The sequence below is a fragment of the Plectropomus leopardus genome, chromosome 16, assembly GCF_026936395.1.
Source record: "Plectropomus leopardus strain MGB_pleo_1.0 chromosome 16, ASM2693639v1, whole genome shotgun sequence".
NCBI lineage: Eukaryota > Metazoa > Chordata > Actinopteri > Perciformes > Serranidae > Plectropomus > Plectropomus leopardus.
In genome coordinates this window covers 7,824,381-7,927,560 of record NC_142191.1, presented here as the reverse complement: position 1 = coordinate 7,927,560, position 103,180 = coordinate 7,824,381, and the positions used below count along the sequence as shown (strand labels likewise).

Here is a 103,180-nt window from a genome sequence, read left to right as displayed (position 1 = left end):
CATATTTTTTCCATTATCTGCAATGATCCAATATCCAATGGAAAAATCCCATAGCCTTTCTGACGAGGGTGACGTTAGCTTTCCGGGTTGCCTTACAGAGAAATGTCATCCCCGGAGCACTCTATAACACACCGCACACTACAAATAACCCTTTGGTGTCCTCAAATATGCAAATATCTTTTGCACTCATGGAGACTTCTGGAGCCTGTAACATCATATAAACCTGCCCTCAGCCTCTTATGACTCATGAGCTAGTTGAGATTCATGTTGAGGTCGTATCCTCGGCGCAGTGGTCAGTCAGCTGCTGTATTTACATTCCATCATAGATGGAAATGAAAACACGCTGCAAAGGGACAGAGAGAAACGGAGCAGGAGGGAGACAGAGACGTGAAGAGAGTGTGGGAGAGAAAGGAGAGGAAAAACAAAGCCGTACATTGTTGACTGGTGCATTTATTGTTTACAAGCCCACTTGGGATTAAGGGATTTACAAAATGTGTTGACTTTTTTGAGTTATTGTAAGCAGCTGTGGACCAGAGTCTGAGGCTAAATAATTAAAGGGAAAATGTAATGGAGAGGACAGAGGATTTTTGGAAAGAAGTGGGTTGTGCAGACAGGGTTAGAGGAAATGGGGGGGCAAGAGGAGGTGAGAGGAGGAAGCAGAGTACAAGAGGTGACATGATGAAATAAAAAGGGTGGAGGAGAGGAGACAGGAGAGCATTTTCATCATCTTAAATGAGAATCTCTCATAGGGTCGATGTGGGGGGACCGGTGGCTGTCAGCAGGAGACATGTAAGGGTTGTTTCAGGCTCAGTGATTGAGTAATTGGTTGGAAAAGGAAGGGAAACGTAGACAAATAGAGCAGCAACAAGCGATTATTTTTCACTGAATAATCTTTTATTTTTGGAAAATGTCACTAAATAGGAAAAAAATGGTATCACAGCACCCAAAAAATGATATATCAACTGTAATTTTCTTTGTCTTTCATTCGTTCTTTTGTTCGTTCGTTCTTTCTTTCTTTCTTTCTTTCTTTCTTTCTTTCTTTCTTTCTTCAGAAAAATGTTGGCTTTGAGCATTTCTGCAAAACAAGGATATGTTACATTTGCACTTTTTTGTCTTGTTTTTTTGCATTTGTTATTATGTAGCCGCTAACATAGTTAACGTGTGGTTACGTTAAGGCACAAAAAAACCCACAATTAGTTATGGTAATGAAGAGATCATGCTTCCACTTAAAGTACCCTGTTTGGAGGGGCACAGTCCCTGCAGGAAAAGCAGCGATGAAGCAGTAAAAAAAAAAAAAAGCTCATCAGGGCCACAGCAGGGTTCAACGTAATTTTTTTTCCTTTTTACAAAAATATTTAGTATAGCATGAAATAAATCTAAAGAAATCAACTTGCCCGAAGTCAATTTTTACTTGCCCCTATACAAATGTATTTCTATATGAAATAACAACAAACACTGAAGTTATCTGTCACATTTAATCTTTATTTTGCCCACATCCTCTAACATCACCCAACCATCCAACTAAACTTCTCTTTTTTAATTGAAATGCTCATTAAAGCTTCAGCTCATAAATTTTGTCTGTAGCCTCTGTAATTTTATCACGAGTGCCTGATCAATATGTGTGCCACTTAACAGAGATGAGAGGGACGAATGATGGTTCACTCTTTAGCTACTTCAAAACTATTTTTTAAATTATTTTCTACCACTTACTCTAGTTTCATATATTCGAAGTTTTTAACAAGCTTGTAGAGGCAGAGCAAGGCGCTCAGCCATCCTGCACTGTTTTCTGACTGCAGGTAGAAGCCAGTTTTGTTTGTGATAGTCAGCCGAACGGAAAACTGAATCTCTAGATTGACAAACCGACGGCAAGTGGGCAGTCTTTAATGTTGAGCCCTGCACAGTCCCGGCTGGAAAAGTAGTGATGTCTCCATAAAAAAACACTCAAAAGCTGCTGGAAAAACAGGCACAGGTTGCTACAAAACACCCACATTTGGTGCCAAAAAGCTGCTGGAAACACAGTGATGACTTGCTAAATCACAGCTGTTTTTTTTTTTTTGTTGTTGTCGTTGGTCTCAAACAGTGGTTTCCAGCTTGGCGTCTCACCTAGGTCCATCCACTATCCCCGCCACCTCGCGATGACAGTCATCTTAAATATTATGCTACTTTGCAAACATTCATATGTTACGTATTGAAAAAACAAAACAAATGTAATGTATTCATGGTTTGCAGAAATGCATGCCAACATGAATGAATTTTGATGTGTCAAACTGCGTCTGTCCCACTGACACACACAGACACACACACAATGATAATTACAGCCTCTGTGCTTCTACATCACACATGTTGACATGTAGGTCAACGAGCCTCAGTGTTCTCATGAGCATCGCTCCCCCTCTCTGTGTGATGAATTGATTTCCAAAGAGTTTAAAAACAGATCAGGAGAAACGGTGTGTTCATTTCTCAGCCGCTGTGGATACGACAGATTGTTTAAGTTCACTCGTGTGGTGTAAACACTCCCTCTGATATCGAAATGTACTGCAACTGTCGCAATAGATATGAAAAAAAAGGCCACCAGCGTTTTATCGTCACTCTGCTCCTTGAAAAAAAGGCCTGTTGTTTGTCGTTTGAGGTTTAGTACGAGTTCAATAATTCATAAGTGCCTTGAAATCTGTGTACAATGCTTTTAAGCTTCAAACGCTCCACTGTTCTCGTTATTTCACTGCAGCTGAGCTTCAGCTGTGTTGGACTGAAACAAGGATTTAGCATCACCTTGGTGATAATGTGTTTTGAATTGTTAAATTTAGTTCACTGACCTGATACAGAGGCTTTGTTAATACCATCACAGACATATTTTGACAGGTCGCACTGATACCTGGGTAATTTCATGTTCACTCACTTACAGTACGTGCAGTTAAGGGCAAACGCCTACTGTTAAAGGAGTCGTTCAGCATTTTTGGGGGAAAATCACTTTGTTGCAGAGAGTCAGAGCCATTTCTCACCAGTGCCACATGAAAATTGGGCACTGGTGAGAAAAGGTGAGGGACTGTTTGCACATAATCTGCATTTGAATTTTCTGCATGACTATTATGCACACCTGGTCTGTGTTTCTGTGCGCCATTTTTGTAAAAAAAAAAAAAAAAGAAGAAAAAGAAAACATGAACGAGGCCCAACGAGTTTCCTCCTGAATAGTCCTCTTTACTCAACAAAAACCTATCCTGACAGAGTGTAAGGGGTAAACTACATGATAACTAACTAATCAAACCCCAAATTTGATGCTTATGATAGCCCATGTGGTTAGTGACCGACATGTAACTAATGTTAACTAGCTGCCGTGTGATCTGGAGCCACATATTGTCCTTAATTTGGTTGTTGAGGTAGTCGTTTCAGTGTTTGTCATTCAATATTTGAGGTTGAGAAACCAAATTCATAAGACGTTCCCTGTTTTTGGTGGCAAGCTAGCCATGACCTCATGGTAAGCCATCAGTTTAAACAGAGGGTTTTATTAGTCTGTGAAAAAATAGGTTTATTTCCACAGGCGGAAATCCACCAAAATCCCCTGCACAAATGTTCTGTAGCTTCATATTTAGCATATATACACTGGAGTGTGATGCAGCTCCTCATTTAACTCAGCAAGAGAGTGAATGTCAAAAATAAAATCCAGTCTGATGAAGCTTATTTGTGATTGTCTTCATAACAGCAGTCATACGGAGCGATGAAAGACACTGTGATCCTAAATGTGAAAAATAATGGGGGATAATCAAAAGACTTTAGCATAAAAAAGAACCATACATGTAGTTTATAGTGTTCCTATTTATGAGTCAGAAGAAACATGCAGAGATATAAAAAGAGAGATCTGCATGATTAGTTTTGTGTGAACTTAATAGTAATAGTTATGACGCCTACCTTGCTCTACATCCCCCCTCCCACTCCCCTGCTCTCTATCACTATGGTTACGATGATGCAGGTTACCGTGGCAGCCAAGTCAACCCCACTCTCACACAAAGGCGCACGTGCATGTGCTTCACCACACACACCGACATACGCAGGCGGTGACGCTGGAGAGTTGAATATAGAGTTTCTTCTGCTATTTTTGGAGGGAGACGGGGATTTGTTCCTGCATCACCTCTGTCTCCGTCGCTGTCTCCATCACACCATCACGTCCACTTTTCTTATCTGTCTTCATCAGCACGTGATGGATGAACAGCTTTCCCTCTCTGATCTGTTTTCAGTCAAAGTTAAATGAAATGATTTATGACGCCATTATTAGAAATCCATACATAAAAATGGTGCATCGGGAAGCACCTTATTTGTTGCTGTCAGTGCTGAGCATGTGGCTCTTTATCACCTCATGTTCTTGTGTTGGTTCTTCACTGGTGGATTAAATTCTCTCTGTGCGTGTGAGGCAACGCTGCCACCTACTGTTAATATTAAAAACTGCCAAACAAGATTTTAATTGAGTCTCTCTTTATGTTTTGTTGCAGATTTATCAGTTTCCAGGAAGAATCACAGATCAATAGAAAACAAAATGAAGAGTCACCCAGTCACAACATGTAAAGGTAATATTTAGTTGTATGTTTATTTATTGTCTGTAGCAATTAATTTGGCAACTTTTTACTGTACTTTTTTTTGGTCTACAACATGTTTGCAAATACTTTTTTTAAATTCAGATCACAATGTCCCACAGCCCAGGTTGGCACATTTAAATCATTCATTTTTTTCTGACAAATAATTCAAAACTCAAAGGTATGCATTTTACTATCATCTATGACAAAAAAGCAGAAAATCCTCATAGGAGAAGCTTAAAAAAAAGAAAAAATGATTATTCAAATAGTTGCTGATAAAATTCCCCGCTGTATACAGGCAGATTCCTCTGCCTTACACCGTCAGTTCTGTAATGTTTTCTGTTTTATTTTCATTTTTGCAGTTTAAAATACACAAAATAACAAAACGTATACAGTGCAGCTAGAGGCAGGAAAATGAGCAGGCTTATATGAAGCCTCCCCTTGAAAAACACCAAAATGAACACACAGAAAATAAGATTTCCATAATATGTACAGTGTAAAGTGTAAAGTCAGTGAAAAGTAAATGATTAGCAGCTGAATACTAACTATATGAATATTAGTTGTTTAAGTGAATAAAATAATCATAAACATAATCAACAACAAAAGGACTTAAGGGAAAAATATCAAAATAGCAGTGACAGAGAAACGCATATCCTCTGTAATTTTACATCAACTCGCAGTCTTAAAGAAAAGGCGATTTTCTCCATTCAGTGAATTTCATTAACAATTGCAATCCAGCCGTCCTTAAAGTGGGGGGCTTGTTTGTAGCCACTTCCCTGTGATGGCTTTCTTGCTTGCAGCCAAAATAACTTTTGTAAAAGGTTTTGGTCCTGGGTCATGAGATTGTCAGTGAATTTGCTAAAGTATAATTTGACAAAAGAAGAATCGGCTTTATTTCCAAAAATGTGTGATCTGCCATTGGCTTACCAGCCTCCAGCATTTATCAGGCCTCTGAGGACATTGTATAAATTTCAATTCTGGAGTCAAGAAAAAAAATGTTTGACTCCTGTCAGGAGAGTTGGTGGTCCTAGCCTGACCTTCCCAAATATCCCTCCAGCACCCCGAGGTTTTTTTTTGTCACTTTGGTGTTTCTGTGCCTTAAATAAGATAAAAGAAAAGTCTGAATCTGTGTCTGTAACACTTCCTAAAGTATTTAGCCTCAAAACCGACTTCCCTCTTTCAGCTCATGTGTACACACACAAACTTGAGTGTGCTAACCTTTATCCCTTTTAGGATTTACTCAGACTTCTTAGTAATCCCATTTCTTCTAATCCAACTGTCCCTCCTCCTCATGCTCTCGCACATACACAAACACATGTAGCCTGCACTCTCTCATTTAGACCAGCAGCCATTCATGTTGTTGGACTACTGCTGTCGTTGTTTTGGATTCACGCTTATAAAACGCCATGGACCCTTCTCCCTCAAGACTACACCCAGTGATACCTTGGTAAGGACGCTGTACGCTGTAGCAAAGTGTGCTGGAGTAGAGAGGATTAAGAGTGACTGTTAGGCGGCAGAGAATCAGTGCACAGCGAGATGTTTACGGGCTAATAGAGCTAATTGGCACTTGTAATCAAGTTAACTGAATGTTTTCCTAAATTTGATTTTTATTACAGCTTTAAGGACTGTCATTACAGTCATAATCAGCTCAATAATCAGCATTTAACTAAGGGGTTGATGCTCTAATGTCCCCATCAAAGCCTTGTTTGCTCGTTTCAAGCGTGCTTTTCTCAACTCAATTTAAAGTCTCAAAGCTGGTTTCTGGAGCAGTTCCTGTTTTAAAGCACAGTCCTCTCTGTAGATGAAAAACAAACTGAGCCAAGGTGTTTAGCTGTCTCTGAGAGTATTAGCATGAGCTCAGCTACTTTCCTGCCTCCAGACAAAACCCACCTCCTCATGGCCGTCTCAACAGGGAGAGAATAGAGTCCATGTGGATTAGGTGGGACGCTATGCGGTGAAATGTAGGCCAGTTGAAAAGAAAAAAAAACTTTATCTTTACAGCCTCGAGACAGAGTGGAATTTTCTCAATTCTTTAAAATTATGTTTTTTCCTCCTCCACTTCACCGTTGATTTTCAATATTAAAGTAAACTGGAGAAAAAGCAATAAGGAAGTACAAGAGAATGAAGCTAAGACAGCTGATGGACATTAACACCAGTAATGTCCACTGACAGAAAGACAGATACTTTAAACTAAACGGTTCAAACAGTAGAGCAAAAACAGACACAAGTGCTAACATAAAAAGTAAAAAAGTAAGCATGTGCATGCATGTAAGCGTCCGCTCATTGCAGTGAGGTGTGCAAAATGTATGTAATCATAAGTTATATGTTAAAGGATGTATTGCACTGTGCTAAACGTTATGGAAAATGTATTTATTAAAGGAACAGAGTTTAAGATTCAGGAAGATTCAGTGGCATCCAGTGGTGAAGATTGCAAATTGCAACCAGCTGAAACTTTTCCTGGTTAGAATTCTTTCAATATTCATAGTTCAGGAGGTTTTTAAAGCTCTTTTCATCTCCAGAACAAATGGAGTAGATGACTAAAACTGGTACAAAACACTGAGTAAAGCAGTTTTCATTCACAAATCAGTGTTTCTCCAGTTCTGTTTGGCATTGGCGTGCTGCTAACGTGCTCACTTTTTTCCTCTGATAGCTTCAGATCCAGACGTTAAGGGGGGGTTTACTGGGAGACAAATAATCCACAGAGGTCTCCTCCCCAAAACAAACTAAACACATACTAACAAGGCAGTTTTATATTGAAAAATCTGTATTTTTCCAATGCCCTTGCTGTTTAGGGGCCCCTTAATGTGGTGGCTGACACAAAAATGACTCCTGTTAAGACTCAGTGTTTGGTTTGTCCGTTCTGGGTTACTGTAGAAATATGGCGGTGCAACATGGCATTCTTCATAGATGAGGACCCACTCCCTGTGTAGAAATAAATGGCTCATTCTAAAGTAACGAAAACACAACTGTACTTAATTTCAGGTAATTATAAATGAGAAAAAAAGTTTCTTATATTATATTCCATTTCTGCAGGAATGATTTCCTGTGTCCAGTGCTTGCTGGGTTTGTTGAACTGACCCCACGGCATCAAAACCAACACAGACTGTTTGAACATCTGCAGCAGCTTGTTGCAGATGTTTAAGCCTCTGCAGGAGGTAGAGGCGGCTCTGGCCTTTCATTCAGAGGGCCTCTGTGTTTACAGCCTATTCCAGTCTCGACATCCTCACCCTGGTTGGGTACAGGGGTCAGAGGTTTAGTCCTGCAGAAGTCCACCAGCAGCTCCTTCGTCTTGCTTATGTTCAGCTGCAGATGATTGGAGGGATGAAAGCAGAGAGGGCCGTGCACTGCGGGGCCCTTGTGTCGGTTACTTTCATGTAGCTCTTCGGTCTTGTACCAGGACTTGGCTGGAGTTAACTGGAGAAATTACAAAACATGATCCTCACTGTGGCACGTGCCTGGTGGGAATAAGCCCAATGTAAGTAAGTAAAACTTTATTGATAGAGCACCTTTGAAACGTAGGTTACAAAGTGCTGTACAAAAAGAAACAACAATACAGCAATAACATCACCATGGGAGAAAAATGGTGCAAAGAAAAGCAGTAATCAGCATCACAACCTAATGTAGAGTACATGAATCACACATCAAAACACTGGTCTTCAGCTGTGACTCAAAGGCCTCAGTAGAGTTGGGGACCTGACCCCTGGGGGGACACTGTTCCACAGCCTGGGACCCAGGACAGCAAACACACAGTCAAAGTGTGGCAGGTAAAGGACTGTAAATAAATACGTCCTGATGGCCTATGCAAACTGCAGGGGTCCAGTGCTGGTCTAATGATGATGGATGTCTTCTAATTTATATGTCCAATGCTTATCTAACGACATGCACATTTGTGCTGCTAACATTCTCTCTAAAACGATGTTAACATGCTGATATTTAGCAGGTGTTTCTACCAGGTTAGCATCTGAATTTAGCATGCAAACATCTGATATGTAACGCTAAACGCAGAGGCTGTGGGGAATTTCATTAGCGTTGCAGATGTTTAGTCATGAACCAAAGTATCAGGGGATCAGCAAAGTCGAAGTCAAGTCTTGAAGGTCTGCACAAAATCTGATGGCAGTCCAATCCACTATGCTCACCCATTCAGTGGTAGTTGAGATATTTCAGTCTGAGTCAACATGGTGTACAGATCAACCACCAAAACATGGTGAATGTGTCCTGAATTGCATACTAATTCTTTTTTGTTTTAGTTGGTATTATAGCTGCTCTTACGTAGTATGTACTGTTGTGTGCTGTATGCACACAATCAGGACCACTGCACCTTAAACTTTGACCCTTTTGCTCATATATCCGTTACCATGGCGATCAGGGAAAACATTTACAGGGGTTGTCAGAGATGTAGATCAACCCACCGACCTCTGCTGCTGTTACTTGGGAAAACATGTAGTTTAACCCTTAAGTTTTAACTGCATACAATGTGGATTTAAACACTAAAATTTACTTAAATTAGTCTAGATATGCATTTCTTTATTACTGGTTTGTTTCTCTGTTGGTAATCTCTATGATTAGTTCATTCACTTAAACAATTAGGTGTAATATATAATACAATTAGATAACTATTCGACTCCTCCTCGTCAGCAGTCTCTGTAATGCGCTCTCATCCGTCACTGTGGCTTCTGTCAGCTGTCAATAGTCAGTGTGACGTATCTGCCGCTGAGCAGAGGATTGTGGGTCAGAGGAGCCTGCATGGCCTGCATACTGCAAAATCTGACCAGATGCAGAAGAACATCCTGGTGTGTTGTTACAGGACATAACGTCCCGGGTAAAACACAGTCCCCTGATGGCAGCACAACATTGTTGTCCATGGAGCCAATGCTGCTAGCATTTGAACATATGCTGCATTTCTCAGAAATTAAATATCTTTGACTTCTGGGCTTTGTTCAGACAATACAAACCAAAGGACGACAGTGCCTTGGGCTTTTTTATTTTTTATAGAGTGAAAGATTAATCAGTAATTAAATAAAAATAATGGAGAGATCAGTCATTGAAGAAAATGCTTGTTAGTCGCAGCCTTTACAGTCACCGTGTATCAAAATGAACATGTAACAAAATAATTCCACATTCAGGCAAACATAGATTCCTTTGAACAGACAGGGTGGTGAAAGTCGTTTTTATCACAGCAAACGTTTGAATTGGCGCAGCAGTAAAAGCACAAGCGAAGCTAATAAAATTAACAATGACTCCATTTCATTAACGCGTACCAGTGAGCCGACATGCAGGGCCCTGGCACCAGCACACCTGACTGGAACGCAGCCCATTATTAATGTAATTAGTTACACCTGTGTTTGACAAGCCGAAATGTCAGCTGTGAGGAAGAGGTCTTTTAACTCTCCTCCGACGGTGTCGTGTAACCCATTTCCTGTAAAGGCTGCAGTTAATCATCTATGAAAGGAGACTTTAGCAGGCGAGAATCTGCTGCTTTCAACTGTCATCAGCGTTAGTTTTCTGGGTCACGAGAGAGACGAGAGAGTGGAGGAGAGGATTTTTTTTGTTAGCTTTGGGAGACGCACAGTGCATAAAATAACAATGACGTTTCTCGTAAATATCTCCAAATGCAGAGCTTTCTAGTCATATTGAAATCATGACATCTCTTACTACTCAACTACTTATTTATATTCTTGTTTTCTCTGTTTTTATGTTGATTTGAGGCAAATATCCACAGATGGTCGATGAAGGACGTTTCAAAAGGCGTAGAATTTCATCCACTCATTGATTAATGGCTCTTATATACCTGATTGATTTTGGTGTTAAGCCTCGGTTGTAATTTCAGCTTTTTTTTAGCAGTCAAATGAAATAATAAAGTAAACACGGTGGAAGAAAAATACAGTCTTAGAGTGTAGATCAAATATCATTCAATATCAGTTCCTGGAATTACAGATAAGACAGTCTGGTCCTCATTCTTCCTTCAGAAAGAAAATCTTTGAACTACAAAGCAGCAGCTGCTTTCAGACACATGGCAGGTTTCATGTAAAATTAACATCCACAGGGCATTATTAATGATTATGTCTTTTTTTTCTCTCTGCGTCTCCTCAGGTTGTCCTGCAGAATCTGTTGATATGCATGGTGTCCTTCTACTCTCTCTACTACATCGTGGTCAGTGTCTGCATCGGACTGCTGAGGTACAATAACATAAGAGCAAAGTCAGCAATTTCCTCCTACAATAAAGTTCATTTTAAACACAATACATAAGAGTGAAATTAGGCTTTTGCTGTTTATAGTTTGTACTTTATCATCCTCTCGTGTGTCTTTAGGGTTCATGAGATCAACAGCTTGTTGGCTCCATTTGACTACACAACACAACCGTCATGGCAGAACCCCAAATACCTCGGTGAGAACATAACTAAGTACATTTACTCAATTTTAAGGTACTTTAACCCTTTGAAACCTGAACAAATTAGCTTGATTTCTTTCAAAAACATGGAGAGAAAATTGTGGTGCACATATTTGGCCTCATGAAAGAAACGGTGTATGGGCAAATTTTCTTTTACTTAACCAGGGGTCCAGAGCGTTTGTACCAGGATGAGAGAAAAATTATTTGCTTTAACAGTCCACAAAAATAAGCTTTATATTTGAGTAGCACTGAAAAAATGCCTGAATATCATTTGATCAAATTTAGATGAGGTTTTAGAGTAATTATAATGACTGGGTTATTCAGTTTCATATATATATATATGTATATATATATATATATATATATATATATATATATATATATATATATATTACCTGAAAATTAGCAAGAAAAAACAAGGGAAGGAAAAAAACACAATGACCTGTGAAAAGTTCTCCAAAATTATAATAATTCTGTAACATAATTTTACATATGTAATCACGATGATTGTAACGTTTTCTGGACATTTAAAAATAATTTTCTAAATCTACTAATTTCATGCAATTTTTGGGATGTTTCTTGTTATGTTGCTCAGTTTCTCTTTTCCCCGTGTTTTCAAAAAGAAATCAAAAAAATTTGGGCTCCAAAGCTTTTGATACTTGCGAAAGGTGTTTGAACGAAGCACAAGAAAGCTGATGTTTCAAAGGGTTAATGCATTAACTTGCGCTTTTCCTACTTTAACAAGTCAACATGTTCGATGTGATATTCTCTGAAAATCGAATGAGTGATTGTAAAGCATATTAGGAAATAAAACAATGACCCAGCTGGCAGTTTTTGGTTCTAAAAATGTTCTGAGAATAATACAATGCAACTAATGCAAAGTTTTAGTGACGTTTTCTGCTGCAAGTTTTCTTTTAGTTCCCAGAAGGTTCTTTTTAAAATTAGGGTGGCATTCCCTATAAACATCAAATGATGCTAAAAATGTTTTTTTATTATTAACATATCACATTACATTACATTTTAATTTTAAAGAAAAGGTTTGTTTGAATGTTACTTGAAAACGTTCTCATGTAACATTGTGGGAACGTTTTATAAAAGAACATTCAATGATCTGTCACCTCTCAACATCACCAAAACATCCTCACAATGTTGCAGTTAAAACGTTACGTCTTAGTCAGTATTTAATCGTGAAGGATAATTTTTTTGAAATGATAAACATCCTTAAAACGTTCTTTGAACATTAATTTGTTTTCTTTAAAACATTATTACAACTTGTAGGGAATACGCCAATGTTGTGGGAACGTTCCCTGCTAGCTGGGGGAGACTTTGGCCGAGTGCTGAGTGCGCTGTTTTCTGTCTTCCTCCCTCCAGTTGGTGTAATTTCCACAGAAGTGACCTATGTTTTGGGAGGGCTGGTGTTCGCCTGGATTGTAGAGGAGTGGGTTTGGGATTACGCCATAACTGTCACACTGCTGCATGTCGCCATGACTGTAGCAGGTACACACACACACACACACACACACACACACACACACACACACACACACACACACACACACACACACACGCACACACACACACATAAAGTGGATCTATAGAGCGGAACAGCTTATAGGATTGGAGGCCTGGTTATGTAATTGGATATGGCTGAGATGTATGGGCTCACACACACATTTCTGACAGCTGTTTGACTTAAATAAAAAGAAAAAAAAAGAAAAATTAAAAAGAATGCCCAGACATCCTAAATCTGCATCTTTTTTTTAACTTCTTTCACTTACAAATAAAGTAAATATGTGCTTGGCATACTGGTGTTTTTTAAATTTTAATTTCTATATTCTGCAGTGATGTCAGACTTCCCTTCAGCTGAGCACTGGTGGATCGCTCTGGGTGAGACTTCTCCTCCGACATCCCCTCAGATTCATGGCTTTTTAAGGACAGCTGCTTCGCCGCCAAACTGGCTCTGATTGATCTCATTGTCTTATTTATTTAATCCTTCTCTGTGCAGGTTCAGGCCTGGTAATGATGATATTCGGAGGACAGCTCATGGCCTATAAACTCTTCAGAAGCAATTTCGTGTATCCAGCTGAGCTGCAGAACTTCTAATGAAGACAATGAGGAAAGCTTTTAACTGGCTTACTGGTAAATCTCAGGTCTGGATGCGTCGCAGTGGATTCACTTTTCACAGATTGTAGAGCTACAGTAGGTTCATGTTGACATCGATATGAGTAACTACAGTATTTATATACTGTATATTCTATAAAGCAACCATGAGAAACACTTCATCTAACAGATAACTTTATTCATCAGCTAATAGTCAGATCCCTCCTTGTACAAATGGCCCAACTTTGTCTATTTTCTAAGATTTATTCTGTACAGTTTAAGTATTTTTTGTATCGTTTATTTACAAACTTCATAGTAAAATAAAAAAGTAATTAGAAGAGATACAATAATTTGTAAAAGACTGGATTTATAGCTTTAAATATAACCACGTTAAACATAATTGATGTTGTGTTAAGTCAGCAAATTTTTAAATGTAATATTAGTGAACATATTTATGTTTTATATATTAGATTTAGAGTGTTAAGTGTCGCAGTCTGATAAATACAGTTACCTATATTTTAATACTGGTTGTATATATTAGTTAAAACTGGATTTACATTAAATATTTCAAGCAAAATTTTGTTGTGTGTTTGTTTTTTTATTTTTAAAAAATTTTATTGCATTTTTTGTGTATGATGGTCTTTTAACTATTATTTTGTTTGTGGATCACTTTCTAACTCTGGTTTAGAAAAACACTATAGTATAAAATGTATTATTATTATTTTACTACTACTACTACAATTAATAATAATAATAATTTTTATTATTTACGTTACTGGGTTTTAATTAGTGGTGCATTAATTAGAAATAAAAAAACTTAAATGATGTTGATAGTAAAGGTGGAGATAGCCTACTTTATATTCTGCTGGGGAGCTTAATTTTATTATATCGATTCATTAGTAAATCTGTATTTTGTACTAATTATCTAAATTTGCAAACTAGTTACAATAGTACTTAAATAAATGTAGTAGAGTGAAAAGTACAGTACTTGCATTAATGTACTTAGTTACTTTTCACCAATAAATTGTCACACTAAGGGGGATAGCAGCAGCAATAGGATTAGTCGTCATAAGTGGTAAAGTATTTGTACTTTGTTACAGTACTTAAGTATTTATTAGAGTATCTGTGCTTAACTTGATTTTTATTATTTCTGTCGACTTTTGCTTTTACTCCATGACATTTACACTTAGCATTTAATTCGCTTTCTATAAAATAGGGAGGGAACTGAGGAAGGATAGAGGGAATGGACAGACTAATGAAGGAATAAGAAGGAAGGAAAAACTGGATTGTGTTTATTAAATACTTTAAGTTATCAAAATACCTCATTTTTGTCGAGTAATAGATGCTACATTTTTAGGGTGCTGTATGTTACAAAGCAATAAACCTCACAACCCTCAGAATACTGACCGATTACTTTTTTTTTACAGCATTTAGTTGTACTTTTACTTTCTATTTTTAGTGCATTTAATATAGTAAAATGACCTTAGATACTAAATATAAGATTTTTTAGAAAATTAAACTTTTGCTAAAAGTAATACTCAAATAGGTGACTTTAACTTCTACCTAAGTCATTTTCTGGTAACAAATCTTTACTTTTACTCGAGTATGGCCTTCAGCTGGCCTACTTTATCCACCACTGCAAGTTTTTGGACCTGTGTTGTGACCTTTGACCCCACAGTTGAGTCTCATTTGTCATCAAGGTCACCTGACTGACTCAACTGAATGACCCAAAACCTGAGCCCCAAACAAAAGTAGACTAAATTAAGCTACTTGTTAAACTTAAATAAACCTGTGTAACTGTAGCGGTAATTGAACCGACTGAATGTCAGGAAACGGGTTAATATCGAGTATCCGGCGGATAATAAGCGCGGAGGAGCGGCTGAGGACCGTCGCTCCGGTAAGTTAGCATGCTGTTAGCATGCACAGCTAACTAGCTAAGAGCTAACGTTAGCTAGCCGATATTTAGTCTCGTGACCCGTGCTCGTGACTCCATAAACAATACACGTGGTTTAAAAAACACGTGGCTGCAGCTCGGGATTTTCGGCTGAGATCATAACTCATAAGATGGTCGCCATATATTTTAAACTGGAGCTAAATTGTCATAATAGCAGTTACTTTAACTCGCTTTAATATTAGACACACTGGTATCACTCTAAATGCACTTTTCAAACTCAAGATCTAAAAAAATTATTAATTCATATTATTTTATTATTTTGATGAGTTATTTTTTTAAACCAATATCAGCTTTAATCAAAATGATCAAATATTAAGTATTTTCCTGAATTTTAACGCTTTAAATACCTTTTTTGTCATGATGTCACTTTGTTTTTAGATGGAAAAACACAAAAATTGAATTATTTTAGTTAAATTGTATTTAGATTATCACAGCCTGGGGTATGACAATGACTTTTATCCATTTTTTGTGCAGTGTCAAATACACACACTTATACCACTCTGCACACAAAATGCGCTTTTAAAAATCAGGCTGTAAAAATAATATACATTAATATAATTTTCTACTTTCATTGAGTTTATTTATTTAACCAACATAAGTCCTCATCATGAATATTAAATATTCATTCATTTTCAGAATTTTAAACCCTTTAAATGTCAGGTTTTGGTCATGATGCCACTATGTTTTTTTGGTCAAAACAAAAAAAAACCCAAATGAATTATTTTCAATATACTACATGCCAAGTAGATTTGTTTTGATTATCACAGTCACAATTTTTATACATCTTTTGTACATTGACAAATACTCACAGTCATACCTGTCTGCACACAAAATGCTTCTCAAAATCAGGCTAAAAAAATATTTCACATTAGTATGATTCTCTGCTGTCATTGAGTTTATTTTTGCCTAACATCAGTCCAATTCATAAATATCAAATATTCATTAATTTTCATAATTTAACACTAAATGCCAAGTTTTTAGTAGATTTTTGTTTATTATCGCAGCGTTGGATAGATCATTGATTTGCAGCAACATTGTTTTTGATGGTGCATCATGTGTTATCTTCAAATGTCAAATATGGTAAAGATGATGTCATTAGGTGGAAAATTGTAAAAATGACAAATTCCAAGGCAAAAGTCCAAAATGACTTCCAGAAATAAATATTATTATTTCTTAAAAGTGATTTTACACATAGATGTTAAGTTGATTATTTATTATTGTGAATATATTTTTTGTTAATATTATTTTGTTTTATTGTCTGTGGACCTCCGTATGAGCTGAGTCCTTTAATAACATTTAACTGAAGTGAATTGATAGTGAAAACGGTTTTTGGAGTTATTTTGAGGCTTTTCTTTTCTTTGTAGAGTCCGTTTGATCATCTTCGCCAGCAGATGGATGATGTGCTGGGAGACGGAGGGATCCTGAAAGAGGTGGTTCAACCAGGAGAGGGCCCGCCTGTACCCGAAAATGCCTCCATATTGAGTATTTACAAGTTGAATTTTGTTCTAAAAACGCAGTTTTCAAAATTATTGTTATTCTGCTGTAACCTCCTCTTCTTCTTCTTCTCCTTCTCCAACAGTCCATTACTCTGGTTTCCTGGAGTATTCTGACCGGCCTTTTGAAACCACCACAAACCTGAAGTACCCCTGCATGATGAAGTTAGGGAGAGGTCAGTGACGCTTCGCACAGCTTCAAAAGAAGTTTTCTCTTCCACTGATTGATTGTCTTTGGTGCAGATGTGACGCTGGCCGGACTGGAGCTGGGTCTGCTGACTATGCAGAAAGGAGAGTTCTCTCGCTTCCTCTTCCAGCCGCAGTACGCGTACGGAGACATGGGCTGTCCTCCGCTCATTCCTGCTGCTGCCGTCGTCCTGTACGAAGTTCATATCCTGGACTTCCTCGACTCGGGACAAGTGGACAACTTTGTAGCTCTGTGTCCGGTAGGGAGGCTTCACGTGTTCTGTTGTTGTCACAGTGTGAGAAAACTGAGAGATTAGAAATAACAGAAGTCCTGTCACGCTGCTAACAGCAGGCTTTTTTTTTAAAGTATCTTTATGTCCATTATTGTTGCTTTCTTACTTTTATCCAGTGTCTAATCCAATGTCATCGCTTTGTTGACTTTATTTTTGGGTATATGTATGAGCTAAATGGTGAATAATGTATTTTTAAAAAATAAACAGTAAAAAAAAATAAATTTTCATCCACATTAAATGCATTTTAGCTCTGGAGAATTGAGGCATTTTACTATTTTTGCTCCCAGAGGCCACATCCTTTTCTGCAGATGTGTTTTAGCTTAAAATCTATTGCACTTCTTAAAACACAGTTTTTTAATAGCCAAAAAAAGACAGCAGGATGTGAGAAAAATTCCCTTTGGAGGGTTTCTGTGTGTATTGTTGGCAGGGATGAAACTGTTAATCAGTTAACCATCGAGCGTAATTTTGAGCGGTCACATTTGTAGGTTAACTGTTCAGTTCCTGGTTAGGTGTTGAGTCAATAGAGCTCCGGACTAAAACTTTTCTTAGAAATGAATAGTTTAGTTACCAGCTGATGTGTCCGGCTGAAATAAACCCAAACAAACATCCCTAATTGTTGGCTGCTTTTGCGTTGCTTTTCACCCTCTCCGTCTTCAGGAGGAGCAGAACACGGTTCCTCTGTCTACGCTTCTTGAAGTTGTCAACACGCTCCGCAGCTTTGGCAACCGTTGCTTCAACCAGAGCCGCTACGACAACGCCAAAGATCGCTATAAACAGGTAAATCTTTGAGAGGAAGGAGAAGAGGAAACAGAGCTCCTGGTGTTCGGCTGAAGGTGAAAATGTGTTTTTTGACGGATTCTGTGTTTGGCCTTTAGGCGACGGTGCTGCTGGGAAACAGGGAGACGCTGAGCGATGCAGAGACGGAGAGGATCAAGACTGCGCTGCTTCCTCTCTATCTGAACCTGTCGCTCACTGAGCTCCGTCTCGACAGCCCCAACAAAGCCCTGAAATACGGCAACAAAGCCCTGCGGATCGACTCTGCCAACACAAAGGCTCTTTTCCGCTGCGGACAGGTCAGACGGAGCTTTTTATTGTTCGTTTTCCAAACCGTCAGATAAAAATCCTCACAGGCTCTTAGTTCAAGTGTCTGATATTGAATTTTTCGGGTCACAAGGGAGATAAAAAAAAATAGGGATGATGACAGCGCAGATGCAGTCAGACGCAATAGATGCTCAGTCGCTGGAGAATTGTATTAAGAACGAATGAATGAAGGGTTCCTCAAAAAGTCATCAATATTTTATTCATTGATCTACACTAAGGCCTTAATTTGTATTAAAATGTCTTACATTAATATTTCAAAAGTCTTAAAAATGCTCAAAAAAGGGAAGCAGGATTTTATCTAATGGTTGTTTTCTGACGTTACGTTGTAAAATCTCCAGATTTCTTCATTTATTTTGTTTATAAGGACAAAATGTAAATGTGCCTGTGTTTGTTTTTTTGTTAAGTAATTTACAAAATTCCTCCTCTGACACTCGTCATGATGGGAATCTCACGCAGAGTTAAAAAAACACAAAATCGGCAAGAAAATTGGCCAACAGCTGCCAGATATTTCCCCCTTCTGTAGGTAAACCATGTAGATAATTATAATATATTTGTTTATTAATTTCCATGTGTTCCACTTTAAAAAAATTTTTTTAAATGACGTAGATAAACTTACATTTTCTTACTGGACAAAAAATATGTGATATGTTAAAACAAACATTTGGACAATTTTTCATTCAATTTTTTTGTCTGTAAAATTGGTCTTCAGTTTAATTCTGAGTCTCATTTAAAAAAAGTCTTTAATCTAAAGAAGAGCTGCCGATGATAAGGAAATAGTTGTATCACGGTCGTACATTTTTGGTTTAAAATTGTACCTTTAGACACTTTGTGAGACACAAATGCCACCAGGATCCCTGCGCCGCTCGTCGCTCGCTCCCAGGTTCCCTCTGTTGATATTTATTCACACTCCAGACAGCAATCAGTCCATTATTCAGCCTGATGTCATCTCTGTCAGGCGTATCTGGAGCTGCACGAGTACGAGAGCGCGCAGGATTGCCTCATAGCTGCTCAAGCAAGGAAGCCGTTTGACAGCGACATCAACAACCTACTGAGGAAAGTGGCGACGTAAGACCAACTTTTTCTGACACATTTAGGAAGTTTAGAATAAATGCTTCAGTTGAGACACTGAGGTGCAGTCAGCACACACAGTGCATCAGTTTCAAGGTAACAGAATTGTCAGGCTTGTATTTTTATTATTATTTTTGGCCTTAAAATACATCTTCAGATATAATATAAAAACAACCAGACCGGTGTTTTTTTGTTTTGAGTTGTGTACTTTAGACTTGGGCTTTTTTTTTCATACTTTTGTACCTTCCTGAAATTTTAGCGTGACAGACGAGATATGACAATATCAGTGTGCGGCGCTAGTCTACTCAATACACACTACGCTCACGAGATGTCCCTGAGCCACAAATCCCTGAAGATATTCATGTAAATAAATGGTTTCTGTGTTTCAGATGCTATAAAGAGAGTTTGGACAAACAGAAAGACTTATACTCCAAGATGTTCAGAGGCATGAGAGGAAAGTGAAGACTTTAAAAAGGTAAGACATCCTGTCAGCAGGTCATTAATACTTATCCAATTATTTTATTTTATTTTATTTTTTAATTTAATTTAATTTTATTGAATTTAATGTTTTTTTTATTTATTTTATTTTATTTTTAATTTAATTTAATTTAATTTTTATTTTATTTTATTTTTTTTAATCATTTTAACCAAACAACATTTATTTTGTTTGCAATCCACAACTACAGCTCCCATGATTCTTAGCAACACACTTGAAGTATTACTGAACCAGCAGTTTTTTGGGTGCTAAAACCACATTTGTTTTATGATGAAAACAATCAGGCTCCCAAATTTGACTTGCCCAGTACAAAAGTAGATTTTATTTGAACTGAATTTTACATGGCAGAAAAACATGGCATCACATTGAAGGTTACAGAGAAACTGACCTCATTGATAAAATGTTTGTGTTGCAGATGATGGTGTGAAGAGCAAATTTAAAGGCTCATTTTCTCTCCAGTTCTGCAAATTCTGACAGTAAAACCTTTTTGTGTTTCTGTGTGTGTTACAAAAGAAATAATGTTGCACAAATTTATCATTCATTTCCATTAAAATTAATTAGAAGTTCTTTAAAATTCTTAAGGTGTTTGTTAAAAACGTTAACTCAACACTTGTGTTTTTCTGTTTGAAAATATGTTTTGCACAATCGGCTCAAATGACTAAATATTAATCTTATAATGGTTATTATGGTTCATGAATACTGTGTTCGCGGGGTGTTAAAGATTCACACGGGGTTTGATGTCTGTTGAGGTGGAATGATGAAAAAACAAAATTCAATAAAATCTTTTTCACATCTATAATATTTTGTTTTTGTTTTGGATTAATATAAAAAAAACACATTGGAAATATTTCTCATGACTTGTTCTTAAAATCAGTTCTTAATATTTATTTATGTATTTATTTTTTACATTAACTTTTATTTAAAAGATTCCCACTTTTTTTTTGAATGACCTCAGTGGTGTAAATCGTAATCTTTACTTTTGCAAAGTTCATCTGGTGACAAAGGAATGTATAGATTGAGTATAAATGTAAAATCACTGATTTTGGCAGAGGACATTTGTTAAGACGTACTTGGAGATCATTTGTGTTTTGATTCAAGAGAGACCTAAAAAAACTAAATTTAAAGAGCTACCTGTTGTGTGTACAAAGAACCACTAGGGGGCGTACTTGAACAATCTCTGCCTCCAGAGCAGCGACCTGCTGACCAAAATAGTTGACATATAAAACAAAGAAAGGCATGAATTGTCTAAGAAAAAGGCAGACTTCTCCCGTCCGCAGGCTCTATTTATTTGTTGATGATGCTGTTTTTATTTTAACTTTTCTGCTTCTTTGAATCCAGTTCATCAAGACTTCTTTGTTTTTCTTCTCTTTTATATCCATTCATATGAGTCAACAATATCAGAGTAGTGAATTGCACGTAATTAAACTTGGAGTTGAACAGTTTCAACTGCATTAATGTTGCATAATTTAAATTTTTGTATAGTCACTGCTGAAACTGCAAACAAGTATGGGCCATTAAGGAAAAGGAATTTTATTAATAATTTTATTAATTATGTCAGCACTTCATTATTTTATCCTTGCAGACTTTTCTGTGAAATTGTGTCCTAATTAGTGCACAAATTCTTGAGTTTTGGCCAAAAAACATGTTTTGTAAGGTCACAGTAACTTTTGACCTTTGACCCCCAAACTCTCATCAGTTCATTTTGTGCCAAATTTGAGGAAACTTTTTCTTTTCAGATATTCATAAGAATTAGACGGACGCAGGACTACAGTGACTTTTAACCTTCGACCAGCAAATTCGAATCAATTCATTGTTGAGTCCAAAAGAACATTTTTGCCAAATTTGAAAAAAATTCACAAGAACGACATGGATGCAGGGTCACAGTGATTTTGACCTTTGACCACCAAAATCTAATCAGTTCATCCTTGACTCAAAGTGAATGTTTGTGCCAAATTTGAGTGCCTCCGTCAGGGTGTTTGCAAGATTTTTCTTTCACATGTGTAAGACAGATGAGGTCACAGTGATCTTGAACTTTGACCTATGACTACCAACATAAATCAGTTCATTGTTAAGTCCAAGTGGACGTTTGTGCCAAATTTGCAGAAATTCCCTCAATACCTTCTTGAGATTTTCTGTTTATGAGAAAAGGACGGACAGACATACAACTGAAATCATTACGCCTCTGGCTATAAGATTGTTGATTTTGTATTATTTAAACACAACCGTCATAACACGCACCGAAACAGGCCACCAGACGATATTTGTCCCATTGCAGCCGAGTCAGAGGGAGAGCTGGACTGGGCAGAGTAGTGGGAGGAAGAGGAGGTGGGGGAGGAGAGATGACAGGAGGATCAGAAGTGTTGAGGGGCCAGATGGAGGAGCAGAAAAATCTGATTGACCTCTCTGGTTAATCCACTTGTCACAGCGTGTGAGCGTTGTTCGCTCGTCTCCCAGCGTATGGCCAGCCGGTCGTTCTCCATTAGAGACTGTGTGAGTGGACAAGGACACAGACGGACACAATGGTCTCCAGACTTGCCGACTACCTTCATCTCAGGTAAAGAACGTGAGAGTGAGACAGCGTGTGTGTCAGCATAATCTCTTCACATTTGTTTCTGTGTGTGTGTGTGTGTGTGTGGGGGGGGTGGGTGTATGATACAAAAACTGCCATTTGTTCCACATTCGAGTATTTTACCGTTCTAAACGCTTACATTTTTAACATCTGGAAATTTGTAGAGTCACATATTAAAACTCGTATTCGCTCGTATCGCTCTGCGCACAAAATGCACTTTTCGAAATCAAGCTTTAAAAAATATTCTACATTAATATCATTTAACCAGCATCAGTCCTAATCATAAATATCAAATAATTAATTTTCAGAATTTTAACCCTTTAAATGCCAGGTTTTTGTCACAATACCATTATGTTTTTAGACGACAGAAATATATATTTTCAATATGCTTACCACAGCCTGGGCTATGTCAGTGATTTGGATTGACATTGATTTTTATACATTATTTTTTTTGCAGTGTCAAATACTCGCACACATACCACTCTGCACACAAGATGCGCTTTTCAAAATCAGACTATAAAAAATATACTAATAAAAATATATTAATATGATTTTCTACTTTAATTGAATTTTTTTTTAACCAAAATCAGTCCTTGTCATATATATAAAATATTAATTATTTTTCCAGAATTTTAACCCTTTAAATACCAGGTTTTTGTCATTATGTCCCCTTGTTTTTAGATGAAATAAGAATTTTTTTCAACAAACTACATGCAAAGTTGTTTTTTGTTATTATCTCAGGCTAGGATACAGCAGTGATTTGCAGCAATATTGATTGTGACAGTGCACATAGGGGAAAGAACATGTATTTTCTATGTCAAATATGTTTTTAAAAAACAAACTGGTGGAAAATGGTAAGAAAGAGGTCAACACAATGTGCTCAGGGTTCAAAGAGTTAAGCAATGTCCCAGGAAGTAGTCAGTGCCCTCTTGGAGCAGGAGGGGGCGCCACCAGCTGTTAAACGTTGCCGTGCGGTTTCAGCCAATCCCTGAGCTGTGTGGTATCTGAGATCCAGCCCCTGTCCTGCCTCACAAACACGCACACACAAGTTTGAAGAGAAAAGAAGACGAGAGGAGTGGAGGGAGACGGAGGGAAAGAAGATGTCAGAGTTTGCAGCGCAACAGAGCAGCCATGGAGAGCACTGACAGATAGACAGACAGGGGCATAAAGAGTTAACCCTCTCAGTCAGTGAGTGGATGCGAGCTGCGTGTGGAGCAGAAGAAGGAAGAAAAGGAGGAGAAACATGAGTCGGCAGCAGCAGCAGTCCCAGGGAGTGGTTTTAACGGGTTACCACAGCAACACGGAACTGTTGCCGAAAACTGGACCGGGTGTCTCGAGCAGCTGTCCGTCAGGCCACGAGCCCACCGTGCCCAGGTGCGACACATGAGTGTGTGTGTAGCTTAAATAAAGCGCTTTGAAATGAGGGAAGCTAAAGGTGTGTGTGTGTGTGAGAGGGCAAAGGTCAAAGTGACCGTGTTGTTTTCCTCTCAGCAGGTTTGCTGAATAAAAACTCCCATTTTTTTAGTTTATTAGCTGCATGCTGTTAGAGAGATCAGCTGTAAGTTCACAACAAACCCTGTCTAGGGACTGTTCTGTATTTATCAGAGGAGGGCGGTGGCTGGGGTGTGACTGCGTCCTTTGTTTGTTTGCTTTTTAGCTCCCTGAAGCTACATACATTTTTCCCTGAGTGACTTGGGGAAAATGAATGACCCTTTCTTTATTTTTGGTGAAAAATTTAAATGAGACATGTAGAATAAAGTTATTTAAAAATAATAATAATAATTTAAAAAATAAATATCACTATTTCAAGCTCAGGTTTTGTAGTTTTTTTCTGATAAAAACATTTGTCTCACATAATTTTTTCAAGGACTGTCAGAAATTTGAAAATCCAGCTATAATTTCAGTTTTTACTGTTAATAAATACGAAATACAACCATTTCAAGTTGTATGCCCCTTTTTTAAGTCAGTTCTTAAAAATATATACTGTATCTTGACATGACTCTCTTTTTGCATGACCCCTCCCCTCTCATAAATAATGAACAGTCCCTTAACTGCAGCTTTATTATTTCCATGATGGGGCCTGCGCCTCCCTAGCTGGGCCATGGGTTATGTTTTTCCTTCACCACATTCCTAATCAGCAGGTTAACCTTGACTTTGTTATACTGGCCCAGATTTTGCAGGGCTGCCTATCAGACTTTTGTGCACCACTGTAGGTCTGATTATGATCTTTTTCCAAGAATGTTTAACGTAAAAACATTGCTCTGCCTTTAAAATCAATATTTAGTGTTGCAATGAATGAATGAATGAATGAATGTGAAGTACCTGCCGGCCTACCAGGCACAGGCCCAGGGGCCCAACAAGTCACTCAAACTGACCGAACTGCACAAACCAGGAAAACTCTCAAAGTGACCACACAAAAAAGACTACAAAGAGACACAAAACAGCTACAAAGAGACACAAAATAATTACAAAGATATGCAAAACAGCAGTAAAGAGATGCAAAGAGACATCTATGAAAAGTGTCAAAAGAACCACAATGAGACACAAAATGACGACAAAAAGACAGAAAACAACTACAATGAGATTCACAATGACAACAAAGAGACACAAAATGACTACCACGAGATGCGGCTGCAAAGAGATTTACTGTGACTACAAAAAGAGGCACAACAACAACAAAAATACACAAAATGACAACAAAGAGATGCAAAGCAAGTGCTTAAGGATGAAAAAGACGACACAAAATGACCTAAGAGAGACGCAGAGCGACTACGAAGAGATTCAAAAAGACTACAAAAAGACAAAAGGCTTCACAGCAACTACAAAAAAACTCAAAAGACTACAAAGAGACACAAAACTGTTTCAAAAACCAGCAAAACAGCCACAGACACAAAAATAATCACTGATGCTATTCTGTGTCTTTTTGAGATGATTTTGTATCTTTTTTAGATTATTTTGTGTCTTTTTTTGATAGATTTTTGTTTCTTTGTAGTCACTTTATGTCTCTCTGTGGATGAATTTTGTCTCTCTGTAGTCGTGTTGTGTCTCTTTTTGGTTGTTTTGCCTGTTTTTGTTGTTATTTTGTGTTTCTTTGCAGTTCATCATTCCTTTGTGGGCATTTTGAGTCTCTTCCTGGTCATTTAGTGTTAATTTGACATTTTGCAAGGGAAGGCCACTAACAACTCCTGGACTAAAATCTTCCATAGGTGTTTATTTATGTGGAAATGTGGTGTTTTTCATATTTACCAAAACTTTTGGCGAGCCCTGAACAGCATAGAAGCTGCACTTGTTTGGTTTCTCCATTTTTTTTTTTTTTTTTACGACAGTCGCATCATCTGTTTGCACGATAATCTTCTTGTCAGCTTCTTACATTGAGGAAAAAAGATATTTTGAGTTGCGCTGTCACAGAGGAAACACTGAATGGGAAGTAAGCTCACATGGAAACAACTGTACAGTTACAGTGTTTTATTTATAACGGCACACACTTGTTTACTCGTGCGGGCCGAGCCGGCTGTGTGTGTCCAGTTCATGTTTAGATCGGCAAACAACTGCTGTCAACAACCGTGGTGTGGTGAAAGTAAACAAGTCAGAGCACCAAAGTCCAGCTGGTATTCAGACGTACACACCTGCCTCTGTGTGTGTGTGTGTGTGTGTGTGTGTGTACAGTAGATGTATGCGTGTGTGTTCCAGATGGCTCATCCAGCTAACTAGAAAAAAAAACAGCATCACGTTACAGCCTGCCTTTGTCTCACCTCCCACAGCAGAGCGTGTGTGTCCTGTCTAGGTTGACGTGAAGGCTGCGTTTTGTGGTCATTGTTTCCCCTCAGGAAATGAGAGACAGAAAGCTACCAGCCTTTTACCAGCCGTGGACATCCGACCTCGGGAGCCTTAGGTTACGTCGTGTCCTCTGGGAGTCATGCGCGTGAACGTTTAGGTGCTCTGGGAAGGAGAAGTTAAGCTTTTAGCTAAAGGGCAGCGTGGTCCTGTTGTGTTTTCCATTGTCGTTTAGGAACCAGCGCTTCCTCAAGCATCTCTGCAGTGTGACTCAGTCAGTGGGACACACATGGTTTAGATTAATTCACTGTGTGATGCAGCAGACAGCCTGACCCTGCAGAAATACAACCCTGCAGAGGAAATGACATCTGCAGAAAGGAAGACGAGCTGTGAAGGGTTACAAGATGTCAGACAAGCATGGCCTCAGCAAAAACAGTCATCAGTTAACAAAAATTACCACTAAAGACTTTTAAACAGGAGATAACGAGTAATCTAATCGAGATGGCACGAGAGACAGAGGAAATATGGTTAAATGGAAAAAATAACAAAAACAAACTGGCAGATTCTTCAGAACTGAACACAGATGATTTATTGAACCAGTGGGTCTTTGCTGAGACCAGCTACTGCGACAGAGGGGGAACAGAGACAGCCTCTGTTTTCCACAGAGGGCAGCTGGCACCTGTTGATCTGAATGGGAATACCACACACACACACACACACACACACACACATTTCTCATCATCTTTCACCCTCTGGTGTTGGCTGCAGAACATCCTCAGCTGCCTGTTGTTAGGGCCTGGAAAAATATATTATATCACATCAGGATATGAATGTTTATATCGTCTTAGATATCGGATATTTTTATATCGTGACATGGAATAAATGTTGTTTTTTCCTTATTTTAAAGGTTGCATTACAGTAAAGTGATGTACTATTCTCAACTCGTGTGACCGTTTTAACTCTTGCCTTTGCCCACTTAGTCATTATATTGACATTGCTAGTGATTAATGATCAAAAATGGAATTGTGTTATTTCTACAATATGTGTTATTTCTACAATACTCCTACAATATTGTCACATCAAAGAGGGAATATAATATAAATGCACACTAGTTTTTTTTAGGCATTTCATTGTGGACATATTACAAATTATCTCTGAGTAAAAATTAACATGAATTATATCTGTTAACGTAATTAACTTTTAACTGTATAGCAGTTTAGTACGGAGCGTTGTCCCTGCGTGTTGCTCTATAATGGAATCAGGTCAGAGGTAGTCGTCTGAGTTCACTTCCTCAGATCTTGACTCACATTTTACTCATCGGTGCTGAACTTGCTCTTTGTTGGGCGACACAGTTTCCTTCTATTCCTGTTTGCACCTCGCAGTGGAGGGATTTACTTTTACAAGCTGTTACACACACACACACACACACACACACACACACACACACACACAGGCTTCTGTGTGTCGAAAGCTCTGAGCAGGTGATAAAAAGGTGTGCAGATAAAGGTACAAAGAGTAGAACAAACACACAGGCTGCAGCACTGTTTTCCTCTGAAGGTCGTTTTGTGCACGTATGTATGAAAGTGTGCCAGAGTGAGAATGTGTTTGTTTTGCTCACAAGGGCAGCCCGCCTGACCGCTGCGAGTGTGTGTAAAAGAAGTCATGTGTGTTAAGCTTTGAACAATTTGTTTGCATTATTGTGGGTGTTTTTCTACACTTTTAAGCTCACTCCCCAAACACAAACACATATCTCATCGCCATGACCACTTCCCTCACAGGAAGCATGCCTGTCATGCTTTTAAAGTTGATAAGTTGCTGCGTGGTCAAAAATTAGTAATAGCTGTGGAGCTTAACTTTTAACTTGGTTGTAAATATGTTTTCTACTACAGAGTCGTAGTTAAATGGAGAGCAAGGTGTGTGAGCCAATCAGATTGCTCAGAGTGATTGCTTAGGGTTGCATCTCAATCTTATGTATCCAATTAATAGCTGCACATATTTCATATTGGCTTTGGATTTTTGTGATGTAGCTGATCAGATGAACTTGAACTAATAACAAAAAAATATATTCAGTGAAAGCTAGTGTGGTGATGCTAGCAGGCATTTGTCATAAACCATTATATTTTTAACCTGATAATGGTGCTAGAGGAAAATTCAGGAGATCCCTGTCAGTCACATTTATCCTCTGGGGAACATGAATCAGGAAGTGCGCAGGACTTTGAAACCAGTTTTCATACACCCCTTTCCCACCAAAATTTCAAACACGGGCAAACCCGCTGAATATAGTCGATTGACTTTATTCCCACTGCCAAAGAATACACTGCTGCACCACAGACACTGCTTGTGCCTGTGTGTGTGGGGGGGTTGTTTTGTTGGTGTGTCCGTGCAACGTCACAGATACACAGGAGAACAGGTGAACAGTAGGCAGCAGCAGGAACAGAGGTCTTTGAAAACGTTTCAGTGGTTTCTTCTCTTTATATACCTTGTATTTATTCAGTCTGTCTTTGAAACTTGGTGCAGATGTATTTGGATCTGTGTTTGCGCTACTTAGGAGGAGACGGAGAGTAATTAGTGATGGCTTGTTATTGCATTTCACTGGTTAAGGAGCTGAAATTACCGTGTTCACCCGAATGCTGTAATCCCATCAATGCTAATTGGAGCTGGAGGGAAAAAAACAAACAAAAAAAAAAAACTCGTGCCTACCGCAGAGTCATTTGACCTCGGTGTGAATGCTGATTGGACGCATTCTCATTGCATTAAAAAGCCAGATGTTAGCGGGTGTTTTCTGTGCTGTGAGGCATAAGCTATAGAGGATAAATTGTGTAATTACAACTTCTGAGTCTGTCACATGATGCCATTGGTCCCAAAAAGACTTGTTCTCATAGACTACATTGTGAAAGAGATGTCTATAAATCTAATGATGGCTGGAGGCATTCTTTTTCTGGGTTGTCCATCTGTCCATCCGTCCCGTTCATGTGAATGAGATATCTTAAGAACGCCTTGAGGGAATTTCCTCAAGTTTAGCACAAATGGGCTGTATTTAGGGCACAGAGAAAGAAGTCCTCTTAAAGGACTCTTTTCATATGTGGCAAGGTTTATAACCCTTTTAGCACGTAGATTAATTTTATTGAACTGGAAACTGGCTCAACCTCTCACCTACATTATGTTGTTAAGAGATGTTAAGCAGCACTTCAAACTAGAAAAGGTCAGTCTTATTTTACGAGGCTCTGTTGATAAATTTAATAAGACTTGGCAACTCTTTACTGATTATGTAAAAGCAAGTCAGTAAAAATCCTCCAAACTTTATGCTGCTGCTTCTAAGTGTGGTGTCAGTAATTAACATTTAAAGCAACCCTGTGTTTTTAAATCAACATTAATACTGCATATTGCATATTACATTGTTTTTGTTGAGTGGTGTATTTGAACTCCTCACATTTATGTGGCTTTTCTATAATCTGTTTTCAATCTGTCCTGTTTTATAATAGAAAAAACAATAAACATATGTTTAAAAAAATGGCACAAACATTCGAGTGGATGAACTGAATAGAATTTGATGGTCAAAGGTCAAGGTCACTTTGCACTTGCATCTGTCTCATTCTTGTGGATGTTATATTTCCAGAACCTCTTGAGGAAATTTCTTTAAATTTGGCACAGATGTTAACTTGGAGTCAAGGATAAAGTGATTAGATTTTGGTGATCGAAGGTCAAAGGTCATGATCACCAAGATCTAAAAAGGGTGTCTAATTTTATTTGTGGGAGAAGACACGTTTATATAAATGGAGTGAATATTAAAAAAGTAATATTGTTTTTTAAATTTGGTTTAAAAAATGACCAATAAATCAACCTTCAAAAACTTAAATAAGATGTCAAAATTAGCCCAGTCACTGGAAAATGTGTGCAAAAGAAATGATTTTCGCAATATTATTGTGACCGAATTTGGTAGTTCTTGATTAACACTACTATTATTATGAAAGCAGCAAATCTAACTTTGATTTAAGAAAATAAATGACCCCGTGAGGCTAAACAGGCTGAACAGCATCAAGTTGATGTTCTATATTAATTAAAATGGAATTATAAGTGGAGCATTACGCGGAGGGTTCACGCTGAGCCGAGGCCACATACCACAGCAGACTTCCTGCCACACACACTGTGTGCACACCACTAAAGCCATAAAACACTGGTACATACAGACACACACACACTTTGATCTGGTTTTAACAAAGAACATAAGGTATTTTAAATACAACGACCTCCTCCGCTCCTTCCTTCCGCTGATCTCGCTCCAGCTCCCCTCTCCTCCTCCACATCTATTTCCTGTCCTCCTCCACCTCGACTGGGACGTGTCTTTCCTTTTTCCTTTCTTGGTACTTTGTATTTCACCACTGCTTGCTTCTCTTTTTTCCTATTTCTCTCTTTCCTGACAATGCCATCTCCTCTCCTCTCTCCACTCCTCCCAGTATGATCTAATTCCAGCGCTGGGTGACAACAAAATGTAGAAACATGCGCAGTGGCGTAAGGTCCTTACGACGGGCTCCAGAGCACGCTATTATGACAGGCCCTTGTGCACGGTAGTGACCGGTTTTGTGCTTAAACTAGCTACAGTATTATTTTATTGTATCATTGGATTACTCCAAAATACATATTACCCAGAAATCGTCATTGAATTATTTTAAATTACAAAAATACCAAAAGGAAATAAGAAATAATTATTCATTTAATTGGATCATTTTGCATAGCTGGTGTATTTTCTAACATGTTTGATACATACTGACTCCTGCAAACAAAAATTATTGAGATGAGTTTGCCTTTTAACCCTTTGAAACCTGAGCACATTGGCTTTGTTTTTTTAAAAACATGGTAAGAAGGCAATGAGTAACATAACAATCATTGGCTTAAAGTTAGCAAAAAATTAGAAAAGAAGTTAGAAGAAATTTACCTGAAAAAAACCCCAAAAGGAAACAAGAAAATTAACTTAAGAAAGTGCTAAAAAAAATAAATAAATATTTTTTTGCAACATAACTTTTAATATATATAATTAAAACATGTAAATAATGTTTTGTGAACATGTTTCCCTATTTTTTTAGTCTTATCTCCCCAAAGCTAACTCTCAGGTTTTTGTTTGCAGTTTGCAGGGCAACTCTTCCTAGGTTTTCAAAAGAAATCAAACGTAGGTCCCAGAGATTTAAAGGGTTGTGAAAGGCCCCTGAATGCAGCTCAGCAAAACTAATGTCGATCCAGACTCTAAAGGGTTAAATTGCATATATAGAAAATAGTACTATTTTTAAATTAATTTGAGTTTTTCTTAGATCACAAGCATATTTCTAAGTTGGGAATCTTAATTACTTACTTTGCCCAACATATTGTTGGAGGGCCTACTCTATGGGGCCCCTCACCCCAGGGGGCCCCAGTGTAACCGCCCTGCCGGCACTGTCTATATTTACAGCCCTGAACATGCAGTCTGGCTCCTTTCTGTTCCTCTTTGTTTTAAAAAACAGCAAACTTAGCAGCTCACTCCCCTGACCAATGTTCATTGCGTCTCTAAAGCTTCACCAGTTGGCAGATGTTTTCATTTGAGAGGAATGGCAAAAATGTTCTTGTTTTCTCATCAACTCGAGAGGATTTGTTTAACTTCAAAGCAGATTAAAACCTGGCAGACACGCACATGAACTCCCAGGATGAGTTAATCATTTACCTCCATCGAGACCCGCAGTATGAAGAACGCTTTGATAGAACCATAAATCAGAGATTGGCAGCAAACACACACACACACACACACACACAAACATATCAGCACACACAAATACTTTATCTATGTGATCACACTGATCTTAGCAGCTCTATGGCTCTTGAGTCAGTCGGTTAACAACTATGGTCAAAACATCTAAACAGCTATTTGATGGATTGCCATGCAATTTTAAACCAACATTCAGGCTCCCTAGAGAATGAATCTTAATGGCTTTAATGTTAAAATATGGTATATGACAGTATGAGTGTCTGCGCTAACATCCCCCACCTCTCGATGACAGAGTGCACTACCTACTTTTGGCTTCTCAGACTAATAAACACGCAATGAAAACCCCTAAAAAGGTTTACAAAAATAACATTTTCACACATATTTTCCTTATTAAACAAAAAAATACAACTGTACACCTTTGGAAATATACTTTCTCTCAGCCATGGAAGACTGACGAGGCTTAATTGCCTCATTAACTTTTCATAAAACACACTTCATTCCAATTGGACAGAAAAAAATAAAACTCATCCAAACCGTCCTGGTTACTCTTGTTAGTTATCTACTTGGTAAGTCCACTGTTCCAACAATCACCAGCTTCGGTTTGGTCAAAATAAATCCTTAATTCACTAAATTAAGGAATTAAGGAAATTCACCGTTATTCTCTATGGCCTGTCTTTACTGACCACCGGCCGTTTACAGCCCTGTAACTTCTCCCTTCGCCACTAGGTGTGGCAGTGTCTTTCATCAGCTGCCTGTTACACCCGTAGAGACCAGAGACTGAGCTCTGATGGTGCGTGCTGTGCACTACATAAAATGAGTTTAATTGAAAATAGAGAGCCTGTTTTCATGACACTATTAAAAAAAACAATAATATACCTTCCAGATTTGTAGATACCATACTATAATATAGTAATACCATCCAAGCCTAATCTCCTGAGCTTTCTTGTCAAAAATGTTTAATAATTTAATTTATGACAAATATTTGCCAAACTAATGACAGTCCTCTGTGTTTTATTAGCTAGTGTTAGCATGCTAACACAGTAAACTATGATAGTGCACATAGTAAACATTACACCTGCTAAACTTCAACATGCTACCATTGTCACTGCGAGGATGTTGTCATGTTAGCATAGCTGTAGAAACTGTTAAAAACATGGATGTATAAAGAGTGCAGGATACAGCATTGGAGTCGCGTCCCTGTTTATTCCTATGAAAGTTGCTCAGTGGTGCATGAAGCCAAAAACATTCAACAGTTGTGTATAAAATTACAGATGATCAGTGCTGTGCCTGTTATGTAATATGATTTTATTTAGACGGGGACAGTGCACAATAAACATTAACATTATATAAAACGAGGAAAGATGCATTGTGGGTTTTAGCAAAGCTGCTTTTTGTAGTAGTCTTTTTGCCTGTAGTCTCTGGGCATGTAGATGGAAAAAATACATTATGATAGAATTTGGTTAAATGAAGTACAAAACATCAGTTCATAAAATTTTACAAGCACACTAGAGACTTAAGCGGTAAAGTCAGCTACTGCAGGTTTAGGGCTCCGTCAACTTGAATGGGGATAAAATTATTTACTTGTGCGGCTCTTCCCAACTTTCCAAATCTACATTCAGTGTGATAATCAAACCTCGCAGGGACTTGAAACGTGCTTTATCCTCTCATTAACAGCTGACACATCCATTGTCAGTTATTACTGTGGTAGGGCTCAACTTTTTAACATCCCGCTGACACATTTACAGCTGTGTTTGGATAAGTGAGACTAACTGGTGATGATAGTCGAGTAGATGATGATGAGTGACAGCAGTGTTGACAGCAGCCGTTTGGCTCGACTGTGATGGGACGCAGAAGCTGTAGCTGCTCGCTCCATGATCACTGCGAAACAGAGAGGGAGAGAATGTGCTGCGTCAGATGAAACTTCCTGTCACAACAAAGGGGACTTTCAGTCAGACAGCAGCAAAGAAAATAAAAAAGACACCCCAAATTAAAACAGATTTACCAGCAGCTTCACTTCATATATAAGTGGCACTTCTATTGTTATTCATATCGTGTACAACTGAAGCACAGAGGCGCTGCATTTTGACCCATTTCTTTGTTGTTACTCTTTCAGATCAGTGCTGAGCTTTGTAAATTACCTTTTAGGTTTTTGCACCAAATACATGGAACAAGTTAGAAGAGGTACTGAAATTAGGCAGGGATATGTCGGTAGGTCATTTGCAGTGTATGCTAGATAATATGGTTATTGCACAGTGCTCTTTCTTTGGTTAAATCACAGACATGATAGTTTTTATTGCTTTTATTTTCAGCATTTTATTGTTTGTTTTGTGTGTCCTCCACTAACAGCAGATTCGTTTGCTATTGAACATTTGCATCTTTTTTACTGTTTCCATTGCTCTTTATAACTTTTGACAGACATCGCTGCTAGATATTTGTTTTTGTGGAATTAACCATTATTGAGATTACTATCATATGCTCTATATCTTTTTAATACAGTAATGTGAATTCAGGGCATTGCTGTAAAAGAGCTTAATGCTCAGTCAATTTTCCTTTAATAAGCAGTGGTTTGATGATGATGACGATGAAGTAGCAGCAGTACTTCTAATAGGATTAACAGCAGAAGCGATGATCTGTTTTGGAGCTCTGTGGCCACGTGTTTGTGTTGTGACACCGTTCAGAATGAGAGAATTCGATAACATTTTAAAGGGCTGTTTTAAGGCCTCACGTGCAACAATAAAGTTATGTTTTTTCACTTTGAAGTTTAAAAGTTAAAAGTAACACAAAAATAGAATAAATAAATCCTGGAGTTGAAAATGACCGTCCACCATCGTCATGTGTGCTGGAGTGTAGAATTTAATGGGTTTTTTTTATAGCATATGATGCAAACTGTTTAGTTTAGCATTTCTTTTTAGATGGCATGCTTAAGTGATTTTTATTAAATTGAATTTCATAACAATATGAATAAAATTATATTCCTGAGAGAAGCGTTCATCGCACATGTGCTCGGAAATGTAAAAAAAATCTGTTTCTACAGTTCTGGCCATGATAAATGTATTTCAATCCTGCCAGCAGATTGAAAGACATCTGCTGGCGGGTTTTGGGGTTCAGGTGGTATTTCATATAAATATACAATACAACCAGTTGAAGTTATGTCACTTCCCAAAGCCAAAAAAACAAAACACAAGTCCCTCCCTAGTGCTTTGACGTGCCTCCCCTGTTTTACAACACTCCCTCCTCCCTCATAAATAACAAATAGCTCCTAAAGAAGCCCCGTCTGTAATTTTAATTTTGTAAATTGCAGGTTCAACATTAGGGCTGTAGCAGTAGGTAGGAAGTAGGTAGGAAGGTAAACTGCAGTTTAAAAATTGAAGGTTATCATACCATTTACATTGCTTATCAACGTTTTAGAACAACTTGCAGCCGGGCTCCTTTTTTTCTGGACTGCGTGTTGGACTTTTTGCATGTATTTCTCTTAAAAAAAAAATGGTGTCAAGGCTCAGTTATAATAAAGCATGTGTTCAGCCCCCCAAAAAAAAAATAATATCCAAAGTTTACAGTCCTTTAGGGGTCATTACTATTAAAAATAATAACAATATTTGTGTAATATTGTATATCGTTATACAGTAAAACTATGGTAGTTTCTGAGACGGTAACCCCACTGTGAAAATCTCACTCAACCCTAACTCACATATATCAGAGTTAGTGAGTTGTAAAATAAAAATGAGGATTTGATCATAATTAAAAATACTGGACAATAAAAGCACCAGAAAACATTTATAAATGACATTTAGTTGGTGTTTAGTTGGAGTCCGTCACACACAACATGACATCAGTGTGCTGCATTAGGCCGACTCAGGCGTGTCTGAGTGTAATAAATAAGACTGTAAACAATCACTATTATCAAAGTGACACCTGTATGAGGTTATTCTAACCATAATTAGCACTAACAGGTTCACACTGTCTCTGCTGAACAGCACTAGTAGACTGTAGACTGAGATGAGCTGTCTGTTTCAGAGCTGCTATTCTTAGTCCCTGCTGATGTTGTTCTCATTAACTGGCTGGTCGGGAATTCGACACACTGCTGGCTCGTCTGACTCACTGACCGTCTTGTGTCTAAAGCAATCTCTCTCTTCACACCTCTGCAAAGTAAACCTAAATCAATGAAATACTGTCTCTTGAAATAATCCTGCAATGCTGATTGATCTCAGACAATCAAACATTTATAATCGAGGGATATTTTTATGATAGTTGCTGGTATGAGACGTATATCATAGCGTCATAGTTGAACCTTTGAAACCTGGAGGGTCATTACTCTTCTTATGCTGCTTTCAGACGCCTGTCACAAGAGTTGAAACCTTTGAACCGTGTGCATATTGGTGCGATTTCTTTTATAAACATGGGAAGAAAAAAAAACAAATGAACAGGAATGTTCCTCAAATTGCAAAAAATTAGTAGATTTACAGAATTACATTTTAAAATGTAGGGAAACATGTCTAGAGGGAAAAAAGTAAAAAGCTTGGGAAAAACTGTTCTTAAAATTATCAAAATGACAAAAATAAATGAAAAAAGTATATATTTTGTCATCTTTTGGAAAAAAAACAATGTCAGGCCATTTTTTTTCTTTTTTTTAACTTTTTAAAAATTTTTTAAAATTATTTATTTTTTACAATTTTTAGAAAACTTTTACTATTAATTTCTATTTCTTTTTTCTTTTTTTTTTTTTTTACTAATTTCTTGCTATTTTTTGGGGGGATCATTTCTTCTTAAGTTGCTCAATGCCTTCTCATTTAAGCCAATTTGTTCAGGTTTCAAAGAGTTAACTGAGGTCTAAAGTGCATAGCTTTAAGAGAAACCGTCCGGGAGCAACAAATTCTTCTAAATTAAAATGAATATTTTTGATGGGGCACATTGGCTCGGCTTTGACGTGTTGTCAAAGATTGTGCAAACTGATTTTGTGTCTGTCTCTGTCCCCGACTGTCTCTCTCGTAGCCGCAGAACAGGCCACTACACAGTCCAGCAGAACCAGAACGCACATCATGGAGACAGATCTGGATCCTCCACCACCATCAGCAGCACAAAAACCTCCAGCACTGACCCCCCGCCGCTACTCAACCCAAGTGTTGGCGTGTGCCCTAAACCTCAGCCCCCCTCCAGCCCGAAGTCCGGCTCCAGCCCCAAACACAGTCCCAACTCCAGGTCCAGAGCGCGGCCACCGTGTCAGCGCTGCAACTCACAGGTAGGATTTGACGGCCAAACTCACCAGACTCCATTTAAATTCACAATAATTTAAGCGTGTGTAGAGCCTGCATATTTCTACATCTTATTGCGTGAATTTGACGTTTATTTTAACCAAACCAGAGTTGGTGATTGTTTGAACAATGGAAAGAGGAACAAAGCTGTTTTTTCTTAGTTTTATTTTGTTTTTGTCGACTTTGAATGAAGTGTGTTTTACTATGATAAAATTACTGTTTTTTTAAATGGAGTCTGGTGACTTTGGTGACAGCGATTTTGGGGCTTGTTCTTGTTAAACAGGAGGGATTTTAGTCATTCTGTCTTTGTAGGGATCCTTTCCACAATGTTGTCAAACAGTAACAGTACAAATCTGAGCCTGTCAGTGGCAAAAACAAGCAGTATAAATGGATGTAAACTGATGGTGCACAAATGCTCCGAGTGGTTACATTGCAGCCTGTTTTTCTGCTGCAGTCTCACTCCAAAATGGGCTTATTTCAAACACTATTGTCACGTCCATCAGAGAGACAAAAAACATGGGAAAATAGATTCCAGGTTTAAAAAAGGAAAAGTTACCCTTTAATTTTCAGCTGTAGGGTTCTTATTTTTAGGGAAATCTTGAGCCCAAATGAGGTAATTAAGTGTTTCTGCTCTGTGTTTTTCAAAGCTGTTATTAATGAAACCGCATACACTAAACTGTGCACTGTAAATGTTCTGCTGCCTTCAGCCTCTCAATGTTTGGATTTTTGCAAGTTGCACTGCTGCTGTATATCATTTTAAATGACAGAAAAAAATCACAAAATAAAGTTACCATTCAGAGAATACAAAAGTCATTAAAGTCATTACACCTTTAAAAATAACCCAGTTTCATTATTAAACTATTTTATGACTCGTTGTTTGCCTTCCTTAAAAAATCATCCTCATATGTTGGTTATCGGCTGTTAGTGGTGGTTGGATTCACAGGCAACGACCTTTTTTTTACTGTCGCACAAGCTCAGGGTAAGAATGTCTGCTGTAAACGTCTAAATCGTAACTTAAAATTTTACAGGGGGTTTGGTTGGCAGACATTCAGATGTTGTCCCTCATATGTTTGGAATAATTTACAGCTCTGAGGGACGGCTGTACTTTCAGCGTCACAGATGATTGCTCTGAGCTCAACAACATATCGACATAATCCTACAAATTAACTCAAATGAAATGCCTTTTTAGGAAAAGCGGAGGGAGCTGGAGAAACATGCACCAATGTGTGTTTAAATTCCAGGTGTTTTATGGCCACTTTTGAGACTGACTATAAATATTGTGCTGTGATTCAATCTTTTTTTCTGTGCGTCATTTCTGAGAGATTTCCTTTTAATTCAGTACAGGAACAAGATATGAAACCCAAACGGGAACTTGAAACTAAATAGCAAAATCCTCATTTGTATATATGTGTCTTTACATGTCTTGCAGGACTCTTTGGACGAGCTGGAGATGGACGACTATTGGAAGGAGGTGGAGAATATCACTCGCTCTGGAGGAGGAGCAGGGAGGGGAGAAGGTGGTGGAGAAGGGGAAGCGCAGGAGGAGGAGCAGCAGAAAATTCCTGAGGGTAGGATACTCCGTGTCCATGGACAGACCTGCAAGAGACATAAATCTCCTCCTTTTCTTTCATCTGCTGGTGTACAGTTCTTGATTTACAGCAGGGACACGTAACCTGCTTTTATAAAATGACAAGTCTCAGCAGCACCATGCAAGTTTGAGGATTTTAGGATATTTGTAGGATTTTAGGACATTTCTCGGATTTTAGGACATTTTTTTGATTTCAGGACATTTTTAGGATTTTAGGACGTTTCTTGGACTTAAACACAGTAGGTGCTTAGCTAGGACCTCTGTCGGGGGTGCGGGGATCCTCCACTGGCATTTTTGTTTTATAAATAAGCTCTATTTTGATCCTGTTTTATTCCCTCTGGCACCTTATGTAAACTATAAGTACAAAAACAATTCCCAGTGTGAATCACTTTATTTCATCTTGAATTACAAAATGGTTTGGGGGCACCTGGCACCCGATCGGGGGCCAGATTTAAGTATAGGATTTGAATATCTATTCAGTTTCACTGCCATGGACTCATGTTAAGATGCCCAACTTTACAGCAGGAATAAGCATGTTTACAGCTGGTACAGCTTCACCCGCTTGTCCACGTATAGTCACTTTTGGCTCCAAAACAACCAAGGTGGCAACAGCCGAAATGCCAAACTCAAAATGACGGAGGTCATAGTAGCTACATTCATTATTTTATTCAGTTTATGCACTGTGCAGCCAACACTGTGCCAACACTGTGCACACCTGGTCACCTGCAGGGAGCCGATGAGTCACCTGCAGGGCAAAGTCTAAAAAATAACTGGCGGTGTCTCAGCCATCACTAGCATCTCTTTGGTCAAATCAGTCATCGCTACAACTGCAGTGCCACCATATACTGACAATTATGCAGTTAAATATGGAAATAAGATTAAGTGGATGATACTCACAGGAAATATAAAACACGTTACTTGTGTCTCTCATAAATTAAAGAGGAAATACTATTAAATTGTGAAGGAAATGTTTTCATTTTTTAAATTTTTGGTCCTGCTGGAAAAAGATTTGATAAATAATTCCTGACAATGAGTGATACATTTGTGTTGAGGACATCTTACACAACATACAGACAAAAAAAGCATTTTTCCTGAATCAGTTTAGAAAAGTCCCATGTTTGAACCTTGAAAAAGCTAAATTTCCGGTTTTCTTTTAAAACATCAAAACAAGAAGTCAAACAACTAAAAACAAAACAAAAACCCCTCTAACATCTAAAAAAAAGTGGCAAATCTGATATAGTTTGGCTATGAAATGTTGATACAGATTAATTGATGAGATTAAAAGGTAAATCATTCAATTTGATGTTTAAATATATAAATATATTCCTGTGATCACTTGAAAAATTATGAGGAATCCTTAACATTAATCAGTGGATATAAACAGACAGTCTCTTTGTATATGTTGACTATTGAATGCATAATATTTAGTTTTAAAGGTGAATTAAGCAAATTTATAGTATTCGGGGAGATCATATAAAACATCCCTCCTCAGCTCTCAGTCTCAGGCGGGCAGGTGACCCCTGCTCAGGTGAGGCTGTTACGAAACGTAAATACGAGCTGTTTATCAGAATCGCTCTGCCCGCTCAGACTTGTGCAGACACACTCTGCGTCGCCTTGCACACGAGACACGCAGCTCTTGTGTGTGTTTGTCATATTTAGTCCGTTTATGAAAACTATTGTTCTCTAGAGCAAACACACACTTCCTGTGAAGTATTTGTGTCCAGCTCTGTGTGTGGCTCCACCTTTCCCTTTCCTGCACCTGTAGAAATGTGTCTTAAATGGAGATAAAAAGAAACTTCTGTCCTCATTTTAAAATGATTCTCCCTCAGTGTGAGTCACAGCATTGTGATAGGAAAAAAATTAAAGTCCTGTTATCTTCCTCTCATTTTCTCTTTCAGAGGGCGAGCAGGAGGAGGCGTGGCTCACAGAGGCGGGGCTTGCACGGCTGTTTGATGATTCAATAGCAGCCGACCAAGATCAGGTGTTGAATTTTTTCTTATTTTAATACTTAGACCAGGTTGAGTCACAATTTATCAGATTCATATTTGCAGTCCAAATCTCTCAATGAGTGTAAAGTCTACTGTTTAATTCTGCCATGATAGATAGATAGATAGTTAGATGATAGATAGAAAATGGCAATAACAAAAATGGATGATTACTCAGTGAATAGATTCAAACAAGCAACAAGAAATTGCATCTCACGTTTGAAAAGGAGTCGGAGGACGTATAAACGTATTATTTCCTTCCCCTTTTCGGCTAATAAGTTAATAATAATATTAATAATAAATCTGTGAACTTCATCACTAACAAATATACATACACACAGACTCACATACATACACACACATCCAAATACTTACATGCTGTATATACATATACATATATACACAAAACTGTATAGATATATTATATACCTATTCACTGACGCTTGAGTCTGATTGATTGACTGACAGGAAGAAGACAGCGCGGTGTTTCTGTCCACACTGACCAGATCTCAGGCGGCGGCGGTAGAACGACGGGTGACATCGCTACAGCAGACGTTGCTACGACGACGCAACAGGCAGCATGTTCCCGATGTTAGGGATATATTCAGACCTCCTGAAAAGGTTCGGAGACGCACACATACACGACACACATTTACATATTCTTTCATGTCACGTACAATATAAACTAGAAATGACAGAGTTATTACATTTACAGCTGTAAACTGTAAATTGTGTTCCATCATCAAACATTTTTCTGTGTAGCTTTAAATTTAAGACCCTTTTAGGAAATGTGCTTCATTGCTTTCTTGCTGAGACTTAATATCTCAAAGCAGAAAAGACAGAACCCCCCAACAACACAGGAGTGGGTAGATATACGTAATGATATTTATGTTATGGAAAAGATAATTCGGCCAAGTGGGTGAAATATGTAAGACGTTTACGCTCAGATTTTGTAGGAGTATTGGATAAATGACCTTAATATGTTCTTTTATTCTCACTGCTATATTTTTCTTTCAAGTCTCCTCTTGAAATATTATAGAGAACCTTTACATGTACACTTGTCACTCCCAAAGTTTAGAAAGTCTTAACAGTAGGGGACATTTCAGTCTGTCTTGTTTTTTGTTATGAACCATAAACTGCTGTCCAGAAAAGAAGATAAGACGAAATGCAGTAATTGAATTTAAAACCCTCCTGCAGGTCATGTTTCTGTCTTAAGCCCCTCCCACCAGGTGACGCAGGCAAATGCACGTGCTTCATACATTATCCCAGTGTTTGCCATGCATTGACTCATTTCATCATTTTATTGCAGAGCTCTCTCTCTGTTTAGCAGAACACAAGAAAGACAAGACTTAGCTGGCTACTCTACGGTCTGAGTGTTATATTCTTTTAAGAACTGTGTTAATTGAGATGAAAATCTGTCATAGTGAGCAGTGAAATCATGACAGATAACTGACATTAGAAAGAACTTTATACTGTTTCTCCGTCATGATCTTTTCCCTCTTTGATAGCATGAATTTACATCTCACCACAACACAACGGCATTTCCTCTTTTTTTTTTACCACAAAGGAAGTGGTCACAACTTTGCTAAATTTGCATTTGTTGTTACTTCTCCAGTCTGGTATTCAGTAACCAGTTATTAAGTGATTTTAATCCCCCTATTATCGCTGCAAAATCAAGTCGATTCATGTACAATATATGAGAAACATAGATTATTCACTGATTTGGGAAGAAGTGCTACTGCTACTCCGAACTGCTTTAGTCAGCAGAATAAACTGAAAGAGTCTTGCACATTTTCTCACTGAGACACAGTTTGTTGACTAATTAACAGACAAGATAATATGTAACATGAAAAATGCAGTGAGGAGGGGCGCTCTGTGTCAATGTGGTGAACATTAGACTGTCTGCTGTACATTTTCATGTCTCTGTGCTGCAGGATGAGGAGCCGAGTAAACTCAAAGGGGGAAGTGAGAATGGACAAAAAGATGTCACTTCAGTTGGTGCGTGTAACACACTCCTGACAGACTCACACACACACACACACACACATATGAGTATGAGTCACCATGGAGAATTATAAACTGACGCCTAAATAAACTTCTGCATAGCAACTCACACACACATCCTGGAAATAATACAATAGAAAAGATTACAATCTGACACAATTCGAAGTTGTGGAAAAGTCATAGAATTTCCCAATCACATTTTCCAGGCCTGGAAAAGTCATGGAATCGGTAAAAAGCATTGAATGTTTTGGAAAAATCATGTAATTTTGTTGTATGCAATGAAATTCTTACAGTAATCTTCCTTGGATAACCTTCCAGGTAACGTAGCATAGCATAGCATAGCATAGCATAGCAACGCATAGCATAGCAACGCATAGCATAGCATAGCATAATGCAACATTTATTTTCTGTAGCTGTCAATGTAACGTAGCTTTATTTTGCGTGTTGATGTGTGACAGCGTTTTCTTTACCATCACACATTTTTTCATCCTCTCTCCTTTTTTTGTCGCTTTATTCATTTATGCCAGCTAGCTCAATTTATGTTTAACGCTTAGCAAGAAATTAGTAAAAAAAAAGTTAGAGAAAGGTACCTGAAAACTGGTTAAAATAAGAAAATAAAATAGAAATAAAATAATAATAATAATAATAATAAATGACCTTTGAAAAATCCATCAAAATTTCAGTTAATTTGTGACATACTTTCTAATATGCAATTATGATAATTAGAAATATAGATTTCCCCTACCTTTCATTGTTTTTTCCTCAAGACATTTTTCCCCTGTCCATTTGAAAATCATTTTCTAAATCTATTAATTTCTTGCAATTTGTGCAACATTTCTTGCCAAGTTGGTCATTACCTTTTTTTACTCATGCCTTTTAAAGAAGTCACACTAATTTGCTCAGAGTTCAAAGGGTTAAATACTTGTGAAAGGCATCTGGAAGCAGAAGTGATGTCACTGAAGGGTTAAACAGAGTTCAAATCAGATATGTTTAAAAAATGCTTGGCAATTGGAGCGAAAAAAAAAATGGTTTTATTTTTCCTTGAAAAGTCCTGGAAAAGTTTTTAAATTTTCTCCATGGAGGTCTGTGGGAATGCTGAATACAACACAGCAGAATTAACTGATTTATTACAAACCTTTCAATATTGTAGACCACTTTTAATTGCAGATCACTTTTAAATAAGTGGAAAAGTCAGACTATTATTAAACATTTATTTATTCACCTACAGAGAAGTTACAGGTACAGAAAAAGGCTTCAGACTTCTCTTTCTTCCTCCTGCAGCAGTGATTTCAAAACCGTAGCTACAACACATTTAATTGTCTATCTCTGCGTAAGAACCATACTTTACTTACATAAACACATCTGTACTTCATCACTTGTGTGGTCGTGTCTTTGACTTCCTTTTGTGTGTGTGTTTAAACAGAGACAGAGACAGAACTTAACGTTGAAGTGGCGTTTTCAGAGCAGGCGCTCACGTACAGGGACAACCACCAAAAGTTTAAGGTCCCCAACAGCTCTAACTCACCTGACGACAAACTACCAGTGAGTCACATACCTGCACACACACGAGTACACAAACGCTTTGTGCACATTCACTTCCTCAGCAGTGTGTTTTTTCACAGACACCCTGAGTTGAATCTGTAGCTACAGTCAATAAACAGATTTAAACTAAATCGGCATGCAAACATATGCAAGTCCACTTTGAGTTGCTCTCTTATATTTAGCACTCTATACTGCAGGGTTATATTAGAGCTGTATTGATAACTTATTAATGCTTATGGGTCAATGATTACCAGAGATAGGAAAAGCGGAGATATGTCATCAGAAACTTAAAGGAGCAGCTCACCCTAAAATCAAAAACATATATTTTTCCTCTTACCTGCAGTTTTATTTATCAGTCTAGATTGTTTTGGTGTGAGTTGCAGAGTGATGGAGATATCGGTCGTGGAGATGTCTGCTTTCTGTCCTGTATAATAAAATTAGATGGCTACATACATACGTTTGAAAAACTCAAGAGCAATGTGTTGTTCCAGAAATCATGACCCGCTCTCAGGATAATCGCCAAATAAGGAGAGGAAACGAGGATTGGTTCCAAATTGAAATTGAAATTGGACGCCTCCGAGCTTATCAATTCCTTATATCAATGCCAGCATGTTTTTTCTAACAGTTGCAAAACCATAACTTCAAACTTCAAGTGTCTCCGCTGTTTAAAACTTGCAACAAAAAGGTCCAACGCATGGCTTCATTTTGTGAATATTGTTGACCACCACAGTGCTGCTTGTAATGTCTGTAAAATTATCATTTAAAGTACCAGTGAAAACACCAGAAGTAGGCTAAAACATCTATCTTTGCAACAGGAACCTTAATTCTCAGAAAGACATGTATTTGTCACACTGCTCACCAATGCCAGTGCTTCCCGACCAAGCAGCTTTTCCGTTCCCGAGGGTAAATATCCCATAATAGTGTAAGTGCCATGCAGGCAGTCTTAGCAGGTTTTTCTTTGACTAAGAAAACAGTAAAATAAATAAGCTTTTGCACACCTGAGTCACATGCGTACCTCTTTTCTACTCTATTTCTACAATAAATTCAGACTAAGAGATAATCCACAGTTGCATTGACACTAAAAATCTGTGTGGGTCTACTTTTTCTCCACCCATAAATTTGGTCAAGAATCAAGAAGTGAATAGATTAAGAATCGGACCGCTAAGCAGAATCTATAATGGCATTGGTGTCAATAAAATCAATCCCAATCCCTAACCACCGCACAGAAGGAAGCGTGCATCTACTCATGGACGAGAGGATATTTTAGGGTTTGTCCCGTTTATAAGGATATTTCAAGGATTTTATGATGTTTCTAAGATTTTAGGATGTTTCGAGGATTTCAGAGCATTTCTAGAATTTTAGGACGTTTTGAGGATTTTGGGACATCAGGTCTTATCTCGGACCTCTGTCCAAGGGTGCGGGTGATCTTCCACTGGCACTTCTTTTGATAAACAAGCTTTATTTTGATGCTGTTTTAGGCTCACTGGCACCTGATGTACACTAAAAGTACAAAAACAATTCCCAGTGTGAATCACTTTATTTTTATTCTGAATTAGAAAATGATTCGGGTGAATCCTGTCAGGGGCCACATTTGGGCTGCGGGCCGTGAAGTTGAGTATTACTGCAGTCTGGCGTACAGGTTGTATGAGTAGTTTGAATGCTGGTCTTTAGTGCCATCTGCTGGTTGAAGCTGGGACGTGCTACGATAATAATCCCCTCTCATAAAGTTAAAGACAATTCAGGATGACACAGCTCACATTCAGCATTCAATGTTAACGTCAGAAAATAATTTGGCAGAGTGTTTACTTTTAATATTTTGTCCCACAGTCACTGACGCCACTCTGTCTCCTGTCTTTTTGTTTATCCTCCCCAGAACTTCAAGCTGCTCCGAGATAAAACAGGTCAGACCAGAATAGGAGATCTGTCTCCTCTGGATATGAAAAAGGTACATGTCAATTTTTGTTTTATGACTTATGGTGTCAGGGTGCTGTAATGATGGAAATTTCCCCAATAAGAGATTCGAGTTGTTCCTGACACCAGTTAATATTTAATAGTATTGACTTATATGCAGTCTGTTTTTAATGATCTGTCAGGTGCGTAGACTGGTGCTTGTGGAGTCGACCGCTCTGTTTGACACTGCTGGGATAGACCTGAAGGCACACAAAGCTGTCAAAGTCAAAACTAAAGGTACACAAACACACAATCACACACACTCACTATATTAAGACAGACTTGCAGCTGTCCAGAGGAAAGAAAAAATCAAAATGAGATCTCTTCTTTGTCCGGCCCATTCCTCCTAGGCATAACTGTGCTCAGTTTAACATCATTATGAGATGTACTGATTAAATTCAACTTCTGAGAAATAGCCTCAGCCTGATCCTATTTTAAGATCCTAGAATTACCCTTTTTCTCTGTCACTTAAATAATCTTTATTTGTCTAACATAATACGCTCCCGAGATAACAATAAATATCCAAAAGAAAACTTGAACAAGTCACAACTCTGTGTATTTTATCTGTACACAGAGTTCGGAAACCTCTGAGGAGATTGATTTTTTCTTTTGCTCCTTATTTCTCCTAAGGAGGGGTTTAAGAAAAACAGATCAGAATTTAGTAAATTTAAACTAAGAAGCTGATTTATTTCTTAGAGACAGAGGAAAGACTATCATGAGCAACATTTTCCTCTGGATAGAATAACCCTGAAACAGACTTTCACCTCACACACTAAAATGGCACAAACAGACGTGCAGAGAGACACAAACTAAGACATAAAAACAACAAACAAACAACAAAAAAAGAGCATTTACCTGCACACAAACTGGTAAATGTGTAAACACTGACTCACACAGAATCATTAGAATTAGCTCAAAAATAGCTCCAAGTTAACATGTGTAGTTACTGTATGATGATATTTCAGTTTCACTAAATATTTGTGTGTCTTTGTGTCTTTGTGTCTGTGTGTGTGCAGAAAGTGGACTATTTGGTGTTCCTCTGGCCACTTTATTGGAGCAGGACCAGAAGCGGGCTTCTGGGACCAAAGTACCATTCATACTGCAGAGGGTGAGTGCCAGCCAGTCACACTGTCCGTCTGAGACGTGCATGATTCAACAGTACAGCCATAATGAGAGGAAATATTACTGTAGTGTGTGATCAGTCAACACACAGTGCAGCCCAAATCCAAAGTAGAAAGTATATAAAGTTATGTAAATGTGTATTTGTGACCAAAGTGCTTGGTGCAATAATAATAAAATATTTATATCATTTGAATGTAGAAAAATATACCAATACATAAAACAATATATAAAACAGTGCAATACACACCTTTAGACCTACATAAACAACACAAAACAAAGTGCAGCTAGAGAATACATTTAAAAAAAAGAAAAGAAAAACAAAACAAACCACAAAATAAAATAAAATTGAAGAAAGATTGCATTGTTAAGGTGCAAAAGGTCTCCCAACATATAGTAGAAATGGCTGCCAGATTTCCTATAACCTCTCAAATGCTTGTATATATTTATTTTTTGTGATCCAATTTTTATTTAGTTTCTTTGCAGAGTATGATAATAAATTATATATACATATATATATATACATAGATATACATACATATGCGCAATGTCACTTGTCATTTGTTATAGGTATATGTGACCATTTTGAGCCCAATTTCTCTTTATGATTTAGGGACTGACTTTTCATTTTCTACTTGTGATGTTTTAGCTTTGTTTCTCTCTCTTATTCTTAGCTCATTAGTCATATTGAGGAGGAGGGATTAGACACGGAGGGGCTGCTACGGATCCCTGGAGCGGCCACAAGAGTTAAGGTGTGTGAAAGCATTTGACTGCCACCTTTGCAGACACATTGTAAAATATTTAAATTGTTTTGTTTGTAGCATAAACAGAGTCAAGAACGGCTGTTAAAGTTTAGTAGTAGTGAAACAAACTTCCTTTTGTGTGTGTCCGTCCCAAATCCAGTCACTGTGCCAGGAGCTCGAGTCCTCCTTCTATGACGGAGTGTTCCCATGGCAACAGCTGAAGCAGCACGATGCTGCGAGCCTTTTGAAGCTGTTCATCAGGGAGTTACCGCATCCACTGCTGACTGTGGAGTACCTCAACGCTTTTATTGCAGTCAACAGTATGTACAGCATCTGTTCATGAAATATTCTGCTTCATCACGACAGACTTTTTTTTGCATTTAGCATTTCTGTGTGTGTGTTTGTTTTTTAGAGCTCCCTACAAAGAAGCAGCAGTTGCAGGCTTTGAACCTGCTGGTCCTTTTGTTACCGGAGCCCAACCGGGATACTCTGAAGGTAAATGCACGCTCAGTTTGAAATGTGCTGCATGTTTGGCTTCAGTAATGGGCTGTTTGTTATTTGTAAGAGGGGAATGTGTGGTGCAAAAAGGGGGAGGCATGTCATATATTTTTTTAAGGACTGGGGAAAGTCTTTTTTTTTTTTAATTGGCTTAGGGGAGGGGCATACAACTCTAAATGTTTGCACTTTGTATTTATTTTACCATCAGTTTTTAACGAAAACATTTCCTCCAAACCTGCCAAAATTATGCCACACTGTGAAATAAACTAATTCTTTTCACCTGCCTTAAAGTTTTAAGTTGCCTTTATTTGCCCACGCACTCAGTTTCACTTTAGATTATATTTCAACTACAACTTTTTACTTTCAAACATCAATGGGTTCGTTTTTAAAAATGGGTTCAAGGCTCAAGGAAGCATGGTTGTAGCTCCAGGCAAGGTTAAAAAATTTAATTAATAAAGTCACAACTCAGCCACCAAGTAAAGAACAGTCCCCAAATAAGAAACCTTTGACTACTTCTATTATAAATGTTACTTTTTTTTTTTTTTGCTCGCTCAGGCACTGGTGGAGTTTTTCCAGCGTGTGATCGACCACCAGGCCAAAAATAAAATGACCCTCAACAATGTCTCTGTCGTCATGGCGCCCAACATTTTCATGTTCAAAGGCTTCCGCTCCAAGGTTACTGAACAACAGGAGTTCTCCATGGCAACCAGCACAGCCAACATCGTCCGACTGCTGATTCGATACCAAAATCTTCTCTGGACAGTAAGAATAAAAAAACAGCCCTCTGGTTTTACTGTGTATATATATATATATATATATATATATATATATATATATATATATATATATATATATATCTCTGTCTATATATATATATATATATATATATATATATATATATATATATACATCTATACTGCCATTGAAATCACCACTCTAACCCTTTGAAACCTGAACTAATTAGTTTGATTTCCTGCAAAAACACAGAGAGAAGACGATGAGCAACTTAACAAGACATGGCCCAAAAATTAGCAAGAAATTAGTAAACAATTACAAGAAAATTACCTGAAAATGGGCTAAAAAAGAAGAAAAGACAAAAAAAGATAAAAATAAATAAATAAATAAAATACAAGAAATAACCCAAAAAAGTTGCTGAAAAAAAATATTTTTTTCTGTAACATAATTATTATAAATATATGATATATATAAATATATTATTATAACAATTAGGAATATAGTATTTGTGAAATTTTTCCTATTTTTTATTTTTAAATGTCCCCCTTTAAAACTAAAACAATTTTCTGGTCTTTTTCTTGTCACCCTTTACTAATTTCTTGCAATTTTTGGGAAAATTCTTGCCACGTCACTCACTGCCTTTTCACCCACGTTTTAGAAAGAAATCAAACCAATTTGTATCTGTGTCAACAGTGGTATATTTCAAATAAATGGAGAACAATATTTTTCAATACATCCTGATTTTCCCTTTAAATATGGAAGATCGTACAGTGTGCACAAAGGTTATCAAACCTCTTTTTGTGTGTGTGTGTGTGTGTGTGTGTGTGTGTGTGTGTGTGTGTGTGTACAGATCCCCAAGTTCATTATGACTCAGGTCAGACAACAAAACATGGAAAGTCATCGGAAACAAAACAAAGAGCGAGCTGTAAGGAAGCTGCTGAAGAAGATTACCACCGACAAACCATCTGATAAAGCTGTTCCTGAGGTACGAGTTTAATTACTGTGGCTCTGTCAGTGTCTTTTTTGAGAAATCATTCTTTTTAATCCTACTTAGAATAGGAAACCGGTAACAATTTAAGTAACATATTCATTGACATGTGCAAAAATAAGGATAACAGGAAACTTGTTTTAACATGATACTCAAGTATTCAGTCCACCAAGAAACACTCCACAAAAAAAAAAGTTAAATTATTAAAGTGGGAGAAAGAATCTGAACAAGGGATTTCAGAGGAAAATTGGTTAAATATGTTTTATTATGTTTTTGTCAAATGAATATGTTTCTCTTAAAAAATATATTTTAAAAAACTACAAAGAAAAATTCTATTGAGAAACTGTTATTTAAGAATCAACAGTTGATTTTATATTATTCTAACAAGGTTTGAACAATTAATGAAAATTTTATTGAAATCATTATACAGCCAACTGCAGTTTTCAATTCACAGAAAGCGATACTTTGTTAAGGCAAAATGTGTGTCAAAATACCATTTTAATTTAATTATTGTCATGCCACAGGGATGTCCTGACTTACACATCATATTTTGCAGACTTAAACATAAACTTAAACATATTTGTTTGGTACAGATCAATACAAAAGAGTCACAACAAAAATTTCACAACATCTCTAAAATAGTAAGACACATTAAAAACCTAATTAGTCACTATTTGATACCAACCAATCATCCTTGGATTGTCATAGGAAGCACTACTTTTATATACAGTCTGTGAAAAACAGCGGCATCTAGTGGTGATGTATAGAAATGTTTTTTATATGTGTGTTGTTTTTTTTTCTGTGGTGCAACATGTGGGCATCAGGAGCAAAATACAGGACAGTCAGTACTCAGTCATAAGATACTTACCCTTCATCACACTCGTGTGAATGTTTTTCCCTCGTCAGTATATTGCTTTTAGATTTATTAAAGCAAATGAGTATGGATCCCGTTATTGTGACAAGTTAAAAAAAACAACTTTTGTTTTATAAGTTTTGTGGAGCTCTCAAAATCCTTTTTGGCAGGGTACATGTAGTATTAATTTCATGCATTTGGGTGAATTTCTTTTTATTTCAGCAATTTGTGCCTTTTCTGAATCTTAATTAATGGTACTTCCTACTTCAACTTTACATAGTTGTCTTATCTTTCTGTTTTATGCCAGATTTCTTTTATTTTCCTATTGTTTATTTTTTATTTGTGTTATTTTTTAGATTTTTTCATGTATTGATTGTGTAAGAGAGATGAAAGGGAAGAGAGAGGGGAGCAAAGGGCCCTGTGCGGATTCATTAAAGCATTTCTTGTATCAAAATAAGATGGAATCTGCCCAAATTACTTCAGTGATGAAGATTAATCTGATGGTCACCTGTGGGGATTTTTGCATTTTCCAGATTCCACTAGTTGGCACTTTCTATAGGCTTTTTTGCTCCATGTCTCTAAATAAATAAACAATCAAGGTCCTTTGGCAAAGACGCAACAATGCTGTTATTCTGCAAGAAGGCCAAGATACTGGAGTGAAGCAGCATATTGTATTACAGAGTTTAAAGAGTGCTTCACCCTGCAGACTCTGCTAAGTGCTTTGAGCTCAAACAGTGTTTGAAGTTCATTAAACAGAAGAGCAGGAATTTATCCAAGTCCACATTCTTGTTCTCTGAAGTCGCCGTCTGTCACTCTCTCATGTGAGTGTTTGTGTGTGTTGAGGACAGTGTTTCGTTGTAAAGTGTTTACAGCCAGTGCTGTGCTTGTATGTTTCTCTGTAGGAGAGCTCGCAGGGATTTATTCGAGTTCAAGCACCACAGTTCAGTAAAGTGTCCATGGCTGTTCAGCTGACTGAAGAGCTGCAGGCTGCTGACGTGTTAACACGCTTCCTCAGCCAGGACAGGTACACGTACAGTGCTTGTACAAATACAAACGCAGTATTTGTCTTGGCCAACTCTTCCTCTTATTTTTTTCTCTCTCTTTCTCCTCCTAGTTCGGTGGCGGTGAAACGAGATGAGCTGTGTCTCTATGAGATCGGTGGAAACATCAGTAAGTCCCGCTGCAGCTCAAATCTGATAAATTACAATGTTCAGAAATATGTAGCCTCTGCTGAAGACCTCGCTGCGTAGCCAACAGGCGGAACGGTGAAAAAATGTACTTCCTGCTGAAGGTTTAAAGGCCATAGATGAGTGCAGTAATCCATCACAGTTATAATAACTACATTATGTTTTTTTCTCTTTTATCCGTTCTCCTCAGAGGAGAGATGTCTAGATGGAGAAACGTATATGAAAGACCTCTTCCAGCTGAACCCGACAGCAGAATGGGTCATCAAAGCTGTGCAGCGATAAACTCAATAGCATTGCACTGAGCTGGATAATCCAAATTTTCACAACTGTGTCCTACTGAGAGGAGACGTCTCCTGGTTCTCTGTGGTTTCTGCTGGTTTTGGATGTACACAGAGTACATTGTCGCTTGTCAATTTTTGAACACATGACTTCACACATCAAGGTTCCTCTGACAACTGCCAATAAATGCAAGTAGTCCAATGGCAGTTTTAAAGGAAAAGTTATCCCCAAATCAGTAATACATATTTTTCTTCTTAGTGAATACACTCAGCAACTCACTCCAAATAAATCTAGACTGATAAATCGGGCTGCAGGGAAGAGGAAAAATGTGTGTTTGATTTTGGGGGTGAATTGTCCCTTTAAAATCTATGAGACCCTTTTGGTGCAATCTGATTTTTCAAGCACCCTGCCTTATGCTACATGTTGTAATTTTGTGCCTCAGGTACCACCAGCCTATCAGACAGTGTGCAGGCGAAAGAAAACCACTTGTTTTTAGACGTTCATCTCTGTAGCCCTGACACACCACTTTTCTTTGCTGTAGTGAAAATCCACCATTTCTCCCAGTTTGACACAGCACTTGAGTCACAACGTTGTGATTCCTAATATTATGGGATACTGTAAGTATTAACAGTTGTATACTGTGATTTATTGCCACTAATCACTTTGATGTGTCTGCAGGAATGAACTGAAATGATATAGTTTGGGAAAATTTTATCAAAACTCTATTGAATCATGAATCACTTGCATAAAATAATGCATCTAGTTCCTGTATAACTAATTCTGAGAGCATTGGCTTTTTTTTATTTATATTTTTATTAAAAGCCCTTAAAGTCACGGTCACAATATTAAATGTGAATATATCAAAGCACTTCACTGTAACCAGAAGAGGATGAACATTGAAGTGAAAGAGCGTACATTGAGGCATGGATAGGGGCTTCATAGAGAGGTGATGACGTACTGCTGTACTGTAAGTAATTAAAAAGGGAGGGGCCACTTATACCTCAACAGTGACCCCAAAACCTGTCATAAAAATGCCGTCACTGATGGCTAATCAGGACACGCAATGATGACATCACTGTTTTCATGGTACACTAATATTTCTGTACATTCGAACTTTTTAAACCTTTGATGTTTGAGTGTGTTTACTTGTGATCCATCTTCCATCATCTTCATTTAATAGTGTACAAATGTGAACAAACAGTTTTTTTATATATAATTATATATATATATTTAGTTGCCTGTGTGTTAGCTTGCATGAAATTCATCAATTGCCTTAAGTTTTGTACCAAAGAATCGTTACGTCAAGATACGTCAGACACTAAATAATTTTAAAGTAATAAATTGCTGACTGTATAAATGGCCTTCAATGATACACTCTCATATTATTGGTTTCAGAAGTTTCTGGACCTTTTTGGCTTTTGGTGTTGTTGTTTTTGGCTGCATGCTCTTCACAGTCTGGATATCAGTTGATATATTACACTGGCAAAACTTTATTAATCCAGGAATAGAAAAGCTCCATTTTATCTTCTTGGCATATAGTTGTGCTTCTCTTGGCTTCCAACAGAGTCTGTGTGGTTTCTCACAGTTTCGACAGCCGGTGGAGGATCATATCTGCACCACAGAGTCAAACGGCACGGATATTTCTCTTGTAGAAAGCTGTGGAGTACAAATAATGTGTCACTGTTTGAAATTTTCTTTTAACTGAGTCACTCCCTGCCTTGTATTGTCATGTGTACTGTGAATGTTTTATTTTTTTTTCCAAATAATGTCTTATTAACTGCCTCTAAAATGACCACTAAAGCAGCCTGTAAATAAACATGCAGCCATAAATTACCTGCTGGTGCAAGTGCTTATGTGTGCAGAGAACCTAAAAGGGTCCGTGTACGTGGAAAAAAATTCGTTTTATGACTTCAAATTTGGCACAAACGTTTACTTTGACTTAAGGGTTGGTAGAATTTGGAGGTCATCATAGGTCAAAGGTTAAGATCAATGTGACCTTGCATCTGTCTCATTCTCGTGAATGCAATATCTCAAGAAGCTCTTGAGGGAGTTTCCTCAAATTTGGCACAAACGTCCACTTGGACTCAAGAATGAGGTGGTTAGAATCGGGTGGTCAAAGGTCAAGGTCATTGTGACCTCACAATATGTTATTGGCCATAACTCCTACGAATAAATCCTATGCCTATAATGACACATTTTCTCACAAACTTTAATGTCTAATGGGATAAAATGGTGAAGTAATGACATTTTCTATCCAAAAGGACTTATTTTTGACCTTTTCAAAAGGTCAAAGGTAAATTGCACTGTGACATTGCTACAAAAACACCTCTTGTCATTGTTCAGCGTCATATCTCAGGAACAGAAGGGGAGACATTTGGTCAGATATTGAATTGGTGACTAATCTTGGATGTAAAATGTAAGTGCAACTTGATTGGTTTGCAGAGGCATACGACCCCAAGGTGGCAATTATAGTTTTTAATTTTGCTCCTGTCTGTGTGTCTTATGAATATTATCCGCTGGTTAATGTGCAGACCTTCTTAAAGTAACTCTGCTCTCTCCATCAGGGAGCTGACAGCCCAGACAAGGTCCTCCTTCACATTCACCTAATTTCTCCTGAGAATTAATGGCCCCAGTTAGTCAAAACGTCAAAGTGCTAATGGTTTTAGTAGGACTTAAGGGGCCTGAACCATTATGGGTCAGAGACAGACACCGAACGCAACAGAGCACGGTCACCTTTCTATCTGGTAGTTGATCCTGACTGCAAAAGTATCCAGTGATTGTTCACTGTTTCAGACTTTAATGCAAAACTCTTACTGTTCACCTCTAAAATCAGTAGGAAACAGAAAAACATTGTAGACAATTCACAAAGAAATGTGTAAAAAATGAACTAATGAGATGGAAGTCTTTTGTTCTTTGTCTGCTACACTGTCTCCCTTGAAACTAATAGATATTTCTGTTGTCTACCAGTTAAAAACAGTTATATAAGTAAACCCAGCAGCTGTCTCATACATATTCCAATACTTTTGTCAGCTTTTAATAGTAATTTCTTCATTTTATTCTCAAAAGCTTTCCATTAGGTGTTTATAGTGACCATGTTGTGTCATAGAGATAATTAAGTGACAGTAATACAGAATACATTTGCATATTTATTTCACATTTTAAATACATTATAATGGTGTTTATTTGTGAATATTTTTTATACTTCTAAATTTCTGATTTACTTGGTCATGGTGCTACTTATACTGTATCTAAAGCACCTGCCTCTGTGGTTATTTATTTATTTATTTACTTACTTTATTGAATAAAGGATCATTACAAAAAGACACACTGATACATAGACATGAAGACAAATCAAACAAAAAAAGAGTACACAAATAAATAATATATATATATATATATATATATAAAGCAAAATATAAAGCAAAGCAAGCAAACAAAAAATAAATACGCTCACATTTCACAATGCCAGGTTACATCATATTATAATCATTTGATAAGTTAAGTGTTTTAATAGTCTTTTTGTTCTTAACCTTAGCTGACAGGGTGCTATATTGCTGAAAGTCATTAATTAAGTGCAGGAAAATTAGTTTATTGTCTGACCATTTTTTTTCTATAACTATAAAAACTATAACATTTTGAAAAATAGTAAAAAAAAAAAACAACTTATGATATACAATTTGTTATTTTCAATTGTATCTTGCCTATAGTATAACATTACACCAACTCTATTATTTCAACATATATGTTAAGTTTCTTTTTAAGAAGGCTTGCACCATCAATCCAAAACATTATTTATTTATTTATTTTTGCTGGGGTTATCAATTCATCAAAACATTACAAGCAAGTGAAATGGTCAGACTTAGTATAAAACAACAAACAAACACACAAATCAGCAAAAACAAGGAATTCAATGAAAATTCCAACTCACAAAAATCCCATTTAAAATCAATATTCAGCTTGAATTTTTATAAAACACTAAAGGCTGCTTCCTTAAGCTTTTTATATCTACAGTATTTAAATTCCAAATTTAAATCCATAAGAATGAATCTTAAAAAAAAATCTAGATAGATAGATAGATATACTTTATTGATCTCAAAACTGAGAAACTGGGAATGGGACAATAATGGGACAGTAATAGAATTCATTGTGTTTCTAATGTAATTCACTGCGGTTATGATGTTACTGAAACCGTGTCCGCCGTCTTCATAACGTGTTTTGATGTCGTGGACAAACCCATCAACTAGAAACATAATTGTGTACGCAGCTGATTCGCTGGGACGGCCTCGGCGCTCTCTGATTGGCTACTGTAGAACTAAACGCGCTGTGATTGGTTGCATTGCGAGAACAGGAAGTGTCGCTCAATAGTAGGGGCTTAACATTGGCAGCTAAGTAGTGTCTGGTTAATATAAATCATAAAGGATAAAGCTTTCTGCGTGTCGCGGATAAACTCGGATGTTATGAGTTACTCGGCAACTGTTTTCCAGACTGAGGATAAACGTATTTAGTGGATATTTCGTTGTTTGTTTGTTTTTTTGTGCGGCTATCTAACGTTAGCTTGTTAGCTAGCTGGCGTTAAACGTCATTTAGGCAATACTCTGCTAGCGTAGCTTTGCACTGGAATTTGTTTGCGTGTTTGGCAGCTTTAGTTGCTAAAATCGACCGAGTTTTTACCCAGAGACGACACGTTTCTGCTTTGCTAGGCGTGTGCGAGTTTATTTATGCCACATGTAGCGTGACTCAACGGTAACTGAATGTTTGGTGATAGAAATAGCAGCAGCTACAGCTAGCAGATTGTTAGCCTGTCAACATCAACAACAATGGGCTGCAAAAGATATTTAAAGACAAGAACCTTTTATTTTTTGACTATCCTGCTGATTGTCTTCGTCAAAGGAATAACAGCCGGTAAGTTGGATATGTAACTGCGTGGACAGACGTGTCTACGTTTCTGTAACTGTTGTAGGCAGCTGTTTATATTTAGCAAACAGCTTTGACCATCTTAAGTTTACTCTGTGTTTACTCCTGACGTTTTTATACTTTCAGACGAAGAGCAACACGGGAATGACGGTCCAGAGTTAAAGGTAAGTCATGAGTTTATTTGCTGTGGCTCCTTAACTTAGCAAATTAACCCCTTAACATAAAAGATAACAAATGTAACAATACATTTTTAGACATTTGATACATTGCCCTGCAACTTATTCATGCAAACATTATTAGAATAGTCACTTTGAAACACTAAACACTCAAGCTGGACTTAAAATAAAAAATATTTAGTCAGCGATAAGGTCAGTGATATGAAGAAAATATGAAAAGGTACATGGAAATTACCAGAAAATGCGTTTGAAAATAATTAAAAAGAGTATATTTAAATCTAATATGTTATCCCTACCCTTTTCCCCTAGACCTTTTCCCTGGCTTTTAAAAATATTTTCTAAATCTACTAACTTATTGCAATTTGTTGAATATTTCTGACCAAATTACTCATTACCTTTTTGTCCCATGTTTGTTGTGGAAAGTTTACCACTTTTCTCAGGGTTCAAAGGTTAAAATACTTGAGAAGGCCATTTGGACGCAGCAGCAGGAAAATGATGTTGCTCCAGGTTTCAAAGGGTTAAACCCCATGAATAAATATCTTGATTAATGTTAGAAGTGTAGATGTGACGGAGATCATACTTCTGTAAAAGATAAGCTGGAATGTTATTTATCTAGAGGGAAATTGCTGTGCAGAAGTTGCATACAAAGTTTGAGGTGTGCAGATACAAAGCATGCAAAAATTGCTAACATTATTAAGTAGAAAAGCAATGCACAGTAAATATAAAATACCATATACATCAAATTTAAAACATGATATAAATTAGATAACAGTAAGGTGGAAATTCTGAAACTATCTCACAGTAAGGTTCAAAATATAAAACTAGCTAACAATAATGTGCAAAAATACAAACAATAAGGTGCAAATAGATGCAACCAATGTATCCAATGTAAACAAAGACACAGACAGGTTACCAGTAAGAGTAGGAATCATCAGATCATGATTTTTTTTTCCTCCACTGTAGTTGATTGTATAATGATAAGTAACTATGGTTCCTTATGCTTTTGGTTTTGTTATTATTGCTTGGGTCATTTATTAGATAGTATTTCTATAGGATAGGGATCACTGTTAAGTTTACAGATCATCTGTATCAAAAATATTCTGTAAAATAGCCATCCACTGATTTTTCCTAATGCACTTGTATTTTTGCACTTGTACACTTGTAGCTTTTTTTTAACACTTGATTTTTGTTTTAACAAAAATGTTTTAAATGAATAGAGAAGAAAAGTACATCACAAAACAGACAAACAAATAAAAGGAAACAAAAAGGACAAAAATATTCATCCCTATAACATAACCAGTGGCACAGTCTCTCATTTTGGTGTTGACATGTAAACATTATCCATTCTCTCGACACCGCTCCGCTTCAGCTCTTATCCTGTGAGTTGACATTTCCATATCATATAATTCATTCACTATTGTCAGCTTTTCATCTTGTGTTGGTGGTTCAGCTTTTTAACACCTCTTGGTGATGGCCTTTTTTGCAAGCTGCAAACAGAATTTTCAGTATTGTCTGTCTTCTGTTAACACAATGTCACATTACCAACGTACAGAATTATACTTGATCCAGGTATATTATGGCCTTGGATTTTTTCTAAATGCATGGCTATGACCCACATTTACTGCCCTACATTTTCTCCAACATGGTTGCCCAATAGGGAAGTATTTGCCTTTAATCTGAAGTTTAATAGAAACCTGAATATATTCAATGTATTCAACCTATTTTGATATGCAATACAATAACTTCCTTTTTTTGTCTTCAGTCTTACCATGACCCAGACTCTGAAGAGGAAGACGTTCGTCTGGCATCGGAAATTGCAGCTGGTGCTTCTGTGACATCTGGTCATGAAGCCTCACCGCCAGAAGAAGTGAAAAATCTACCTGGGGACGGACTGGAGGGAGAGGAGAAGGAGGACCTGCCCGAGCAGCCTCCTCCAGTCGAGGAGAAACCTAAAGAGGGTAAGGACTGACATTTTTTTAGCTCAAACAGTTATACTGTAATACAGTAATACTGGAAAAACTCCATGCCGTTCAGCCAGAAAAAAAAGAACAGCAGCAGAATAACTGGTTATTACACCCTCAGGTGCTTTAAATCCTTTAACATGTCTTACTGTTGATGTAGATCTATTGAATATTATGAGCTGAATTTTGAGCTTCTCTGTTGTAACTCCTGAACACACGCTCTGCTTTTTCTGGCCATGGTTTGTTTTCTTGTCTTACGTATATGTATGCATCTCCGAATGTCTGTGTGAGACAGCGAGCATAAGCTGGCATACTCTCTGTGACTGGTAGCAGACAGACTTTTGAGTCGAGAGTTTTTGCCTGTCCAGTTAAAGCCAGGAAAGGATGGACGAGTGGAATAGCTTTGAGACGTTGCACAAGAAACTGTGGCTTCAGGCAACTCAGCAGTGAGGATTTAAAGTTTATACCACCTTAAGATAAGCAGTTCAGGGTTCCCATGCAGTGTGGAAATATATGGAGTTTGATTTCAGTAGAATATGGAAAAACTATTTGTGTTTCCAGACTATTGGCCCTATTATGTTTGCTATAATATGAAATTCAGAATCTCAAGAAAATAAATTGATCATGCAAACAGAGTGTGTTTTTTTTAATGGTGTTTCGAGCAGGCGGCCAGTGCAGCAAAAATATTTACTGCTGTGTGAGAGAATGCAGGCCGGTGTGAGGTTGATGCCGTAGAAAGCAAGAGATGAAGTATGGCGTGCGAGTGAACGCACACTCCCATGTGGAGCTGCCTCTACGCCGTACGTCACAGCCTCCAAAACAGCTCTGCGCCGAGTGCCGTATAACTGAACCCAACCCAGACATCCACAGCCAAATTAGTGTGAGACAAAATGTGCTGGTGTCTTTAAATTGCAGTACAAATAACCAAATATTAAGCTTGTCTGAACATTTATGATTTATGCAACGATGTAGTTTTTTCTGCTTAAGGAAACCTTGACAGCTGTGTTTATAATCATTTGCCTGGACACAGTGAATAAAAACGGCTGCACAGACGATGTGAAAATGAAATGATTTGACTTTGACCTTTAAGGGAACATATTGTGTAAGCAGCATCTGTTAGTTTACTTCGTCTTTGACAGTGGAGTGTAGTCCAGTTTTCTGCATTTGACTTTATGTCTCTTTTCTAGTTCCATGGTAATTGGACACACTCACCCCCTGTGATATTGCTGGTGTTGAAGAGGTTAAAATAACAAAATCTGAATAAAACTGCAACGGTGCAGCTTGAATAAAATGCTGTGCATTGAACTTGTCTGGTGTTAATAGATTTTTTTATGATCGACAGTTTTGAGTTACTGGGCTGTCTTGCAGACCAGTTTTAGGGCATGGGAGCTTTGTTGAGAATTTTTCAGGGTTAATAGAAGCTTCAAAGGTGTATGAGAGATGACAGGATGTTTTTTTGAAGTATCAGTTTTCAAGTGTTGCATCTAAAACATGAAAACCAGCCACTTTAGCATGCAGGTCTCAGTAGCTCCTCAGTGCCCTCAGGCTTTCTCCTTATATTAAGTCAGTTTTTGGGAATGAAGACTGTTTTGTTTTATTTCGTGAGCTTTAATGAGTATTGACACGTTAAACCTGTTTTCAGTTCTGCTGACTCTGAGCAAAGACGAGTGTGGTTTCTGTAGCGGCAGATAGGATAAACGGTAAACCCCATGAGAAATCAACAGCGCCTTGCACCTGTGGCTCCTGTTGCAGACAGTTGCATCATTTTACTAGGGGATTGTTAGTTTCTCTTCTGCTGTCATGTTGCATAAGTTTAATATTGAGCTTGTATGAAGATGGACATTTATGATGTTTATTAACAAGAACAGACTTTGTTTAATATGAAGTTTTAAATCTGTGGTTGTAAAAATAGGAGATCACAAGGGATATGTTAACATATGTTCAGTGTTATCACACTGTATCCAGTTGTTTTTACTTAGTTTTGTTCTGCTATTACAATTATGTTTTCTTTATAAATACAGTTCCTGTGGTGAATGGAGGTACAGCCCACGGAGAGCCCTGCATCTTCCCGTTCCTCTTCCAGGGGAAGGAGTACTCGGACTGTACCACTGATGGACGGGGGGACGGACGGCTGTGGTGCGCTACAACCTATGATTATGACCAGGAGAAGAAGTGGGGTTTCTGTGAGAGTAAGTCTTCCACTTAATATCTTGGCTCTTGTGAGGTGAACACTATGGATGGGACAATACATGATTTTTTTGCGGATTGAAATAAAAAACACAATAAATTTGTTGTGGTAAATTTCCATTATTGGGATAATCATGAATATTGTGTCCAACAGCATCCAAAGACACTGCTGCAGTGAAAAAGACTCAAAAAAGTTTTAAACACACCAACTTCAAAAAAAGCAAACGTTCTCAATCAATTATTGACATATTTCATTCATATTCAAATATATAATGTCGTTCCAAATAGTTTCAAAGCCTGGCTTTTTAAGATTGTTTCTTTATTTTTCACTGAAAGGGGTACTCACAAAAAAGATGTGTCCTTTCTATGATGCAATAAAAATATTTTTTAATAATAATAACATTTTTCTTTAACATATTGTAAGGTTAAGCGTTTCCAGTATGTTTTAGATCCATTTTAAGAGTTTTAAACATATTTTGATGATTTTTGGGATAACATTGTCAATTGCAACTCTGTCAGACAACTCCTGTTTAAAACGTTTATTTCAACAGCAGGACATATTGAGTTTGGGGTTAGACTCCGGCCTCATCGCTCCCTGCAGATATGTTAAAATGAGATCATTTGGGAGTGATCCAGCAATAGCTGCACTGATAAGGCAGAGGGAGAGCTGGGGAAATTTTGCAGCTGAAGTAGACTGCCAAATTGAAAGGTTGTTCTTTGTAAATGCCATATTTCCCCCTCAGGGATCAATAAAGCTTTTCTGATTCTGATGGATAGTGAAGTATGATGTGTGTGTATGAATCAGTGCAGCTCGAGTAGACTGCCTGAACTATCTTGCAGGCTACATTTATTCAGCACTCCCCCCCAAAAAATGGGACAGTGTGACTATTTTACATCCAAATTAAAGAGATTTCTATGGAATTTGTTTACTGATCATTATTTCCTCATCAAAATAAAAGCCTTTGAAAAGCTCAACAGCTACTGACCCTGACGATGAAAACCGCCTTTAGAGCACATTATGGTTTTATTTCCAGAATTGCAGACTCCACTGTGCTGCCAAAGTTTATAAATCTTTTTTCCTTTCGTCTGCGTGGTCTCATTGGCTTCTCCTCTTTTTCCTTTAGCGGAGGAGCAGGCACAGCAGAGACTGCAGGCAGAGGAGGCTGAGGAGCAATATCAGACTGTGCTGCGCATGCTTAATGCCACCACCAGGAGGACCCAGAAGAAAGAGTGAGCTTCTACCCTCTGATTTATTCCATTGGTGTCTAGTTTTACTTATTTATTTGTTTACTTGTCAGGAATGATGCAAAAAGATTTTATAAGAGATAATAAATGTAATACCTATAGGATTTCTAGCAAAGGCTTATTTGTAACCCTTGTCCCTGGTTAGGCTTTTTGCTTAAAAAGTGCAAAAGTTATACATATCATCATTACTATGATGATGTTAAATTGACCACATAATAAATAGTGATATTCTTATACATGTGACTTGATCATATTATTATACTACCAACCTGCTTTTGAATGCTCCTTTTTTAAAGACATCTGTATTTTTTTAAGATTCATTTGGATTTATTTGTAACAAAATGCTGTCATTTTGTTCAGGGACAAAAGAAATTATCTTCATCTAAACACTGACGATGGCTGATCTTAGCTCTATTGTTTTTCAAACATCAGAGCTGCTGAGATTTCATGTTTCTTTTAAAATGCAGCTAATTTAAATATTCCTGCAACCAATCCAGTCTTGTATGTATTATTATTATAAATTTATCACATGGCCTAAAGCTTCTAATTTCCAAAAGAGACAACATCAACTAATTTGATCATAAATTTCATTTTGGAATGGCTAAATCTGTTTTATTTGTGCTTTACTGCTGTGCGACTCTGCTCAGGACATCCTTATTTGCTTTGGCTGTCCTGTCAGTTCTCTCTGTTATGTAAATATAATTTTAATCATGCCCATATCAACATGTCAATCTGACTTCCCTCATGCCACCCCTGCTTACCCAACCGCTCTCTCAGATTATACGAAAAGCTGCAGAAAGTAGCAGAGAAAGGCCATCAGAAAGCCATGGAGAAGGTGGCGTACGCCATGCTGTTTGGAGACTACATGAACCAGAACGTCACTAAGGCCAAAGAAATGTTTGAGAAGCTCGCCATGGAGGGCTCGCCGAAAGCACAGACGGTACAGATCCCATCCAAAACGCTAATGTGTCACTTGGTAGAGAAAAGCCGTTGGCAGTCTTATCAAAAAGGCTGAATATTTGTGTAACTCTGCGCTTTGTTTGCTTTCAAACAGGCTCTCGGCTTTCTGTATGCAGCAGGACTTGGAGTTAACTCGAGTCAGGCTAAGGTACTAATTCTTCAATGACTTAAGTTATTTTTTTATTTTAAAATGTATTTATTTTTTATATACTTTTTAAAAAATACTCTAATCCTCTATTTTTTCCAAGATGTGAGGCTCCGTCATGACAGATAACCAAGATTTTTTTTTAAAAAGTAGAAAAAAGAAACAAAAGTATCAATAGATACTTTAAAACAAATGCATCAAACACTAAAAAGGTTACAATATTATTATTGTAGAATATATTTAATTTATACTGAGACATTATATATTACTTTAAATGCACTTTTTGTAAGTTACTTTGGTTAAGGCGTCTGAAAAATTTGTGTTGTATAATTTCTGTTTCTTTTCCAACAATTGTTCACATATCCACATTCTGTGTTCGTCAGGCCTTGGTTTACTACACCTTCGGCGCACTGGGTGGAAACTTGGTTGCTCATATGATTCTGGTGAGTTGATTTATCTATCAGTAGAGCAATGACATAGTTATGGTATTTCTTGAGTATAAAAACAATAACATGTCCTCGTATTGTTTATCAGGGTTACAGATACTGGGGAGGTGTTGGCGTTCCCCAGAGCTGCGAATCAGCGCTAACTCACTACAGGCTCGTGGCAAATCAGGGTGAGAATTTACTGCAGTTTTTAAAATATAATATTCAGATGTGATGTTTGTGTTTTTAGTGGGCAAATAACATGGGGGTATCCAGAAAGCAGGTTGTGTGAAAACTCTGAGTATGTTAACCCTGAGATGAGGGAAACTCTGTGTTATCTGTTCCAGAAAGAGAGTCAAGTCAAACTCTGTCGCCATGGTAACTGACTCAGTCACCATGGTAACTGACTCTGTGAACATAACCTGCTCGCTGGCAGGTTTTCTATAAGAAACACAGAGTTTCTACTTGTCTTAATTAAATTTAAAAAGCATCCAAAAAACTAAAATACCACCATACAATAAAAGACAGTAAACAAAATCAATAATCAGATATCAGTTAGTTAAATAAAAGTACCATCCCCACCTTTGTGTGCACCATAATCTAATGCGTGGTTATCATAGTAATTCTCAGTGCCATGGAGAAAGTGTCGTGTCCATGGTGTGTGCTTTATATCAATATCAAATGTTAATTTACTCAGCAGGATATTAGACGAGAGGACATATATGTGTTAAAACAGCATCTGTATGGGATTTAAATGACTATATGTTAAAATCGCTACTGAATGAATATTAACTTTGTTTAACGTCAAATATGAATAAAACCAAAGTGAGGTCAGCCTACAATCATGGCACAAAATCAAAATTGATTCGATCCACCACTTTTTCACCTGTATGCTATGATTTTAATAAAGTGCGGTTAATGTTAAGTCAGTGGACACGTGCATTTAAACTTACAAATAGACACAAATGACATGGGCAGCCCCATGCTGCTTTTCTCTCCTTAGCTGCTGCAGCTGTGTTACTTTTTTTTCTAAATATGGACTCATATTCGCCGTAGGCAGCATCAGGACCTCTAGTTCCAATGGGGTAAAGTAGCTTGGTTTCTTTTTTTCAACAGTTGCCATGGTGAATCGCGGTATCGGAGCTCCTGCTGAACTCAGGGTGAACATACTCAGAGTTGATTTAACTAATTCAGATCAGCTGTTGTGGAACCGAATAATCAGAGTTTCACATCTCAGAGTAAATCAGCTCAGAGTTCAGGGTTAGGTTCAGAGTTTGTTGACGCTCCTTTCTGGAATAATCCACCTGATCAAATTCCTTCTCCTCCACCTGCTTTTTCTCCACTCCTCTGTCCACCACCACCGCCTCCAGTGGCCAGTGATGTGTCTCTGACGGGGGGCTCAGCGGTGCAGAGGATCAGGCTGCTGGATGAGGTGGAGAATCCGGGATCTACCAGCGGGATGTTGGAGGAGGACTTGATCCAGTACTATCAGTTTCTGGCTGAGAAAGGAGACGTACAAGCTCAGGTAAACTAGTGTCATCATCAATTAGTGTCCTTTGTTTAATGCAATATCTGAACCAATCGGTTATAATTTGATGATGATAAAACCTCTAGGGGCAGTGGCCAATATTTTGAAAGATCCGGTGTAGCCAGCGTATATTTGGGCCAAGACATATTTTCCGTGTGCTGCTCATTGTTTACAGTGTGATTAACAACTTGAGACAGGTCCAGAAAACATTTTAGCTAATCTTTATAAACAGATATTTGCATATGAATGCAGATCAGTTTAAAAAAAGATAACAAATAGCTAAATCGTAATCAGACCGATCAGAGTTGATGGGTTCTTAGATTGCATTTCGGCCAACGAGTTCATCTCTTTTGCTCTCCACATGGGCTGTTGACCTGAAGGCAACCAAAACCTGCTCAAACATGATCCGTCAAGACTGCTATGACTAATAAATGAAAATCAGAGCCATTTCAATACCAAAGTTTTGTATTGATGCCTAAAGGTTCTGCGTACATGTGCAAATGCAGATTTATAGAGATTAAGCTCAAAGCTGCAACAATTTTATATTCATTTTAACATGAGGTGATATTACCCTTCCATTAATAGGTTTGGTATCTTTTAAATTGGTTCTGGTGCCTAAACGGTGCCTGAGGTAGTATGTTTTTTTTTATTGTAAAGGAAAATTTGAACTTGAAATGTCACTATATATTTTTTCTAACAGTTTAATGTGCAATTAAATATATAAATATGAAACTGAAACTGAAATATGAAAACTCATGTAAAGTCTCATAAAAACCAAACCCTGCTACAATAATTTAACACTAAATAACATTACAGTGCTAATAACAGTAAAATAAGAGTTGGGATCGTTTATTGTCTCTGTAACTAAGCAGACAGACATTTCTCTATTATCTGTTTAGAAGAGCTTGAGATTGCTACTACAGTGAGAATAACTGGTCCACCTTAACAGTCCAGTCCTTAAGTGATTTTGCCCCCCAGCCTCACTTTTCATACAGTACATAAAGCTGAATGAGTGCGTCAGATGTATATGGTATCAATATTTGTTTATTCTACTACTTATGTGTTATTGATGTTAAGTGGGTTCTTCTTTCCTCTGATAGGTGGGATTAGGTCAGCTACACCTGCATGGAGGACGCGGAGTAGAACAGAATCATCAGGTGACTTTAAAAAAAGAATAAAAAATTAAGTACTTTATTGTTATGATTGTAATTTGCACCGGTAAATGTATTTACAATACTTCCTATCCAACAGAGGGCGTATGACTACTTCACCCAGGCTGCAAATGCAGGGAACACACACGCTATGGCTTTCCTCGGCAAGGTGGGTCAAACACCTGTGTGTGTGTCTCTCTGTCATGGAAAAGATGGACACTAATGTATTTGTTTGTAACTAGACGGTTTTATTACTTCTTTTTACACTGACAAGCCTGCTGGACATTTCACACAAACTATTAAAAGTAATAGTAGTACATATTTAAATTAGTACTATTCACCCATCTGTTCCACTTATCTGTTTGCAAACATTATAAATATGTTGCCCATAACCTGTGAGAAATTTGGAGAAGCTGCGGGTTGGCGAGAAGAGAAATGGTCTAAATTGAATAAAAAAAACATTTTGGCATCACTGCTTCAACAGAGGGTGGTGCAGTGCATTTATATTTGAGGCGGTGCATCAGGTTTTTGATCTGTCAATCCTTGTGTCCTTCAGATGTACTCAGAAGGCAGCGAGTATCTCCCTCAGAACAACGAGACAGCCCTGCAGTACTTCAAGAAGGCCTCTGACTTGGTAAGAACGCAGCTGCAGACTGATGTTGTTATCTTTATTTGAAGTGAATTTCCCCTTTAGTCTTTATATAAGTGTTTATTGTTACAGTTATACTTAAAAAAGCAACACTTCAATTGAGGAACAGCTTTCTTTTACTCTGCGCACTTCTATCTCTTAGCTGATGTGTTACTCTGTTGTCTTGCAATGCCATTAATTGCTGTGATACTGTCCTTTTAATCTAGTATTTTCTTTTTTTCATTTTTTATTAATTCAGGGGAATCCAGTGGGACAGAGTGGTCTTGGCATGGCCTACCTGTATGGAAGAGGTGTGCCTGTGGTAAGATACCTTAACCCATTGCGCTCCTTTTTAAAATCATCTCTGAGTTAAAAGGTTTCATATTCTGCTCATTTTCAGGTTCATACTTGAATTTGGGATTTCTACAAGAAAACGTGTACATGTTCTAATGATCAAAGATCTCATTATTTTTCTGTCAGCCTGAATAGATTTATTCACCTCCTGTCTGAAATGCCTTATTTTAACATCTGTCCCTTTAAGCCACCCTTCCAAAAAAACCCAGTCTGCTCTGATTGGTCTGTGTCTTCCACTTCTGCACTCTCAGCGTCTCTGCACCGTCATTGCAGCTGGAAAATGACCGTAATGATACTGTAGCAGCAGTTTCTACCTTTTATATAGTAGAGTTGTGACATTACAGCTTCACAGACGTCCTGACAGCTTGTTTAAAGGCAGTTTCTGAAAAAAATACTGTGCATTTCTCTGTGGACTGAGTGTTGTGAGACTTTGACAGATTTTTTTTTTTTTTTGCCCTCACTCAGACTCATTCTTATTTGCAGCTTACTCTGTGTTGCTAACATGGCAGATTGAGTTTTGGGGAATGGTAATAATGTGAAATTAAAAAAAAGATCCTGTTACAGTCCAGAGTTATTATAGTTTTGTTCTTTTCATTAGTTTTTTTTCTTTTATAATGATTGTTTTCAGTTCACTTTCATTTCAGTTAGTTTCTCGGTGGGTTTGCTTGTAACAGTTGAGTTTTTTAAAATTAGTTTTATTGTTTGATATAATTCGGGGGGGGGGGTTGTCTTGGGGGCAACATTTTAAAATTTCAGAATCGGTATTACAACAAACAAAACAATGTGAAAGCAATTGACTCACAGTCAGTAAACATATGCACCAGTGCCTCCTCGTGTTGACCAAATTGACAAAGACTAAAACAAAAGACATTTAACTTATAAATTTTTATCTTATTGTAGTTATTTATGTAGGTAAAAAATATCATCTCAGTTAGCTTTCTTTTTTCCACTAAAGTCTAGTGTTTTTTTTTTACACAGTTTAAGTTCATATGTTTTTTCTTTTTTAGTTTTAGGGAATTATGATAACCTTGGTGCAGTCATTTTGTATATGAGGTTAAAAGCAAGAGTGTCTTTTATGCTGAAATCAAAGCAGCCTTTTGAAAGCTGTGTGCTTTTGCTTCTTCAGAACTATGAGCTGGCACTGAAATACTTCCAGAAGGCAGCAGAGCAGGGCTGGGTGGACGGACAACTCCAGCTGGGCACCATGTATTACAGTGAGTGTTTAGGACTGAGTCTGTGCGTCTGTATGTGCTTGTGGTACACAATGTGTCACGGCCTCCTCCTGTCAGAGCGTCTCCTTTTTCCTTGTTGGCTCTTCGGTAAATATTGCTTCTGCATCTGAAGATTTGATCTTTTACCAGCCCTTAATCCCTCTTTCTCTTCGTGTCCTTCATTTCATTTTCATTTCTGTAGACTAGAATTCTCTTTTTTCCTCAATTTCATTCACAGTTTTTCTTTCTCTTTCTGTCGTTCCTCAGATGGCATTGGTGTGAAACGAGATTACAAGCAGGCACTGAAATTCTTCAACCTGGCCTCACAGGCGGGTCACATCCTGGCGTTCTACAACCTGGCCCAGATGCATGCTACTGGTACCGGTGTGATGCGCTCCTGCCACACTGCTGTGGAGGTAAGGCGCTCTGGAGCTGCTGCTCCGTTCTCTGGTGATAGTGACAACGTTGTACGTCACGGTTACATAGATCCAGTGTTATGATGTGTCAAACCGTGTGTCTGTGTCTCTGTTTCAGCTTTTCAAGAACGTGTGTGAACGTGGTCGCTGGTCAGAACGTCTCATGACGGCCTACGGCAGCTTTAAGGAGGGTGAGACGGACGCTGCGCTGGTCCAGTATCTGCTGCTGGCTGAGCAGGGCTACGAGGTAGCCCAGAGCAACGTGGCCTTCATTCTGGACCAGAGTAAGAAAAACCGTGATATCAGTATCATGAAAGGAAGGAAAGAAAGCGTGTTTTTTTAATTAATATTGTATTTAATTTCTATCACAGATGTCATTGGAAAAGAAAATGACAAATGTCTGTTTTGTAATGCAAATTTCCCAAAAGTTTTGAAAAAGCACCAACTTTGGGAAAAGTAACACTCTAACCTTTGAGTATTTGTACTTGCCTGGATTGTGACAAACAGAAGGAGCGAAGATCTTCAGTGAGAATGAGACCTATCCTCGCGCTTTACTCCACTGGACGAGAGCTGCAGCACAAGGTGAGTCCATCACATACTGTCCCTCATTCATTTTCATCCGTGCTAGATTCATTTTTATTTATTTATTTTTTTTATCAGGAATCCATCTATAAATGGTTAACATAAAAAAGTCTTCTCAAACCTACAATAAAAGTTGATGTATATAATTCTAATTCCCAGGTTACACTGTGGCGAGGATAAAACTAGGGGACTACCACTTCTACGGCTACGGGACAGATGTGGACTATGAGACGGCTGTCATTCACTACAGACTGGCGTCAGAGCAGCAGCACAGCGCGCAGGCCATGTTTAACCTGGGATACATGCACGAGAAGGGTCTGGGCATCAAACAGGTGGGCGCAGAGTTTCAGATGAGACTCTGAAACATCAGCCTGCTCTGAGGTTTTCATGTGTCCACTAAGGCTCAGTTCTATTTCTTATTTATAGCACTACCTCTCGTTTTCGAGTGACCCTGTGCCTCGTTGGAACAGAGTTACAAAGACATAGTGGTTAAAATCTTCTCTTGTGAAGTGGAACAAACCTTCAAGAACCTGATATGTCGATGATTTTGTTTACCTAAACAGATGCAACTATGGCAACAACAGTATTATCACAGGGACACATATCTGATAGATAGAAAAGCATGAATCCTTTCAGTTTTTTTCACAACTGAAGTTTCAGTTCATCTGTCTGAGTAACAAGTCATGAAATTAAAAAAGATCTCTGTTTCATTACCAGGTAACTAACAGTACTTAAATTAAATTTCCGGTGTCCTATACAGTCAAATGGGCAGGGGATGCTACATGGAAAAATGTCAAAAGGTGTGACTGTGATACACAAATAAGGCTGTACTTAAGGTGTAGACTCTAACCTGACGTGCACCTCTCCAGATATGCAACTACACGTTGCGACGACACAGACCTCCTGCATGAAAACAGCCAAAATGATCAAAACTTTAAAGCATGTAAAACGCCCCCAACAGTCCTTAGGGGTTAATATTGTTGCTATTAAGCCATGGGAAATGTGTGTGTAGGGGTGTTTTGAATCATTGAAACATTACAGCACTTATCATAAACACCACCACACAAGTGTAAATGATCAGAACGACGTAGGCCACACACGACTAAAAATCCCCCTTTTAGTGGCGTTGATTTAGCAGTTTTATGTTTTTCATGTGGTTCTGCAGGACATCCATTTAGCCAAGCGTTTCTACGACATGGCTGCTGAAGCCAGTCCCGATGCCCAGGTCCCAGTCTTCCTGGCTCTGTGCAAGCTGGGCCTGATTTACACTCTGCAGTACCTGCAGGATCTTAATGTGAGTACTGCATCTTCAATTTGTAGGCTGGAGCTGTGACAATTTGGCTTTGAAAGAAAAGCCCAGAATAATAATTCAGCTGAGTTAAAAGCTTTATCAGAGGGAACTCAAATGAATCATGTGTATCTTTGTCCTCCCTCCTCTCCACGTTTTGCTCCTGTCAGTTAAAGGAGCTGATTTCTCAGGTGGACCTGGACCAGCTCTTGGGCCCGGAGTGGGACCTCTACCTCATGACCGTCATCGCCCTGCTGTTAGGCACCGTCATCGCCTACAGGCAGCGCCAACACCAAATCATAGTTCCCCCTCGCCCTCCTGTCCCCACCCCGGCGCCCCCTCCCAGACCGCCTCAGGAACAAACGCAAGCCCCGGCCGAGCCCCAGGGTCAGGGAGAAACACAAGCCCAAGGCGCGGCCCAGGAGGAAGAGGAGCAGCAGTGAGAAGAAGCCAGACGGAGCGAGGGCAGCGAAAGACAGACAGGAGGCTCTGCCAGCCCGCCCCACAGAGCAGCCGGCGCTCACCAGCTGAATACCTGCTAGTTTGAGCACCTCTCTGGCTCCTCATGCTAAAAGAAGATGGCTGCTGAGCTGTGCAGTCTCACAACTCCCTTTCTCCATTAAAAAAAAAAAAAAATGTTGGTCCTGTGCTGAAGACAGACAGTGTGGGCATTTGTAGACAATGGCGCAGAGTGTTGAGAGGAAAACACAGACTTGGGACTTGCTAGTCTGTGACTCAGGATACTGCCAGAAGCACCTGTGTCCTCAGAGTGGAAATAGCCTTGTGTTTGCCAGATCAAATGCATTTTTTTTGGACTTGACTAATCAACATAGTCAACATAGTTGGACTTTAATATGTGCATTAGTTTCTTCTCACTTTCCCTTTTTGAGAAAATCACACAGTGGAACTGCCTCAATCCTAATTTAGTGCAGTATTTAGAAAAAAAAAAAGAAACAGGCAGGAAAATGAGAATTAAAGTAATTGTTTTGCGAGCCCTGGTCTAAAGAAAGTCATGTTTTGCACGTTTTCTTTGATCAATTTGCAGACTTTAATTTCAGGCACTTTTTTTTCAGATTCTTGAGTGTACAAACTTTTGCATTAATCAGTTTTTTGTTTAGCCAATATGTTGGGTCAGTTCCTTTTTCAAAACCGCAGTTCACTGAGAAAGATTCATCAAACATTAGTAACAGTGCTGAAATGTACCAAAGCCATGTCGTGTCATTAGTACAAGAACAAGAAATCTGTTCACTTCAATCGATAGAAAAGCTGTACTGGATAGAGGTGGGCGTTACCAAAATTTGGTATTAATTTGATAAAAAGTAATACAGAATCACTAATATTAGGCATGCTGTTTTAGAATTTTTTGGCTACCAACAGTCGACCGTTCTTAACTGATCATTAACCGTCAACCGACAAGTGTGGGAGGGGGCTGAACACGACTGTTCTTTGGTTTGTTTTTTACTATTTAAAATGGGTAAAATCCTGATTGAAGCGCTGATGCAGTGTACTGTTTCGATCAGGGCCTCCTCGCCCCACTGTGTCTCTCTCTTTAATGAAAACTACTGTTTTGGGAGTGTGACCATGGTGACGTCCAGACTCCAACAGCACACACTGTGACAGGGCTAACTGATGGCATCACACGGCTAATTTCAAAACTGAGTAGAGCCATTTCAGTGTCTGTGAGGTTGTTGGGATCGTTTAACTGCTTGGTGTTGGATGTTAACCGGTGCTACTGTGTTAGCTTGAGCTAACCAGGCACTGTGCGCTGTCTCATTGTCTTCCCCTGTAGTTTCAGTAGATTATATTTGATATATATTTTTACCTGATTGTAATAGTGTTTCAAAATTCTTATAGATGGTTAACAGTTAATCCTTCGAGTCCTCGATCTACATCAGTTTTCTTGTGCTGTGTGTGGACACCTTCACAAGCATTTAAACCTTTGAAGTCTGAGCAACTTGGTTTGACTTCTTTCAAAAAAATGGGGAAAAAGGCACTGAGCAACTTGGCAAGAAATGTCACACAAATTATAAGAAATTAGTGTAAGTGGATTAAAAACTGGCCCTTGGAAAAAAAGTATTAGCATTGGGAAAACAAGCAAAAAAAAGAATTAGGTTTAAATTGAATTTTCTTTTCTTCAGGTAATTTTATTAATTTTTTGCAAATCTTGGGGTCATTTCTTGTTAAGTTGCTCATTGCTTCGTTATGTTGTTTTTTTTTTAAAAAAAACATTATTTTTGCCTTTTGTACTTTTTACGCCTTCTTATGTTTTTGAAAGGAAGCAGGCCAGTTTGCTCAGGTTTTCAAGGGTTTAATTCAAAATTAATAATTAACATCTCTAATTGATATCGGTGCCAAAACGTTTTATTGTTAAAAGCATGTGTTAGGAGGTAAATAATCAATCTGCTCAAGTACAAAGCTTAAAATTACCAATCAAAAATGAAGCATTAAGCGATGCAGAAGATCCTAGATGTTCCTCGCCTGAGTCTCTTTAAAAAGACACTAAAAGAGAACTTTGTCTTAATGTCCTCCTTCCTTCTTTTCTGTTGCAGCTCTAATTTCACTTTCTTGTGTTTTTTCCCTCTTTCGTTATGTCATCACTGCGATTAAGTGTATTTAACTAGTCGGGGTGCGCTGAGCATCTGGATGTAGTTTGAATGCACACAACACAACAGCAGCAGTGCAGGAGCAGAGAGTGCATGCACTAGATGTGTTCATGACAATGCAACATGTTTTGCAGAGATGGTTTTACTCTTGATATACAGATGGGCACAGTGGAGTAGACTAATCCCTTTTTGGGCATCGATCATATTGACACGAGTCAAAATGAAGAACTGTAGAATTTCTTTGGTATCGACCTTCCCACACGGGATAGATAATTTAATTTTGAGCACACAGCCTGATGTTTGTCACATTTTTAACATGGCAGGCAGGCTTTGAAAAAGAAGAGAAGCTGCTCAAGTCAAAATCTCTAAGCTGACACTGAATCCTTATCCGGGATGCAGATCCTGTTTGAAAATTCATACTGACACGTCTGTCACTCTCCAGGCATAAATCAGAAGTGCACAGACTTTTAGAAAAAATGATGATACATAGAGTCCAGTGAAGGGAGGCAGAGAAGAGTTTTTGAAGAGATACTTTATGTTGGTGCGATATTTTTTCTTCAACAGGCTTTGATTTCATCCTAGTGGTTAGTAGATCAATAGTTCCTCTCATCCCCCTTTTTTTGGTTATTAAGCTTTGAGTTCGCTGAGGCAAAAACTGGAGCAGCCTTAAAGATAGAAGCGCCTCACAATCTACATTGTTTCTACATTAGAGGAAGAGGATGAGTTTGTGTGTGTGTGTGTGTGTGTGTGTGTGTGTGTGTGTGTGTGTGTGTGTGTGTGTGTGTGTGTGTGTGTGTGTGTGTGTGTGTGTGTGTGTGTGTGTGTGTGTGTGTGTGTGTGTGTGTGTGTGTGTGTGTGTTGTAACACAACTTCAGCTGTTGTGAGAATTTCCACCCCCTCACCAAAAGTCCAAGTTGGATCTCTGCCTACACTTTTCAGCTCAGACGGACCCGAATCTGAGAAATGAAGCCATGGTGAGGCCGTACAGTATTTATCAAAACAAAATTAGAAACTTCTGATTTTGCCACATGCAGTTTTTTTTTTTTAAATTTTTTTTTTTATTTCTAAAGTCCATTTGTTCAGCTCCACAGTTTGTGCTTGTTGTTCGTTGTTAATTATTGAGAACTGATCTGCCAATACGTCTGCATGAATTCAAAAACGATGAGAAATGATTCCAAACCTGCATTTACACATCGATCCCCACACAAGTCACTATTTGTCTAAAATAAAACACTGGTCAAGATTGTCGAGAAGACTGCATTTTTACCATCGCAGATTCAAATTTATAAAGAAATTAATAAATGATATACAGATATTTAATGAATGTTTTCTTTGTTGTTTGAATGTTAATCAGATATTATTTGTAAGTCACAGTCCTTGTGTCGTTTGAATCTCCTGAAAAAAATGTGGGAAATGTACGTTTCTGCAAACTAAACGTGATGTTACATTTGCACGTTGTTATGTAGCAGTTGTGTCGAAACTTTGATCAGTGATGTGGTTGACATTGGGTGAAGAATACCCACTTTGGGGGCCCAATCTCTGGAAAAGCTGCAATGTCTGTAAAAAAAAAAAACATAGCTCTTATGGCGTTATTCAGTCAGGAAACGCAACAATATCTTGGTTAAACACAACAATTCTCGTACCATTATGCCCACTAGGAAAAAACGACAGTTTGCTAAAAGTCATCCACGTTTTGTGTCTAAAAAGTCGCTGGAGACCCAACAATGAGTCACTAAATCACGGCTGGTTTTATTTTTTGTTGGTCTTGTACTGTGGTCTGCAGTGTCAAGCCCCCTCGCTGTCCCCTCCAGCTCCCAGTGACAGTGAGCTCATACACCACGTCACTGTAGAAATGTTGATACGAAACGTATGAAATGTATCCATGGTTGGCAGAAATGTACAATACCAACATTTTCTTGTGGCGCCTGGACTGTGAAAACCTGTGAAATCTTGTTTTTGTTGTGAGGTTTTGTTTTGCTGACATTGATTGAACGGCTGTCACTGGACCTGCAGGTTGTCACTCAGCTTTACAGGGTGGGAGAGACAAAGAGACAGTGCTGTAAAGCCGAGCATCGCATTGTGCAGTCTGTAGGGGTGACCCATTGACTGGCCCATACGCACTACTATGGAGTGGCTTTGGATCGCCGTGGCAACATGTATGCTCACGTCCCGCTCTGTCAAAGGTAAGTGCTAGAACAAGCAGGAGGGCAGAGCACACGTGAGGCTGTGTGCCTATATTTATTGTTACAGCTGCCTCTGAAACGGGGCCTTTTTTTAGACAGATTGTTTATAACGTTACAAAGAAACATTTAAAAAAAAGTAAAGATTGTTTCTGAAAGACTATTTTTGTGCTGTAAATGATTGTCAGAGGGAAACTATTTGTGTAATTGATGTGTTAAGAAGCTTTTTGGGCAATTTGTTGGAGTTTTAAATGGACATTTGGAATTTGGAAATAATTCTTCTTTTTAAGGCAACGACTGGTGGTGGGAGTATGAGGAGGGGATACGACACTACAGCCAGGAGGCCCTCAACAAGGTACTGTGTGCACCTGGTTTCAGCACTGAACATGAAAACGCTGTCACTGATAGATACTGTATACAGTAAAAAATTGTCATGGCAGAATATTATTTCTATGCTGATTCTCAGCAGTGTAATGTAGCACACTAGTGTTTTTGGAGGGGTATCTGTACTTTAATTGAGTTTTATATATCAGTAAACTTTCACTTTTACTCCACTACATTTCATCATGACTTTTTAGTTACTTAATACAAAAACAGAGAAGGAAGGGAGGGTAGAAGAGACGCACTAACAGACTGTATGAAGTGTGACTTAGGCTCCGTTTTTAAGGTGCTTTATATTACGAGGAAATAAACTTCACAGTTCTCAACATTCTGATAGTATTTTTATTATTACCAGCATTGGCTTGTACTTTTATTACTTTTATGTTCAGTACTAAAGTACATTTAATATCATAAAATTACATCTGGTAATGGAGTGCAGTAAATGTCTGACACTTTGACCCTTTCACACCAGGAGTGAGATCAGCTTTCATGTATGGGAAAAAAACATAATGAGCAATTTGGCAAGTACAGCCTCACAAATTTCAAAAAGAAAAAGAAAGACCAAGGACCTGAAAATTAGCTCTGTGGGAATAATTAGAAAAAAACAATTTTAAAGAAAAAAAATATGAAAAAAATATATTTACGATTATATAATTACATATTTAAAATGATGTTACAGAAAAAGATATATGTATATGGTTTTAGTACTTTATTTGTTTGTTTTTCATGTATTTATTTAATTTTTCAGGTAATTGTCCCTTTTTTTTTTTAAATTTGGGGCCATTACCTCATTTTACATGTTTTTGAAAGCCAGTTTGCTCAGGTTTCAAGGGATTAAGACTTTTGCTTTAGTAATATTCTTACAAATGACTTGAACTTCTGCTGAAGTCATTTTTTAGGTAATAAATCTGTACTTTTACTTCATCCACCACTGCTGAATTTAAATTTTCTTAAACAGGCAGAGAGGCTTTGATATACACATTTATTAAAAGGACACAAATGGAGAAAATGTAAACGACAACAACAGTAAAATGAGTATTTAACAACAGATAACCTACTTTTACCCTAAGAGACTGGTTCCCATAGGATTACCACAGCAGGTGGACCAGCAGGCATGCAGAGTATGTGCACAACAAGCACAGCAAGGGTCAATGCATGAAGAGATAATGTAGTTGCACAAGGTACCACAGACACAGACACTGTATAGGACACATTCATCAATATGTTTCTGAAAATCATGGATTTACAAGGTTTGCCCGTGAAAGTGATGTGCTCTCTCTCTCTTGTTTCTTTCTCAGGAGTTTCCAGAGAAAACTCGGCCGGTGAGCTTCAAACATCCCTTGTTCCAGTGCCCAGACATGAGTCCTTCTCGCACTGTCCCGTCCTCAGGTCTGCCAAGGTCACATCCAAATCAGTCTCCAAAAATTAATCTGTTATCCCAGAGTTTTGATACATTACTTCTCTTTTTCTGCATCTCTGTCTCTCCTTCACCCTTTTGGTCCAGTTGAATATGTGAAAGCAGCAGATATCAAAGTCATCGCTGCCTTGGGGGACTCACTGACAGTAGGTGTTATTTGTTCTTTTCTTCAGCTGCAGTGCTAATATAGTATTAGTAATATAATATGCAATTACGATCACATTGACAAAATGCTGCAGTGACACAGCCAGATTACTGTTCTCAGTATGCTTCTTTTGTTTTTTTAGGCCAAAAATGTGAATTGTTTAACCGTTTGAAACCTGCGTAAGTTGGCTTTATTTCTTTAAAAACCATGGGAAGAAATGACCCCCAAAACAGCAAGAAATTAGTTTTTTTAAAAAGTACAAGAATATTATCAGAAAATTTGCAAATAAAAAAAAAAGATTTAAAAAAAAAAAAAGAAAAAAATCACCAAGGAAATGAATTGGAAAAAAAGTGCTAAAAAATAATAATCATGTAATGTAATTATCAATATATAATTATAACAATTATAAATGTAGCTCTCTGGACATTTTTCCTTAGCTAAGTTTACATTTTCTAAATCTACTTAATTTTTGTAATTCTTGAGACATGTCTTACCCAGTCGCTCACTGCCTTTTTCTCATGTTTTGAAAAGAAATCACACCAATGTGCTCTGGGTTCAAAGATTTAATTATTTGTGAAAGGCCCCTGAATGCTGCACAAGAAAAGTGATGCCCAAAATCTAAAATACACATTTCTACTCTTACCTGTTGTGCTATTTATCAGTCCAGATTGTTTTTGTTGTGAGCTGCCGAGTGTCTATAGATATCAGCCACAGAGATGTCTGCCTCCAATACAACTGAAAAACTTAACAGCAACACCTCTTTGGAGAAATCATGACCCGGTTACTCAAGATAACGCACAGACCTTGTTGTGAGCAGTTTCATGTAGGAACTATTTTCTTTCTACAAGACTAAACCCTCAAACTGTATCACAGTACAAAAGGAAAAACAATGCATATTTTAGGGTGAACTGTTCCTTTAAATGTCAATGTACATGTACGAAATGTTTACAAATGCACAAAATATTTTCAAAATGCAGCCAACAATGAGAGAAATGGAATGGGTGTCAAACACAATTAAGATTTCTGATGTTTTGACGTTTTGTTTTTACTTTTCAGACGGCCATAGGTGCTAACGCCACCACTGTCCTCGGGATTCCTATTGAGTTTCGTCACGTGTCGTGGAGGTAATTAAATTATGTGTGAAAACTGTAATGGGTCTTTTGAAGGGATAATAACCTGCTGTAGACGTCCTGCACTTGGACAGCACATGATATAATTAATAGAAGTGTGCATAAATTCATTACATTTAATTGAAAAATGACAAATGACAAATGACATTTGTGTTTTTAAGTAAGAGGTTGAATTTTCTCCATTCATCAGACACTTTAAAAGCTTTTTTTTCCCTTTTTTTTGCAGTTTTAGTTTGTAGATGACACTATTAAGTTATCATTAATTATAAAGAATTACTTTTGGTACAAATAACATTTTTGACATTTCTTCATCTTGCAGCATCGGAGGCTACGGGTCATTTCAGGATGTCATTACACTGGCAAGTAAGATGTTGGAATCACTGATGATATCTCGGCTCTGTCGTCACTTTACTGTGTTTCATATGATTCATGAAATCAGGGTGTCTGCAGGTCCTTTAAAAAGTCTGAAAATGTCTTTATCATTTTTACAATAATATAATAGGCCTTAAGAGTCATTAAATAGTCTCAAATTTGAATATGTGAAGTCGTTATTGCCACAAACATGTTATCCAATTTAATTTATTCATATTTTAAATGCTTTTTTGTCAAAATGAGTCAAACTCTTCTGCCTAAAATCCACTTGTCTGATTTTACAATATTTTTTTTTACCCACCACTCTTATTGCTTTATTGTCTTTTTACTTTATACTTACTCAATGGTGGAATATAACTTAGGTCATTCACTCAAGTACTAAGTATAATTTGAAGTATTTGTACTTTACTATACAGTATTTTCTTTTCATGTCACTTAAAGTCCACAACATTTCAGATGGAAATCTTGTACTCTTTACTTCACTGCATTTATCTGAATACTTTAGTTACTTTACAGTTGAAAATTTGTGCATAAAAAGGAGAGTTTATAAAATATGTTTTGTTTTAAATTACCAGTTTAAACAAGTAGATCTGCAACGATTAGTTGATTACTAAATCAGTCAATTGATATAAAATTAATTGCCAACTATTTTGATAAACATTTAAGTATTTTTCTTTTTTAAAATATTTTCTTTAAATTAGTTTTATTGGTGTTTTCTTTCTTTTTATTTAATATTTTCTTTAAATTTCTATATTAATTTATTTTTTTTATTTTTATTTTTTTAGAGTTTTGGGTGTTTTCTTTTTTTGTTAAAGAAATATTTTTTAATTTTGTATGTGTTTTTTTTTCAATTTTTAAAAAAATATTTTTGACTTTTTTTTTTTTTACAACGTGGTGTAAGTGCTTTTACTGAAGTAAAGGACCTGAAGATTACAGATTCCATCACTGCACTTTCATGTTCGCAAAATTTGATGATGTAACTCACTCCGATAACCACATTCCTACAGAAAATGTTCCTTGTAATGGGACTACACACACACACACACACACACACATATATATATATATATATATATATATATATATATATATATATATGTTTTACCTTCCTTTATACTTACATGGCTGAAAAGCAGCCTTGAATTTGGTCAAAAAACATTACATTTAAGTGTCTGATCCCCGTAGACTCCTTAATAAACCTTTGGTCAGCTAAAGAAAAGACAAAATCAATCACAAAACATCATCTTTACATATTTATTTTGCACATGTGCTTTTCAGACATCATCAAGCTGTTCAATCCCAAACTGCTCGGCGCCGCTCCCGGCAAGACGGTACACGGCATGCAGGCTCATATCAGCGAAACGGGCTTCAACCTGGCTGTGACTGGACACAACACTTTGTAATGACTCATCAGTGTGACCCAAACTGTTTTCAGTCTGCACAATGTGCGCTTTGAATCACCTGTTTTCATTGTTATTAATTATTTATTACGGTGCATAGACATATTTTGTTTTGTTTTTTAGCAATCTTCCCGGCCAGACGAGACATTTGATCGACACGCTGAGAGGTTATGAGGTAGAGTGATGGCCGTTTTTCTCTGAGATGTAACAACAGGGGGATGATGGAGTTAACAAAGCTAAAATGTAGACTGTGACCCCTCTGTTGTCTCTTCCTTTAGGGTTTGAACTTCGAGGAGGACTGGAAGCTTTTGACCATTCTCATGGGCATGAATGACATCTGCGATTACTGCAAAGACAAGGTCTGTCTTTCTTCTCTGAAATGAGTTTTATTAAATAAAAACAGCTTTTTACAGAATCACAAATATGTCATTAATCTCTGCAGAGTCTCCATGTTCTCTCTAGGCTCTGTTTTCGGTGGATAACTTCATTCACTATATCACCGTCTCCTTGGAAATGCTCATGAATGAGGTAAAGTGAAAGAAAACGGAAACAAGACATATTTGGTCTCAGTACGGTGCTGGAGTTCAGCCGGGCATCTTCTCTGCGTTGTTGTGCTTCAGGTTCCTCGTATGATCGTTAATGTCGTGCAGATCCTGCCCATGCACACTCTGAGGGAGGTGCAGAAGCCCACCCCAGGGTGCCTGCTCCAAAGGTGAGCCACTAACCTTTACACGAGCCTATAAGTCCTCCCTCACTGAAAAAATGTATTTTATTTTACTTTATGATGTTTGACCTTTACTCTGCAGACTTTGACACCAGAAGGCTGTTTTCACATAAATCCAGTTTCTCTGTGCTCACCTATAATCTGAGATTAAGATGTGCTGGTAGCATTTTGGTGACGCTGCAATGACTTTGAAAGCCTGTCACGGTCTTTGCTGTGTCTCAATTTGCACTTATTTGTACTTGCACTTACTATTTTGGGTGCACACGTGCATAAACATTGACAATGTGACAAAATGTCGTGCACTATGAGTATCAAAATTGTGCGCTAAAAGTACACAGGAGTCAAAAAGTTGAGTGTGGAACGCTGGAAACATAACACCATCCGTGATCACCATCTGGGCTACGTAGCAAAAAGGAAGGGACCACAAACTTGTAAAAGCGGCAGCCAAGGAAGCTGCTGTGGTTACGGTTGCTCCGGTGAACAAGCAAACAATCAGGCAGATGTTTTTTACAGGCAACAGCTGCTGTCTGTTAGCGGCAATGCTCTGTTCAGTTGCAATTTTTCATTAAAAAGAAGAAATAGCAGCGATTGTCATTTCTGGTACGTGCACAACAGCCTTTTTGATTTGAAACAACAGTATCCCGTCTAAATTCACACACTACTGTCATAAGTACATAGAGTACACAGTTTACAATTTTGATTTGTCTAACGGCAGTATTTGAAATGAGACACAGCATGTTTGTCCTATAATTAAGGCTTTATATATTATACACTTATATAATATATATATATTATATTACTTTATATATTTAAAGCAAGATTAAGGAGTATCTTTACACGCAGTAAAACATGTCTGAATGGGGATCTTTAAGGAAGTTAAATCGTGCAGCAGAAGTATAAACTACTGTAAGTGTACTTTACGTGTGGTCCAGTCATTTTTAGGCTATTTTATAATGTTAAATACTAAAAATGAATCACAGGAATTTTCCAGATACCATTTTTTTTATTCATTTCGAACCAGATTTCTCAAGTTCATACTTTGATTGGTTGACCATTTTTAATAGAGTTCTACTGGTGTTTTCTTCCTTTTTTTTTTAGGTTTTTTTTTATATATGTATATTTTTTTATTTTTGAGTTTTGTGGTATTTCTTTGTCAAATAAAAAAAAAATTAAAATTATATATTGTATATATAAAATATAACAAACATGATCTCTCAAGATGATCTTGAGGGAAATTCCCTGAATTTCGCACAAACATCCTCTTGGACTTAAGAATAAACTGAATAAAATTTGGTGGTCAAAGGTCAAGATCACTGTGACCTCACATAACATGTTTTTGGCATTTTTTTTCCCCTTTATGCTATCTCCCCAAATGCTCCTTTTGTCTTTTTTACTCTGATTTAGATCTTTCTGCTCGTGCCTGATAGAGCCAGAAGCCAGGTCTCCTGAGCTTCAGGAGCTGGTGGAAGTCAATCGGGAGTTCCAGGTATGAAATCTACATCTTATGCACAATGGAAAACAGCATTTTTAATCAGTATCAACCATCCTGCAAAGTGGCAGCTCACTTTATTTTGAAAATTCATACATAATCAAGCACGATAACGTACAAAGTGGTTCATGGACCCAAAACAATGCATGTTAGGAGCTTACTTTGACTAATTTGTATGATTGCTGTTAGAATAAATTGTTCTTTTTGTGTTGCTTTCGTCCACAGAAAAGACTGGAGTCGCTGCTGTTTAGTGATCGTTTCTTCAGGGACGACTTCGCCGTTGTTCTTCAGCCCTTCCTGCAACACGCTGACCCTCCCCGCCTGCCGGTAATCCATCCTCACTCCAAAGGCCACGGCAGTATCACGGTGTCAGAGGTGTCTGCTGTCAGCAGATGAATCAGTGTGAAACGTTGCACAGTAATGATTTAATCATCAAGATCCCGTGTGTGACAGCTGCTCGTTAACACGAGGCTGAAAGTGAGAGCGAAGTCTCGTTCCACCGTCAACACGCTCCGTCAGTAAACCTACACCGGTGTGTGTTTTTGTTTCTCCGAGCAGAACGGGAAGATCGATATGACCTTCTTCACTCACGACTGCTTCCACTTCACCATAAAGGGGCACGAGGAGCTGGCCAAAGGACTGTGGAACAATATGGTGAACAATGAGTTACGCTGCTTGTTTTTAATGGCTCAGGAGGTCAAAGGTCAACAGTCACTCCCAGTTTCCATTCAGAAGAAACTATTAAGTGAAGAAATGTCATGAAAGGATAAAATATAATGAGTAATCTAATAGAAAAAAGCTTTAGATCACAAGGACACAGCTTTTTCAATCAGATTTTTTAAAGGAAGCACTATTACTACAACTACTACAAAAACTACAAACTATTTCTAGATACAGATTTTTTTTTTTTCCACCATTGAATTCCTTCTCGTCTTTCCGTCTTCTGCTCGCAGTTTCAGCCTGAGGGAGGAAAGATGATTGTGAGCAGCTTCTCTGACCCCATCAGTCTCATCTGTCCACCCATGGTAAGACAGGTCTCTATATAACAACAGTGTAACTTCACCAGAGCAGCATTTATTACCTGTGTCTTTAACCTGAAAGTTCCCTGATTTAAATAAATGAATGAATAAATTAAACAGCTAAAGTAAACAGAAAAAAATGACCTTCACTCTTAATGATGTCTTTTATTGAGGAAAAACACACCAGAACCAGCTGAAAGGATTTTACAGAGGATGTTGTTAGTGTCAGTAATTTTGTACCTTTGAGGGGATGAATTCATTTTTACTAATTTTTGCATTAAATGAAAATTATCCTGCAAAGGTTTCGATCTTTTGGATTCAAAATCTGTCACAGTTAAGATTTTATAGCCACTTCGGTTGTTATCAGTCCATGTAATGGCCATTGTCAGTGGTGATAAGCATCAGAGAGGTAACGTTTTTCACACATATTTATTTCCCATTAAATACAGCCCGCAGAGGTTAAATACATGTAATGATTCCACAAACCCAACACATTTCGTAAAGGACGCTGTCTTTTAGCCTGCTTGTGCTAAGAAAAGAGCTGTTCAGATGCAAACATCTGTGACATCTATTTTCTCACATATTTATTTTCCTCTAAATGAACCCAACAGAGGTTAAAAAATATATATTTACTTATTCCCACACCCCAAAAGTGTGCTAAAAATCAAAGCAAATCTCTGCGTGTGGTCGCTGCTTCGAAGTGGCTTCTAAGTGGTCGTTGTTTTTTTGTTGTTGTTTTTTTCACAGTTGAGAAATTGTTTGTAATGTGAATCCTGGACAAACGAGTTAGTCATCAATCCAGAGACGGCACAGTGGACTTTAAGTCCCATGTGACATGAACTTTTATGCACCACTGTTTTCTTTTTGTGAACCTAAAGGCATTATTTTTGGACCTAAATCTTAGGAAAGTGAACCCTAATAAAAAACATAAGAAACTTGTGACAAATTTAGACCTTCTTCATGGCAGATATTTTGACATGCCATATTAGAAAAATAATTCCAGTTGAGGAGGTGTTGACATTGTGCGTACTGGCTCAGTGGCTTACTGGGACACTTAATGGAACGAGCCATTGTTAATATTATCAATTTCACCTTATATGACAACTTAAACTGTCTGCTGTGAAAAAGGTCCATCCAATGGGCTGATAGCATCTCGACTGGTTGTTTTGGGGCTGTTTTGCTAATCCAACTGCAAGTAGACATTATTTTGACATCTTTCTTTTTGGTAAGATCGAAGGGAAAATTCTACAATAAAAAAATGTAAATGAAATATGTGTAGCACGTTAATTTATATACAGTTGTGAAATGAACAGACTTTTTTGGATGATTAATATCAAATCTGTGTCGTGCTTTGGGAAGTGTTCCCCAGTGATGTGCAGTATAATCATTTATATGCTTTTCTGTGCACAACGTCAAGCGATAATAACATCTCATATTCTGTGGCTCATCTGTAGGAACACCCGTATATCTTCACCCGACCGATTGCAGCCAGGTCAGCTCAGCCCCCGCTGCCGTCTGGCGCTCTGTCACAGGCAGCCGTCCTCCTGCTGCTCCTGCTCCTCGTGGGTTTGGCATGTCTCGGACTTTTGTAGCTTTCACTCTTCTGGACTGTTTTATAACTATGCCACTGCTACACTACTGCAAAGGTGAGACAGCATCACCTGCCAAGGTGAGTCTGTAAGCCACTGTTTGCAACTTTGCATGTCTGTGGCCTCAAATAGCAGCATGCAGGAAATCACTGCAGTTTTAAGCCCTGAAAGATAATGTGACGGTAAATCCTGCAACCTAAATATTTCATTTTTAGAGGCAAGTCGGGGACAGAGGTAGTAGTTGGTCAGAAGATTTCTCTGATGTTATTAGGCTGGGAGATATGGAGAAAAGCAAACATCACTGTATTTTTGACCAAATACCTCGAACAATACTTAAGGGTCGAATGTTGGTGCTTTTACAAAAATATTTACACAACAAAACGTCTAATAATTAATCATCAGTAATGAGGATTTAGTGACTAAGTAGGTAAAGGTGAATAATAGAACATCTAGAGCAGTCTGGTAGGTTCAGAAAATGATATCACTTTACTGTAAAGCAGCCTTTAAAACCAGGAAAAGACAACACTTGCAATATTACAAAATCCAAAAATCCAAATCAAAGAAGATATCTAGTCATATATAATGCTGATATATTACCCAGCCCTAAAATGAAACCATTGCTGCTTTTAGCAGAAAGTTTTCTTGCTTTAAAAAATTTGAATTAGACCTAACTAACTGTGGGTTTGGGGCGATCTTCCTTGTTTCTCCCATATTTGTGATTAGAACAATAAACTGTTTGTGTAATTTTAAAGAAAAGTCTTGCCAAGAGCTCCTTTAACTATTGGCCTTACTGTAGTACCTAATATCAATGCAGAGTTTGTAACAAGCATGAAGTAACAATTTTGTGACATTTATACATTCATACATAAATCATTAAACTAATCAGACTTTGCCAAAAAATGAAGTGAATGACTGTTAAGTTTTTTAGTTAAGAATCCTGAACCCTGATGCAGCGTTCGCATGAGATCAGGCAGACGGCTGATGGACAACATTTTATAGACCGCACACGAAAAACGTGCATTGAATGGCAAGAAGGTAAAACAAAACATGCATGACAATATGCTGCAATTGTGATGCTGTATTGTTGAAAAAGAAATCGAATAAGATATATAAAATAAAATTATGGGTTTTTTATGTACGTTTTCAAGTTACGTCCAGTATTTGTCCGTTTTGCCTTGTGTAAAGGGGCAGCGTAGCATCCAGTTGTATTGTATTAATTTTGTCATAAATGACACCAAAAAAGTTAAAATATTTTAATTCTCAATGACCCTGCAGTCTACTGTAACCAGCCGAAGAAGTGCAACTATAGTATTTATTTTATTATTTAAAAAAAAGCTAATTTAATTTCCATGTTTATTTAATTATTCTGTTTCACCAGTACTTGTTTTAAGACAGATAATTTAAGATAATTTAAGAGGTCATGGTAAGTCAGTGTTGGAGGAAATATTCAGATCTTGTACACTGAAAAAAATTTGTTTAAACTTAATTTGATATGTGTTTCCGCCGACCACAACCTGAACCAAACCAGAACCGAGAGAGGCATTACTGTCAGGAAAGCACTATTCGATGGGGGAACACATTTTGCACTGCCAGCCTTCACTAGTTTCACCATCTTGCTCTCATCTGCTGAAATGATATCCAAGTTGTCATCTACCATCTGCCTGATTTCATGAGAATGAAGCATTAACTATTGCAAAAAATGTCTGCATTGCAACTTTTCTGGTTTTACAAAGTCCATCATGTTTAGTTTGGTTGATCTGACAATGAAAATGTAGGATTTTTTTCCAGACAGAATTACAAATCACAGCATTAAAAATTGATTTACCTGGGAGGTTGCAGAAGCTTAAATTCTCATTTCCAGCAAAAAGCAGAATTGCTTGCGCAGGCGGCACACAGAGGAGCTCAATTAGAGCGCCCTGATCAGCTCTCTGAAATGATTCAGAGATGGAAACGGATTTGTCGCCCGCAGTAAACGTAACCAGAAAGCTGTGAGTTTTTAAAAGCAGAGACAATTTAGTCACACATCTGCTCCTCAGATCTCCAGGCTGCTGCTGGCCCACTTTCACGTCCCTGTAGCTGCATCATGAACGTACTGAACAAAAACTACAAATATTGCACTTGCTGCTGGATAGTGAGTGAGAGGAGGAGGAGTTGCTGTTTTTTTGCACAAAAATGATCACCATAACAACATAAGTAGGTGGTATATGATCGTCTACTGTAGATTAGTTCTCTGTTTATTTGCTTTCGACTGATGCATGTACAGTACAGTACATATGGACTGTTTAATTAGTATAATTACTCAGGCAGGTGGAGGCTATATTCAGCGCAGCTTATTTGCTCAGAAATGTTAATTTAGCTCTTGAATGGAAATGAAAACCAGGCAGTGTTTACTCTGCATGGTAGGGTTGAGTTGAATGGGATGACTTTCTAAAACGCCTTTCTAGGTAAACATGTCTTTTGGACGATGACTTTGAATGGGTGAGATGCATTTTAATGAAGTTATTTATTTCGTAAAACCTCATCCATTATGTTGTTAAATTTTCAACTTTGGGATTTAAAATCTATATTTCATGTGTCCCTGTTCTCCACCATCTCTCTTGGATGTTGCAGCGAGCTGAATTTCAATCAGTCCTCGTAGCGGGATTTCATAATGACCTTATTATTATTGCATTCAAAGAAAAACCCTTTTCATGTTTAAACAAAGCTGTTGCCGGTTTGTGCGGGACAAATATGGGACTGACGCAGATTGGCCTTTATTGTCTCTCTGAAAGCATAATGAGATCTTTGGGATCTCGGTGGACGGTGCCGGAGGAAATTTGAAACAGCAAACAGTCGAGCCTGGAAAGCTCTTTGTCTGTCGGGTTTTTAATGAATGTGTCAGTAACAAAAGAGAAAATTACCTCATAGGCTCGTGTACATCTGGGACTCGAAGCTTATGAGGTAAAAGAGAGCAAACAGTTTTAGGATGTTCCACAGGTTGGTTGTATTTCCATTAAGTCTTACAAAACACAAATACCTTTATGTAATGGCACTGAAACATAAAACTCAATTATTTTAACTTATTGATGTATAATGAACTCATATGCTTAAATAATATAAAATATCACACAGTTACACATCTCTGTTATACAGAAAAGAGCCTTTTAGATGGAAACATCTACAGGTTTTGTGCTTCAACAATCAAAAGGATCAGTCTGACCGCTCGGTGTCATGTCACTATCAGATTTCTGACGCATACATCCCGTCTTTCTCTCTCTCTTTATTACAGTGATTCATGTTTCAAACATGTCATTATATTTTCCACTGATCTATTGACTGATCCCCGGTAGATATCCTCTTCCGTTCTAGATTCGACTTCTTTATAAAACTACTAAAATATTGTAATATAATTTAAAGATATAAAGTCTATGATCAAAATGTTAAATATACCAATAAGAGTACACTCTAACAAAAACTTATATGGTTAAAAAAAAATCAAGCAAAGTTTTGCATCAGCGTCTAATGAAATCACGTGAATCGAGCGCGCTACATTGAGTTTACAGTAATTAGCTTCTCCTCTACAATCAAAGGCATTTTTAAGAAGCGCTTACTTAATAACTGATAGCAAAACACAAGTTTTGGTTCTAATTTAATGGCATTGTAGACCGCGTAAATAATAGGCGTAGCTGCCGTGATGTCTCTTGTTGGTCTGTGGACTCCCATTTTGAAGCCGCGATTTTTGCATTTTGACCATTGCCATCTTGGATTTTTGGAGCCAGAAGTGACCATATTTGGACAAAAGTTTGGAGCTGTGGAGGATCGAGGGATGGATCTGACTCAAAGGGTGAGTATTTCTATTTAATTTCTCTTTATGTTGATGTCCTATTTGTAGTATTTTCATTTTCTGTTCTTTTTGTGTCTAGTTAGTTTGACATCAAAAAGAGGATTTTGCTAATGATGAAGGTAGAAGAACCGTGAGCTCTGTTATGTTAACATGTTTGAGAAAATACAAATATGACTGAATGTTTTGCAACCAGTACATCTTTCAAAGTTTTAGCAACTTGAGTAAATTTCAGTAAATCTGTATAATTTACTGAAATTTACTCAAGTTGCTAAAACTTTGAAAGATTAATTTAGTTAAACTTGCCATTTTAAAGTTGCAACAACTTTTAAGTCAACTTGTCAAATTTTAAGATGTATGATAAATGGTGTAATTTTGCATTAAAAAAAAGCCTTACAAACTTGCATCTTTTCTTTAAAAATCAGTGATAAAATAAATACAAAATAAAGCCACTGCAGGTTGTATGCCCCTCCCCGAATCCAAAGGAAAAACATTCTGCTGATGGCAAACTGGTCAGGCATTTTTGCATTTAAACATGTTAACAAAACAGAACTCACACATCTCCTAATATTAAAAATCCTCCTTTTGATGATCAAGTGAAGTCAGACTAACTTGATTGACTGAAGTTGCTAACAGTTAGAAAGAACAAGATAATTCCACTTGTCATTTTTAAGTTACAGCAACTTCACAAAGTAAAACCGGCTATATTTGGGAGTAGACTTGACAATTAAATACAAAATAAACACAAAATAAGATCAGTAGTTGTATTTACTTCTCTTTTTTAAGCCATCGGTTTCCAAGATTATTTTAAGTAAGATCAGCTTGCCAGATTTTACAGCGTACTTCCTCAGCTATGAGGTAAACCTGTCCACGCCCTGACAACCAGCGAGGTATGATCAGGTACAATAGCAATAGTTTGCCCCGTGCATGATGATGTCACTTCCTTTTTTGCCCCCACCGTCCTATAAAAGCGGGCGCTGTTGCGGCGAGGTGTCGGTGGAGAGACCGGAGAGGACGGAGGCTGCCGGGTCACCGTTGCTGCTCCCGCTGCGGGAAATTTAGCTCTCCAGAAATACCGAAAGGCGTCCAAGTTTAGTTCAGGATGCGTCCGTAAACCCACCGACTGTCCTCAAAGGAGTAAAAAAAATCACACCTTTAGGTACAAGCTGCGCTATTTTTCTATTCCTGGAGAGCTTAATGCGCCTCGTTTCCAAACATGATCGGGAGAGGACTGTTCGTTTTGACATTTCTGTCCAGCTGCGGTAAGGACGTGCTCGTTGAAGTTGAGTGACATCATGCTGTAGATAGACACAGTTTGTTGAGAGAAAAAGCTGCATTAAGAGCTGGCGGGTTCAGCACCAAGGACAGCGACACACACCGCGTTTAATTGCGGCGGAAGATGGAGTGATTCACCTGCACCTTTGGCACATTTAGTCCCCTGTTACCGACACTGTGTTTTAGTAACAGGGAGAATAACATTAGAGCTTTAGGGAATATCAGAATAATCACAATAATTCATCTTTTCTTTCTTTTTTTCCTGCAGTTCTGTCATTGCCAGTGACTTCAAGTCAGCTGGAGAATGAGGACGTAAAGGTAAAGATTTTGTGATTTTTTTTTAGCAGACTTTGCGATGTACTTTGCACTAATATGACTACTATTGCATGTAAACCATTAGAGTCCTCCTTTTGCAACATTTCATAGGCAAGCATTTATTAGAAATACTTAATCTAATCATTTTTAACTCACTTAACCCTTTGAGACCTGGATCGACATCACTTTTTCTTGTGCAGCATTCAGACACCTTTTGCAAACTAAAACATGGAGGGTAACGGCAGCGAGCAATCTGGCAAGAAATGTCACACAGACTGCAAGAAATCAATAAATTTTGAAAAAAAAAAGACCAGATTTTTTTATTTAAAAAAGCACAAATGTCCAGAAACTATCTTCGAATTATTTTAATTACATATTTAAAATTAAGTTACAAAAAAAATCTTTTTTTTCTCCAATTTTCAGGTTTTTTTTTTTTTTGGTTTTTTTGAGGGGTGTGTGGGGGATTTCTTGTTTCTTGTTATTTTGTTTTGTTTTGTTTTGTTTTGTTTTTTTACCTTTCTTTCTTTCTTTCTTTTTTTCTTTCTTTGATTTCTCATCTTGATGAGAGGGAGAGAGAGAAGGAGGGGTAGTTTCTAGAATAGGGTTTGCAGAGATGATATGTGGTCAATGTGTGAAAGAGAAATTGGAGTTGTGATATTAGACTGGGTATCATTCAAAGATCTGGCAGCTAGAAAAGAGAAAAAAAGAGTGGAAAAATCATCAGGCATGTGGGATTGGCTTGACATTGAAAGCACAATATGAGCTGAAATGATTTTGATCTCTCATCTGAGAGTTTCACATCTTTGAATTAGTGGGTGAGTTAGCACAAAAGCTGCATTCAGAGAGCAGCAGATGAATTTTAATTTATAAAACTGCTGTGTAAATTTATTCCCTCATACCAAGTGAAAAGTGGAAGAGTGTTTTTATCAGAACATCGCTCAGCCTGATTGTAGTAGCCTCCTACCAGAGCTGACAATTAAAACAATGAACTTCTTTGGTGCTGTGATCATATCAGTGATGTTTGCGCTGTGTGTGTCTGCAGGTGATGAAATGCATTGTGGAGACGTTGGCAGATGTGCTCTCGTGGCCCCACCCCATGCCTGTCAGTCAGGAGTGTTTGGTCACACTGAAGACAGGTGAGCCCCACCCAAAAGACGACAGATAAAATGTAGTCTTGCAGTATTTTTTGATCAAATGCCATAATTCCCGTAATGTTAATGTAATTTTGGGAATATTAATACCTTCACATATATAATTTTTCAAAGTTTATTTAAATAATGTTTATTTTTTACATGGACGAGAAAGGTGACATGGTTTTCTAAATGTTGAGTGTTTTTGGCCATTTTTGGTCATGGGACTCACCTAAAACGGTTCAATACAAAATTGTATCACAATGAGACCCAGAAAAGACAACATCCAAGGTATATCACAATGATGAGATAACCAAAATTCCAGCCAATATTAAGTCTCATATCACAGCATTCTTAATAATCAGTACACTGCAATGTGTCTTTCCAGAAATCATGACCCGGTTACTCAAAATAATGCACAGACCTTGTTGTGAGCAGTTTCATGTAGGAACTATTTTCTTTCAACCAAACTGCATCCACCAACCGTATCACCGCGCAGAAGGAAGAGTGCATCTACACATGAAGAAGAAGCTGCTCACAACAAGGTCTGTGAATTATCTTGAGTCACCGGGTCATGATTTCTGGAGAGAGACATTGCTGTTGAACTTTTCAAATGTATTTATTGATGCTTTGAGCACCACAAGCTGAGTGCCATCTAGTACCATTATATTTGAGAAAAGGCAGACAACTCTACGGAGGGTATCTCCAACACTCTGCAGCTCGCACCAAAACAATCTAGACTGATAAATGGCACTAAAGTAAGAGGAAAAAAAATATCATTTTAGAGTGATTTATCTCTTTAATGTCTGCAACATTTTAAATTAACTACTGAAATAAGGTGAAGTATCTGCATATTTGAGGGAGGACAATGTTTCAGGTTACTGTTTTATATTCAGATCCTTTGTAAAGTTTAATCTTAGAGTGTATATAGGAAGTACAATGATTGTTGATTATGTAATATGAATTCTTTTTAAAATTCTGCACCCTGCAAGGATTTTGTATTTGGTCAAGACTTTTTTAAAGCTACCTCAACAGATCTAAAAAAAATTGGTCTATATATTTATATACTGACCATATTCATCATTAATATCAACACCATCCCATAAATGAGAACCTTTCCTAAAGCTCTTAGTGGAGCACCGCCGCCTCTCTGGGAGAACCAATAAGACCTCTCCTTTTTATCGAGAGCACTATAAAAAGAGGTTAATGGATTGATGCAATGGTTTCTGGGTAAAAACCCGGCGGGGTCACTAGCACTGAGTAAAGACAATTTGGTTACATAACCGGTGTATTACCTTGAAGCTGTCCTCCTTGTACAAAAATCAATCAGAGCGTTACTCACCGAGTACTGAGAGCGGGAAACTAAACACCACCAGAGGGAGGGAGGGAGAGGAGAGGGGGAGGAAAAGGGAGTCAGAGTCAGGGAGAGAGAAAAAAGAAAGATCACAGAGTGAAATCAGAGCGCTGTACAGTGGTCGTCTCTTTGTGCTGGCTGCGTACAGTATGCAGTGGCGCTTGTGGGTCAGCAGAAAGTCCGGCCGCTCACTGCTGCTGCAATTCACTCGGAGAGTCTCTGTGGGCCAAATGATTAATTGTGCTCTTGCTTTGAAAGCAGTAAATTTCAGGGCAATTAACTCTGACGAACCACTGAAGTGAAGTTGCTGAGTCCTGTGAAAAAGTGAAGGGGAAAGACTTATACCTGTGTTTTACCTCCTGTTTGTTCTTTTCTTTCCTGAGTGAGGTATTTAACCCTTTTGAAAACCTGAATTAACCTCACTTTTCTTGTATCTAAACCCTCAAAATCTGGGCAAATTGGCTTGCTTTCTTTTGAAAACATAGGGGGAAAAAAAAGGCAATGAGCAATTTGACAAGAACTTTTCCGTAAATTACAAGAAATCAGTAGCTATGGAAAATATATATTTTTACAGATAGAGACACATGTCCAAAACACTTTATCTATTATTGTTACAGAACTGAGGTCATGTTTGATTTTTTAAAAATCTTTTTTTGTTTAATTTTGAGGTAAATTGTGTGTACTTTTTACATTTTTTGTTTATTTTTTCAGGTCATTTCCTTATTTATTTATTTATTTATTTATTAACTTTTTCTTAATTTATTTTTTATCTTAATTTATTTTCTTCTAATTTTTAAGGATTTTTTTGTTCTTTTTTACTTTTTTCTCTGTTTTTTGGGTGATTTCTTTAGTTGCTCATCATCCTTTTTTCCATGTTTTTAAAAGAAATCAAGCCAATTTGCTCGAATTTCAAAGGATTAACTACTCATCTGCCTGCGTTTCAATATGTGTTTCTATCTTTATATGTGTTACGCAGATGACAGGCTTGTTTCTATCCTTCGCCATCACAACTTTCTGAAGGAGCTGCAGGAGATTGCTGTTCAAGGTGAGTCACTTCCATATGAAGTCAAGATATGGCATCAAGAGAAAGCTTGACTAACTCAGTCCAATTTTAGGTGGTCAGGAGCGAGTTCAGCTGCAGAGAGATGCTGGTGCACCTGAATCAACGACACAAACTCCTCGACTGACCTCGGATGATATTGCTGGTAAGACCCTCAGATTTGTACCTTTCTGAACTGTCATGCTGTTTATTTCTTATCACAGATCAGTCGCTTCCATTCTCAGGAATATTTCTAATCGAGATTTTAAAATGCGCCGGCTGTCAAAATGATGTATCACTTCCATTACTTCTCATCGTAAGATGTCAGCAAACATAGCTGACAAACAGAGGAGATGTGCTGAGGTGAAATTAAACTCTGCTGATGCTCTCTGTGGATGCACACGAGGTCCTTCCACCTGACAGCACACCTGGCTTTTAGAAGTCAGTGCCAGACTCCCTGTAAAGCACACAGTGGACGAGTAGCAATGCAAGAACAAGCACAGCATACTGACAAAAAAATCTGCCAAATAAGGTTTACCATCCCTCTGTATGTGCTCTAAAAGAGAGCATTAAAGTAAAAGTGCTTATTTTTGCCACTGACATGCTCAGATTATTTTAAGAGTCTGACAGCATTATGGGAAGGATCTCCTAAAGAGATAGACTTTTTGTGAAAAAAAAAAAAAAAAAAGTAAGATCCTTTATGTTTTACCAGAAACAGCCCTGAAATCGGTATCACCAAACCCACCAGACTCCTTTTAAATAGACAGCAATTTTAGTGTGTAAAGAAGCTGCATATTTTCACATCCAACCGAGTGAATTAAGGGTTTAATTCAACCAAATTAGAGTTGGCGATTGTTGGAATGGTGGAAAAACAAACCAAGGTGGCTTTCGTAAGTTTTCTTTTTTATCTGTTGACTTTGAATAAAGCATTTTTTACAATGATTAAGTTACTTTTTTGTGATGCACGCACGCACGCACGTACGCACACACACGCACATGCACACACATACACACACTCACACATACATATGCATACACACAAACACACATACCAATATCCTTACATACATAGAGCACACTTACACCTACATAACACGTGCATATACACAAACATACATATGCATACTCACATATAATTAATTAATTAAATGATAAAATTGCTAATTATTTGAATGGACTGGTGGGTTTGACGATTGAGCAATTTTGGGGCTGTTTCTGGTTAAACAAAAATGATCTTACCCTTTAACAAAAAGGTCTATATCTGCATGGATTCTTTTAGCAATCTTGTCATACAGAGAGTAATATTATATAGTCTTGTCAGACATTTATAACAAAAATATGAGCCTGTTAATGGCAAAAACAAACACTTTTAGTGGACGCATATTGCTGCCTGTTGTGTCGTCGCAGCTGGCTACAGCTCTAAATTTTTAAATTTATTTGATGTGCAGAAAGCTACAAAGCAACTCTTCAGCTACAAAGCAACTCTTCAGCATGGTGGTAAATGCTTTGTTTTGAAAGGATATTGACTTATGTGGGCATTCACATAAATCCAAACAGTAACAATAGCTTTGCCTGCTATTATGAGTTAGGGTGCAACTAACAGTGATTTCTATTGTATATTAATCTGATTACTTTCTCAAGAAATCAATAGTGTTCTTTTAAAATATTAAGAATGTGTGTGGAAAAAAAGGGGGCCATTAAAATTTCCCAGAGCCTAAGATGGGGTCTTTATGTGTTGTCACTAATAACGATTCAAAACAGAGTTAAATGTCAAACATTTACGTTTTAGCAGCTTTAACCATCAAACATTTGATTTTAAAAATTGACATAAAATTCTATAAATTAATTGGATAACCATTTAAATGTCTCAGTTGTAATATTAGCACCACCGTCCTGTTAGATTTTGAATAAGTAAAAGCAGAAAAATATGGTCAATGAGTTATCCTTAAGGGGATTTAGTGAAAAATTACAAAGTCCGACTCATTTAAGCATCATGTGATGCATGATTTTATTATTGTCATGCAAACTCTGACACACTGACCTGGCCTATTAAGCAAAAGCACACAAATTTGACAGTTACGACACAAAATTACCCCCACACTAAACTGTTGTGCTTTTGTGTAAGCACTTTGAACATCACGGGAAAATCAATGTCCTCTAGTAAATTAAATCCCTGCCCCTCCCTGTTTACAGATCGATCCATGTTGGAGGCTTTAGGAGGCCCTGGTGAACGATCCATCCTGTCCCCAAAGAGAAGGACAGGAAACAGAGACGGAGAGGGGGAAAAAGATGAGAGCCTGGGAGACGGAGAGTCACAGGAGGACAGTGACATTGTTGACGAGGTGCAAGTGAAGAGGGAAAATGATGAGATCCCAGGAAGTCATGCCTCTGAGTCTGTGGATGAGTGGAGGAAGGGCGAGGCTGAAAAGAGAGAGGAAGAGGACGAAGGGTATGGACAGAAGAGAGCAAAATCAGAGGAGGAACATATGATCAAGGATAAGAAGGGTTAGTTATTTTTTTATGTGTGTCTGTATTTAATATGTAGTTCATCTTCATGACATTTAAAGAAAATACAAAAAGAGAAAACAAAAAACAAAAAGATGACAGGAGACATGCATACTCCGATTTAAAACTTGACATTTTAAGAAATAGCCTGAATTATATCCAAGCAAATTCAAATAGCAAAATCTTAAAGGTACAGTTCACCCCCAAAATAATAAAAACATTTTTCCCCTTACTTGTAATACTATTGATCCAAATATTTTTGATGTGAGATGTTGAGTGTTGAAACATTGTCCATAGAGATGTCTTCCTTCCCTCTAATATAACAGCACTAGGCTTGTGGTGCTTAAAACACCAAAAAAATACATTAAAAAACTCAACAGCAATATATCTTTCTGGAAAACATGACCCCGTTACTTAACATAATACACAGACTTTACTGTGAGCAGTTTCATGAAGGAACTATTTCCTTTGACTACAAATTGCAACTGTATCACAGTACAGAAGGAACAAGGACAAGAGGCTCGTGCTCATTTCAACGCGCGATTGAAACATATTTTTTAGTGCTGCTTGATCTCAGCTTTTGATGCTGTAGATATCAGAGTCATGACTGAAAGGCTAAGACAGTCTGTGGGCCTCTGTGGGAGTGACCTGGATTGCTTTTTACTCTTAAGTTTCCAATGGGAGTTTCTCTGTTTCACTTGGTTCCTCCCGGTCTGATACTGCTGCTTTATCCTGTGGTGTACCTCAGGGCTCCGTCTTAGGTCCTTTATTATTTGCTTTATATATGCTTCCAATTCCATGTAGTGAATTGGTAAAAAAATGGTAGAAGTAAATGTAATCAATATCCTGCCACTGTTAAAGAAATGTTAAATATGTCTCAAAAATGGGCTGGGCTGGGAGGGGGATTGAGAAATGCCCAGTCACCCAATCGTGCCCCCTCTCGATCCACAGCACCTCCATACCCCCCTTACAAAGTAGTCGGCTGGTGAGAGGACAGTTACGGGGCAGCAACAGTTATGGGGTAGCGACATGTAGAATTTTAATACTTTATACTCAAATGTCAAGAGTTGGACCTTAATCAATCAACAACATGACTATTCATACATATTGCTTTTCAACTGAAAAAACTGGTTTGGTTTGGTTTTTTTTTGTTTGTTTTTTTTAACACTTTTTGAATTCTACTTATATAAAAGATGCCATACCAAATAAGTTAATTATTATTATTATGAATCATATTACTTGGCTGAGCATGTTAGCAGGCTCAGCAGTGGTGCTGGGTGAGCAAGCAGTAGATGCACACTTCCTTCCGCATGCCAATACAGTTTTTGGGTGTAATTTGGTAGATAGAAAATATTTCCCACATGAAACTGCTAACAACAAGGTTTGTGGATTATTTTGAGTAACTGGGGTCATGATGTCTGGAAAGAGACTTTGTTGTTGAGTTTTTCAACTATATTTTTCTGCCGCTTTGAGCTCCAAAGGACAAGTGCCGTCTAGTTCCATTATATCAGAGAGAAGGCAGACATCTCTACACTGATATCTCCACAATTCGGGTTGAACTGTCCCTTTAAGATTGGGAGAGTGCATTGCTTTTCAGATGAAACCGCCTGCCACCACAGGACTGGTTGATTGATGGAAGTGCTTCCATCTACATGATGAAATCAGCCCCCCGACAGGGGAGCGCGGCCAACATGGCTGGCATACTGACAGCGAAGCAACAGAAATGATTAAAAGTCTCCATGTCCTAGAATTCAAATGAGCTGGTGTGCACGGTTACAGCTGGAGTCATTCACCGTAATCTCCATCCTTAGATCAAGACTGCAATCAAGATTTGATCTTATCTCCACACATTTCAACAGATTAGCAGAGAAATGATTTTTTTCTGCGCTAAAATGGCAAAATACAATGAAATACCTTTTGTATAAAAGAGACCCTCCGCCAAGTCATCCGATAGCTCCAGCCATGCTGTTAATTCCCATAAAGCACAGCTAGCAGCACAGGGGCAGAGCTGCCAGCTGGCAAGAAATATTTCATTACAAGAAGTGGAAACTTGCTGATGGTGGAGATTATTCTGACGGTGGTCTGGTCGAGGTGTTTCAGTAAGAAAACAGGACAAATCTCATTCTTTTTTCTTTATTTTTCACACTCCCAGGTGCTGAACCCAGGCACAAATCAAAAGAGAAGAAGTTTGACAGAGAAGATGATGGGGACAAAGACAAGAAAAGTCCATTTTTCTCACACAGGCCTAAGCCAAAAGACGCACAGGAGGAAGAGGAGGAAGAGGAGGATGAAGGGGAGATAAAGAGAGAGAGTAGGGAGAGCCCAAAGCATTGGACCAAGAGGGGAAAGGTGCTGCCAATAAAGAAGAAAGCGACGCAGCAACTCAGCAGTCAGCATGAAGTGCCACATCATTCAAAAGAGGACACTGAGGAAGAAGAGAAGAAGAAGAGAAATACGCAGAGGAGTCCGGAGGAGAAGGAGCTGCAGATGATCGCTAGAAGGGGGCCCGAGGAGAGGAGGGGATTGGAGGAAGAGGGGAGCGGCAGCCGGAAGTCAGAGGTGAGATTTTCATCCCTTTATCTCCCAACAAGTGTTGTCACTTTGTGAGAATAGTACTGCATTGGGGAAACGACTTTAATCACAGTTAGATGGGAAAAATGACACTTTTATGTCTGTACGCCAAATATGAAGCAAGGAAATTGTCTTGCACACAGCCTCTCATAAAACTGCGAAATGTTGTACTTTCAATTCATATTTTGTATCCATTAAACAAACTACAAATAGAATGTTAATAAGTTAGCTTTTGCTGCAGTGGTAGGGGGATTTTGGACAGAGACAGGGTAGCTTTTTCCCCGCTTTCAGCCTTTACATTGTACTAAACCAATTAGCTGCTGGCTTTAAGCATCACAGTTAGCATAAAGATAAGAGAGTGGTGTCTATTTTCTCCTCTAACTCTCGCCAAGTTATTGCATGAATGTACAAATGCATTTCCCAAGTTTTTATACTGTTCCCTTAAATAATGTATGAAACTATTTTATTTTCCATACAACAAACTTAACTTGTAGGCCTACTTCTTGTTGTGCTGAATTGTGGTATTTATTAACTCAAGCACAAAAACTGACAGCTTGAATCCCATAAAGATAGAAAATTGTGCAGCTGCTGCTTGGTAACACATTGTACCATTTAGACGGTGCTGGTCTGAATGGCCTGAAACTGTTACATATTTGTCCTAACAATGAGGCTAAATTAGGCAATTCTGGTCATAATGGGGCCTCGCTAACGGCCAAACATTAATGCATGATAGCTGCATGTGTCCAGATATTTTTAGAGCACATACATATGTCATTATTTGTGAGTATTTTTCCCCATTTGCTGTTTTCTCATTATATTTTCAGGAGCCAGAGATTGAAAGCCTGGCAGCCATCGAGTCAGAGCTTGAAAACGTTGCCCAGAAACTCCACGAGATGCGGCGAGGCTGAGAGAGAGAGGGAGAGAGGGAGATTGGTTAAAAAAGAAAAAAAAAAAAATTGACACCGCAACCTCCTCTGCCTCCTCGTCCTCCTCCGCTTTACCAGCTGCCTGGTTTCCACAGTTAGAGCATTTGAATATGTGACAAGATTTTATCTTTTGCTATTTTTTCCGGAGGACTTGCGCCACACTGCTGCAGCCTCCCTTGTGACATCTTGTCCCTCACGTAGATTAGCATACAGTAGATGCACACTGCAGCTAGACATGCATACTAAAAACATATAATATTCAGAACAGACAGCAAGGCTCCTAAAGGAAAACTCTCTGTCAGTGAAGGGTGACAGCTTGTTTTCCTTCATTCTCTCTGACAATCATCTCTCTCTCTTTTTCTGCAAAACGCCTGCTTTTCAAATTATTTTACTGCAGATTAATTCATGTGAAGGGCAGATGCAGTTACAGCGAAGCGAGGTTGTACAGTAACGGCATGTAAACATGTACAAAGCTCTTTCTGGGATGCTTACTTACTTATGGAGAGGAAGACGTAGATGCTTACTTATTATAGATAGTTGACTCGAATCAAGCCAAGGCAATAAGTGAACATTTTTAGCAGATTAATGAACTATAATTAATTTATGTAAGAAAACCAATAAATTAAAAAGTTTAACTGGAGATCTCTGTTTTGGTAAATCCTTTTAATTCATCCAAAATTAAATGAATATTTGCATAAGAGAATTAATGCAATAAACTCAGCATACTAACAAATTTACAACTGTGTAGGCATCTTAATGGACTATTTAACTGCTACAATTGATGGTTGTTGGGGTTTTTTTGCATCACTTTTATCACAATAATGAAATATTAGTAAATCAGGTGAATTACCAGAGTTAAAAATCATTCAATACTGTATAAAATATTTATATGTTGTTTATATTTTTACTCTCATAGCCCTCACTGTACCTGTCTTCTCACTGTAAAGAGACATTGATTCATATTGTAGTCTGGAGTCTTGGTTTGTGTTTGTGGGCGAAGAAGCCGAGAACATGAATCATCCCTCTGACACACAAGCTGTTTTTACAGTATATGCAAGACAATACACTTTAACCCTTAGTTCTGGCATCAGAATTGCATGATTCATTGGCTGCTACTATTAGGAAAAATGAGCCATAGTGAATCATGCAGTGCGGTATTAACAGTATTTGTATTTGGACAGTGAGGTGTTGAGCAGAAGTTAAAAAATAGGATTGAAAGGAAGTAAGAGTAGAGCGTGGGTAGAGGAGAGACTGAAAATGCAAAAGAAGTTCTGTTTCCTCTGGCAGCTGAAAACTGAAACTGTTAACAAGATCCGTGTCTATGCACAGTATGTGCTCTCCACTACCGGTCTTCAAGGAGTAGTTTGGATCTTTTGAAGTGGGTTGTATGATGTTTTATCCACAGTCAGTGTGTTACATACAGCTGGTCGCCCCCAGTTTGGAGAAGCAGGCAGGAGTTTGACACAGGCGCTGAACAATGTACTGCTGTGCATGTAAGTAGCAGCAAAATATATTTTAGCTACCAAAAACAAAAACTGATACTGGCTCAAACATCTGCAATATTTATAATGTTTTCCTCATCACATGCATCAAGCCAGAGTCCACTGACAAATTGATAATTTAACATTGATGAACACATGCTGCTGATCCACCGCTGCCTCGATCAGTTGGTTTGTGTTATTGTGCAACAAACAATTTTTTTAAAAAAAGATTTTTAGGTGGCTAGAGTAGTTTTGCTGCTGACCTCGTCCACAGCAGTACATTGCTCAACTTGCATGTCCAAACTCCAGCTGCTTCTTTAAGCTGGGGTCATATCAACAGACTTTATCTAATACACTGACTATGAATAGGTATTTTTACAAAAACATTAAAAAAACAAACTGAACCATCCCTTTAAAAACCTGAATACCAAGAGAAAAATGCATGATAAGCTAAGACTCCCTAAAAATCACAACTTCTTGAAGGTGATTTTGAATAACAAATCCATCAGAGAATTTGACACTACATAAAAATGGTTGATTTAAATTTAAAGTTGAGAAAAATCAATATCACAGTCATGTTTCATGTTATAGTTTATTGCTGGATAATTGGACACAACAGCTACTGATGTCAGTGCACAAAAATGCCCCTACAGTGTCTCAGATGTAACCACACAAGTACAGAATACCAACAATAGTTGTTACATGAATC

At 37.8% G+C, this 103,180-nt stretch overlaps 6 protein-coding genes across 8 annotated transcripts; all 6 read left to right on the top strand.

Moving 5' to 3' along the window:
• The first annotated feature begins 5,862 nt into the window (after window positions 1-5,862).
• On the top strand, window positions 5,863-13,627 carry tmem244 (transmembrane protein 244). Its single transcript, XM_042502925.2, has 6 exons — window positions 5,863-6,009; window positions 10,653-10,738; window positions 10,871-10,947; window positions 12,322-12,447; window positions 12,793-12,837; window positions 12,956-13,627. Exons 1-6 carry the CDS (start codon window positions 5,917-5,919, stop codon window positions 13,051-13,053), a joined length of 525 nt encoding a protein of 174 aa, XP_042358859.1. The 5' UTR covers window positions 5,863-5,916; the 3' UTR covers window positions 13,054-13,627.
• A 1,077-nt stretch (window positions 13,628-14,704) lies between these two features.
• On the top strand, window positions 14,705-20,440 carry fkbp6 (FKBP prolyl isomerase 6). Its single transcript, XM_042503875.2, has 9 exons — window positions 14,705-14,947; window positions 16,369-16,486; window positions 16,584-16,673; window positions 16,741-16,943; window positions 17,634-17,753; window positions 17,852-18,049; window positions 19,033-19,142; window positions 19,535-19,620; window positions 20,057-20,440. Exons 1-8 carry the CDS (start codon window positions 14,873-14,875, stop codon window positions 19,605-19,607), a joined length of 987 nt encoding a protein of 328 aa, XP_042359809.2. The 5' UTR covers window positions 14,705-14,872; the 3' UTR covers window positions 19,608-19,620; window positions 20,057-20,440.
• A 1,626-nt stretch (window positions 20,441-22,066) lies between these two features.
• On the top strand, window positions 22,067-54,268 carry arhgap18 (Rho GTPase activating protein 18). 2 transcript variants are annotated; one of them, XM_042503888.2, is made up of 18 exons: window positions 22,067-22,195; window positions 36,705-36,951; window positions 38,394-38,532; window positions 40,451-40,533; window positions 41,006-41,158; window positions 42,472-42,535; window positions 43,965-44,083; window positions 45,957-46,028; window positions 46,177-46,270; window positions 47,050-47,141; window positions 47,827-47,904; window positions 48,056-48,215; window positions 48,308-48,390; window positions 48,949-49,155; window positions 49,979-50,113; window positions 51,872-51,993; window positions 52,084-52,139; window positions 52,347-54,268. In XM_042503888.2, the coding sequence occupies exons 1-18, from the start codon at window positions 22,161-22,163 to the stop codon at window positions 52,436-52,438; spliced, it is 2,031 nt and encodes a 676-aa protein (XP_042359822.2). In that variant the 5' UTR covers window positions 22,067-22,160; the 3' UTR covers window positions 52,439-54,268. The 2 variants fall into 2 exon arrangements, with proteins under 2 accessions (XP_042359822.2, XP_042359821.2); XM_042503887.2 differs by lacking the exon at window positions 22,067-22,195 and adding an exon at window positions 23,241-23,584.
• Window positions 54,269-56,786: 2,518 nt separating this feature from the next.
• Window positions 56,787-75,529, top strand: LOC121955511 (SEL1L adaptor subunit of SYVN1 ubiquitin ligase). The gene is made up of 21 exons (XM_042503506.2): window positions 56,787-57,337; window positions 57,476-57,513; window positions 59,288-59,483; window positions 61,508-61,675; window positions 62,798-62,903; window positions 63,696-63,858; window positions 63,973-64,026; window positions 64,407-64,466; window positions 64,558-64,639; window positions 65,819-65,973; window positions 67,077-67,133; window positions 67,228-67,296; window positions 67,684-67,761; window positions 68,015-68,077; window positions 69,236-69,323; window positions 69,588-69,736; window positions 69,855-70,020; window positions 70,244-70,318; window positions 70,478-70,650; window positions 71,484-71,612; window positions 71,777-75,529. Exons 1-21 carry the CDS (start codon window positions 57,253-57,255, stop codon window positions 72,047-72,049), a joined length of 2,427 nt encoding a protein of 808 aa, XP_042359440.2. The 5' UTR covers window positions 56,787-57,252; the 3' UTR covers window positions 72,050-75,529.
• A 148-nt stretch (window positions 75,530-75,677) lies between these two features.
• Window positions 75,678-87,039, top strand: LOC121955825 (phospholipase B1, membrane-associated-like). Of its 2 annotated transcripts, none has more exons than XM_042503914.2 (16): window positions 75,678-76,392; window positions 76,680-76,744; window positions 78,069-78,159; window positions 78,275-78,333; window positions 79,389-79,456; window positions 79,782-79,825; window positions 81,113-81,233; window positions 81,358-81,409; window positions 81,513-81,593; window positions 81,697-81,762; window positions 81,855-81,946; window positions 83,363-83,444; window positions 83,673-83,774; window positions 84,006-84,101; window positions 84,401-84,472; window positions 85,921-87,039. In XM_042503914.2, exons 1-16 carry the CDS (start codon window positions 76,335-76,337, stop codon window positions 86,056-86,058), a joined length of 1,287 nt encoding a protein of 428 aa, XP_042359848.2. In that variant the 5' UTR covers window positions 75,678-76,334; the 3' UTR covers window positions 86,059-87,039. The 2 variants fall into 2 exon arrangements, with proteins under 2 accessions (XP_042359848.2, XP_087945408.1); XM_088089282.1 differs by having other exon boundaries at window positions 84,006-84,112; window positions 85,921-86,059.
• Window positions 87,040-90,853: 3,814 nt separating this feature from the next.
• Window positions 90,854-101,630, top strand: LOC121955404 (uncharacterized). The gene is made up of 8 exons (XM_042503349.2): window positions 90,854-91,137; window positions 91,419-91,468; window positions 92,508-92,601; window positions 94,926-94,994; window positions 95,065-95,154; window positions 97,182-97,493; window positions 99,646-100,052; window positions 100,889-101,630. Exons 1-8 carry the CDS (start codon window positions 91,092-91,094, stop codon window positions 100,970-100,972), a joined length of 1,152 nt encoding a protein of 383 aa, XP_042359283.2. The 5' UTR covers window positions 90,854-91,091; the 3' UTR covers window positions 100,973-101,630.
• Window positions 101,631-103,180: the final 1,550 nt, after the last annotated feature.

Excerpts from the sequence above, each read along its gene's own strand:
- LOC121955825 (XM_042503914.2), top strand. The coding sequence starts at position 76,335 with ATGGAGTGGCTTTGGATCGCCGTGGCAACATGTATGCTCACGTCCCGC. Across the intron at positions 78,334-79,388 it reads CCTTGGGGGACTCACTGACA|ACGGCCATAGGTGCTAACGC; the intron begins GTAGGTGTTATT and ends TTTACTTTTCAG. Across the intron at positions 81,947-83,362 it reads CCAGGGTGCCTGCTCCAAAG|ATCTTTCTGCTCGTGCCTGA; the intron begins GTGAGCCACTAA and ends ACTCTGATTTAG.
- arhgap18 (XM_042503887.2), top strand. The coding sequence starts at position 23,454 with ATGAGTCGGCAGCAGCAGCAGTCCCAGGGAGTGGTTTTAACGGGTTAC. Across the intron at positions 41,159-42,471 it reads TATTCAGACCTCCTGAAAAG|GATGAGGAGCCGAGTAAACT; the intron begins GTTCGGAGACGC and ends TCTGTGCTGCAG. Across the intron at positions 42,536-43,964 it reads AAAAGATGTCACTTCAGTTG|AGACAGAGACAGAACTTAAC; the intron begins GTGCGTGTAACA and ends GTGTTTAAACAG.
- LOC121955404 (XM_042503349.2), top strand. The coding sequence starts at position 91,092 with ATGATCGGGAGAGGACTGTTCGTTTTGACATTTCTGTCCAGCTGCG. Across the intron at positions 91,469-92,507 it reads TGGAGAATGAGGACGTAAAG|GTGATGAAATGCATTGTGGA; the intron begins GTAAAGATTTTG and ends GTGTGTCTGCAG. Across the intron at positions 97,494-99,645 it reads TATGATCAAGGATAAGAAGG|GTGCTGAACCCAGGCACAAA; the intron begins GTTAGTTATTTT and ends TCACACTCCCAG.
- LOC121955511 (XM_042503506.2), top strand. The coding sequence starts at position 57,253 with ATGGGCTGCAAAAGATATTTAAAGACAAGAACCTTTTATTTTTTGACT. Across the intron at positions 67,134-67,227 it reads GAGTAGAACAGAATCATCAG|AGGGCGTATGACTACTTCAC; the intron begins GTGACTTTAAAA and ends CCTATCCAACAG. Across the intron at positions 71,613-71,776 it reads AGTACCTGCAGGATCTTAAT|TTAAAGGAGCTGATTTCTCA; the intron begins GTGAGTACTGCA and ends TGCTCCTGTCAG.
- tmem244 (XM_042502925.2), top strand. The coding sequence starts at position 5,917 with ATGTTGTTGGACTACTGCTGTCGTTGTTTTGGATTCACGCTTATAAAA. Across the intron at positions 12,448-12,792 it reads TGTCGCCATGACTGTAGCAG|TGATGTCAGACTTCCCTTCA; the intron begins GTACACACACAC and ends TATATTCTGCAG. Across the intron at positions 12,838-12,955 it reads GCACTGGTGGATCGCTCTGG|GTTCAGGCCTGGTAATGATG; the intron begins GTGAGACTTCTC and ends TTCTCTGTGCAG.
- fkbp6 (XM_042503875.2), top strand. The coding sequence starts at position 14,873 with ATGTCAGGAAACGGGTTAATATCGAGTATCCGGCGGATAATAAGCGCG. Across the intron at positions 16,487-16,583 it reads CGAAAATGCCTCCATATTGA|TCCATTACTCTGGTTTCCTG; the intron begins GTATTTACAAGT and ends CTTCTCCAACAG. Across the intron at positions 16,674-16,740 it reads CATGATGAAGTTAGGGAGAG|ATGTGACGCTGGCCGGACTG; the intron begins GTCAGTGACGCT and ends TCTTTGGTGCAG.